General features: G+C 32.5%; 3 protein-coding genes and 3 long non-coding RNA genes across 6 annotated transcripts; 3 read left to right on the top strand and 3 right to left on the bottom strand.

The window, feature by feature from the left end:
* The first annotated feature begins 8,988 nt into the window (after window positions 1–8,988).
* Window positions 8,989–63,570, top strand: LOC134713927 (uncharacterized). The gene is made up of 3 exons (XR_010106429.1): window positions 8,989–9,097; window positions 28,599–28,683; window positions 63,489–63,570. It is a non-coding gene; the product is annotated as an uncharacterized LOC134713927 (long non-coding RNA).
* Window positions 41,565–63,095, bottom strand: LOC134714334 (uncharacterized). Its single transcript, XM_063575572.1, has 13 exons — window positions 62,766–63,095; window positions 59,196–59,448; window positions 58,086–58,567; window positions 56,659–56,757; window positions 53,968–54,030; window positions 53,276–53,356; window positions 52,393–52,496; window positions 50,545–50,634; window positions 48,943–49,247; window positions 47,632–47,807; window positions 46,434–46,606; window positions 44,811–45,031; window positions 41,565–41,806 (listed from the first exon to the last, which is right to left on the bottom strand). The coding sequence occupies exons 2-13, from the start codon at window positions 59,440–59,442 to the stop codon at window positions 41,565–41,567; spliced, it is 2,283 nt and encodes a 760-aa protein (XP_063431642.1). The 5' UTR covers window positions 59,443–59,448; window positions 62,766–63,095.
* Window positions 63,571–72,158: 8,588 nt separating the features above from the next.
* Window positions 72,159–77,113, top strand: LOC134713926 (uncharacterized). Its single transcript, XR_010106428.1, has 3 exons — window positions 72,159–72,189; window positions 75,941–76,009; window positions 76,399–77,113. It is a non-coding gene; the product is annotated as an uncharacterized LOC134713926 (long non-coding RNA).
* On the top strand, window positions 72,216–74,429 carry LOC134714333 (uncharacterized). The gene is made up of 5 exons (XM_063575571.1): window positions 72,216–72,226; window positions 72,829–72,927; window positions 73,198–73,293; window positions 73,890–73,994; window positions 74,315–74,429. Exons 1-5 carry the CDS (start codon window positions 72,216–72,218, stop codon window positions 74,427–74,429), a joined length of 426 nt encoding a protein of 141 aa, XP_063431641.1.
* Window positions 77,114–81,971: 4,858 nt separating the features above from the next.
* On the bottom strand, window positions 81,972–90,840 carry LOC134713925 (uncharacterized). Its single transcript, XR_010106427.1, has 3 exons — window positions 90,715–90,840; window positions 85,618–85,670; window positions 81,972–81,982 (listed from the first exon to the last, which is right to left on the bottom strand). It is a non-coding gene; the product is annotated as an uncharacterized LOC134713925 (long non-coding RNA).
* Window positions 90,841–94,123: 3,283 nt separating this feature from the next.
* Window positions 94,124–118,240, bottom strand: LOC134716612 (vacuolar protein sorting-associated protein 33B-like). The gene is made up of 11 exons (XM_063579621.1): window positions 118,153–118,240; window positions 113,782–113,862; window positions 110,821–110,885; window positions 110,191–110,308; window positions 105,256–105,405; window positions 101,074–101,178; window positions 100,016–100,112; window positions 99,019–99,096; window positions 96,812–96,885; window positions 95,004–95,090; window positions 94,124–94,228 (listed from the first exon to the last, which is right to left on the bottom strand). The coding sequence occupies exons 1-11, from the start codon at window positions 118,234–118,236 to the stop codon at window positions 94,124–94,126; spliced, it is 1,044 nt and encodes a 347-aa protein (XP_063435691.1). The 5' UTR covers window positions 118,237–118,240.
* Window positions 118,241–124,749: the final 6,509 nt, after the last annotated feature.

Here is a 124,749-nt window from a genome sequence, read left to right as displayed (position 1 = left end):
CGTTATTATAACATGACCCTTATCGGCTTCAGTGTTAGACAGCATTTAATATGACGAGAATGTTTATCAAGATCAAGGATTCTTTTAAACAAGAAAATAAAGAAGAGAGAAACAAATGATCACGATCAGGGACATTCTTTGGTCGTTGTTGGAAGAGGTTAACTTAATTTGAAAAAAATGTAAAAAGAACTTAAATCAAAACAAATCAAAACAGCCTAATTGAATTAATTTATATAAAAAAAAATAATACTATACAGTGTGGTTTATTATTTAATAATCATAATGAATATAAGTCAACTAGACAGCGACCTAATGAACAGATCATCATCATAATGTCTTCGACCTAATGTCATTGATGTATGCAACTTATGATTTTTAACGCATCTAGCACTCACACCAGATGTTATGGTTATTTTATAATGATCAATGGGCCTAAAAACCATGTAAAACAATTCAAAACATTGAAAAAATAGCAACCTGGCTTATATAATAATCTGATTAGCATACGGTCGTCAACGTAAAGACATGGTTCATGCCGAATAACAAGATATATAGGGTTATATAATGACCCAGTGTAAAACAAACGAAAAAGACTACGACTTGATATATAAATGAAACAAAACGAAAATGTACTACCATCGGAAGTTAGCCTGCATGCATGTTATCTAATCGCACTTAAAAAACAAACAACCATCGCAATTTAGAGTCCTACATGTATATATTTTTTTATTTTGAAAAGATTTAAAGTGTTTTATAAGGCCTAGAGATCTAATTTGATCAGGGGCGTATCCAGAATTTTAGAAGGGGGTCGTAATATTAAATTTCGCCTGGCGGAGTGAGGCAATAATTTGTTTGAAACACATTGGTTGGACATTTTTGGTGCCGTATTCTCTACAGTAATTGTCTATTATAAAATGATTGGATGGATCCAAAGCTATGTACTAATATATTAATGATGTGGTTATCAGTGATTAATGGAAATGGAAAATTCTCGTTTGTTGTATGGTCAGTTAGCATAACCTCACAGATTTCTCTTATTCTTAAGTCTGGTATCTACCCAACTTTATGGAGATTTTTTTTTATTAAGCCCATTTTCAAGGGTGGGTGTTTTAATGATCCATCTAATTATCGAGGTATAGCCCTTTCAAATTGTTTGGGAATTTTTTTTCTAAAAGTTTTACATAACAGATTAGAAAAGTATCTTGAAGGAAATGAACTTATATGTCGTGAGCAAATTGAATTCAGAAAGGGAAGTCGAACAAGTGATCATGTTTTAACTCTAAAAACTATAATTGATAAAGCATTTAAATCATCAAAAAAGATATATGCCTGTTTCATTGATTTCAGGAAGGCATTTGATACTATTAATAGAGATGCCCTCTTTTACAAATTGTCTTATTACAACATAGATGGTCCCTTTTAAAGTATAATGAAAGATATGTATAAAGAGGTTTTGTACTCGGTAAAGATCTCGGAAGGTATCACTGATTTTTTTAATTCCTCAGTTGGGGTAAAACAAGGGTGTGTTTTAAGCCCTCCGATATTTTCTTTATATATTAATGATTTACCATCTATTTTTGACTCAACATGTGGACCACTAAAGTTAAATGATAATGATATATCATGTCTGTTATATGCTGATGATTTAGTTCTTATTTCTGAATCGGCTAATGGCTTACAAAAATGCCTTGACAAGCTTAGTTTATATTGCACTAGTTGGGATTTAACAGTAAATCTTGACAAAACCAAAGTTATGATTTTTAACAAATCAGGTAAAAAACTTACAAAAGACAAGTTTGTTTTTAGTGATAATATTTTGGAACACTGTACAGAGTATAAATATTTGGGTATACTGTTTAAACCATCTGGTAGTTTTACAGAGGCAGTGAGACTTCTTTGTAAGAAAGCCTCAAAAGCTATATTTTGTATTAGAAAACTTATTTTCTGAAAATATCAATGTATTACCTCACTTAAAGATTTTTTATGCCTGTGTTAAACCTATACTTCTTTATTGGAGCTCTCTGTATATGATAAATATAGATTCTTACATTGGTACCAGTGGATTATCGGATTTATCCAATCGAGATAGTTAAATTATCAATTTTAAAGTCCGAGCCGCCTCGTCGAGGACTCTAAAATTTATAATTTAACTATCGAGATTGGATAAATCCGATAATCCACGAGTAACTATGTAAGAATCTGTTTCTCTAATGATTAAAAACATTTTCTTGTTTTGTTAATCGAAAACCTCCTTCGGGTGCCTTTCACATTGCACGAAGTTGTCAATTTCATTAATACCTGTTATCATATTTTGATTCATCCAGTTAGCTAAAAAGGTCATGACCCTTAAAATCATCCAATGATCTGTTGAGTTCAGAGTTAACCACACGTTGATTAAATTTTTTTATACAATGGGTTCGGAAAGGGATAAATTTCCATAGAGTTAGAGAAATATATATATGTTTGTATGTTTGTGTATAACAAATTTGTATTGTCTTGGTATCAATCTTGTAATTTTGGATTTTAAACCAATACAAATTACTTACTTACTTACTGTTGTAAACAAGATATACGGTTATTCAATAAAATTTACAATACGACCGACACGAAGAAAGACGAACATGCAATTTTTATCCAAATAGAACGTTTCACCAAAAACGGAAGCAAGTGGTTCCAAATCCACCAAAGGCTACAAATGAGTCGGAAAGTGAATAACAGTCGACACATGGAGACATATAGGACACACCCAGCAGGTAGTTTGCAGTTGGGCCTTGAAAAAAAATATTTAGTTTATCATATGGCGAAACAGACATTCTGGTCAAATATGCGATTCATATGCACCACCCCTTTCCCCCACAAAAAAAAATATAAAATTACTCCCAGTTTTTATTTATCATGTCCATATTATGCTAGATAATTCTGTTGAACAATATTTTTTCTAATAGTAAATAAGGATGAACGTGACAAGATTATTGTTTTTAATCCAGATACGGCCAGGACTTTTGCTGTAAGGATAATGTACCCTCGTGTTGCTTCAATGCTAAACCTGAGACTACTATAACACATTATAGTAGTCTCAGGCTAAACATATAGAAATTTTGTACTTGATAGATAAGGGCTTATTATTGCATGAAAACAAGTTTATAAATTTATATATTGGCTGAAATAAATAAAGATATGGACCGATTAAACCTTCTAGGGTGCGCTCGACTTTACAGACTCAGCACGAGGGTGTTTTGGAATTTAAAGGTTGGTTAGGACTTTTTGTAAACAATAAACGCTAGCTGAATCATAGAAAAACAAGTGAGTGAACTATGTTTAAAATTTTATAACAAAAATATCTGTATTAAAGTCTGGATTTTATACAAAATTCTTTATTTTATTTTCATCAAATTCCTGTAACTATAAATAATTATTCTTTGCATGAAGTTTCCACTCGGTATATGTACACAATGGCCAATCTTAATTATTCCTTAGCTTAGCTTTTGTTCACGAGAGTGTTACTTTCTGTTGGGTGGAGTTTTTGAATAGAAGTCAAGTCAATACTTTCTTGCTCAATGCTTTGAATGCGTCATGCTTGTCATCCGATTAGCCTTAGCAAATGTGTTGCTGTAATTTGAATTTGAAAATCACTAAGTGACGTTTTTTCGACTCGACCGTAGCGAGAATCACATAACTTTGACATAATCAATACATATATTAAAGTAATTACGAGCGAAATATATCTTTATCAATAAAGAATTGTCTCATATAAAATTAATTACACGGCAAATTTCACGAAGTCTGGTCTAATAAACAACCCACCAAAATCAAGACAAATCGAAAACATTTTTTTTTCTTTCAATTTTAGTATTACATATAGTGGCAGCTGTGGGTGAAACAAACATTTTTTTCTTCTCAGGTTCAAAAACAAATTATTTTTTTCTCCAAAAACCGAAAAACATACTTTTTTTCCAAAAAAATCCATAGCCCCTCCTCCCCCCAAAAACAACCCAAATGGTTGCTGCCTAATCATAATTGTGCTTATTGCAATAAACGTATTTATCTTATCTATTTCATAACTGCTAAAAAAAAATCCAAGTTTTCATAGGCTTTTATCTTCTCAGTAAATCAAGATTGGGTTAATCATCTGTTGGAAACTGCTGCATTTTTCATGATGGTTTTAAAGTTTTATAGATTGTTTATGATGATGTATATTAGATTGTGACACTATAACAAACTCATGATATATTTACTAAATTACCTTTCTGTAATAATATATAAAATGGCGCAACACATCCAACGCCTGAATACAAATATACAGGTATGGATATATATTACAGGTAAGCAGGGATTTTTTGGCGGTAACTAAAAAGCATGCAGATAAAAAGGTGTGCTTGATTTAGAAATTGTCCTGCGTGATTGAATGATAAATATGACATATGAAATATGATATGAATACGTGTTTTACATAGAAAAACATGAATCACATATATTTGACCAATTTACTATTTCTAATATAACGACCAGAAAGACATTTTTCTCCAGAAGTGATTTTTTTGGATAAAGGTTATTTCTTTCTAATAAAAAAAAAAAGAAATCATATCCCTATTTTGACGAGAGAAAAATATTCTGTCCAAGCAGGTGACAAAAAAAATTATGGATTCAAATTCCCCTCATCCCTTATAGTGTTAAATTCTGAAGATAAAAATCAAAATACATGGTTATATTCAGCATATAAAAAAAACAAGAATTAATAAATTTTCGACCCTTTAGAAATCAATGTGGACCAATTTTATGAAGGGGCTCAAGTATCAAAAATTAAAACACATAGTTCTATTCAGCATTGTAAAGAACCCCATAAATTCAAATTTAGTTAAAATCAGACAAACTTTAACTTTGGACCCCGATTTGGACCAATTTGAAAACTGGGTCCATAATCAAAAATTTAAGTGCAAGTTTAGATTAAGCATATCCAAGAACCCCAAAAATTCATTTTTTGTTAAAATCAAACTAACTTTAATTTTGGAATCTAAACACACAGTATCTAGATTTTGGATATTGGACCATGATAGGTAAATGTCTTTTTTTTGATAGCTTAGACAACATTCATTCTGTGCCAGAACCCTATTCTGTGTCGACCATTTAATCACAATCCAAATTCAGAGTTTTATCAACCTTGAATATTGTGTCCATACTTGCCCCAACTGTTCAGGGTTTAACCCCTGCGGTCGTATCAAGCTACGCCAAGTGGAGCATCTGGTTCAATATTGATTTGGTTATTTCAGCTCATTCATTGCTTGAATTTGTTAAATTTGGGACTCAAGGATTGATGTCACAACAGTTTTTTTACACTCTCCTGTGAGAGCACTACATGACATAATATACACGTATAGTGAAAGTTGTCACCGATATCAGCAGATCAAATAGCATAATGGCGGACAAAAAGCAAAAGTGTCGGATATAAAGCAACAGTTATTAGACAAAAAGCAAGAACGGACAAAAAGAAAATTGCAGAGTACAAAATCGAATGATTTTGACGAATGACGTTATTTTTTTCTCCAAAACGGACGGTAACAATATTTATTTAAAAGCTATGACGAATCACGACTTAATATTCTTGTGTTCAGATAGTTGTATTGTAGCAAATTATTTAATATGGAATTTTCCATTTTGACTAAAAAAAGAGACCCACTTGGGTAGATTTCATTGAAAAAAGGGGGAGGGGTAAACTATTGAATGTGCCCCAATCAAAAAAGGAAAAAAATAAAAATAATAGGTAAGTACCCGGCCACGTCCCTTTGTATTTTTTGTCTATCTGATGAGTTAAGCCTTTTTCAACTGATTTTTATAGTTCGTTCTTATGTTGTACTGTTATACCACTGTCCCAGGTTAGGGGGAGGGTTGGGATCCCGCTAACATGTTTAACCCCGCCACATTATTTACGTATGTGCCTGTCCCAAGTCAGGAGCCTGTAATTCAGTGGTTGTCGTTTGTTTATGTGTTACATATTTGTTTTTTCGTTTATTTTTACATAAATGAGGCCGTTAGTATTCTCGTTTGAATTGTTTTACATTGTCTTATCGGGACCTTTTATAGCTTACTATGCGGTATTGGCTTTGCTCATTGTTGAAGGCCGTACGGTGACCTTTAGTTGTTAATGTTTGTGTCATTTTGGTCTTTTGTGGATAGTTGTCTCATTGGCAATCATAGTATTACCATATCTTCTTTTTTATATCTTCTAGCTTCACAGTATCCAAATAATAAGAAAACATTTATAAAGATAGACCTTTTTATGTTCAAATATGACTACTTAATGAAAATAAGTAAAAAAAATTTTTAAGACATGTCATTATTGTTATAGTTACCAGTCTTGTATTACAACCCCAGTTCAAAACATGGAGGGAAACAAAATAGTGCATTTTTTCAGATTTTTATCTGAAATCATTTTTTTTCTGTTTGATTATAGGTTTATGCTGAATTGAAACATATACATATAGAGAGACTTTCTTACAACTTTTGGGGGGTATCAATTCAGGAAAGTGGATGGATATCATGTTTACTGGAATTGGTACGGCCTAGTTAAAACAGCAAACAGAAAAATAGAGAAAAAAAAAATGTTTTGACTTTATTCTTCGTGGCATAACCCACTTTTCCCGATTAAAACCACAATTTCACATTAGTACATACATGATATGAACATGAACAAATCTATGTAGCATTTTTTTTCAAAGATCAGCTGTTTTGCATGTAAGCCTATGGAGCAGTCGATCACAAGACTGCAACCTAAAGATATGACTAATAACGGGAACAGTCACATGAGAACACATATACAGGTGACAAACCTCATAACTGTGATGTATGTGGTAAACGGTTTATTGAGCAAGATATATCACAGAATCACACGAGACCACTCACAGGTAATAAAGTTCATGTAGACTATTTAGTCGGCTTGCTGGTTTACAAAAACACACGAGATTGCATACAGGTGCTCAACCTGAAAAATGTGATGTGTGTGTTAAAGAGTTTATCCGAAAGAGTAATGTACAGATTCATATTAACCCATACAGATAATAAACCTTACGACTGATTTATGTGGTAAAGGGTTTATCATCAAAAGAGTAATTTACAGATACACATGTGAACACATACAGGTGATAAACCGTATGACTGTGGTGAATGTAGTAAAGAGTTTAGTCAAATAATTTATTAATGGGATCACAATAAAACACATTCAACCGAAAACAAACTTATACAGGGCCGTAACTACCTATATGACAGGGGAGGCAACTGAATTTTTTTAAATTCATTATTCTACAGAAGTCAATAAACGCATGTGCAAAATAAAATTATTGGATTTTGAGCAGGGGTTTATTCATAATTGCGAAAGTAGCACGTCACAGATCAGGCCCGTAGCCAGGAATTTCCAAAGGGGGGTTCGTTTGACTCACAAACTCGACTTTAACAGTCACAATTCGAACAGAACATCGACTTTAACAGTGCTTATTTGTTTTCAAGGGGGGTTCGTCCGAACCCCCCGAACCCCCCCCTGGCTACGGGTATGCAGATCTACATCAGAAACCATACAGGCGATAAACCGTATGACTGTGATTAATGTGGTAAAGGGTTTATTCAGAAGAGTAATTTACAAATTTACATGAGAACACATACAGGTGATAAACCGTATGACTGTGGTGAATGTAGTGAAGAGTTAAGTCAAAAAGGTAATTTACTGAATCACAATAAAACACATTCAACCGAGAAAAAAAATAATATCTATGATGTATGTGGTAACGTAACGGATTTAGTAGGCTTGGACTATTACACTGAGATTCACTTGAGAACTCCTACAGGTGATAAACGACCTCATAAACCCGATATAAATGTGTGTGACTGTGGTAAAAGGTTTAGTAGGCTTTCTTGTTTACAAATTCACATGGGAGCATATTCTGCCGGTAAACCTCATGACTGTGATGTATGTCAGTGGCGTTTCCAGGATATTTGAAAGAGGGAACGTAGAGTACAATCTTTTGCCCAGTGGAGCGAGGCGAAAAAATATTTGGTCTTTTTGGGGTAAAAAAACATAAAATAATTGTGAAATGCACTAATGTCACGGTTTCTGACTTGAAGCATGTACATTTTATGGTTAAAGTGTCAGGGTTTAATATTTTGTATGCCGAATTTTCTATGGTATGTAAAGATGATTTGATGGATCTTATCATGCAGCAGAAGACCAATAACGCAAAATTCCAAAATCTAGGGTATAATGCGTTACTTTACATCTAAAAAGTCCGAGGCCAGTATTTTATGAACGGGAGGCGTAATTCCGGTTGCCCTGGTATAGGGGCCATGGGGAAGGTTATGAGCGCCTAGATTTCAACAATTTAGCATCAAATTATGAAGTATTATAACAGACTCCATGATAGACAAATTAGTGAAAATAGTCTGCCTTCGGATCATTCAAATTATGTTTTGATTAAAATGCGGATATCAAATATTTATAAGAAATTGTAAATTTAGTGAAACAGTTAAAATGTTATATGAAATGGGCATGAACAATAAATCTTTAACGATAGCTTTTTCTGAATTTTTGATATATATACTAGTACCTGTTTTGTTCAAAATATACCTTTCTACTGTTTTTGTCTTTTTGAAAATGTTGCTGGTACTGTATTTCGACCCCTTTAAAGCAAAAATGATACATAAGCAGTATGCAATGAATATTATATTTCAGTATGCTAAGGGACAACATCAAAAGTTCAATGAAGGATAAAAAACTTAATTTACATAGTTTTTTCATTGACCCCCACAATCCCCCTCTTAACTTAATTTGGGAAAAATTGATTGACCAATAGGGATATATGTAAATTGATTTTAGATTAACAAAAACTTGCAGCAATGTTGACCCCAACCCCAAACTATTTGATTTAAGTTTTTTATCCTACATCTATCTTTTGATGTCGTCCCTTAAATGCAGGTAGTGTATGTGCACAAGAAATGATGTACATCTTCTATTTCAGTATAAAATGATGATGCTGATATTGACATACTTGTGAGAGCTGCAGTATTTGCTTGTGCTGGCACAGCTGGACATCGATGTACCACAACTAGACGTCTGGTAGGATAATAGTCTTATTGTCAACTTGATTTTAATGTGACATCTGGATATTTTGCTATATCTTTGAATTTTACTCCTAAACTGAAAGCGATTTTCACATGATTCCAGAGACATATAATACAATGTATTATATGTCTCTGATGATTCTAAGTGGTTAGTAATAGATGGGTGAAAGTTATTATGCCCCACCTACAATAGTAGAGGGGCATTATGTTTTACGATAGTAGAGGGGCATTATAGTTTCTGGTCTGTGCCTCTGTTCGGCTGTCCGTCTGTGTCCGTTCGTCCGCACATCTGTGCGTCCGTTCGCTTCAGGTAAAAGTTTTTGGTCAAGGTAGTTTTTGAAGAAGTTGAAGTCTTATCAACTTGAAACTTAGTACAATTGTTCCCTATGATATGATCTTTCTAATTTTAATTCCAAATTAAAGTTTTGACCCCAATTTCATGGTCCACTGAACATAGCAAATGATAGTGCGAGTGTGGCATCCGAGTACTTGGGACACATTCTTGTTTTGAAAGGCTATTGGTACTTTACGGAACGGAACGGAACGGAACGGAACGGAACAGAATTTCATTTAAGGTATCCAAAGGGGGCATTTATAAAAATTTCGAAAAATCTTTAAAACAAAACAAACTTTAAAATTTCTGTGTTTTACGGTTTTCCATATACAAATAACACAAATGTATACTTAATCTCATCGTCACAGGTGAAATGTGTAATAATGTATAACATCGGGAACTATTCTGTAGATGAATATGTCGGATTGTCCTGATAAATTATCATGAAATTAACGCATTTGCAAGTCATGCATTATGATATCTAGACTGACCTCACGTCGTCCTTTCCGACGATGATTAGAAACATTGGTTCTGATTTTAACTTTTTAAATTTATTATTCCGTTCCGTTCCGTTCCGCAAAGTACCAATTGCTCTGAGGAATTGGTATTTAACGGAATCGAACGGAAACAGACATCTTTAATGTAATTAAAGCAGTATGATAAAAAAAAATTGTCTGACACCTCTTTTTGCATGAGTGGTATGTGTTTTAGATAGCATTTTCGACTTGATCAATAATAAAATATTTAACACAAAGGCAGGTTACACAAAAAGTCTTTCTCCTACCATCGGTAATTATATTTTTTAAAAGAGGCCTTCCACCTCTCGTTCCGACGATGATTAGAAACAGTAATCAAGTTGAATCTGATTTAAACTTTTTAATTTATTATTCCGTTCCGTTCCGTTCCGTAAAGTACCAATTGCTCTGAGGAATTGGTATTTAACGGAATCGAACGGAACCAGACATTTATAATGTAATAAAAGCAGTATGATAAAAAAAAATGTGTCTGACACCCCTTTTTGCAGAAGAAATAAGTGTTTTAGATAGCATTCCCGACCAGATAAATAATTAAGAATTTAACACAAAGGCCGGATAGACAAAAAGTCTTACTTCTTCCATTGGTAATTATATTTTTTAAAAGAGGCCTCCCACCTTTCGTTCCGAAGAGGATTAGAAACAGTGATCAAGTTGAATCTGATTTAAAACTTTTTAATTTATTATTCCGTTCCGTTCCGTTCCGCAAAGTACCAATTGCTCTGAGGAATTGGTATTTAACGGAATCGAACGGAACCAGACATTTATAATGTAATAAAAGCAGTATGATAAAAAAAATGTGTCTGACACCCCTTTTTGCAGAAGAAATAAGTGTTTTAGATAGCATTCCCGACCAGATAAATAATTAAGAATTTAACACAAAGGCCGGATAGACAAAAAGTCTTACTTCTTCCATTGGTAATTATATTTTTTAAAAGAGGCCTTCCACCTCTCGTTCCGACGAGGATAAGAAACAGTGATCAAGTTGAATCTGATTTAAACTTTTTAATTTATTATTCCGTTCCGTTCCGTTCCGTAAAGTACCAATTGCTCTGAGGAATTGGTATTTAACGGAATCGAACGGAACCAGACATTTATAATGTAATAAAAGCAGTATGATAAAAAAAAATGTGTCTGACACCCCTTTTTGCAGAAGAAATAAGTGTTTTAGATAGCATTCCCGACCAGATAAATAATTAAGAATTTAACACAAAGGCCGGATAGACAAAAAGTCTTACTTCTTCCATTGGTAATTATATTTTTTAAAAGAGGCCTTCCACCTCTCGTTCCGACGAGGATTAGAAACAGTGATCAAGTTGAATCTGATTTAAACTTTTTAATTTATTATTCCGTTCCGTTCCGTTCCGTAAAGTACCAATTGCTCTGAGGAATTGGTATTTAACGGAATCGAACGGAACCAGACATTTATAATGTAATAAAAGCAGTATGATAAAAAAAATGTGTCTGAAACCCCATTTTGCAGAAGAAATAAGTGTTTTAGATAGCATTCCCGACCAGATAAATAATTAAGAATTTAACACAAAGGCTGGATAGACAAAAAGTCTTACTTCTTCCATTGGTAATTATATTTTTTTAAAAGAGGCCTTCCACCTCTCGTTCCGACGAGGATTAGAAACAGTGATCAAGTTGAATCTGATTTAAACTTTTTAATTTATTATTCCGTTCCGTTCCGTTCCGTAAAGTACCAATTGCTCTGAGGAATTGGTATTTAACGGAATCGAACGGAACCAGACATTTTATTTATAATGTAATAAAAGGAGTATGATAAAAAAAATGTGTCTGACACCCCTTTTTGCAGAAGAAATAAGTGTTTTAGATAGCATTCCCGACCAGATAAATAATTAAGAATTTAACACAAAGGCTGGATAGACAAAAAGTCTTACTTCTTCCATTGGTAATTATATTTTTTAAAAGAGGCCTTCTACCTCTCGTTCAGACGAGGATTAGAAACAGTGATCAAGTTGAATCTGATTTAAACTTTTTAATTTATTATTCCGTTCCGTTCCGTTCCGTAAAGTACCAATTGCTCTGAGGAATTGGTATTTAACGGAATCGAACGGAACCAGACATTTATAATGTAATAAAAGCAGTATGATAAAAAAAATGTGTCTGAAACCCCTTTTTGCAGAAGAAATAAGTGTTTTAGATAGCATTCCCGACCAGATAAATAATTAAGAATTTAACACAAAGGCTGGATAGACAAAAAGTCTTACTTCTTCCATTGGTAATTATATTTTTTTAAAAGAGGCCTTCCACCTCTCGTTCCGACGAGGATTAGAAACAGTGATCAAGTTGAATCTGATTTAAACTTTTTAATTTATTATTCCGTTCCGTTCCGTTCCGTAAAGTACCAATTGCTCTGAGGAATTGGTATTTAACGGAATCGAACGGAACCAGACATTTATAATGTAATAAAAGCAGTATGATAAAAAAAAATGTGTCTGAAACCCCTTTTTGCAGAAGAAATACGTGTTTTAGATAGCATTCCCGACCAGATAAATAATTAAGAATTTAACACAAAGGCTGGATAGACAAAAAGTCTTACTTCTTCCATTGGTAATTATATTTTTCAAAAGAGGCCTTCCACCTCTCGTTCCGACGAGGATTAGAAACAGTGATCAAGTTGAATCTGATTTAAACTTTTTAATTGATTATTCCGTTCCGTTCCGTTCCGTAAAGTACCAATTGCTCTGAGGAATTGGTATTTAACGGAATCGAACGGAACCAGACATTTTATTTATAATGTAATAAAAGGAGTATGATAAAAAAAATGTGTCTGACACCCCTTTTTGCAGAAGAAATAAGTGTTTTAGATAGCATTCTCGACCTGATAAATAATTAAGAATTTAACACAAAGGCCGGATAGACAAAAAGTTTTACTTCTTACATTGGTAATTATATTTTTTAAAAGAGGCCTCCCACCTCTCGTTCCGACGAGGATTAGAAACAGTGATCAAGTTGAATCTGATTTAAACTTTTTAATTTATTATTCCGTTCCGTTCCGTTCCGTAAAGTACCAATTGCTCTGAGGAATTGGTATTTAACGGAATCGAACGGAACCAGACATTTATAATGTAATAAAAGCAGTATGATAAAAAAAAATGTGTCTGACACCCCTTTTTGCAGAAGAAATAAGTGTTTTAGATAGCATTCCCGACCAGATAAATAATTAAGAATTTAACACAAAGGCCGGATAGACAAAAAGTCTTACTTCTTCCATTGGTAATTATATTTTTTAAAAGAGGCCTCCCACCTTTCGTTCCGAAGAGGATTAGAAACAGTGATCAAGTTGAATCTGATTTAAAACTTTTTAATTTATTATTCCGTTCCGTTCCGTTCCGCAAAGTACCAATTGCTCTGAGGAATTGGTATTTAACGGAATCGAACGGAACCAGACATTTATAATGTAATAAAAGCAGTATGATAAAAAAAAATGTGTCTGACACCCCTTTTTGCAGAAGAAATAAGTGTTTTAGATAGCATTCTCGACCTGATAAATAATTAAGAATTTAACACAAAGGCCGGATAGACAAAAAGTCTTACTTCTTACATTGGTAATTATATTTTTTAAAAGAGGCCTCCCACCTCTCGTTCCGACGAGGATTAGAAACAGTGATCAAGTTGAATCTGATTTAAACTTTTTAATTTATTATTCCGTTCCGTTCCGTTCCGTAAAGTACCAATTGCTCTGAGGAATTGGTATTTAACGGAATCGAACGGAACCAGACATTTATAATGTAATAAAAGCAGTATGATAAAAAAAAATGTGTCTGACACCCCTTTTTGCAGAAGAAATAAGTGTTTTAGATAGCATTCCCGACCAGATAAATAATTAAGAATTTAACACAAAGGCTGGATAGACAAAAAGTCTTACTTCTTCCATTGGTAATTATATTTTTTAAAAGAGGCCTTCTACCTCTCGTTCAGACGAGGATTAGAAACAGTGATCAAGTTGAATCTGATTTAAACTTTTTAATTTATTATTCCGTTCCGTTCCGTTCCGTAAAGTACCAATTGCTCTGAGGAATTGGTATTTAACGGAATCGAACGGAACCAGACATTTATAATGTAATAAAAGCAGTATGATAAAAAAAATGTGTCTGAAACCCCTTTTTGCAGAAGAAATAAGTGTTTTAGATAGCATTCCCGACCAGATAAATAATTAAGAATTTAACACAAAGGCTGGATAGACAAAAAGTCTTACTTCTTCCATTGGTAATTATATTTTTTTAAAAGAGGCCTTCCACCTCTCGTTCCGACGAGGATTAGAAACAGTGATCAAGTTGAATCTGATTTAAACTTTTTAATTTATTATTCCGTTCCGTTCCGTTCCGTAAAGTACCAATTGCTCTGAGGAATTGGTATTTAACGGAATCGAACGGAACCAGACATTTATAATGTAATAAAAGCAGTATGATAAAAAAAAATGTGTCTGAAACCCCTTTTTGCAGAAGAAATACGTGTTTTAGATAGCATTCCCGACCAGATAAATAATTAAGAATTTAACACAAAGGCTGGATAGACAAAAAGTCTTACTTCTTCCATTGGTAATTATATTTTTCAAAAGAGGCCTTCCACCTCTCGTTCCGACGAGGATTAGAAACAGTGATCAAGTTGAATCTGATTTAAACTTTTTAATTGATTATTCCGTTCCGTTCCGTTCCGTAAAGTACCAATTGCTCTGAGGAATTGGTATTTAACGGAATCGAACGGAACCAGACATTTTATTTATAATGTAATAAAAGGAGTATGATAAAAAAAATGTGTCTGACACCCCTTTTTGCAGAAGAAATAAGTGTTTTAGATAGCATTCTCGACCTGATAAATAATTAAGAATTTAACACAAAGGCCGGATAGACAAAAAGTTTTACTTCTTACATTGGTAATTATATTTTTTAAAAGAGGCCTCCCACCTCTCGTTCCGACGAGGATTAGAAACAGTGATCAAGTTGAATCTGATTTAAACTTTTTAATTTATTATTCCGTTCCGTTCCGTTCCGTAAAGTACCAATTGCTCTGAGGAATTGGTATTTAACGGAATCGAACGGAACCAGACATTTATAATGTAATAAAAGCAGTATGATAAAAAAAAATGTGTCTGACACCCCTTTTTGCAGAAGAAATAAGTGTTTTAGATAGCATTCCCGACCAGATAAATAATTAAGAATTTAACACAAAGGCCGGATAGACAAAAAGTCTTACTTCTTCCATTGGTAATTATATTTTTTAAAAGAGGCCTCCCACCTTTCGTTCCGAAGAGGATTAGAAACAGTGATCAAGTTGAATCTGATTTAAAACTTTTTAATTTATTATTCCGTTCCGTTCCGTTCCGCAAAGTACCAATTGCTCTGAGGAATTGGTATTTAACGGAATCGAACGGAACCAGACATTTATAATGTAATAAAAGCAGTATGATAAAAAAAAATGTGTCTGACACCCCTTTTTGCAGAAGAAATAAGTGTTTTAGATAGCATTCTCGACCTGATAAATAATTAAGAATTTAACACAAAGGCCGGATAGACAAAAAGTCTTACTTCTTACATTGGTAATTATATTTTTTAAAAGAGGCCTCCCACCTCTCGTTCCGACGAGGATTAGAAACAGTGATCAAGTTGAATCTGATTTAAACTTTTTAATTTATTATTCCGTTCCGTTCCGTTCCGTAAAGTACCAATTGCTCTGAGGAATTGGTATTTAACGGAATCGAACGGAACCAGACATTTATAATGTAATAAAAGCAGTATGATAAAAAAAAATGTGTCTGACACCCCTTTTTGCAGAAGAAATAAGTGTTTTAGATAGCATTCCCGACCAGATAAATAATTAAGAATTTAACACAAAGGCCGGATAGACAAAAAGTCTTACTTCTTCCATTGGTAATTATATTTTTTAAAAGAGGCCTCCCACCTTTCGTTCCGAAGAGGATTAGAAACAGTGATCAAGTTGAATCTGATTTAAAACTTTTTAATTTATTATTCCGTTCCGTTCCGTTCCGCAAAGTACCAATTGCTCTGAGGAATTGGTATTTAACGGAATCGAACGGAACCAGACATTTATAATGTAATAAAAGCAGTATGATAAAAAAAAATGTGTCTGACACCCCTTTTTGCAGAAGAAATAAGTGTTTTAGATAGCATTCCCGACCAGATAAATAATTAAGAATTTAACACAAAGGCCGGATAGACAAAAAGTCTTACTTCTTCCATTGGTAATTATATTTTTTAAAAGAGGCCTTCCACCTCTCGTTCCGACGAGGATAAGAAACAGTGATCAAGTTGAATCTGATTTAAACTTTTTAATTTATTATTCCGTTCCGTTCCGTTCCGTAAAGTACCAATTGCTCTGAGGAATTGGTATTTAACGGAATCGAACGGAACCAGACATTTATAATGTAATAAAAGCAGTATGATAAAAAAAAATGTGTCTGACACCCCTTTTTGCAGAAGAAATAAGTGTTTTAGATAGCATTCTCGACCTGATAAATAATTAAGAATTTAACACAAAGGCCGGATAGACAAAAAGTCTTACTTCTTACATTGGTAATTATATTTTTTAAAAGAGGCCTCCCACCTCTCGTTCCGACGAGGATTAGAAACAGTGATCAAGTTGAATCTGATTTAAACTTTTTAATTTATTATTCCGTTCCGTTCCGTTCCGTAAAGTACCAATTGCTCTGAGGAATTGGTATTTAACGGAATCGAACGGAACCAGACATTTATAATGTAATAAAAGCAGTATGATAAAAAAAAATGTGTCTGAAACCCCTTTTTGCAGAAGAAATACGTGTTTTAGATAGCATTCCCGACCAGATAAATAATTAAGAATTTAACACAAAGGCTGGATAGACAAAAAGTCTTACTTCTTCCATTGGTAATTATATTTTTCAAAAGAGGCCTTCCACCTCTCGTTCCGACGAGGATTAGAAACAGTGATCAAGTTGAATCTGATTTAAACTTTTTAATTGATTATTCCGTTCCGTTCCGTTCCGTAAAGTACCAATTGCTCTGAGGAATTGGTATTTAACGGAATCGAACGGAACCAGACATTTTATTTATAATGTAATAAAAGGAGTATGATAAAAAAAATGTGTCTGACACCCCTTTTTGCAGAAGAAATAAGTGTTTTAGATAGCATTCTCGACCTGATAAATAATTAAGAATTTAACACAAAGGCCGGATAGACAAAAAGTTTTACTTCTTACATTGGTAATTATATTTTTTAAAAGAGGCCTCCCACCTCTCGTTCCGACGAGGATTAGAAACAGTGATCAAGTTGAATCTGATTTAAACTTTTTAATTTATTATTCCGTTCCGTTCCGTTCCGTAAAGTACCAATTGCTCTGAGGAATTGGTATTTAACGGAATCGAACGGAACCAGACATTTATAATGTAATAAAAGCAGTATGATAAAAAAAAATGTGTCTGACACCCCTTTTTGCAGAAGAAATAAGTGTTTTAGATAGCATTCCCGACCAGATAAATAATTAAGAATTTAACACAAAGGCCGGATAGACAAAAAGTCTTACTTCTTCCATTGGTAATTATATTTTTTAAAAGAGGCCTCCCACCTTTCGTTCCGAAGAGGATTAGAAACAGTGATCAAGTTGAATCTGATTTAAAACTTTTTAATTTATTATTCCGTTCCGTTCCGTTCCGCAAAGTACCAATTGCTCTGAGGAATTGGTATTTAACGGAATCGAACGGAACCAGACATTTATAATGTAATAAAAGCAGTATGATAAAAAAAAATGTGTCTGACACCCCTTTTTGCAGAAGAAATAAGTGTTTTAGATAGCATTCTCGACCTGATAAATAATTAAGAATTTAACACAAAGGCCGGATAGACAAAAAGTCTTACTTCTTACATTGGTAATTATATTTTTTAAAAGAGGCCTCCCACCTCTCGTTCCGACGAGGATTAGAAACAGTGATCAAGTTGAATCTGATTTAAACTTTTTAATTTATTATTCCGTTCCGTTCCGTTCCGTAAAGTACCAATTGCTCTGAGGAATTGGTATTTAACGGAATCGAACGGAACCAGACATTTATAATGTAATAAAAGCAGTATGATAAAAAAAAATGTGTCTGACACCCCTTTTTGCAGAAGAAATAAGTGTTTTAGATAGCATTCCCGACCAGATAAATAATTAAGAATTTAACACAAAGGCCGGATAGACAAAAAGTCTTACTTCTTCCATTGGTAATTATATTTTTTAAAAGAGGCCTCCCACCTTTCGTTCCGAAGAGGATTAGAAACAGTGATCAAGTTGAATCTGATTTAAAACTTTTTAATTTATTATTCCGTTCCGTTCCGTTCCGCAAAGTACCAATTGCTCTGAGGAATTGGTATTTAACGGAATCGAACGGAACCAGACATTTATAATGTAATAAAAGCAGTATGATAAAAAAAAATGTGTCTGACACCCCTTTTTGCAGAAGAAATAAGTGTTTTAGATAGCATTCCCGACCAGATAAATAATTAAGAATTTAACACAAAGGCCGGATAGACAAAAAGTCTTACTTCTTCCATTGGTAATTATATTTTTTAAAAGAGGCCTTCCACCTCTCGTTCCGACGAGGATAAGAAACAGTGATCAAGTTGAATCTGATTTAAACTTTTTAATTTATTATTCCGTTCCGTTCCGTTCCGTAAAGTACCAATTGCTCTGAGGAATTGGTATTTAACGGAATCGAACGGAACCAGACATTTATAATGTAATAAAAGCAGTATGATAAAAAAAAATGTGTCTGACACCCCTTTTTGCAGAAGAAATAAGTGTTTTAGATAGCATTCTCGACCTGATAAATAATTAAGAATTTAACACAAAGGCCGGATAGACAAAAAGTCTTACTTCTTACATTGGTAATTATATTTTTTAAAAGAGGCCTCCCACCTCTCGTTCCGACGAGGATTAGAAACAGTGATCAAGTTGAATCTGATTTAAACTTTTTAATTTATTATTCCGTTCCGTTCCGTTCCGCAAAGTACCAATTGCTCTGAGGAATTGGTATTTAACGGAATCGAACGGAAACAGACATCTATAATGTAATAAAAGCAGTATGATAAAAACAAGTGAGACCCTTCTTTTTTGAATGAGTGGTAAGTGTTTTAGATAGCATTTCGACTTGATCAATATTTAAATAAACAGCTGCGCCATGAGCGCATGATACGCCCGTCGTGTTGTGAAAAAAACATAAATCTTTTTTGAATAACACAGGGTTGTACAGGATGTCATGCTTAGTGTATCCTGACTCCTTCCTTATTCCCGCTCAATAGGAAGATTGTACAAGATGTATTTGGAAACCCGACGCAACATTAGCCTGTTAAGTTTTAAGCAATAGAGATACAGCGCAACATGTGAAAAAAACTCTTTTTTTTACAAAAAACTCAATAACTCGAACATATAAAAATGAATCATCACCAAAAAGTATACAGATCTTTAGATTAATATAACAAAGAAGTGTGTAAAGTTTTAAGCAATAATCATAAATCGTTTTTGAGATATGGTGCGACATGTAAACCCACTTTTTTTTTTTTTTTTACAAAATACTCAATAACTCAAAAATGAAATTTTGAATCATCACCAAAACGTATACAGATCTTAAGATTAATATAACAAAGACATGTGTAAAGTTTTAAGTAATAATCATAAATCGTTTTTGAGATATGGTGCGACATGTAAAAAAACCTCCCCCTTTTTTTACAAAATACTCAATAACTCAAAAATTAAATTTTGAATCATCACCAAAAAGTATACAGATATTAAGATTAATATAACTAAGAAGTATTTAAAGTTTTAAGCCATTATCAAGAATCGTTTTTGAGATACGGTGCGACATGTGAAAAAAACACACCCCTGTTTTAGTTACAAAGTGCCGTAACTCAAAAAGTTGTAATCTTATTTTCACAAAAAAGTATACAGATCATTTGACCATCATAAGAAACAACTATGTTAAGTTTCATGAAATTTGGATAAGTCGTTCTCAAGTTACGGTGCGACATGTTTACACCGGACAGACGGACAGACGGGCGGACGGACGGACGGACGGTGGACATTTGAATACCATAATACGTCCCGTCAAAATTGACGGACGTATAAAAAATAACACAAAGACAGGTTAGACAAAAGGTCTTTTTACTTCCATTGGTAATTATAAATTAAAAAAGGGGCCTTCCGAAGATGATTAGAAACAGTGATCAAAACTTGACAGACAAAAAGTAAAATCACAAAAATACTGAACTCAGAGGAAAATCAATTTGGAAAGTCCATAATCACATGGCAAAATCAAAAAACAAAACGCATCAAAAACGAATGGACAAGAACTGTCATATTCCTGACTTGGTACAGGCATTTTCAAATGTAGAAAATGGTGGATTAAACCTGGTTCTATAGCGCTAACCCTCTCACTTTAATAACAGTCTCATCAAATTCCGTTACATTTACATGATGCGTTAAATAAACAGTCACAATCAATAAAATAGTCAAAATATGGGAACATCAGTCATCATCGTATAACAATTTAACAGGACACAACAACATCTACTATCTACGAACACATTGACGTGCGAGTTTAACACGATGTAATGTGATGCCTGAAACACTTCTCAAGCAACGTTGGTCCTATTTGGCACCACAAATAGCAGAGATCTACAAAAAGCTTGGCTGTGACAAAGAGACGTCTGCAGTACTCAAACTTTATTTATAGAACGAACAACATAAAAACAAGTACACAATCCCGAACCCAATAACCGTTACACTATTCCCCCTTTTCTTTATAACCAGACAGTTCTCAATAAGAATATCTCTTATTTTTTTGCACAAATGTTTTTGTCAATCTTTGAAACGTAAGGGTTGGTTTATTTTGCGTCCATATCGACTGCTTTTAGGTGGGTGCTTTTCTTTTGTCATCTGATGATTCCCAGGTAAGTCTGGAGCCTGTGTCCTCGACTCACTGGAATCTGAACTGTCATCCATCTTGGTTGAAATCTTTGGATTTAAGGCATCATTGAGAGACCCTATCTTCTTGGTTACGTTTGCATGGGTCTTACTACCACTTGAGACTGGACTCAGTGTCCCCGAATCACGTGATATAATCTCCTTCTGTTCTGATTCATCATCTTGTTTGGTTGAATTCTTGCCCGAATCTAAACTTTGTATCGTCTGTTCTAATGAACATATGATATAGTCTTCAAATAGTGAATTCTCTTTCTTTGAACTATCAGATTTATCGTCGTTAGCCGCATCATAAGCATCTGAAATTTCGACAACAAATTCTTGCGATAGCTTAATATTCTGGTTCTCAAACCCACCTGAGTCTGGAGCCTGTGTCCTCGGCTCATGTGGCACATTTGAACCAATCGCACTTACCTCGTCCATGTCTGAAACATTATCTTTTTCAAGATTATCCTGTAGGCGAGTTTCCACTAAAACCGACCCAATGTTGTTATTGTCTTGTAAGGAAGCTGGGTCTAAAACATCAACAATACTTTCTTTTAGACTTTCAACTCCTCCATATACATCTGTCTCGTCCATGGGCTTTAAAGTATCTAAAGTGGGTTCCATTTCAGCCGTCACTCTTGATATTTGGCAATCATTTTCTTTTCGATACCGTCCTGGTATCAGCTCATTATTTATCAGCAGATCACCTTGTTTGGCCATTATGATACCATCTACTTCTTTCAGTAAGTCTATTCCAATTAAAATATCATCTCTTATGGGGGCAATACATACTTTCCAAATTATCTCCTTTTTACCCAGTTGAAGCTTTGCAACAATATTCATGTCAGCCTCCATTTCTTTCCCATTTTCTGCATTCAATAAGCAAGCTTTTATACCGGTAGTAACGCTCAAACCAATACAATTTGCAAAGGATCTTGAAAGTACCGTTACATCTGCTCCTGTATCAACAATAGCATCGACCTTATTGCCATTGACTTGAATTGGAATGAGTAAATCTTGTCCTCTGCCAATTTGATAATATATCTCCTTTCACAATCAGCACCAGTATCTTGTCTTCTCATAGGGCTGGGGGATCGTGATCTTTTTGGACAATCACGTTTGAAATGGCTTTTATCGCCACAAAAATAACATCCCGTTGACTGTGCTGTCAATGTAGCTGGTTTTGAATCATGCAGCATGGCCCTTCTAAAAGATCTCTTAGTGCTTTGATTTCATTCTGTAATGTTTGATTATCTGGTTTCCGAAATGAATTTACCAACTGCCTAACGCTGTCCATCCCTTCATATTGGTCAGTACTGTTTTCCTCTTCATCTTTCCACGTAACGCGTCTGGTCCTTTGTTTTGTATTATAATCAACATCCCTGCCCAACGTAGCATGATAATTGTGTTGTAGTTGTACAACAATATCTAGTGCTGAAGATACAGTCTTAGGTTGGTGGTTTAAAGCTTCATATGCTATTTTGGCGTTCTTGTGGCCCTTCAAAAAGTGTTCCGCTGCAAGTTCCTCTTGTAACTCGATACTATTACTCGATTCATTTCACTTGACTGGGCAGAGTTAACCGATTCGCTCACACTAAACCAGTCCATCTATAGTTAGGTGTTTTAGGATAAACTCATCACTCAAGTGTCCAGTCATTGTTTTGTAAATTCCTTTGATGACACTGATAGGTGATTGAAAATCAGTTATAATTATAACGGCAATCATCCTTATCACACACATCTTAAAGTAGACTATCCTTATGCAAATTATAATGTAAGCTCCGCCCGATCAGTTGAAATAACATTGGTAATACTTGTTGGGTATGCTCTTGAGACTAATCGTCTTACTTCTTCAGCAAACTCTTCATTCTTTTCATTGTGTTGTCTTAAATCAGATAGTTTTTTTCGTGCAGTGGATGGGGGCTCTTTTCGGTTGAACCTGTTTTCCATGTGACGCGAAATGGATTCAAAACTATCTCTTTCCTGTCGAGGAATTGCGGTCATAAATTTACTCGCCTGTCCTCGCAGGCATTCAATGTACCTATCTAACTTTTCCTCCTCTGTCCATTCGTTTCTCCTAGCTGCCCTGTTGAATGGGATAATAAACCCCTCATAATCATCCTTCCCGTCGAATGTTGGAAGTTTTTAGTGGGGAACGTCACTCTTTGGTACTTTTTGTCTTGTCTGCTGTGTATTGTTACTACTGTGCATAGCTTCAATATCACTAGAAAACGAAGGTTGTATGTTTCTTATCAAATCTTGTCTATTATTTGTGTTCATAGAACTCGACCTAGACTCCCATCTTTCTATAGTGCTTACCAACGGTTTAAAAGGGGGGAGTGTTGTGGTATCCCTTGGTGTTGATGACAATGGTGTGTGTGAATTAGCATTTGGTCTGGGACTGTACCCGCGACCAAACTGCAAACTCCCGTTCTGTCTGTCATCATCTAAATTCTGTGTTGTTGTATCCCTTTGTGTTGATGACAATGGTGTGTGTGAATTTGCATTTGGTCTGGGACTGTTCCCGCGACCAAACTGCAAACTTCCTTGTCATCATCTGTATTCTGGGACGATGGCCTGGGACTGTTCCTCGACGAACTGCAAATATCATATTGGTTGATTATCTAAACTAAATGAAGGTGGTCTGGGACTGTTCCCACGACCGAACTGTAAATCCGATTTCGGCTTGCTATCTTGACCGAACAGAGATTGTCTGTGACTGTTCTCTTGGCCAACCTGAAAACTGTCAACTTGTTTGTTTTCGCATAACTTAGGGTCTAGTGGTTCATTATTTCCATCATATAATCCATACTTTGGACAAATAGAAGACCCAGAAAAATCGTCAACTGTGTAACCGGAAGTATTAGTTCCTGTGCTCTTAATGTCGGATTACGATGTCTCCCGGTTCTGCAAAAACGTATTGTTCAATTCTTCTATACTTCTACTTTGTTGGTAGAGTAGCTACATTGTATTGGCAGAAACCTCATCCTGTTTTCTAAACATATGTCATGGTGTCAGCCAAGGTTCCCATGTCGTTCCCCATTCTTTCTAACACGTTAAGCATTTTTATGCCCAACTGATCACCATTTGGCGGGGAATCTTCGCCGACTTTTCGATCAGAACCCGTCTCTACTACTGTATCGTCATTCATGTTTATTATTAAATTGCAATTTATAAAAGATTGTAATTTTCAATCCTGTGGATCGACGTGTACTGAAAATGATTCCCTTTCTTACCAATACTCTTGGCATATGTCAAGTGGTAATCTTCTAAACCACTTTTGTGCCCATATTCTTTTAGGATGAAGCCCGTCTCTTAGCAGGTGAAAATTAATATTTTGTCTGTTGTGTGATGACGAGTGGAATAGACCTGAGATAGTTGTGTAGAACAGTTTCACTCATAAGTCCTTTATTTTCTAAATTCGATCTGTAATACTTAAAAAACACGTATAACATGAAAGTCTAAAAATATGCAAATTATTATGATACAAAATGCAAATCTTTACTAAAAAAAAAATAATTTTAAATAAAAATATTTTTGTATGTCCGGTAATTTGGTGACGAGGTCGGAGCCACCGGAATTATTTTTTTTCAAATGCAAATTTTCGTCAGCTAAATTTTTTGTAAAATTAAAACAATTTTCAGTATTTAAAGTATAAAAATTATACGATCTCACCGGAATAATTATGTTTGGGTTGTGATTGACGGGGATCCGCTTCTGGATCGCCCAATCGTCGACTCACGTGGTTTCCCAAACTGGCAACTTTCCGATGAATTTCCAAACTTCTCAGTCGAATAAATTCACAATAGTCGACACTTTTGACACCAGTGTGAGGCCTGAAACATTTCTCAAGCAACGTGGGTCCTATTTGGCACCACAAATAGCAGAGATCTACAAAAAGCTTGGCTGTGACAAAAAGACGTCTGCAGTACTCAAACTTTATTTATAGAACGAACAACATAAAAACAAGTACACAATCCCGAACCCAATAACCGTTACAGTAATTAAAAAATTGACACTGTCATAGTTTAAGTACACTTGTATTTCTACATCAAAAGCTTATGTCATTCGCACTGTATATTGTCAAAGTTGAGGACTTCTAATTTAATAAAAGGTTGATTTTGATATTTTCATTTGTAACCACTGTAATGACGCCGGGTATAATTGACGAGAGCTTTGTTTTTATTCAAGACATTTTTTTTCATTTTTTTTTAACTTAAATACACATGCATGATATTCATTAGCACAATTTAAAACTTACATTCAAATGAATTCCAAGAGGATCAACATTACTTTAGACATACAAATGTAGCAACTCATTCCGAACTTTAATAATTACCGACAACTTTTTTTTTGCCCATTTCATCATTTTTTTCCCGAAAATTTTAAAATATAATAAGGAATGGATGGATTTTGGGTAACCTGCATTTGTTTTAAATTATTTATTAATGATCAGGTCGAGAATGCTATCTAAAACAATTACCACTCATTCAAAAAAAGAAGTGTCAGCCTTTTTTTATCATACTGATTTTATTACATTTGTAGATGTCTGTTTCCGTTCGATTCCGTTAAATACCAATTCCTCAGAGCAATTGGTACTTTGCGGAACGGAACGGAACGGAATAATAAATTAAAAAGTTTAAATCAGATTCAACTTGATCACTGTTTCTAATCCTCGTCGGAACGAGAGGTAGAAGGCCTCTTTTAAAAAATATAATTACCAATGGAAGAAGTAAGACTTTTTGTCTATCCAGCCTTTGTGTTAAATTCTTAATTATTTATCTGGTCGGGAATGCTATCTAAAACACTTATTTCTTCTGCAAAAAGGGGTGTCAGACACATTTTTTTTTATCATACTCCTTTTATTACATTATAAATAAAATGTCTGGTTCCGTTCGATTCCGTTAAATACCAATTCCTCAGAGCAATTGGTACTTTACGGAACGGAACGGAACGGAATAATAAATTAAAAAGTTTAAATCAGATTCAACTTGATCACTGTTTCTAATCCTCGTCGGAACGAGAGGTGGAAGGCCTCTTTTAAAAAATATAATTACCAATGGAAGAAGTAAGACTTTTTGTCTATCCAGCCTTTGTGTTAAATTCTTAATTATTTATCTGGTCGGGAATGCTATCTAAAACACTTATTTCTTCTGCAAAAAGGGGTGTCAGACACATTTTTTTTTATCATACTGCTTTTATTACATTATAAATGTCTGGTTCCGTTCGATTCCGTTAAATACCAATTCCTCAGAGCAATTGGTACTTTACGGAACGGAACGGAACGGAATAATAAATTAAAAAGTTTAAATCAGATTCAACTTGATCACTGTTTCTAATCCTCGTCGGAACGAGAGGTGGAAGGCCTCTTTTAAAAAATATAATTACCAATGGAAGAAGTAAGACTTTTTGTCTATCCGGCCTTTGTGTTAAATTCTTAATTATTTATCTGGTCGGGAATTCTATCTAAAACACTTATTTCTTCTGCAAAAAGGGGTGTCAGACACATTTTTTTTATCATACTGCTTTTATTACATTATAAATGTCTGGTTCCGTTCGATTCCGTTAAATACCAATTCCTCAGAGCAATTGGTACTTTGCGGAACGGAACGGAACGGAACGGAATAATAAATTAAAAAGTTTTAAATCAGATTCAACTTGATCACTGTTTCTAATCCTCTTCGGAACGAGAGGTGGGAGGCCTCTTTTAAAAAATATAATTACCAATGGAAGAAGTAAGACTTTTTGTCTATCCGGCCTTTGTGTTAAATTCTTAATTATTTATCTGGTCGGGAATGCTATCTAAAACACTTATTTCTTCTGCAAAAAGGGGTTTCAGACACATTTTTTTTATCATACTGCTTTTATTACATTATAAATGTCTGGTTCCGTTCGATTCCGTTAAATACCAATTCCTCAGAGCAATTGGTACTTTACGGAACGGAACGGAACGGAATAATAAATTAAAAAGTTTAAATCAGATTCAACTTGATCACTGTTTCTAATCCTCGTCGGAACGAGAGGTGGAAGGCCTCTTTTAAAAAATATAATTACCAATGGAAGAAGTAAGACTTTTTGTCTATCCGGCCTTTGTGTTAAATTCTTAATTATTTATCTGGTCGGGAATGCTATCTAAAACACTTATTTCTTCTGCAAAAAGGGGTGTCAGACACATTTTTTTTATCATACTGCTTTTATTACATTATAAATGTCTGGTTCCGTTCGATTCCGTTAAATACCAATTCCTCAGAGCAATTGGTACTTTGCGGAACGGAACGGAACGGAATAATAAATTAAAAAGTTTTAAATCAGATTCAACTTGATCACTGTTTCTAATCCTCTTCGGAACGAAAGGTGGGAGGCCTCTTTTAAAAAATATAATTACCAATGGAAGAAGTAAGACTTTTTGTCTATCCGGCCTTTGTGTTAAATTCTTAATTATTTATCTGGTCGGGAATGCTATCTAAAACACTTATTTCTTCTGCAAAAAGGGGTGTCAGACACATTTTTTTTTATCATACTGCTTTTATTACATTATAAATGTCTGGTTCCGTTCGATTCCGTTAAATACCAATTCCTCAGAGCAATTGGTACTTTACGGAACGGAACGGAACGGAATAATAAATTAAAAAGTTTAAATCAGATTCAACTTGATTACTGTTTCTAATCATCGTCGGAACGAGAGGTGGAAGGCCTCTTTTAAAAAATATAATTACCGATGGTAGGAGAAAGACTTTTTGTGTAACCTGCCTTTGTGTTAAATATTTTATTATTGATCAAGTCGAAAATGCTATCTAAAACACATACCACTCATGCAAAAAGAGGTGTCAGACAATTTTTTTTTATCATACTGCTTTAATTACATTAAAGATGTCTGTTTCCGTTCGATTCCGTTAAATACCAATTCCTCAGAGCAATTGGTACTTTGCGGAACGGAACGGAACGGAATAATAAATTTAAAAAGTTAAAATCAGAACCAATGTTTCTAATCATCGTCGGAAAGGACGACGTGAGGTCAGTCTAGATATCATAATGCATGACTTGCAAATGCGTTAATTTCATGATAATTTATCAGGACAATCCGACATATTCATCTACAGAATAGTTCCCGATGTTATACATTATTACACATTTCACCTGTGACGATGAGATTAAGTATACATTTGTGTTATTTGTATATGGAAAACCGTAAAACACAGAAATTTTAAAGTTTGTTTTGTTTTAAAGATTTTTCGAAATTTTTATAAATGCCCCCTTTGGATACCTTAAATGAAATTCTGTTCCGTTCCGTTCCGTTCCGTTCCGTTCCGTAAAGTACCAATAGCCGTTTTGAAATTCTAATGATATGAAAATTTGCACCGGTTCAAGAGTTTACCATGCAATGTCATACAACATCTTTGTATTTACCACATGCCATTTTATCAGTTGTTCACTGCAAATGCTGCAATAGAGAAATTGACCAACACTTTGCAGCTAGAAGTTTAAAAGGTGGGTTTGGTAAAACATTACTTTTCACAAATTCTATAAAAAGAATGTCAGTTTTTTGTATTTAATCTTTTAAAACAAAAAAGTAACAAAGTTATAAATCTCATTAATATAAATGCATCATTATTGCAAGGATTACAAATTTTATTTTACATTTTAAGTTTGTTTACATATTTGTTGCTAGATTCTCCACGAGAAAGTCCAGGATGAGGTTGTAGAGAGACTGAAGAAAGCATATGCTCAGATTAAAATTGGGGATCCTTTAGAGCGTAAGTAACAACTTATTGGCAAAGACAAGTGCAAATAAAGAATGAAACTTTAGACATTTCTGCATCTTATGGTATCTGTTTTATAAAAATTGCTCATATAGTTACTTGGTAATAATTTTTTTTTAAATATCGATTTCAGTTGAAATGATAGGACATTTTTTGAGTGGGAACTCACTTTTGTCTAACGACTGTAGATGTGTTGATAATATATTAGTTAAATCAGATAATTAGGCTTTGTCTCCATACATTATGATAACATTAATTAAGTGAAATATGCATGAAGAATACTAATATGCCAAGCTTTTTAAAAAATTCAGAATTTAACTTTAAAGAGTTGTGAGATATTGTATTAAAAAACTTTCTGTGTCAGAACCTGTTTCACTAATGATTTTCGACAATAAGGAAAGAAGTTTTTGTAACATCTGCAAAAAGATGTGTTCTTTATATATGACATCATCAGGCATGTTCGACTTTGTTGATACTTCACAATAGGATTTTAGAAAACAGTATAACATTTAACATCATAATGGAATTTTGCTCAGTGACGAACTGAGATTTTGAAAATTCAACAAGTCAAAAATATAAATCTGCGAAGAATTATAGAAATGAGGATTTGTTGTGATGAATTATTGAAGAAAAAATCAATTGATTACACAGTCTTAAGATAAGATAAGATAATTTTATTAACCAATCATGGTGCCCAAAATTTGTGCTATACAATCAAATGAATTACAAAATAAAGTACAGAAAATGATTAGAATGATTAAAGTACATTAAGACTAAAAAACCAAACATGAATACACATTCACACTTATTAACCTGATTATAAACCAAGTTATTGACAAAACATAGTTATTATGGGTGCCACTATGACCTGGAGAAATTACATAATCTTTATAGTTCTAGGTCTATGGGAGACAACTCCTGGTCAATTTTACCCTAAGTAAATATAAATTTAAAAAATCACTTAAACAATGTCTCCGAAACAGTTTTTTTTGAGACTTGGAAAGTAACCAGAGATTCTTATTTACAGGATAAAGGTAAATTGAGTACTTATTTCAAATTTAAATTTTCATTTGGTAAAGAAACCTATCTATCCTCTATAAATAATGGCAATTGTCAAATTCTTACTAAATTTAGGTTAAGTAATCACAAATTAAGAGTTGAAACTGGTCGTCATGAACGCAGTGTAAATATGTCAGGTAAATTAGAGAGTATTCCACGATGTGAAAGACTTTGTCAATATTGTAATTTGAATGTGACTGAGGATGAACACCATTTTTTATTGCAATGTCCTCTATATGTAACTTTAAGAACCATTTTACTTGATGATTTATTTATGGAATATCCAAAACTAAGAATACTTAATTCGCCAACCTATTTATATGGATTATGACAAATGATGATGATAATTTTATTAAAAAATTATGCAAATTTTTAACTTCAAACTTAGAAGTGAGAAATAATACTGTCAAGTGAATTAATACAGGTTTTAATGATAAGATTTGGTGAAGAGTTATCTTTCTTTTGCTGAACTGACAATGTCGTATATATATGTACTATTGTTTTGTTTTTATATGAAACATATTATAATGTTTAATTTCATATTGTTTCTAAATATGTATTTTAATTTATGTTTTGTCTATTATCCATTTTGTTTGTAATTCATATGCCTATAAGGGCCCTTTGATTAGGAAATAAACAGATTTGATTTGATTTGATTTGCTGAGTAATAAATAAAGGTAAAGGGTGTTTTTGGTGCATCATGTTTTGCCATTTTAATATCATGTATATCTGTAAAAGTTCCTTACTCGCAGTGTTTTCTGAAATTGTTAAAACAGCAATGCGCAGGGACATTTTTTTCACTCATTGTGAAATGGCAATTCAATTTAGGGTTCATCCCTGCACATAACAAATAAACAACCGTCATGATTATATTGCAAATGTTAAATCAAAGTTTAAAAATTAACCATAGAAATTGTGTGCAAGAAGCTAATACATAGACTAGAGAATGGAAATGTGAAATTTGTTAAAAAAAATTGACTAAAGACAAAACAAGTTCTAAATTTATAGATATAAGTCCTTGATCTTATGGATGTAATTTTTATTCACCGTTCAAAGTTAATTGGGATTAGAACATGTTGTATGGCATGGTATTGGTTGCAAAAATTTGATATTTTTCATTCAAATGCAATATTTTTCATTTAATTGGTATATTTTTTCATTTATATGCAATATTTTTTCATTTATATGCAATATTTTTTCATTTGTATGGTATATTTTTTCATTTATATGCAATATTTTTTCATTTATATGCAATATTTTTTCATTTGTATGGTATATTTTTTCATTTAAATGGTATAATTTTTCATTTATATGCAATATTTTTTATTTTAATGGTATAATTTTTCATTCAAATGGTATAATTTGTCATTCAAATGCAATATTTTTTATTCAATTTGTATAACTTGTCATTGTAATGCAATATTTTTCATTCAATTGGTATAATTGTCGTTTTTTTATTTATATGCAATAATTTTTATTTATATGCAATAATTGCATTATGGGAAATTGTTTGACGTCACAAGGTCAAATTTGCAACAACGTTTGTGATTGGTCGATATAGTCGGGCAGCCCCTGCTTGACTCACATGTTGAAGTTGGCACGTTCTCTATGAACTCCCCTGGTTTGATTAGCTGTTGATATCTATATATGAGAAGGTAACGTTTTGTATAACTGTTTGCATTCCCCCTTTCTTTCTCAACACGAATGCATGACCAAGAATTAAAAAAACGCGTCGCCCCACTAACTAAATCTTGCGTTCATGCGAGTACGGCATTGCAGGCTGATACTGTTAGTGTTACTGTTAGGATTATGTACCCTTGTGTTGATTCAATACTAAACATATGGAAAGTTTATAGAAAATCCATAGTCCAAATAATTATGACGTCTGGCAAGGCTATTTTGATTTTTTTTCTTGGACGCCTTCCTGCGACCAAAATAGCCTTGCCAGACGTCATAATTATTTAGACTAGAACATGGATCCACAGCCTTTTCTTTTTAATCTTGTTCCCTCAAATAAGGCAATTTAATAACTGATAGATATCGGAGTATTGCTCGAAATTTCCTCAAAACAAGTTTATTACTGTAGTTATAATAATGGTTAAAACAAATAAAAAATGAGCTCAAATTAAGTACACCTTTTAGGGTGCACTTGACTGGCTCAGCACCACTCCAGATGTTTGGGAATTTACAGGTTGCTTATATTTTTTTGTAAACAATTAATAAACACAAGCAAATTTTCGAAAAGCAAGTGAGTAATCTATGTTTGAAATTTTATAACAAAAATCTCTGTATTGAAGGCTGTGGATTTTCTATAAAATCTTGGTTTATTTGCCACAAAGTACTCGCTTTGTTTATAAAAAATCCGTAAACCAGAACTGGAAGTTGACAGCAGGTTCATCAGATGGAAACACTTGTTGGAAACAGTTGGGGTACATCTAATAACCAATGTAAAAAAGTGCCGAAATATGCACCACAATGGCCGTTTATGGAAAAATTGGAATGTGTTCTAGTTCCCATCTCTGAATCCCCGAATTAGATTTTTTTTCAACGTCCCACTGTAGTTAATAATTACTATATGTCTTTGCATATTTCAAAACATATTTTTCTTCAGGAATTGTTAGCTCTCTAGAACTTTTATTTGTCAGCATATTTTGTTCATATTTATACACATAATGCAAGCTATATATATTCATAGCCTCTCATACACCTTGTATCATCTTACAGCGAATATAGGTACTATCCAAGCAGGCGTGAGCGATTTTGATCTTACACGGTAACGACAAATCTTTCTTTTGTTCACATATAATATCAATGTGACTACTTCAATCTAAACATAATTGCTGTTTTAAGAAATGATTTGATCGTAGCTTGACTAATTAGAGATGTCTCATTATTTTCCCAAAACAAGAGGGATTACTAAAAGCATATGCAAATACTTGTAAAAGAAGTTGGCCCTCGTCTCATCCGATAGAATGTCAATGTGTGTGTATAATAAGTATAGCTGTTTCAATAATTGGCACTGAAATCTTTTCGATATTTTATCCCTAAAGAAGCCTTGTGTATGGTGTTTGGCTGACCACATACATCCTTATGTACGGTGCATAGTTAAGTTGTTGTACACCGTACACAAAAACTTTATTTTCATACTCGTTTATTACCCAAACAGTTTCAAAGAATGAGTAATCACAGGTAGCTTTATGATTGGTAACCATTACTGTTACCCTGTAATAGGTTTCTTTCAGATAAAACATGTAAATGTCTCAACAACTGTATCGAAATTGAAAGTGGGTGTTGACTTTCACAACTATTTGCGCATGTTATTTGTTCTTATTTGAATATCAAAGTTTTTTTATGAATAGGAAAAAATCGATGCAAAAATTATTTGGGAGCAGGAATTTCAAATGTTGAGAAATGTACATTGAATAATGAAAAAGCAAAACAAAGATTTCCGTTACCTTGTAAGGTCAAAATTGATCATGCCCGCTTGGTTAGTACCTATTTCCAGTGTACTGATGATACACGGTGTCATAGGACAATTTCGAATTTCGGCCAGATTCACTTTTATTTCAAGGAGAAATTGCCCTTTAATTATATGAATGGAAATTTGTTGTTTCCAACTTGTTAGCACTGACTAGAATAATGCTAAGTAACATAAAACTAAGATTAAGTTCAAATTCAGGTGGTGTCACTTTGACTGTTTCTGAGTTATGTCTTTTCCAATTTGCACTTGTTCACCACCTATTTAAGCATGACAATCAATCCATTTTGCCAGTGGAGGATCCATGTCATCAGACACAATCTTGTTTTATTATGCGACCACAAAAATATATTTAGGATCATAATAATGGTATGATGAAGTAATTGTTGTCCATGTTGTCTGCGTCGTTGTCCTTAGACACATTACGTTTCTAGACAATAACCATGATAACTTTAGTTTAAGTGTGGATCTAGATATGATTTTTTTTTAGAAGGTTCAATACCACAAGGTTGGGATTAATTTTGGATGATGGTCCCAACGGTTTTGGAATTCAGACTCAAAGGGGGCCAAAATAAGCATTTTTCTTTAAGTTATTACCATGAACTTAGAAAAATGCATAATATATATAAGATAAACACATAACAAATCAAAAACAAACAAACTGTGCGCATCAATGAATACATTTTATGATTTATAATCACCAGAGCATGAAATGAAGTACTATGCAAGCTTCCAAGTCATGCAAGTAATTCCAAAGTGTCCCATGTAAAAAGCATTATCGCTATTTTAGGAAATTTTCCTTTGATCTTGCTGACTGGTGATTTCCTTTCTCAGCAGGAGTCAAGACAAGTGATATGAACAATGATGGCAAGAAACTAAATTAAATGAGGCACATGGATCCTAATGAAACTGACAATGTCGTCATAGTTACAAATAGCGATCAACAAATTATCATTGCAATTGGTCATCTCAACTGGATTGCTTTTCTCATTTTAGCCATATCATCTCAGGCGAGAAAATCAATCTTGTTGAGATGATCAATGATAATCTGTAAGAACATGTATCTAAATTATATGCCTTTTAAAGCTAACTAAAGCCTTTTCCTATTGATTTAGTATGGTTCATCAAAAATGATTTACTTTAATTAGAAAATGAGTTATTCAGTCCATGTATTCAGTTTCTGCGCAAAGTTTCAAAAATTCTCAAGTGCCTAATTAATATAAAAAGTAAAATATTAAATATTTGGTCAACAAATAACAAACATGTGTTACTAAACTATTAGGAATAAAAAGAGAGGAGACAACTCGCGAAAGCATGTGTAATCACACTGTGTGAGAAATTAACTAAGTTTCCACATCCCATGTCAGAATCTTTCATAATAAAGGTTGCAGTCTTGAAATTGACTGCTCCATAGGCTAACATGCAAAACAGCTGATCTTTGAAAACAAAAAAATAAAAAAATAAAAAATGCTAGCCTAATTTTGCTATATATAAAAAAAAAATCATGTTCATATCATGTATGTACTAATGTGAAATTGTGATTTAATCGAAAAAAAGGGGGTTCTTGCCACGAAGTATAAAAAGTGACGCAATCCTGAAGTCAAAACATTTTTTTCCTACTTTCTGTTTGCTATTTTTACTAGGCCGCACCACTTCCAGTAAACATGATATCCTTCCACTTTCATGGATTGATATCCCCAAAAGATGCAAGTCTATATATATGTTTCAATTCAGCATAAACCTACATGTATAATCAAACAGAAAAAATTGAGTTCAGAAAAAAATTCAGAAAAAAATGCACTATTTTGTTCCCCTCCATGTTTTGACATGCACCCGAAACTGGAGTTGTAATACAAGACTGCTACCTAAAGGTTAATACAGTCAAAAATTAAATACAATACTGACTGCCAATCCTGCCTAAAGTTTTTAAAATCTGACAAAATCAAAGATGAAGCTTAGTAAGTTACAAAAATTACATCCTTGGTCCCTTGCTATTACACATTGGTGGGTTTTCATATAGCGCTCAAAAGTGACTAAAGCCCTCAAAATCCTAGCTTAGATCCAGATTCACACATGCATGTTTATTTCTCTGAAATGAAAATATTTAAGTTATACCCTTGACTGTTCAGAGTGTAAAATATCACTGATTTATACATAGAAATCTGATAAATTGCAGAATACTATACATGCTGTAGCTACAAATGCAACACCATGGATATTAGCTGTGAAATATTGGCTCATGTGATAGGTTTGATGGCTTAATGACATTCTTCTTTTTTTTGCAGAAGATGGCAACATACCCAGATCATGAACATGATGAAGAGCAAGAAGAGTCTATTTTTGAAATTTTTTTCCAAGACTTGGACGAAACGTTATCATATTGTGAAAATATCCCAGATAACCCTCCAAATTGTGACATATAGAATACTTTCGCAACAGATTGAAAAGTGCAGTGGATGGCTTAAATTGTTTAGAATTTAATTTAGTTATAAATATAGAGCTGATCAGAGCTTAATTGAGAAAATTCAAACCCTATTATCTTGTCTTCAGCCCCTGAGAGAACATTGGAGCACGATAGATTTTTCTATGCCATCTAGTTTCTTGAGCATTGTTGATGGAGCAGGATGTATTTCAGCGACTGATAGGCTGGGAAGGCCTCCTGCTTTTATATGCACCGACCAAGTGGAATATTTGTTTAAAATTGGTTTTAAGATAGGTGAAATAGCCAGAATGTTCTTAGTGCACAGAACAACACTATGGAGACGACTTAAATATGAGGAGAAGAATCTGGTTAGACATACTATGATAAATGATTCAGAATTGATGTCAGTGATGCGAGAAATCGTTAACAGTCAACCACATACTGGTGTGAGTATGATGATTGGCCACTTAAAAGCAAAAGGTATAAGTGTGCAACAGTCACGTGTAAGGAGAACTCTGCGTGATATTGATCCAGGAAGCACCTTGATACGATGGGGCTTAACTGCAGTTCGCAGGAAATACTCAGTTGCAGGGCCTAATGACCTATGGCATATTGATGGACACCATGCGCTGATCCGCTGGAAATTAGTAACACATGGAGGTATTGATGGTTTTTCGCGATTAATAGTGTTCTTAAAATGCTCGAACAACAACTTGGCGGTCACTGTTTTGAACTCGTTTTTGAAAGCAGTTGAATCGTACTCATTACCATCTCGAGTCAGAGGTGATCAAGGAAGTGAAAATGTTTTAGTTGCTAGATATATGGAAGAAAGGCGAGGCTCTGATCGTGGTAGTTTTATAGCAGGAAAATCTGTGCACAATAGCAGAATTGAAAGGCTTTGGAGAGATGTTTATTATGCTGTAATTCAAACATTCTATTCATTGTTTTACTATCTAGAAGGAAATGATCTGCTAGATGTTGATAATCAAAAGGATCTGCTGTGTTTACATTATGTGTTTATACCTCGTATCAACGAAGCACTCTCTCAATTCGTAGTGGCATATAATAGTCATGGGTTAAGAACAGAACGTTGTTGGTCACCACAAAAGATCTGGGTGAACAGCATGATTCAAAAAAACATTCATTCAGCTGAACTGAATAGTGAAAATATTTTAATTGATGGAATTGAGCAGTATGGAATAGACCCTCAAGTTAATGATGTTCAAACACATGGTGAAGATATTGGCTCATTGGACATGCTGAATATGCAACCAGATCATGTAATTGTAGATGTGGATAACTTGTTGAGTCAGGTTGACCCTCTTATTCCAAGTAATGAACATGGAGTTGATGTTTATCTTGCTGCAAGAGAGATTGTACGACATGATGATGTGTAGAATTAGATAAAAATAAAACTCTGTTTTTTTTTATTTTCACTGGTACATGTAGATTATTGTACACTGACCCTGTACTTGCCCATGTTAAGATGATGTTATTCATGTTAAATTATATTTGTGAAGTCAAAATTACTTTAAATGTATAACATACATGTACATTTGAATACATTGTATGAGACAACAAACCTTTACAAAATGTGAAATAAAAAGATAAATACAAAACATAAAATGTACAACAAGAGAGTACACACTGAAACGTCTCACCTGCTTTACTTTTCACTGATAATATGTTGAAAGTCCTAAATATAAAGCTTAACTATAACTATCACACATGATCCAAGAAAATGAGGTCATATAAACCAATCAAGAAATACAGCTGAAGGATGTCTCCGGCTGTGGGAATTTCTCTCTACATTGAAGACCTGTTGGTGACCTGCTGTTGTTTTTTCTATGGTCGGGTTGTTGTCTCTTTGACACATTCCCCATTTCCATTCTCATTTTTAGCTCACCTTTCCTGAAAGGAAATGTGATCTTTTGCCATTACTTGGCGTCCGTCGTCGTTGTCCGTCGTCGTCCGTTGTCCGTTGTCCGTCGTCGTCGTAAACTATTTCAAAGATCTTCTTCTCTGAAACTACTGAACCAATTCCAACCGATCCTTAGGGTATCTAGAATAAAATTTGTGTTTTATTTTCCATTTCTTCAAAAAACATGGCCGCTATGGCTAAAAATAGAACATAGGGGTAAAATGCAGTTTTTGGCTTATATCTCAAAAACTAAAGCATTTAGAGCAAATCTGACATGGGGTAAAATTGTTCATCAGGTCAAGATTTATCAGCCCTGAAATTTTCAGAGGAATCAAAAAACCCATTGTTGGGTTGCTGCCACTTAATTGGTAATTTTAAGGAAATTTTGCAGTTTTTGGTCATTATCTTGAATATTATTATAGATAAAGAGAAACTGTAAACAGTAAAAATGTTCAGCAAAGTAAGATCTACAAATAAGTCAATTTGACCAAAATTGTCAATTGACCCCTTAAGGAGTTATTGTCCTTTAAAGAAAATTTTACACAATTTGTTCATCATATTTGCTAACTTTAAAAAATCTTCTCCTCTGAAACTACTGAACCAATTTCAACCAAACTTAAGGTAAATGATCATTAGGGTGTCTAGAATAAAGTTTGTGTTTTATTTTCTGTTTCCTCAAAAAAGATGGCCGTCATGGCTAAAAATAGAACATAGGGTAAAATGCAGTTTTTGGCTTATATCTCAAAAACTAAAGCATAAAGAGCAAATCTGACATTGGGTGAATTTGTTCATTAGGTCAAGATCTATCAGCCCTGAAATGTTCAGAGGAATCAAACAACCTATTGTTGGGTTGATGCCACTTAATAGGTAATTTTAAGGAAATTTTGCAGTTTTTGCTCATTATCTTGAATATTATTATAGATAAAGAGAAACTGTAAACAGCAAAACTGTTAAGCAAAGTAAGATCTACAAATAAGTCAATATGACCAAAATTGTCAATTGACCTTTAAAGGACTTATTGCCCTTTAAAGACATTTTACTTAATTTGTTTTACTTGTTAGCTTACTTTAAAAAATCTTCTCCTTTGAAACTGCTGAATCAATTTCACCAAACTTAGGCTGAATGAGTTTCAGAGTATCAAGTATAAATTTTATATTTTATTTCCTTGTACGTCAAGAAAGCCTGTATGGCTAAAATAGAACATAGGGGTAAAATGCATTTTTTTGCTTTTGAAGAAGATATGACCAGATTCAAGAATATTTATATAAATTGAAAAGCCAAAATAATCATTGATGAAAGATTTAAGCAAATAATTTAAGGTGAGCGATTCAGGCTCTTGAGAGCCTCTTGTTATGTCGTGTACATGTTACAATCATTCTATACACTAAATATAGTAAGTTGACCTATTGCTTATAAATAGCTTCAAAGAAACAGACTGAACTATGGAAACTAAACAATGAACGATGAAAATGAGGTCAAGGTCACATGAACGATACTTGGCAGACAATTACAGCCTACTATACTTCCATACAACAGACATATTTGACCTATTGCTTATAGTTTTACACCAAAACACCTTGCAATGAACAGTGAAAATGAGGTAAAGGTCAAATAAAACCTGTGAGACCGACACATAGATCATAAAATATTTCTATGCATCAAATATAGTTGACCTATTGCATATACAATTAAATATTACAAAAAGACTAAAACTAAAAAATAATAATTTTTTTTATCTCTGAGCCATGAAAATGAGGTAAAAGTCAGATGACACCTTACAATCATTCCATATAGTAAAAGAAAAAAGACAACAAAAAAATAACAACTGAACCATGAAAATAAGGTCAAGATCAGATTGTCAGTTTTCCTATCGAAGGTCGGTGGTTTTCTCCAGGCACTCCGGCTTCCTCCACCAATAAAAACTGACCGCCACGAAATAGTCCAAAAGGGGTGCTTAAAAAAGGCGTAAAAACACCAAAAAAAAAAAAAAAAAAAAAAGGACAGATGACACTTGCCAGTTGTACATTTTCACCTTTACAGTACTTCCGTACCAGAGAAAAACGAAGACCATTTGTTCAGGACATGTCATAGATCATGACTCTTTAAGTTTCAAGATTTTTGAAAATCGGAGGCTCACAATGACCCTGCATGTGTAGCCCTTTTGGCAATCCTTTTTTGGTCTATCTTAAGAGCTTTATAATATTCAAATATATGTATGGTTTAATTTGTTCATATATCAGCTACTTTGTACTTGAGAAATTGGAAAAATATGATTTCCCGTAGGGTTTCTATGTAAACTTTGAACCCTGGCTGTGGCCATTTTTCGTCAGACCAGAACAAAATAAGGATTTATGTAAAGTTTCAAACCATTTTGTCTAGTAGTTTCAGAGACAATCTTTGAAAATTGGCCAAACAGAATCTAAGATTTGCTCTAGCGGACATGTTTTTCATTGGACTAGAACAAAGTAGGGTCATTTGTTAAGGACCTTGCACTGACCATTCATGCGATTTTTACTTAAAATCTGTCAAGAGGTTTCAGAGAATGAAAATGTGAAAACTTTATGACAAATGATGGTCATAACTTGATGGCAATTGGACTTTTACTTAGGTGAGCTAAAAAGTGTTTATGAAAATCTTCAAAATTTATTATAAATTTCCAAAAACATACATGTAAGAATGTGGGTTTTTGCACTTGGACCTATATATAAACATAACACATACTTTAATAAAACATTTTAATGAAAATAAACCTGACAGTTATGTTCTCCATAAATTGCAAAACAAAAGTTCATAGTATTATGATAACATTAGATCTAAATATTTTATTTTCAACAACTCATCAGTTTCCCTAACTGTTATACATGTTTTACAAAATTATCAAACTCAGATGTCTGTGCAGTTTGAGTCAAACAACAATTTAACATATAAAGCACCCAAGTTTCTTTTTGGAACTTGTTCAAAACTATAACATAATAAAATGTTTGGCAGGGCACAGCTTGACACGACCGCAGAAGTGGAACCCTGAAAATGGGGAGCAAATATGGACACAACATTCGAGTTTCATACAGCTCTGAATTTGGATTGTGATTAAAAAGTTGACACTGCATAGGTTTCTGACACAGAATGAATGGGGTCTAAAAGCTGAAAAGTTTTAAATTGGACATTCACTTTTTATGGTCCATTTTCCAAAATTTAAATACATGGTTAGATTCAGCGTATCAAAGAACCACAAGAACTCAATTTTTGATGAAATCAAATAAAGTTCCAATTTTGGACCCTTTAGACCATAATGTGGACCAATTTGATAATGGGGACCAAATATCAAAAATCTAAATACATGGTTAGATTGAGCATGTCAAAGAACGAACCCCTTATATTCAATTTTGGTTGAAATCAAACAAAAGTTTAATTTGAACCCCTATTTGGACCAACTTGAAAACTGGGCCCATAATAAAAATTCATACATTTTCAGATTCAGCATATCAAACAACCCCAAGAATTATTTTTTTGTTAAAATCAACTAAGTTTAATTTTGGACCCTTTGGATCTTAATGTAGACCAATTTGAAAACAGGACCAAAAATTAAGAATCCAAATACACGATTAGAATAGACATATCAAAGAACCCAAATAATTCAATTTTTGATGAAATCAATAAAAAAAAAAAAAAAGAGTTAACATTTTACCCTTTTGGCCTCTTCCTCCTAAACTGTTAGGACCAAACTCCAAATATCAATCCCAACCTTCCTTTTGTGGTAAAAAAAACATGTGTTTAAATTTCATAGACTTTTATTTACTTATACTTAAGTTATTGTGTGAAAACCAAATGTCTATGGACAACGACAACATGATACCATTTGTATAAGAATTTATATAATCAATATATTTATACAGAAATATTCAAATTTGTATTTGTAACAACCTTTGTACCAGGCAAGACAAAAAATGAAGATGAAGTATGGAAGAGTATTAAAATTAAAGACTCCCATGAATGGTTTATGCCAGTCCAAAGCCTGGTGAGTTTGCAATTCCAAAAGTCATGTTTTTTTTGAATGTATTAAAATCTTCTGAAACTGGAAGCTTCAACTCCATTGAGCATGTGTTTGCTTTTGGAAACAATCCTGAGTCATGAAGAAAAGTAATAGATGGTGATGGATCAAATCCTAATGGAGGTACACAGTCTGCTCCAGTTGCAAATGATAAAACATCACCTAAGGTAATTTCACCATCCTCATCTTCTGAAATAAGACAAATATTAAAACTTTATACAAAATGTTGACTTCAGTTGAGGTTTACTCATGTTTATACAAACCAGGTAAGTAATTGATCGACCAAAACCAACAGCCAAGCTGGTAGTAGATTGATCACAGGGAATGTCCATATAGTCATAATTATACAAAAATCAAAGAGGATAACTGATTCATTAAATGTTATGTAACAAAGTTGAACTTTAGTTGGCTATAAAAGCTAAACAACCTCACTCAATAAACTTTCATATTACTACATGAACAATATTTTTTATGCTTCACATCTCAATGAGGTCCCAATATGAAATCAAAGCCTTAAAGGCTGTAAAAGCAATTGCTGTATACTAGTAGTAGTTAACATTTTTTTAAACATCTTATTGACAGTTTCCTTGTTTTAGCAGTGGCGGATCCAGAATTTTTCATAAAGGGGGGAGCTCCAGTCATGCTTCAGTGATTCCCTATATAATCAACCAAATGTTTCCCACGAAAGGGGGGCCGGACCCCCAGGGTCCCTCCCTGGATCCGCCTATGTTTAGCTAATTGTTTACGTCCACGTACGACTTCGGACCGTGCGTCAAAGTTACTGTGACAGAGTTTTGAACGTGCCCCGATCGCAACTTCTCCTTTCTCGTGAAGAAATTGCAATGTTCTTTTATGCATAGAAAAAAAACACATTAAGCTCCAACTGTCTGTGTCAACTACATTTCACATTCCGTTGTCGGCTAAGTTTTGCAAAGGCATAATTGAGGGTTTGGATGGGGTTAAATGATTATAGAATAATGCCCTTAAAAAATGAAGATTAGAGAATAACGGGCAAAAAAATGAAGATTAGAGAAATGTGTGGTCTAAAAATATAATGAATATTGAATAATTAATAAAAGAAAACGCTAAAAGTTAAGTGTTTACAGAATTTTCCTTTCTTAAAATTTAAAGAAATTTGTAAAAATATAAAAGTGAAAACAAACTCTGTAAACTTTTTTTGGTTTCGTGATAACAGACTATAGGATTCAGTCAATGTGAACTGGTTTCCGATACTTCTATCAAAGAAAACTGGGGAAAAAATTAGAGAATAATGCGTAAAAAAATCACTTTTGAAGAATAGACTAATTTTTTGAAGATTAGAGAAAAAAAGGGTAAAAATTAAATGTTTACAGAATAACAGACCACCCCATGCCTGGCAATTGCTTTAAAAAAACAAAGTCTGTCTTTACATGGTTTATTATATCACTGGTCCCTAATTTTTTTAAAGATAAAAACAATGACAAGAATGTGTCCTAAGTACAGGGATGCCCTACTCGCATTATCATTTTCCATGTTCAATGGACTGTGAAATTGGTGAAGTTTCAAAGTTGAAGGCACATAATTTCAGTCAAATCAGCAGAGCAGAAAGAATGGTATACTTTTATCTGCAAATTTTTGAAAAAAAGTTGGGATTGACTGTGGACAAGTCAAAAACATCATTTCCTTCGCAACTTGGTTGCCTTCGGTATATTAACATGCATTGTGAGATAGAGGCTGAATTTGGATTTTAATTAAATATTTGACACATAATAGTTTTCTGTCACAGAATAAATGTAGTCAAAGAACTTAAAATTGGTTAAATGATTTGAATTTATTTTCAATTGAAGATTTCATGCTGTTGCGCAATACAATTTGCTGTTGCGCAATACACTGCTGTTGTGCAATACCTGTGTTTAGACTATAGACAAAAAAAAAGCAAAATAAATTGTGAGAAATCCTAAAATTAAAAAAAAAAAATTGCCCACCCCCCCCCCAAATTTTTTTTCCAAAAAAAGGGTAATTTCGTTAATCTTGAAGAAAAAAAAATCCCCCCCCCAAATATTTTTTTTTTACCCCCCCCCCCCCCCCCCCCCACAAAAAAAAAATGTTAAGAAATTTTATTTTTGTAAAATGTGGTACAATTTCAGAGATATCCATAAACTTTAACACAAGTTAGTCTGAAAACTAGAAAAATACTTGATTTGGGCCCCTTTTTGGCCCTTCATTCCTAAACGGTTTTGGCAAATACCCCCAAAATCAATCCCAACCTTCTACTTGTGGTATTGAACCTTGTGGTACAATTTCAGAGCAATCAAAAATTTATTCACAAGTTATTGTCCGGAAACTAGAAAAATGCTTGTTTTTGGCCCATAATTCCTGAACGGTTGGGATCATTACCCCCAAAAACAATCCCAACCTTCCTTTTGTGGTATTGAACCTTTTGGTTAAGTTTCACAGAGATCCATTCACTTAAACTGAAGTTATTGTCCGGAAACCAATCTGTCTACGGACGACGACAACGACGACGAAGACGTGATAGCAATATACGAACGCAAATTTTTTGCAGTCGTATAAAAATCAAAAGGGAGCACATGTGAATAGAATTAAACAGTTTCTAGTAAGTTGGTGATTTTTTTTTCAAGTTCTTGTCCAAAAACTGGAAAATCACCCCTTTAGTAAAACTCCCAATACTTGGAAAACGTAAATTTGAAATTTGTAAAAAAACAAAAGGGAGCTCAAATCAAAAGATATAACAATTCAATACAGTTTTATGCATAGTGGTTAAAGCGTATTTGAGATAATGTCGGAAATGTTGAAGACGGACGGTAAACGTTATACCATAAGTCTTGTAAAAGGGCATACATGTATAGAAAATATAAGAATGCTATTCAGTCCTTTTGGGTAGTTTTACCCTATATATCCAAACAAACAATATTTACTTTCTTCTGTTTCTGATAATGCTTGGTTTCATAAGTTTCTTTCTAATGACTGTCCCTTACAATATTGCAATGCAGGAAACTCTAATTTTGGTTAAGAATTAAAATATACATGTATTAAAGATCAAGAGCATTAATTCTTATGTTTTAAATTAAGCCTTCATATAGAAAAATTAAAATTCCAGATCAGAATATGTGCTTCCAGAAGTGGTGGTGTTGAATCAAATTTTATGTTTATATAATAAAAAGAAGATGTGAGGCATATATTTTACAAGTACCTTGCAAGTCAATTAAAAAATCTCTCCAATATCCAACAATGTTCTCCTCGTCCCGTCTTCTGTTGCTGCCTGGAACTGACATTTTGATATCCATAAACACCACCTCCATCATTTCAGCGGTCAATTTTTCATTTCCTTGACAGACAAACAAATCCTTAAATGCTTTATAATGCTTTTGAATGTACGTTAATACATCAAGTGTCTGTAACCCATCACGCAACCTGTAATTGTATACCAGTTTATTAAACACCAACATATCAACCATGTAAACATATTTAAGATATGCATTGTATTCAGCTGAATTAAACAAAAATAGAACCTATTAGAAGAATAATATTTGTGATAATCTTTAAATGGCAATCTTGAGAATGATAAGTGAAAGACACGACAGACAATTCACCTCATCTCACTATTTGTTTGGTGGAAGAAAATGCATATATCCCTTTTGTGTTGCACTTGAAGATGTTGGGGACATAAATAGACTTCATTTAATTATTGGACCTTAAAGTCAAAGGTCAAGGTCACTAATTTTTTTAAATTAGGTGATATATACTCACATACAAAATACCAAAAGCCTATAGCCTAGACAAATTTTTGAATGTATTTGACTTCGAGGTCAAAGGTTACTGTGATTCGTTACTGACTCTAGTTAGCAACACATGTCCTCGACATGATGCACCCATGTACCAAATTATAGATATCTACTTCAAAAGAGAAACAAGAATGTGTCCCCAGTACACGGATGCCCCATCCGCACTATCATTTTCTATGTTCAGTGTACCGTTAAAATGGGGGATAATTGCTAATTTTGCATTAAAATTAGAAAGATCATATCATAAGGACTTCAACTTCATCAAAAACTACCTCGACCAAGAACTTTAACCAAAACTTTAACCTGAAGTGGGACAAACGGACGGATGCACAAACGAACGAATGAACAAATGCACAGACCAGAAAACATGGGGCATAAAAAGTCATGACATGGATAAAATTTTGTATGAGGAATTCACACTTAAATAATATGTCTTCATTCTTTGAAAGAGAGACATCTATATTAACTGTTCACAAAAGAATTACACATTATATCCTGCAACAAGACTTTAATGTTGTTGAAAAAACCTAAGTTAAAAGTTTCATAATAGCTATATAGTTTACAAACATCTTCAGGTCACCATTTCCATTTTCAGCAGGGTCTTTTAGATGAAACAGGTTATCAGGTTAAGGATGCTTTGTAATACATTCAAGTTCAACAGAAATGATTGCATGTGAAAAACTTCTCATTGATGACTTTTAAAAAGAGTTTATACTTAATACCCTCCACTTTTCATGTCATTGCATGTATTGATGACATTTTCCTTTAAGGAGATATTAATCTATAATTTACCCACTCAGTCCAGAGTATTTCATTTTCTGTTGAATGGAAGTGTCAGTCCTGTCTCTCTAATACCATACAATACTTAGGAAGATGATGTATGAGTGCCAATGACATAACCAACTGATAACTCTTCATCCAAATAACAATTTAAAAAAGTAAACCGTTAGAGGTCAATGTACACCCTTCAACACGGAACAATAACCTATAAAGGGCCCCAGTTTTCCAATCAAAAATAAAATATTACTCACTGGTGAAGAGGAGTACTGGTTCTTTCCAGGACCAAAAATCTGACAATATCCATGATTAATTTATCTTTTTGTTGCATGTTCAATATAGGCCTGAAACATCCCGCTGTTATCAACAGGGTTGACATTGCATTCATTTGTTTGTTCAAGTCTTGCAAACTTGATGCATCTTTTAACTAAAAAAGAAAAACAGGTTATTAAAACTCTATCAACAATCTAAGTGTCAGGTGACATTTAGCACATAGGTATATAGCCAGCAAGAACTACATATATATATATTTAGAAAATAGAATTATCTGCTAATTTGTTTAAATTGGGTTAAAACAGGCATTCTGTGAGTATTGCATGACATTATACAGTCAGTTAAAAATTCATTTTATTGGAACAATATGCGATCATGATCTATAACTTGTAACAGTGTAAAGTATATAACAAGCATCAAGTCAAATTCTTCAAGCTTGAAGAATAAAAAAGTTTAAACTATCCAACGACCATAACTGTGCTCAACATCTCATCAAACCAGAACAACATTTGATCTTGATCTGTAACCAATAATCAAATCAATATCTTCAAGCTAATTAACAAAACTAGAGGCTCTAATGAGCCTGTGTCGCTCACCTTGGTCTATGTGAATATTAAACAAAGGAAGCAGATGAATTCATGGCAAAATTGCATTTTGGTGATGGTGATGTGTTTGTACATCTTACTTTACTGAACATTCTTGCTGCTTACAATTATCTCTATCTATAATGAACTTGGCCCAAGTAGTTTCAGTGGAAAATGTTATTAAAAATTTACAAATTTTATGAAAATTGTTAAAAATTGACTATAAAGGACAGTAAGTCCTTATGGGGTCAATTGACCATGTTGGTCAAATGTTGCCTTATTTCTAGCCTTCGAGGTCTTACTTAGCTGTACATTATTGCTGTTTACAGTTTATCTCTATCTATAATAATATTCAAGATTATAACAAAAAACGGCAAAATTTCCTTAAATGACCAATTCAGGGGCAGCAACCCAACAACCGGTTGTCCGATCCATCTGAAAATTTCAGGGAGATAGATCTTAACCTAATTAACAATTTAATCTCGTCAGATTTGCTCTAAATGCTTTGGTTTTTGAGTTATAAGCCAAAAACTGCATTCTACCCCTATTTTCTATAACAATTCTTATTATCAATCCAATACTTTCTAAATACTACCTTTTGAACTTCTCCTCTCAAGTCACCATCTGCTATATCTTCAATATTCCTTTCTCCAGCTTGTCCTACCAACGCATTGTACATAACTGGAGAAAGGAATTTTGGTGATGGTCCTCCGTGTACAATGGATAGGGAAAAGAATAATCCAACATCTCTGTACAGATTGTCTTCTAGGGCTACAATAAAACAAAACTAAATATTTTGCTAAAATGTGATAAAAGATTTAAGATATATTAAATTTAACATTTAGAGGCCTTAATAGACATGATAGATGTCAAAGAATAAATTTTACTATTCATAACTATATATTATCAATCCCTGATTCAGTGATATAATATATATCATGTTTGTTTTGTGTTTCACAGACCTTCCAGAAATCAGAACCAAAATGAGGGAAACAAGAATGTGTCCCTAATACATGGATGCACCATCTGCATTATAATTTTCTGTCTAGTGGACCGTGAAAATGGGGTAAAAACTCTTATTTGGCATTAACATTTGAAAGATAATATCATAAGGTACAAGTATACTAAGTTTCCTCAACTTCATCAAAAACTAACTCAACCAAAAACTTTAACCTGAAGCCGGACAGACAGACGGAAGAACAAATGAACGAACAGACCAGAAAACATAATGCCCATAAATGAGGCATAAAAATGGTCCTTCCCTTTAAAACCGTAACAAGTGTCTAGATCCCCAAAGTGTCCCCTATTGTAAATGGTGTGAGGGTTATTGTGAGAGATGGGTCAAGATCCCTAATGCACCAGCTCTAGATGAGGAACCCCAAGTAATGTGTACAAGAAATCTCTGTGTATTGATATTGGACATGTTTCTATTTTTTACAAATGATTGAGCTTAACCATTTGTGGTGATAAGGAAAGTAGAGGGACATAGAATAAATGTGTAAAAACTATGGAGCTATTAAAAGTTCAAAGAACTTATTGTGTTAAAACAGGGATTTTTGACCACAAGGAGCCGCATCACAAAAGAATACTCTGGGTTTGCTAATTTACAGAAAAAGTAATCTCACTTCGTACCCTGAAAATTTAACCACAAATAAGAAATTCTCAGCTTCAAAACGAGCCATCATATATATCCAAGTTAACGATATGGACTGAGCAACAGAAGAAAACGTTACCATTACGGCCTATGGAGAAACAATTGCAAACCTTCACCCAGATGACTGATAATTAAACATGACAAAATACCTCTCCATCCCTATAAAGTGGGAGACATAAAAATGTAACTGTATAGAGAATACATGAAATTCCTTTTTTAATCTTTCACCAAGATGAGACAATATAAATTCACCTGATGTACTATAGGCCAAAATTCTTCTGTTTTCAGGACCTTCAAAAATGTGCAGGTATTGGATCTTTTTCATCAGCATTCTCAAGAACTCTCTTTTTGGTCCACCTTCATCTACGGCACCTTCTGCGATTCCTACATCGTCCGTAAACTTCACACTTATCTTGCTTTTAGCACAGAAGGATTTCCTTTTGATGGCTCTCCGAGCACCATCTAAAACAAGGTTTCTGTTGATATTGAATTTCGTTATCTTCTCCAGGTCAACCTGTGACTGTAACTTTATTAATAACTCTGGCAAACTGATATCACTAAAATGAACAAAAAAGTATCACCAATGAAAGGGATAACCAGATGCTCCGCAGGGCGCAGCTTTATACGACTGCACAGTTCGAACCCTGAACATTGGGGCAAGTATGGACACAACATTCAAGCTTGATACAGCTCTGAATTTGGATTCTGATTAAATAGTTGACACAACAGAGGTTTCTGACACATAATGAATGTGGTCTAAGAACTTAAACTTAAAAACTTTAAATTGGACATTACCTATTATGGTCCAATATCCAAAATCAAAATACATGGTTAGATTCAGCATATCAAAGGACCCCAAGAATTCAATTTTTCACGAAATCAAATAAAGTTCAATTTTGGACCCTTTAGACCTCAATGTGGACCAGTTTGATAACCGGGCCCAAACATCAAAAATCTAAATACATGGTTAGATTAAGCATATATCAAAGAACCCCATATATACAGTTTTTGTTGAAATCAAACAAAGATTAATTTTGGACCCCAATTTGGACCAACTTGAAAATTTGGCCTAAAATCAAAAATTTAATACATGTTTAGGTTCAGCATATCAAAGAACCCCAGGGATTCAATTTTTGTTGATATCAAACAAAGTTAAATTTTGGACCACAATTTGAACCAACTTGAAAACTGGGCCCATAATAGAAAATCTAAGTACATTTTTAGATTCAGCATATATCAAATAACCCCAAGGATTCATTTTTTGTTAAAATCAAACTTAGTTTAATTTTGGACCCGTTGGACCTTAATGTAGACCAATTTGAAAACAGGACCAAAAATTAAGAATCTACATACACAGTTAGATTAGGCATATCAAAGAACACCAATTATTTAATTTTTGATGAAATCAAACAAAGTTTAATTTTGGACCCTTTGGGCCCTTTATTCCTAAACTGTTGGGACCAAAACTCCCAAAGTCAATCCCAACCTTCCTTTTGTGGTCATAAACCTTGTGTTTAAATTTCATAGATTTCTATTTACTTATACTAAAGTTATTGTGCGAAAACCAAGATAAATGCTTATTTGGGCCCCTTTTTGGCCCCTAATTCCTAAACTGTTGGGACCAAAACTCCCAAACTCATCCCAACCTTTCTTTTGTGGTCATAAACCTTGTATCAAAATTTCATAGATTTCTATTTACTTAAACTTAAATTATAGTGCGAAAATAAAAAAATATGCTTATTTGGGCCCTTTTTAGCCCCCAATTCCTAAACTGTTGGGACCAAAACTCCCAAAATCAATCCCAATTTTAGTGCAATTTAAGTATACATAAATAAACATGAAATCTTCAAATACGTACCCATCCATTGGTATATGGTTTTGTCACCTTCATCATCGGAGTCATCAACTGTTACTATTTCAGTTTCAAACAGCTGGACATATGACCTAAGTAATAAATAAATCTTGGTTTGATTAACCTATTATTCATTCTGTTTTCCTTTTTACTCAATGCTATTTTTTATGTCTGTAATGTTTATATGAAGTTAGACATTTATGACACAACTTACGTTGAAACCTCCAGGTTAGGTACTTGTCACCAATACGGATATTCAATTGAAAAAATACATATAAAGTATGCTGGATTTTTGTATCAAATCTTTGACAAAAATATAAATAATCAACTATCACTTAGTTTGTCTTGTTCTTAATATTGTCTGAGTGTTCAACTGCGAAACACATGACTTTGCCTAGATGATAATCTACTATCTAGGATGCATGCAAATACAAGGTTAGATGAATCTACCATGTATAGTTATAACACTTCACATACACAAATTTTTCTTACGATTGCTTACGAATCTAAAAACTTTACCAGATTCATAAAACTTTCACAAGCTGCTGATAGGGCATTAAACCTTAACCAATCAATCAAACCTAAATCTTAAATCAATATCAAATACATTTGCAAAGTACTCGAATATATCCCAAAACAATCGGAAATGTATATTCATATACATCAAGAAAGTATTTAAATTTATTCCTAAACTTGTGGCCAACCAATTATAAACTATACTCAATCATTTGTAATTGATTCATAAAGCAATCGTATTCAATTACACACAAAAGACTTTTCACCATTCTTTAAGAATAGTGTTTGTGTTGTTACATTAAGTTAACAATGCTTTACAAATGACTAAGACTGGATGGCGAGCTATTTACGAATGAAGTTATCTAAAAACAATCAGCCATTTGTTGAAAATTATTTGACATGTCAAATCAGGGATCAGCAGAATGTATAAGAGTTGTTTTAAGAGTTAAATTCCAATGCTTGCTGTGAATGACAAAAAATTTGTAGATTTGTGAGCATTTATAAGAAAAAAATTCTGTATGTGAATTGGTATTACTAAGAAAGATGTGAACTTTGAAGTAAACTTAAATGTAAGTCAGTCAACAGTCAGGGGTATGACTCAAACAAGTGATTTCATTATCGCTTATTTCAGTGATTTTCAAATTTCAGTAATCACTTATTTAAGTGATTTTGGTGTTTTCTTTGATCTTCAAATGCTGATTTCACTAATTTTCCATAAAATGGCAATTTTTTCTGTAATTTGTCTACATAGATCAAATATCTTAATCTTGATATATCAATTTCATCAGTGCGCTGGGGCAGTAAGTTAGTGTGCTGAAGCTTTTAAAAGAACCCTTGGGAATTTTTCTGTAATCAAATTTTCATTAACTACTCTATCAATAACATAAAAGTCAACACATTTATGTAACCTGATTTGTTTTCTTTATAATTAGAATGATTTACTTCAAGGTTTTGACCTTATCTACAGATTATTCCAGTTTAAGCATAATCCAAATAAATTGTTAAAACTGACATACTAATTTAGCAAAAGAGCATTTTTGTATGTATTCAGTTGTTTTTTCAATAGAATAGTTGTTTTTTAAACCCAATGTAGATCTAGCTTGTGGATAAATTATCAAGAAAATGTTATAATCACTTTCATAAGTGATTTAATGTTTACATCTCAAATCACTTATTTCAGTGATTTTAAAAAGTCTGTTTCTAATTTTGTAAACATTTTTCATTTTTCAATAGCGAAATCACTTTTAAAGCCCTGACTGGTCAAGTAAAAAATATAGGTAACAGTGATTCATTATATCAAGAAATTGTGTCCAGATTATCTACAAATAAAATACCTGTAAGTTGAAGGACATGCCAGAGCATCATTACCAGTAGATGACCGCAAGCTTAATCGAGATCTACGCTCTCTACGTTCTAAGCACGATGGATGAAATGTTATCTATAAAACAGGGTAATCCGTCTTAAAATTAACCAATTTCAAATTGTAAAACAATTGCAGAGTATTCTTGGTCAGCACATATAGCATTTCAACGTATCATACATGCATGTTATTTTAATTCATTTTGATTTTTTAACAAATGTATACTGCTTGTCATCTAAATCAGGTTTCACTTTCTAAGACCTACTGCTCACTATTTACAGATTCAGTTAATACTGCCATTTTTCTGAAATGAAATCTCCCTAGCCACTTTTGTTTTCTTTTTGACATTTCTTTAATAATAGTTTCGGCAGGCATTGAAATATCTGAATTGTCCATTACTAAAGATTACAGAAACTCAGTTCAGAACTGATACTGGTAGATTTAAATCAAAATTGATCACCTGTGGCGTAAAGAGCTATTTAGAACAAGAGATTGAAATAAATTTGGGGCCTTTCTTTTAATGCAATAACAAATTTTCAGTACTTGTTGTATGTAAAATGCAAATTTTGTAATAGTGCCTCCTAGAACATGTAGAATACTCTGTAACTAGTTTAATCAAAGTCCATTGAAATATATTAAATCCACAGTGCTCACAAGGATGAAACAAACTGAAAATTTTGAAGTTCTGTTTGCATATGACAATCAATCTAGGATCTTAAAAAAGCAATAACATTTGAGGTCATGATAAAGACTTATAATGTAATGAGTTTGTTAAAAAGATGCATGACACACATTTCATAATAAAACCTTTTCACATCCATTCTAATGGAATAGCTAAGTTACATGTAAATACTAACTGTCGGTGTGCCTGTATCTTCCGGATCACCTTCCACTATATCTTGACTTTGCACAGTTTTGGTGATGTCTGTTTGTGGTTTCTACAATATTCATAAAACTATATTATCCTAGTTCAATAAATTCCTTCAGGATTATTATCCTACAGGAGTGTGTCAAAAATACACACCAGAAACATACACTTCAAAATATTGAAGTAATATTTAGCACTAAATTCATAGAATACTGCATATAATAATTTATTAGTTTAAACATATTTAATTATACTGGATTGGGAAACAAGTTTTTCATCTTATATTAATCCCTTTCCACTTGCAGGTGCTAGTGCTGCTTGTAGCGGCATTACCCTGCTCTTTTTTTCGAAATCTACAAGGGTGTCTTTTACGTGCAAGAGATATGACTCTCTCTGAACACTAATTCAATTTATTGCATACAACATGTACAAAGAGCTGTTCGGGAAGTAGTTTCATACTGTACACTTAAAACTTATAGCACATCATGGAATGCTGTTTGCAATTGGATTTACATTAAACATAAACACTGTCATTGAAGCAAATGCCATTTTTTTTTAAAATAAAGCATATATGTTGTGGAGCCCAACAATAACCATATTGTATATTTCCATGAGTGTTTATTCATTTCATCACAAAAAAACAACAACAAAAAGTCTAAAACTTAAATCATAAATACTAACTGCGGATGAGCCTGTATTTTCCTGGTCACTGTTCATACTTGCATTTGTGTCTGCTTGGGGTATCTGCATATTAACACATGAAAAAAGAAGTGTACATTTAATTGCAATTCAACTCGGAATATCATGTTTACCATTAAAATAGCTTTCATATGCTTTTGACTTTGATACAATAGTTTACATGCAAAAATAAGCAAATAAATGCATATTGACCCCTTTATTTTGTTCTGTACCCCACTGCTAAGACCTATTGTTTGTTATTTTTTCATTTTTTGTTGTGAGGACTTTTTAAAGCTCTAGTAGATGAGCTCAACATTAATTTAGTGCTTATAAAACTGTGTAATGGTTTTCAAGATACAAGCAAAAACATGTGAAATTCTGACAGTTTTGCCCCTGATGATTTCATTGTAGCCCTAAATCAACTGAACAATTTGCAATTTTTTGGATCTAGCTAATGTACCGTTTTCCAGAGTCATAAGCAAAAATATGCGAAGAATACAAAACTTGAAGTATTTAAAGTGAGATACATCATGTACATGTACAATAAAACTGACAATTTTGCCCCTGCTAACTTTTTTGTAGATCTTAATGAGCTGAACAATTTGCAATTTTCATTTTGCAGTTTTCAAGTGCACAAAAGAGAAAAATTAAATAAAAGGCCATACCACCTGGACTGGTTAATATCAGATTGACTTTAAAATGTCTGTATGGGTAGATCTTATTATGTACTTATCAATTTAATCTTATACTAGAATTTTGATATCTGTAACAGTTTTTAAGTAAATACATGCAAAACCCAGGTGTTGGATGCCATGGTCTATTTTTAGCCATGGCAGTCATGTTTTTGACGAATCAAAATTTTCCTTACAATTTTAAATAGAAACCCTGATAATGTTTTTGCCAAGTTTGGTCCCAATCTGTTCAGTTATTATCAGAGTGGGAGAAGATTTTTATTTAAATTTATGACAAGGACGGACGCTCAGTGACAACAATAGCTCACATGGCCCTATGTTGTTTGCTCATTTTCAGACAATTTGGATACTCAATATTTTTTCTTTCCCTTTCCTAGACATCCCCCCTCATAATTTTAATGCAAAGGTGTCATTTTTCTTCTGAAAAGTGTTAATATGGTAAATGTCACAACCATAAACAAACTAAAAAATCATTTTTAAAAATGCATGAATTTAGCTAACAAAGTGTGGTCATGAAAATATGTTTTATAAAAGAATGAACGTCAGCGAGTCAATCGATCTATATAAAAAAAAATTGTTGTAGGGGCAAAAGATATAAAATTTATTTCATGAAAAGCTTAACGTTAACATCATCATGATGGTCCATTTATCTGAATGTGTCACAAGATTGCTATTTAGTGTTACATGCACAATTGTTAATTACAAACTAGACTGTACTGTCTTCAAGGGAACCTGTATGTCGCCTGCATTTTATTGATAGCATTGCACACATTATTTATGTCCGCAGTCCACCATGTGTAATTTCAAAGTTTTTGATAAACAGGATGTAGTTGAGTGACAGTGCAATGAAAAACAATTCTAAAGGATAAAGCATAGAGATGCAAAATATCAAATGTCTGTACTGCATGTAGTTGTAAAGAAAACTGCAATGAAATTTTGCATACATATTTGACCAGCATGCCTTAAATATCAAAGTTTTTGGTATTAAATAGGAATTAAGCAAAGCCATGAAAATGCTTTACGCGTCATAGTACTTCCAGATAAAGCATTCTCCAAAATATTAAAAGTCTGCTGCATGTAGTTAAGAAAACTGCAATGAAAATGTGTGACAACATTGCGGTGCATGCGGCAAAGGTTTTGGAAAGATGGATTTTGTCAAAGTGACCCCTATATAAAAAACAGGCGACATAAAAATATATTATATGTATCAGTATATACATGAAGTGCACTTGGATAAGAATATTAATCTATAGGTACATAGAGTGAGTATGATAGGATTACCAAGCATTTCATACCTGTTGTGTGTCGAGTACGAATACAATTTTCTGCCACTGTACAAATATTGTTTTTATCCTGTATTTATAAAATGTACAAATTATTTTTTCATACAAAACAGAATTACAGAAAGACATTCTTAAAAAAAATGATTCCATATGAACAGTGAACACATCATATAGGAAAGCATGAATCATGTAAAATTGAAATGGGTCAAAGACAGAAAGGGCCAGTTTTTGTTAAAACAAGAAGAAGAGCTACAAACCTCACTCTGAAATCACATCTCATTGATGTGAGAGCCCATACAGAAGCTGCATACCAAATATGAAGAGCCTGCGATTTTTAGTTCCTGAGATAAATATTAAAAATACAGTATTTCCCTGCGACCAACATTCACATATTATAATTCAGCTGATTTTTCAACTCGCAAAATCCAGCCAAAAATCATTAATCTAACTTGAAGGTAAAAGACCATCATCCTACATGTAGCAAGAGCAGATTTTATCACCTTCATGTGATCTATCCACATGCAAAATAATAAAAGCCTAAATCACAAATTTTAGGTACATGCTAGACATGATTTTGTTTTGAGTGGCAGCTGTAGACTGATTACTATAGTGCGACCACCACTAAGAAACGTTTGATTTATTGTCGATTAAAACTACATGTGTTATATCCTGTGTTCTATGGTTTTGAGCTCTAAAATGTTATGATGCTGCATAATTACCTGTAAAGAGTGTGTCTTGCCGAATACTGGAAGTTCCTCGTCTGTCATGTCTGTGTCATCTAATTTGTTTTGATCCATCATGTCCTTATCATTTTCAAACTAAAAATGAATTCATACTTGTAAAACAACTAGCTATCAATATTTTTGCAGTAATATACTATGTCACTAATTAGAAAACTTTTTATGTGTGTTAACGAACATTGTAAAAATCTGCACCTAAAATAAGAACATTACATTAAATTATATTTCTTTCCTTTAAATGGATATTGCAACTCCCTCAAGACTCATAATACATTTTGATGAGGGGGGGCAAGGGGTATAACTGTTATGCTGTTATGGGCCAATTTGAATCTTTGTTATCTGTTATTCTGAAGAAAAAAAATGCTGTTATCTGTTATTGACTATTTCTGTTGCTGTTATAGGACTTTTACTTTTTTTGTTATCTGTTATTGTGAGAATGTATTTTTTGTTAACTTTTATTGGACCCCCTCTTGCCCCCCCCCCCCCTCTTTGATGTTATTAATTCTTTAATAAATATTTTGCGGCCCATATTTTGTCATACAACTATAAGTAGGTGTTTTACTGTTTACTTTCTCAGGTAACAGTTAACTTTGTGATCAATGCTTATGTGTAGTTGTCCTTCATGTATAGTTATACAATATTAAACTGTATTTGTCATATAAGTAACATTATACTTTTAACATAAACAAAAATAACAACAACAATAAAATAACTGAGTGGAACACACACATATCTAAATATACACAAGTAAAACTAACTAAGAGTTCCCTGTCCTCAGTTCTTAAAAGACTGTTGTTAAAAACATAATAAAGGAACCTGTTTTTTCTGACACTTGGTTTATATTTGACGGATTTAGTAGGACTACTAGTTTTTCAGTATCAGATAGATTTGGAAACATAGCATTATCTATTGCCATGGCATTAAAAGGTTTTATATGTAAAGCATTATTGATTTGACAGTGGAGGAGAAAGTGATTTTCATCTAAGGTTTTACAAGTTGGACACGACGTAACGTTCTATTGTTTTGAGGTATGTTTAGATTATCTGCCCTTCAATGATCAAATTATGGTAACTAATTCTAACTTTTTGTAAATAAATGTCTAGTTTGTTTCAAAAATTTGGATGAAGATAAAATTTTTGGTCTTGTTTGACTTTAATATTTTTGTATAAAAGAAAGAGTTTGTTATTTTCCTTTAAACTGTTCATGTTATTTTCCAGTTATTCTGAATTAAAGTTGCATGTAATATTCTTAATCAAAGTCTGTAGTTTTTCACTTGTTCCATATTTTCACAGGACACTATTTTTTGTATATCAATATTCATTTCTTGTGTTGAATCTACCAGAATTTTTCTAATTCCATTTTTTTGGAAATATTGTACAATGAATGATAAAATACAATGTACAAACCTCAGGGCCCTCGACGAGAACATAAAGCTTCCCTTGACCAATCAGAGCCTTCAGCCCTATTCCATCAAATTTGAATGTTGATGGTACATTTGGTTTGGATAATTTTTTGTGTGAGCACGATAAAAAAATGATCTTGGTGGGATCTTTGTCAGTGCTGTCAAATATGTCAAGTAGTTTGTTTTTAATAGTGTCCTCTGTATCCTCCGAACTTATGTTAATTAATCCTTCTTCTAGGATAATATCTGCACACAGAATGCCTGGCAATTTTATATTTCCAATAAAAACAACTTTATATGACTTTTCAAATAACTTCTTCTTCTTTTTCATTTGTTGTCTAATGTCTTTTCTGGAGGCAGCTCCCTGTATTGGTGAGAAATGTGTCCTTGGGTGTGAAGTGGCTTTTGACGACTTAAACACAGAAGTAATCTGCTGAGCCAATCCACTTGTACTTGGCCTGTTGCCAATGATATCTCTTGCTTGTCCTATATTAAGTAAATATTATCATAGTAAAATTAAAAAGATAAAATTAAAGCAGTTGGCGATTATCATGACAAAATTTTAAACTAAACAATTATTTGGAAAGATATTACTTCAGGTACATGTATCCCAACTTAAAGACACAGATGAAGACGGTATCATACCATAATTTTTCAACACATTTTTTGGTCGTCATGTACTCAACTAAAAGTACTGAAGTTTAAATTAGGTATCAAAAATCCTTTCACCCTTTTTATCATCTGTTTCAACCCTTATTTTCCAAAACAGTAGAAAGCTCAAAATCACTCACAGTCGTCGTATAGTACTCAGATATCTTATTTTCAAAGTTCCTAAAGAACAATCAACTAATACTTTTAAATCCTTCGATAGTATTGCAAAAAAAATTCATGAGAATTTGCTCAAAATATATAGGTTTAAAAAGAGCCTGTTCGAGACATAATTCATTGAACTTTTTTTTCATCAATCTGCAACAAAAGTGGGCAACTGATCTTTGCCAAGCTATTAGGTTTTTTGTTGAGTTTCATCAATACAAAGAGCTCAGCACCTGTACATCCTGTAGTTCTGTTGTACAAAAAAATAATTGATTTTTCTACCAACCATGAATGTACATACCAGCACATTCTGCTGTTGTTACAACAATATATCTTCTTGTTCCCCAACCTCCATCTGGAGAAGAAAACCCTCTTGTATCAGCTGCAACAGCTTTCAACACCCCTCCTACATGGTACCTCAAACCCACTGCTGAAGGAAACTGTGATTTGAGTGTCTCCCTCTCCAAAACATCTTCTTTAAGTGGCAATAAGACCTCAGCATCATAACAAAGTTCACTATGTGAAACCTTTATATGACCTGACATCATATAAACCTAAAAACAGAAATATGGAAACCAATTATTGATCAGAGCCTGAATCGTTCACCTAAAATATCATGACAATTGCCACCAAATATTTGAAATTTGGGAACACAACTGGACTATTTTAACTCACTTGTGCATATAATACTGGTTTCCATTGGCATTGATTTTGAATATTTTTTCTAATACATGTATATCCCTATCCTCTCCTCTCTATTTATATTTCACAGGCACTTGGGTTCCCAGCCAGATATACAGGGAAGTAAGAATAGTCCATTTTTATAAAAATTAGCAACCACGGGCCTGTGTTACAATGTATCTGAGTGCCCAAGAAACCCATAATGGCATTTATAACAAGAAGTAATTGTAACAAGATGCTGTTACGAACTTACGAAGTCTCCCAAACAAAGCTCCCTTAATTTGCAATTCCTATGGTCACATATTCATTTTATTTGTTTTATTGTCCCATACAAGAACATATATATGGTCTAGGTACAAAGATCTTGATCGTTTACAATTTATCAAACATGAGGGGGCGGGGGTGACCCTCACAGACTTTACCTATATTTCATTTGAATTGCATTGTTATCCCATGCAAGAATATGGTTAAGGGGTGGGGATCTTGACCATTTACAATTTAACAAACATAAGGGGATGGGGGTGCTCCCCATAGACATCCCCTACATGTAATATTTCGTTTTATTTGTTTTATTGTCACATACAAGAATAAATGGTTTAGGGGTGGGGATCTCAACCATTTAAAATATGTTCAAACATGATGGGGTAGGGGTGACCCCGATGGCAATCTCCAATTTTTAATGTATTATCAATTGAATATTCAATTAATAAATTAAGATGAAAGTTGTAGTGCAAGATGACTGAATTCAGTCATGACTTTGGTATACAGATAACTGGGACAAATAGATTTTCATCAAAAATTAGTCACAATTTAACAGTTTGAATAAAACGTAAATTCTCATTTATTTTGTTTTTGAACATGCTAAATAAAATATTGTTGTACTGTTTTCTCTGGCTTCTTGCATATATGTTACTGCATGGTCCTATTTAAAAAAAAAATAGTATATCCAGCTTCAGATTACACAAATGGAAGCAAGTACCCATTGTGCCTTATATATTAAAAAAGGGACTGAAATCCTCAGACTAAAAAAATAGTATATGTACATTTGCAATCGTGTACTTCTCACAAAATAGCTGAAAATACTTAAAGACAACGATTTGCATCAACAGGAGTCAAATTCTTCTAAGATATGGGGAGAAACCTCAGTTATCTAAATTTTAAGGAGGTGTTATTAAGCAGATTCTTGCATACTCTCCCTATTTGACAAAATCAGAATATTGACAAGTTGAAACAGAATGTGTTATAAACAATTCACCAATTGAAAGTTACAGACAATGGTATACAATAAAATGTCCAGTATTAGACAGGCGTTAAAAATGACACTTTTCTGTCAAACAAAGAGCCATAAATCCTGTTCTTGGGCTTATGCATTTTAAGCAAAAGTATCCATACCGAGGTGCCATAAAGAGAGAAAATCAATGGATGGAGAACAAAACACCAACAAGATGGTGACACATTCAACATACAATTTGGAATATTTACTTGTATATTAAAGGACTAATTCCCCCCTCCCCTTCCCCATTTTCCTAATGTAAATATAAATTTAATCCATTAAAAATATAAAACAAGTGAAACTACAAGCTACTGCTCACTGATGATACCCCCGCCGCAAGTGGATAATATTAATAGTGTAAAAATATGCAAGTGTTCGGTAAACAGGAAGTTGTTGAGTGATGAATCTGAAAACACATCACACAGTATAGCTGACTTATATAAACCCTGAAACCAAATTTCAGAAATCATTGTATTGTAGTTCCTGAAAAAATGTGATGAAAATTTTCAACTTGGCTATCAAAGACATGTGTAAAATCATACAAGTATTCGGTAAACAGGAAGTTGTTGAGTGATGAATCTGAAAACACATCAAACGGTATAGCTGTATTACATAAACCCTGAAACAGAATTTCAGAAATCATTGTATTGTAGTTCCTGAGTAAAAATGCAAAAATATTCATGGGACGGACTGATGGATGGACAGACAGAGTTAAAACAGTATACCCCCCCCCCTTTTTTAAAGCGGGGTATAATCCTAATCAGTGCTAACAAGTTGGAAACGACAAATTTTCAATCATATAAAGGGCAATTTCTCCTTGAAATAAAAGTGAATCTGGCTGAAATTCAAAATTGTCCTATGAGAGGCTATGAATAATATATAGCTCGTGTATAAATATGAACAAAATATGCTGACAAATAAAAGTTCTAGAGAGCTAACAATTCCTGAAGAAAAATATGTTTTGAAATATGCAAAGACATATAGTAATTATTAACCACAGTGGGGCGTTGAAAAAAAATCTACTTCGGGGATTCAGAGATGGGAACTAGAACACATTCCAATTTTTCCATAAACGGCCATTGTGGTGCATATTTCGGCACTTTTTTACATTGGTTATTAGATGTACCCCAACTGTTTCCAACAAGTGTTTCCATCTGATGAACCTGCTGTCAACTTCCAGTTCTGGTTTGCGGATTTTTTATAAACAAAGCGAGCACTTTGTGGCAAATAAACCAAGATTTCTATAGAAAATCCACAAAATTTCAAACATAGATTACTCACTTGCTTTTCTAAAATGTGCTTGTGTTTATCAAGGATTTATATAGTAGGACTACTATATAAATCCTTGTGTTTATTAATTGTTTACAAAAAAATATAAGCAACCTATAAATTCCCAAACATCTGGTGCTGAGCCAGTCAAGTGCACCCTAAAAGGTGCACTACTTAATTTGAGCTAAATTTTTATTTGTTTTAACCATTATTATAACTACAGTAATAAACTTGTTTTGAGGAAATTTCGAGCAATACTCCGATATCTATCAGTCATTAAATTGCCTTATTTGAGGGAACAAGATTAAAAAGAAAAGGCTGTGGATCCATGTTCTAGTCTAAATAATTATGACGTCTGGCAAGGCTATTTTGGTCGCAGGAAGGCGTCCAAGAAAAAAAATCAAAATAGCCTTGCCAGACGTCATAATTATTTGGACTATGGATTTTCTATAAACTTTCCATATGTTTAGTATTGAATCAACACAAGGGTACATAATCCTAACAGTAACACTAACAGTATCAGCCTGCAATGCCGTACTCGCATGAACGCAAGATTTAGTTAGTGGGGCGACGCGTTTTTTTAATTCTTGGTCATGCATTCGTGTTGAGAAAGAAAGGGGGAAGGCAAACAGTTATACAAAACGTTACCTTCTCATATATAGATATCAACAGCTAATCAAACCAGGGGAGTTCATAGAGAACGTGCCAACTTCAACATGTGAGTCAAGCAGGGGCTGCCCGACTATATCGACCAATCACAAACGTTGTTGCAAATTTGACCTTGTGACGTCAAACAATTTCCCATAATGCAATTATTGCATATAAATAAAAATTATTGCATATAAATAAAAAAACGACAATTATACCAATTGAATGAAAAATATTGCATTACAATGACAAGTTATACAAATTGAATAAAAAATATTGCATTTGAATGACAAATTATACCATTTGAATGAAAAATTATACCATTAAAATAAAAAATATTGCATATAAATGAAAAATTATACCATTTAAATGAAAAAATATACCATACAAATGAAAAATATTGCATATAAATGAAAAAATATTGCATATAAATGAAAAAATATTGCATATAAATGAAAAAATATACCATACAAATGAAAAAATATTGCATATAAATGAAAAAATATTGCATATAAATGAAAAAATATACCAATTAAATGAAAAATATTGCATTTGAATGAAAAATATCAAATTTTTGCAACCAATACCATGCCATAATGTTGTGAAAGCAACCATATTCCATATAATAAATGTAATTTCATGGTAGGTATATTTAATCAATTTCATGTAAAATTGCTCAATTATAACAAAACACCATTACACCTTTAATCCTATTTCTTCCAGGGAGTACAAGCAGGATTCATCCCAATAAATGTACCAGAGACATATGACATTTTAAAGGTATTTGATATTTTGATAGTGTAAGGTAAAGAACAATTATAATTGGTTTATAATAGTCTGAATTTCAGATGCACCAACAGACTCCATGACATAATCTTCATAACTGTGACAGAGTAAAGGTTCATGAATAGTTTTAGGATACATTACCATTTGTCATATGAAACTGTATTATTGTACATGTATATATATTGAAAACTTCTTCCCTCTAGAATGTAAAAAAAAAATTCAGCAAGATAGCATCAACAAACCAGTGTAAAGTATTGCTCTATGATACTTTTAACAGTCTTTTTGAGTTTTTCTTATTGTTATTTACAGAAATGAATAGGTAAGAAGATATTCGTAGTACAATGTATATGCTTTCCTCTCTTCTTGCATGACAAAATATAAACATCTGCTTAGAACTTTAAATTGATACATACAAAACCTTTGAATAGACTTATTAAAGGGAAAATTCACGATTTTTTACTTATGGTTTAAATATGTTCATTATGACATAATATATATATTCACAAAGTTTTATCGCTATATGTGCAGTAATAAAGGAGAAATTCAATATTTAATGAAAAAATATTAACTACTTCCTGTAGGTCGTGACGTTTTCTCCTGGTTTTTGCATGCCAGGATTTAAAATACAATCATTAAAAGTCTTGGTTTTTAATCATATTTTAACGTAATCGTAAGCGCGCCGATGACTTATGCTTTATCTAAATAACCATCCGATAATAAGAAGATAAAACGCACAGACGTTCAATTGTACATATTCATGAGATAAATTTTCTATGTTAAACGTATATATTCGAATTATTTTTGTAGACAACACAAAAAGTTATAAATTTATTTTTAATTAATATATTTTCGGACTGATAAGGTGAACAAAGTAAAGTACAATAATCTGTAAAGACAATATGTTGGTGTACTCTTATTGACCTTTTACTATCTCTGCTATGACTTGGTTGATACGATGTGTGTATTCAAGGTTCTGTAGCAATACTCGTAGATGGCTTGTTGAAAGGTAAATTGTTATTTACACTTCGGTATTTAACCACGCCTCTCGGGCACACCTTGCCAGGTGTGACTGTCTATTCGGATCAGTGAATTATAAGACAAGGGAGCATTCAATACACATATTTAAAATATATATTCAAGTTGGTGACAAATAAAAATTGATCGCCGTGGAATTATTTAATTATGTTTGGTGCTAGTATTTATTTGAATTCAAATAAGTTAATTTACTAAGAAATACACAATTTTCGGTTAAAGACGGGAAACTTAAATCATATGTCCGATTGAAATGATTTACACCTTTTGTCCTTGATTGATGTCTAATAAAAAGGAGAAATTAGAAATTATAAATAGCTTTACCAAAGTATTTTTAATTGTCTTTATTAGGCAAATAAATGAATGAGAACACTTAGATTTATAATTTTTAAAAGCCACGTATAAATAAATAACTGGAACTCACTGAAGATAACTCTACCGAAGCGGAATATAATATGAACGAATAAAGAAAAAATATTTTTCTACTTGAGAAGTTTTAAAAAATTGACAGCAAATTTAAGGTCTTCTTGGAATGGAATCGAAAAATTACAAATAGATATTCTTTATCAAGTGTGAAAAACGTTAACCAAATTTAATCATAATCTGGGACTTCCTTATTAAAATAGTCTTCATCTCACAACGTATAATACTTAATAACTATTTGACCAAAGATGTTTAAAAACAAAAGACAACGAATTTAATGTCATCTTTCCCTATTTTTGAATGTAATTATAAGTCTGTTCAACTGGCAAGAATACCCCTAAAGCGGACAAATATCTGACAAGCAGTTTATTCTTTAAATTTGCTGTCATTGAATATCGAGAAAGAAAATAAATCCAGGAAATGATTTGAAACTTTAATACTCAATAGCTTTCCTAGAAAATATTCACATCCCTCGGGGATTATTAGTGTACGTCCAGTTGCATATGTCGGAACAATTGTGGTGATGACGAATTTCTTTCTTTATTCGAGAACAATCTAATTGATATATAAATCTGTGATTTTACTATGTTCATAACTTCGATGAACCAAAGCAAGTTATAGATCGACCTGCATTTAAATCAAATTGGTCCTCTTCTTCTTCTTCTTTTGGTATACAATAGTCTATCGAATTGTATGATTACATACTGTTGGTATACGTGGACTAGTCTATTTACAAAACTTTTACCCCAATTTACACAAAATGTATGTTTCTTTCTTATGTTCAATGTATACATGTATATATTTTAAATTGCGCTGTAGTTCCGTAACTTTCTATCCGGGCGTATAAACGAATCGTCGACAAATGCGCACATTTTTTTTATCAACATTTCTAGAAACAACTATGTCCTTTACTATTGACAACGAGTAAATATTACATTTTCCCAGAGACATATAATACAATTATATGTCTCTGATTTTCCCAAATTAACCCTTGGAAAAAATACGTATATTTGTATATCTTCAATTTTTTTAATTTTTTTTGTATCATTTTTTTTTTTATAAATAATATTCTTTACACTCGAAATTTTATTTAGAAACAAGCGTATGAGTTAAGTAATGACTAGTATATTATATCACTTTCGGACAGGCAAGACAGAGATGTATATTATACATGCACCTGATAGTTCAAAATGGAAAGTTATAAGTTATCGGCCGTGTACACTGATCAATACCTACAGAAGTGAAACGATGCATGAACTTGCAAGCCCGACAGGAAATCGCTTGAATACCTGGACGTGTCACCTTACACCCCTCACAATACCTTTGCGAGTAATACCTTAAGCCATGCGGGTGATCAGTGGAGTGAAGATCCTAATTTATTTGAATAAAGTATATTACTTGAAAAATTATGAACGAATTAGATTTTCGAAAACAATTTTCACGGAACAATTATTTATGATTTGAACTTTGACTTTTTAACTAATTCCAATATTAACAGTTTAAAAATAACAGACTATATGGTTATTAAAAAAATAGGAACATTTTCCGTATCAAGTTAGTTAGTCAGATAAAACAACCGTACGATTGACAAGATATCGACACGTAATTAAGACTACATCGGTTACTGTAGTTTTGTTTCTTTGTGGTTTATAGACATATCGTGATTTTTATTTGGACAAGATAACAAAATGGCGGAAGGCAGAGAACTGATACTCAAAATTTAAAATCGATGTTGATCTCTTATCTAGCGGAATAAAACTTTAATATTTATAAATTTGAGCATTTTTATACAGAATGGACATAATATCAATTTTTGATTTTTTTGCGAAGTTTCCCTTTAAGAAGGAATATAATTAAGATACTGTTGTCAAGTCATTAAAGATTGCATATTTTGGTGTTAGTATTGAGTCACTGATAAGGTCTTTGCGTCGGAACTAAACACATTTATTCTAAAAACAGTTGTTGGCTGAAGGACGCCTCCGGGTGCGGGAATTTCTCGCTACATTGAAGACCTGTTGGTGACCTTCTGCTGTTGTTTTTTTATTTGGTCGGGTTGTTGTCTCTTTGACACATTCCCTATTTCCATTCTCAATTTTATGTATCTTCTCTTTGTATATTGGACGTGCATACATAATTGTAGAATAGTTTTAATCTCTCATCACTCCTTCTCTAGGCTATGATTCCAGTACCTTAGTCACTACATTATTTTTTATGACCATTTTATATGAGAAGATTCAAGGGTCATTTTATTCTTTATATTGAAATTGCATACATTATTACTTAATTAACTTCCTGAAAATTTAAACCCTAGATTTCTCTATATTTTTCTATAAATGAACTTTATCGTATACTTAATAGCAAAATGAAATTAAAAAAAATGGCATATGGGGCCACCATTCATTTTCACTCACAATTTGCCTTCAAAAGAAGCATGCATTTTTTGTTAAGGTCCTTTTTTCTGTTGAACTAATAGCAGAAATAGCAAAATAAAAAAAGAACTAAATTACAGAAATCGCTTTGATTTTACAATTATTTACTTTATGTACAGCTAATTTGAAAACAACAATAAAAAATATAGGTCACTGATGAGTTAAAAAAGATATTTCAATTTTAATGCAAAAAATGGCAATTTTGCACCAAAGGGAGATAATTTGGGGCTTTTTCAATGATATCTACATTTTAAAAGTCACCTGGGGCCAACATGAATTGATGCATACCTGTCAACCTGTGATGATGAAAATGCAGGTCATGACCTGCATTGAAGAATCAAATCTGAGGTCATAACACGTACGAACTTTTTCGAGCTAAATTTCAGTATTTATGGTACATTTTCTTATAATGTATATCAAAGATACCAAAACATCAATGCATGTTCACTTGGTTAATTCATTTCAAATCCTATTACATTGTAATTATTATTTCATTGCACTTTTAAATTATTTTTTTTTAAATTTGTGTAACACAGTCTTACATTCTTTACTTTTTGTTATAATTAACAAGGATTTGTATACATAGAATTTACTTTTAAGATGTGATATTTAAATGTTTGAGACACTGACTATGCAGCCTTCTAAATTATATATATGGAAGTGTTTAACGACCTTGACTGGCCTTTCAGCCCTCGCACGGTCGGCAATTACATGATAAGAAAGCTATGATAAAATACAGTTAAAGGAAGTATAAATGTCAAATATAATTTACAATTTTTTTTTCAAAATTGTATAAAGGTCTAAAAATAATGAAAAGTTATTTTTCAATATGTATTTAAATTTTATATTTTTATGATTTAATCTTTTTCACCCATAAAACGTAAATAAAAGGAATAATTTTGAATGGTGACAAATAAGGGGAAGTAACTGTCTAGTTGAAATCTGTTTGTTTACACACCAATAATGCAATTTATTTACAACCTTAACCCTTACCATGCGGTACCCGTCTTTTGACGGGCGGACCCTAATAACCGTTATTTGGCTCCAATGGCGTTCCATACTTTTAGAAGTCCACTTTATGATGCTTATTTTAAAAGTTATGCATGTTCCGTCAACCTGAGGCTATCCATATTCACGTTTTTCATGTATAAGTAGCATTTTGAGCACAAATACGGACTTGGAAAATTGAAATTGGCTAAAACTCGGTTTTCTGGAGGGGTAGGCTTCACATCTGTATCTTACACAAGAAGTTCAGAGGCATAAAACTGGCAAAGATAGTGCAAACCCACAGCCATATAACTACTGATCATTATTATTATTGAAAAACGCATAGGAAACAACTACTTCCGGTTTTGGGTCCATTCAAAGTCAAAAATCGGCAAAAAACTTGAAATTCGGTATTTTGGATCCAAATGAACTTCTGTAGACTGATGAATCAAGATCAGATTCACTCCGACCTAACAACTGTTGGGGTCAATTTGTTCACTAGGGTCCACTCTACACGCAGGCTACAGCTGGATACCTTAACCAGCAACCCTGGCTCTTCTGGGTCAAGAGAAGGGGTGAAAAATCGGCAAAATTGACGCTTTTTGCACCTGTTGACCCACTTTGGGGCAAATTCTCGCCAAAAAAAATTTCGCCTCCTCACCCCTACCACCCCACCCCCGTGATCACCTATATTAGATTTAAAGAAATCAATATGCTACAGCAACAGGGCTGAGCTCATTTGCATATAATTTGCATATTTTTGCAAATAAACGAAAATTAGACATTGTCTAAAAACAATTCCGCATGGTAAGGGTTAAGGACCTTGGTAAAAGAAACCATTTTTTTTTAGTTTTAGCTCAAATTTGGATGTTTTTTCTTCTTATTATGGGTCAGAACGGGTCAGTAAGGCCTCCAGATACAAGGATTAGTTCAAAAACGCTTAAAAAAATATTTTATTTTTTTAAAGTTTGTTAACCCTTACCATGCGGTACCCGTCTTTTGACGGGCGGACCCTAATAACCGTTATTTGGCTCCAATGGGGTTCCATACTTTTAGAAGTCCACTTTATGATGCTTATTTTAAAAGTTATGCATGTTCCGTCAACCTGAGGCTATCCATATTCACGTTTTTCATGTATAAGTAGCATTTTGAGCACAAATATGGACTTGGAAAATTGAAATTGGCTAAAACTCGGTTTTCTGGAGGGGTAGGCTTCACATCTGTATCTTACACAAGAAGTTCAGAGGCATAAAACTGGCAAAGATAGTGCAAACCCACAGCCATATAACTACTGATCATTATTATTATTGAAAAACGCATAGGAAACAACTACTTCCGGTTTTGGGTCCATTCAAAGTCAAAAATCGGCAAAAAACTTGAAATTCGGTATTTTGGATCCAAATGAACTTCTGTAGACTGATGAATCAAGATCAGATTCACTCCGACCTAACAACTGTTGGGGTCAATTTGTTCACTAGGGTCCACTCTACACGCAGGCTACAGCTGGATACCTTAACCAGCAACCCTGGCTCTTCTGGGTCAAGAGAAGGGGTGATAAATCGGCAAAATTGACGCTTTTTGCACCTGTTGACCCACTTTGGGGCAAATTCTCGCCAAAAAAAATTCCGCCTCCTCACCCCTACCACCCCACCCCCGTGATCACCTATATTAGATTTAAAGAAATCAATATGCTACAGCAACAGGGCTGAGCTCATTTGCATATAATTTGCATATTTTTGCAAATAAACGAAAATTAGACATTTTCTAAAAACAATTCCGCATGGTAAGGGTTAAGGACCTTGGTAAAAGAAACCATTTTTTTTTTAGTTTTAGCTCAAATTTGGATGTTTTTTCTTCTTATTATGGGTCAGAACGGGTCAGTAAGGCCTCCAGATACAAGGATTAGTTCAAAAACGCTTAAAAAAATATTTTATTTTTTTAAAGTTTGTTAACCCTTACCATGCGGTACCCGTCTTTTGACGGGCGGACCCTAATAACCGTTATTTGGCTCCAATGGCGTTCCATACTTTTAGAAGTCCACTTTATGATGCTTATTTTAAAAGTTATGCATGTTCCGTCAACCTGAGGCTATCCATATTCACGTTTTTCATGTATAAGTAGCATTTTGAGCACAAATACGGACTTGGAAAATTGAAATTGGCTAAAACTCGGTTTTCTGGAGGGGTAGGCTTCACATCTGTATCTTACACAAGAAGTTCAGAGGCATAAAACTGGCAAAGATAGTGCAAACCCACAGCCATATAACTACTGATCATTATTATTATTGAAAAACGCATAGGAAACAACTACTTCCGGTTTTGGGTCCATTCAAAGTCAAAAATCGGCAAAAAACTTGAAATTCGGTATTTTGGATCCAAATGAACTTCTGTAGACTGATGAATCAAGATCAGATTCACTCCAACCTAACAACTGTTGGGGTCAATTTGTTCACTAGGGTCCACTCTACACGCAGGCTACAGCTGGATACCTTAACCAGCAACCCTGGCTCTTCTGGGTCAAGAGAAGGGGTGAAAAATCGGCAAAATTGACGCTTTTTGCACCTGTTGACCCACTTTGGGGCAAATTCTCGCCAAAAAAAATTCCGCCTCCTCACCTCTACCGCCCCACCCCGTGATCACCTATATTAGATTTAAAGAAATCAATATGCTACAGCATGTAGGTTGGTTCAATTCCAATGGGAGACAACTCTTGTACTATTTTACTTATTAACATTTTCCTCTATCTTATTTAATCCTATGGTGATGGAAATATGACTTTTAACTAACCACTAACAGGTACAAAAAAAGTCTTCATCTGCAGGAGAATACATGTATTGTAGGTTGGTTCAATTCCAATGGGAGACAACTCTTGTATTATTTTACTTATTAACATTTTCCTTTATTTTATTTAATCCTTTGGTGATGGAAATATGACTTTTAACTAACCACTAACAGGTACAAAAAAAGTCTTCATCTGAAGGAGAATACATTTATTGTAAGTTGGTTCAATTCCAATGGGAGACAACTCTTGTACTATTTCACTTGTTAATATTTATGGCATTTCTTTTATCTTTATTTATTAGAGTTTAAATGGTTCTTGTAGAAGGTTGATTCCTAGGCTTTCATTAGAAGACAAGTATTTCTCCATATTAACAGTGCTTTAGACTTTTCTTTATTTTGTCTACATTTTACACGAAATGATTATCTGTCAGATTGATAAACAACTTGTTTATTTATATTCTACAGCTGATGGCTCAAGTACCCGTTCCAAAATCCTAGACAATTACCAGGCATTGGAAGAGGATAATAAAGGGTACTTAATATGCATCTTTTTATTTATTGAATCTTTATTAGGCTGTGAAGTACTTACTTCAAATAAAATAAAAACAACCATCCTGTCAGTTGAAATCAATCAATCAATCATATTTAAAAGACTATGAATGGCTCCTGTGGTAAATTTATTGCATCTTTTAGGAAGGTAAATATATATATAAATGCCCATCTGATGCCAGGAGTCTGGAATTAATTTAGTGATTGCCAGTTTTACTGTTTAATATATTTTTTCCTTATTTTTAGATGACTCTTTTTAAATGCCTAACTAAGGTCATTTGTTTTATTGATTTATTTCGGGTCTGTTATAGCGGACTTCAATTTTTGCATAGTAGAATACTTCATTTAATATGATTCAATCGAGAATGCAAATTTAAAACTGTAACACTCATTTTCTATATATTTCAGATGCTTACCAAGAATGGAATCAGATTCAGTGTAAGAATTCAAAAAATAAAGTTATGATGTGTACCATGTATACCACAAAAAATCCATTGGTGTATAAATATAATACCTGCATTTTATAATATATCAATAGTTTAATTGCTATTAAATGTATTTTCCATCACCTATTAATGAGCAGGTTGTCTGCATATTGCTATTGTAAAATATCAGCTGACAGTCACAATATGAAGCTTTTTTGTTGAGTGATCTTAGTGAAAAAGATCAGAAAGCCTTCATTTTGTGACTAGAAACTGATATTTTACAACCTCAATCTGTCTCAATATACAGATAACCGGATAATTGATTGTTTTTAAGTGCTTTTTTTCTTTTTTTCTTTTTTTCTTTTTGTTGACTTGATAAGTTAGGGTCAAACTAATAAACGTCAGTTCAAAAATTGTAACGTGGTTGTTATGCCATAATAAAAGTAATTAAGGCTGGGTGTTCGTCACAAAGCTGTGATATGCAATTTCATTATAATCTGAGCTAAAAGTGAGTACAAATGTATAAGATATTGTAATATTACCTCATTCTCAAATGAAAGAAATTTTCAATCTTGTGCATATAAAAGTCATAAACACTTAAACCATACAGTTATTATAACAACAATGTCATTTTTATATTTTATTGGAACAGAATTTTTTGGCAATATGGACATGAAATCTGGCAGGGTGACTTAAACAGACTGTCAAAAGGTCATTGGTTGGATGACAGCCTTGTTTATGTTGCAATAAGGTGATTACTGTACACAACTTGTACTGCTTATACGCAGCATTCAGCATTAGGAAAGGATTTTGTTATCAGCATTATTCAATAGTATATGTAACTGGAATAAATAGCAATAAATTGTGTTAAAAAAATTTGGACAAGGAAGATTACTTTACACTTAAAGTTGGTTTTGATAATTAAATATTATATACGCTTGTAAAAATTAAAATACAGTCGTTTTTCAAAATATACAATTGATATGCTTTAACACATATTTATTGATAATGTATTCTAAAGACATCATCAAGAGACGTATGCAACAGAAGAGATTTACACATTTGATCCAGTCTTCAGCAGGAAGCTGTTAGCCAAAGAAAATTGTCCTGATGATGGGTAATACTTAAATTTATCACAAGCAATGCATTTAAAAATATATGGAAACAAATTATCAAACTTCACATTAAAATGCCATATCTTGATTAGCTAATAACAGAGTAATCATTTACTCTATCATATGGCTGAAAGGGTGACAATCTTTTTTAATGTAAACTTCTTGTCCAGATCAACCAAACTGAATCAACAATTCAATGTCTATGAATTGAATACTAAAGTAATTGAAGACAATTCTTAAGTTCTACATTGATGCTCAAATTTTATCATTTGATTGTCAAAATAAATTAATAAGACATTTTGCTTCACTTAGAACTCTTGATTTTTGCTAATGTTACCTTGTCTTCAAACCATTATAAAAATCAGGAGATTGCCTCTCAAAGTATACTGTTTCACTGAAACTAAACGTGATCTTACTGCATGGCGCTATGTAATTTTTAATAAAAAAATATTTTGTTTAATTTTCTTAGAAGTAAAATCTTTCCCATGTAAATAGAAAATTTCTGAATTTGAGATAATTACAAGCTAGGGCATCATGGACACATTCTTCTTTTATTTTTAAATAATGTCATGTGGATAATTTAATAAATATGTTTCAGTTCTAGGCTGATCCTACATTCCTGCAATATAGACCTTGTGAATGCATATAGCAGAAGAATAGCTTTTGAAGAGAAGAGGTTAATACTGATCCCAATATGTGACAAGTTAGTTTAGTGATGTATCATCTTGATATCATAACTCAATATTTAAAAGTATTATCTTATTTAATTTATTATTCATTGAAACTTTTGAATGGATATTGTAAAAGTAAATATCACTAAATAGATCAGGTTTATCATTTGAATGACAAGTGCACATTTCTTAATAACAAGACTCTTCAATTGATGCTTAAATTAAAATAGTTAAAAAGGTCAAAAATTTTAGAATTTGATTAATTCAAATTTTGGCAGACAGATAATTTTAAAGTATTCATCTAGTTAAGTTATATATACCAAAAGTTTATCTTATATGATTGATTTTTCAGTACACACTGGATTCTGGATTCCTTTTGCCCAAAGACTTTCACTGTAACCATTATGTGTTCAATGGGAGGTTGCTGTAAAAAACAGCACAATCACTTGGAAGGTAAAAATAAATAACAAAATTTCATTAAGGAAAAAGTTTTATACCAATTTGAATCTCATAAATCAATTTGAATAGAAACAAATCAGGCAATCTTCTTATGAATTTGAAACATGGAGAGATAGAATAAACATCTTGTCATAAATGTACCTACCGCTATGCATAAACAACACAATCCTAACTATTACACATTTGATAATTTTACGTATCAATCTAAAATATTTATTTACAAATGCAACGAAAAAAGCATTTTGAATATCAATTATTATTTGGTTTGCCTATGATTAGATAATAGAATGATAATCGGGCAAGATTAAATCCTTTCACAAAAATTCACATCTTGAAAACAGATGAATTTTCATATAATAATTTTTTACTTAAATGAAAAATTACGGAGAAGAGTTATGATTTGTACCAGTCTGTGATTCTATTCAAATTCGTTATAAACACTAAATCAACTATTAACAATATCCAAATCTATGTTAATCAAGATCAATTTTTATTATACTGTTCTGTTTTGCAGATACTTTGCTGCTGCAATGTATGCCAAATCTTTTGAGGATGTTAAAATAAGTCATGCAAAGGTAAAGTGTTTTGTTTGGTCTATTTTATATGTATTTCCTGCAATTAGATAATTAGTAGTATATATAAAGCAAAATTCTTTTGACAAATTATACCCACAATAAAACATCACAGAGTAAGAAATAAAAAGTTACATATACGCTTATTGGCTAACTTGTTATAAAGGGTAATAGCAAATTTGTTGTCCTGAGTTATCCACTTTTTATTGAAGCAAAACATGAGAGCAGTAGTAGGTATTGTAAATGTACTTATGTGATTTTGGTTCCTTTTCAAGATATTTGAGATTTAAAATATGACAGGAAAAGGCTGACTCAGACTTTTACCTTATATTTCCATTCTTATGATTTGGGTCTCAAAACAAAACAAAGAAAATCAAGAATCTTCTAAATTATTGGTATATGACCTTCTTTGAGTTATAAAGTCTTATATGAAAAAAATAAATGGGTGTTATGGGGAAAAATATATAACATTTTATTGTATGGAAAAACATCAAGGAGTCTGAACATTGGTCACCAATTCCAAAACCTCACCTAAGTACATCCTAAAGGGACAACAGACTTGCTATTACCTTAATGATTAGTCATTTACACTTTTGCAAACAATATAAAAATAAAGAGTTGTGGAATGCGTGCCAATAAGACAACTATCTACCAAAAATCAAAGAAAGTGGATGTAAGTGCTTTTCCAAGATACACAACTATAAAATCTGTAAACCATAAAAATTCTGTACAATTCTACAGCTATATCATTGTATTACAAAAAAAAACTGAAAAGTTGAAAGAAAGTGTTGCACTAAGCAAAATATCGATTCTGGTTATAAATTTCTGTCTAAATATTCTGAACCAATTTGAATGTCATTTTTTTTTAGATTTTGTTACACTAACATGTTGGCAAAATGGCCATTTATGTTCATAATTCTTTACATAATAGAGGTTTGTTTTTATAGGTTCAAAAGCAGCAAAATGGGAATGATTGTGGCGTGTTTGTAGTTGGATATGCCGAATGTTTACTCAAGGTACTGTTTTTAATATATATATATCCATACTGCTTACATACCGAAGTGCATCATGAACGTACTAGTTATAATTACTACAATTTCAACTTTTCAACAAAATAAAAATACAAGTAGCATATGGCCATTAATTTACACCAAGACGTCAATAAATTTAATTGAATATCCTGCATTTATCATGCAAACACATGCAATATAAATGAAATGAAAGGAAATAATACTACTTATGCTCACACCGACAACTTCATAGGATCACTTTACAAAGTAAAAAGGTCAAATGAAATAAATACTCAATAAGTAAAAAAGTAGAAAATAGATGTCTTTCAGGAAAAGATAGACACAAAAATAATATGTTTCTTAATTTCTATTTGATAGCATATATTATTTTTCAGAATGGGAATCTTGCAGATTGGAAAGTTAAAGGCAGATCACAACTTCTCAAAATAATTAAAAAAGTAAACTTTTGTGAACTATCAATGTAAAGATAAAAGTTGATGTCGTGATGTGTTCATAAATGAACAACAAAAATAAAACATGCATGCCAATTCTTTGAAACTGTAGTAAAAAAAGAATTCAGAAATAAACTTTTTAGAACTAACTCTGTGGTAAACTTTCATTGGGTTCACAATAAAACTTGGAATTCTAGGATATTGTGAGCTTACTTAAAATATGTACAAAAACTTTGTCCCAAATATGTACAGTGTATTATATGTTATTCAGGTCTCAGACAGGGTATATACTGTGACATTCCTGGCTTTAGAGTTTATATCCCCTGAGCCGAATATAAAAATATTTCATTTGTGTAGTTTTTCAATAGATTTTGGCAATATACTTAACACTTTTGTCATGTATTATGCTTATTCAAATTGCCTTCCTGTTTGCTTTAAAATTCAATTCACTTGGTTTCAGTTAGCTTACGTGTTAAAAAACCAAACTGATATTATTTTCATTGAAGTCTTTAAACAAGCTAATTCAGTTAACTGATGAAACAAAAGTACATATATATATTACTAGGCTACTCTTTATTCTTATCAGAATTTTATTATATCTAAAAAATACATCAACTAAGATACATAATTATTCTTTTCCTCAAAGAATTTTTTTTCTTAATATATAATATTGGTACATTGTACTTATATATGTGCAATACAATTGTATGAGTGATCAATGTTGTCAACTATCTAATTAGGTTACCTATGGGTTAGCATAGCATTGGTTTATTGTGTGTTAGCTCCTAACAGTCATATTTGAACTTGGAATTATTTTTAATTATGGAATTTCCATAATTTCTTGTGTTTAATTTTTTTTTTATTAAATTCCATGTTTTTTGGGGTTTGAGCGATTACTAACACTTTCCATACAATGTATTTTGGTTACGGTACAGTGCATTCTACTGAAAATATACTATTTTCTTTGTATTGATAGAAAGTGTTGTGCGCAGCACAGAACATTTCATTACAGAAAAAACATGTCATTTATCAAAAAATTCAATAACAAGAAATCAAGCAAATTCCATAATTGAAAATAGTTCCAAGTTCAAATAATAAATAGCCTGTTTCCTGTTGTTGTATATACATGTTTTTCATAATTGTATTGTCATTACTGTACAGATATTTTGTCTATTTATGTATGTATGTATATTATGACCTCTTGTACACTATTGTTATATATGAAGTATGAAACTTTCAATTGTAGCATAAAATGGTATTTTTGTCTTTTCATGGACTTTAATTTTTACATTTACTGTAACATATTTTAGGTATTCACTTATGTTCTTCAATATTTTAGACAGCTTCATAATTTTTTGTTTTGTTTTTGTCTTGCTTCTATGGTTTTCCAAATTCTATTTTCACCCTAAATGATGATTCCCTGTTCTTCATAATAACAATTCATATTAATTAAACCAGTTACACTTTTTAAGTAGATAATGTGATGCCTTCTGTTCTCATGCCTTTCCTTGGAGTGACCTTACATACATGCTGGTTGTTTAGTACAAAAACATTAATTTGATTTGTATTATTTGTGTGTTCATTTGATAAATGATTATTTGTATTTTGTAATTGTCATAAATTAGTTACAGCTGCCCATACACACTATCAGATTTTTTTTACTGCCATTCCATAACTTGTATAATTTGGTTTCAGTCTAATAAGTTTGGTGAAGGAAATTAAACATTACTACATATTCCACATTCATTATATTTTACCTTCAGATTATAGTATTGCCATCAGTATTCACTACTTTGTTCCTTCCTTTCACACGATAAACATTATCCAACTTGTTTATATTAGAACTTTCCTGTCATTCAAATTTACTTAAGGAGACATAGCTGTCTTCTTTCACAATCTATATGTTTAAAGCTTTGAAGTGTATAAGCTATACAGCTTAAACTATATAATTTGTGTATTTTGTATACTAATATATGTTTTGTAATTGTCATAATCTTTCCATTAAAAATTTAATGCTTTTTTGTCTACTAAATTGCACAATTTAATAATTAAAATTTACTCATTTTGACGGTTGAATAAATGTTAATCCGGTATAGAAAGGTATTTTATCAGCCTTATACCTATGTTGATTAGTTTTATTTAGATAGGGTACATATCAGCCCTTCCTTTGTTAATGGTTGCCATTAAGGCTGATCTTGTATAAAATTGGATTTATCAGCCTGTTCTTGTTAATGGTTGTAATGGAGGCTGATCTTGTATAAAATGGATTTATCAGCCTGTTCTTGTTAATGGTTGCCATTAAGGCTGATCTTGTATAAAACGGGATTTATCAGCCTGTTCTTGTTAATGGTTGTAATGGAGGCTGATCTTGTATAAAACTGGATTTATCAGCCTGTGCCTATACATGGTGGTTATGAAGGGTGATCTTGTATAAAACAGGATTTATCAGCCTGTGCTTATACATGGTGGTTATGAAGGCTGATCTTGTATAAAACAGGATTAATCAGCCTGTGCTTATACATGGTGGTTATGAAGGCTGATCTTGTATAAAATTGGATTTATCAGCCTGTGCCTATACATGGTGGTTATGAAGGGTGATCTTGTATAAAACTGGATTTATCAGCCTGTGCCTATACATGGTGGTTATGAAGGCTGATCTTGTATAAAATTGGATTTATCAGCCTGTGCCTATACATGGTGGTTATGAAGGCTGATCTTGTATAAAACTGGATTTATCAGCCTGTGCCTATACATGGTGGTTATGAAGGCTGATCTTGTATAAAACTGGATTTATCAGCCTGTGCTTATACATGGTGGTTATGAAGGCTGATCTTGTATAAAACAGGATTTATCAGCCTGTGCTTATACATGGTGGTTATGAAGGCTGATCTTGTATAAAATTGGATTTATCAGCCTGTGCTTATACATGGTGGTTATGAAGGCTGATCTTGTATAAAACTGGATTTATCAGCCTGTGCTTATACATGGTGGTTATGAAGGGTGATCTTGTATAAAATTGGATTTATCAGCCTGTGCTTATACATGGTGGTTATGAAGGGTGATCTTGTATAAAATTGGATTTATCAGCCTGTGCTTATACATGGTGGTTATGAAGGCTGATCTTGTATAAAACTGGATTTATCAGCCTGTGCTTATACATGGTGGTTATGAAGGGTGATCTTGTATAAAATTGGATTTATCAGCCTGTGCTTATACATGGTGGTTATGAAGGCTGATCTTGTATAAAACAGGATTTATCAGCCTGTGCTTATACATGGTGGTTATGAAGGCTGATCTTGTATAAAATTGGATTTATCAGCCTGTGCTTATACATGGTGGTTATGAAGGCTGATCTTGTATAAAACAGGATTTATCAGCCTGTGATTATACATGGTGGTTATGAAGGCTGATCTTGTATAAAATTGGATTTATCAGCCTGTGCTTATACATGGTGGTTATGACGGCTGATCTTGTATAAAACAGGATTTATCAGCCTGTGCTTATACATGGTGGTTATGAAGGCTGATCTTGTATAAAACAGGATTTATCAGCCTGTGCTTATACATGGTGGTTATGAAGGCTGATCTTGTATAAAATTGGATTTATCAGCCTGTGCTTATACATGGTGGTTATGAAGGCTGATCTTGTATAAAACAGGATTTATCAGCCTGTGCTTATACATGGTGGTTATGAAGGCTGATCATGTATAAAATTGGATTTATCAGCCTGTGCTTATACATGGTTGTAATGGAGGCTGATCTTGTATAAAACAGGATTTATCAGCCTGTGCTTATACATGGTGGTTATGAAGGCTGATCTTGTATAAAATTGGATTTATCAGCCTGTGCTTATACATGGTGGTTATGAAGGCTGATCTTGTATAAAACAGGATTAATCAGCCTGTGCTTATACATGGTGGTTATGAAGGCTGATCTTGTATAAAATTGGATTTATCAGCCTGTGCCTATACATGGTGGTTATGAAGGGTGATCTTGTATAAAACTGGATTTATCAGCCTGTGCCTATACATGGTGGTTATGAAGGCTGATCTTGTATAAAATTGGATTTATCAGCCTGTGCCTATACATGGTGGTTATGAAGGGTGATCTTGTATAAAACTGGATTTATCAGCCTGTGCCTATACATGGTGGTTATGAAGGCTGATCTTGTATAAAACTGGATTTATCAGCCTGTGCTTATACATGGTGGTTATGAAGGCTGATCTTGTATAAAACAGGATTTATCAGCCTGTGCTTATACATGGTGGTTATGAAGGCTGATCTTGTATAAAATTGGATTTATCAGCCTGTGCTTATACATGGTGGTTATGAAGGCTGATCTTGTATAAAACTGGATTTATCAGCCTGTGCCTATACATGGTGGTTATGAAGGGTGATCTTGTATAAAATTGGATTTATCAGCCTGTGCTTATACATGGTGGTTATGAAGGGTGATCTTGTATAAAATTGGATTTATCAGCCTGTGCTTATACATGGTGGTTATGAAGGCTGATCTTGTATAAAACTGGATTTATCAGCCTGTGCTTATACATGGTGGTTATGAAGGGTGATCTTGTATAAAATTGGATTTATCAGCCTGTGCTTATACATGGTGGTTATGAAGGCTGATCTTGTATAAAACAGGATTTATCAGCCTGTGCTTATACATGGTGGTTATGAAGGGTGATCTTGTATAAAATTGGATTTATCAGCCTGTGCTTATACATGGTGGTTATGAAGGCTGATCTTGTATAAAACAGGATTTATCAGCCTGTGCTTATACATGGTGGTTATGAAGGCTGATCTTGTATAAAACAGGATTTATCAGCCTGTGCTTATACATGGTGGTTATGAAGGGTGATCTTGTATAAAATTGGATTTATCAGCCTGTGCTTATACATGGTGGTTATGAAGGCTGATCTTGTATAAAACAGGATTTATCAGCCTGTGCTTATACATGGTGGTTATGAAGGCTGATCTTGTATAAAATTGGATTTATCAGCCTGTGCTTATACATGGTGGTTATGAAGGCTGATCTTGTATAAAATTGGATTTATCAGCCTGTGATTATACATGGTGGTTATGAAGGCTGATCTTGTATAAAACAGGATTTATCAGCCTGTGCTTATACATGGTGGTTATGAAGGCTGATCTTGTATAAAATTGGATTTATCAGCCTGTGCTTATACATGGTGGTTATGGAGGCTGATCTTGTATAAAACTGAATTTATCAGCCTGTGCTTATACATGGTGGTTATGAAGGCTGATCTTGTATAAAATTGGATTTATCAGCCTGTGCTTATACATGGTGGTTATGAAGGCTGATCTTGTATAAAACAGGATTTATCAGCCTGTGCTTATACATGGTGGTTATGAAGGGTGATCTTGTATAAAATGGATTTAGCCATAGCAAATGCCTATATAATGAAAATGTGTAAAACTGGTATATGATAATGCAATAAAAGTATAAAAATTACCATGTGATTAAATATCAGCAAGTTAAGGTTAATGAGTTGTCTCCCATGAACCTGTTAGTAAAAACAATAATTCCATCACCATAGCATTAAATAAGATAAAGGAAAATGTTAATAAGTAAATAGTACAAGAGTTGTCTCCCATTGGAATAGACGTATTTACACTTGTATGCAAATTTGTCCGCTATTACGTAGAATCACACAGGTTCCCGTAAACTTTGACATAACAATTAAAAAAATTTGATGTCACAATAAAAAAGTGATTATTGCTTGACGTCAAAAGGTTATTCGGAGGCGATCTAAGTTCATTTGGAGACAAAATCCAGCCAAATACCAAAAGTGTAAAAACGTTTATTGAACCAACCTACAATAAATGTATTCTCCTTCAGATGAAGACTTTTTATGTACCTGTTAGTGGTTAGTTAAAAGTCATATTTCCGTCACCAAAGGATTAAATAAGATAAAGGAAAATGTTAATAAGTAAAATAGTACAAGAGTTGTCTCCCATTGGAATTAAACCAACCTACAATAAATGTATTCTCCTTCAGATGAAGACTTTTTATGTACCTGTAAGTGGTTAGTTAAAAGTCATATTTTTATCACCAAAGGATTAAAAAAGATAAAGGAAAATGTTAATAAGTAAAATAGTACAAGAGTTGTCTCCCATTGGAATTGAACCAACCTACAATAAATGTATTCTCCTTCAGATAAAGACTTTTTATGTACCTGTTAGTGGTTAGTTAAAAGTCATATTTCCATCACCAAAGGATTAAATAAGATAAGAAAATTTTTAACAAAAAATAGTACAAGAATTGTCTCCCATGTACTTGTTATTAAAAAATAATAGTTCCATCTGAAACCAAAAATGATTTCAACAAAAAACTAGTGATTGTGATTCAGAATTAAAATCTAGTTACCCTCTATTTGCTGATCATTATATGCCTACACTTACCTGAATTTTAAATTGTGAACACTCCTCTTTTTAAAGTAAATTGTTTTTTTTTCGTTTTTAAGTTATTATAACCAACCTTATTTTTCTAAGTAAAAGCTAAGTTTCTATACTATTTAACGAGAAGACCTCATTTTGGGTGTCACTTCTCTTCTTTCCACAAAAAAATAATCATCATGCCTCTGTGTCTTATGGGTACAGTGCATAATCGCATTTGTCATCCATTCATAATATTATTCAGATTGAGATATTTTAGGTGAAAAATGAGAAAAAAGATGTCTGAATATGTTTCCGTCATTGGGCAAAATTTTAAGTCAGATTAGACTTCAGATTTGCGTTTTTCTGTATACTTTGAACATACATAATAATACTACGAATACAGTGTATTTTCTGTCTTATATCTGTCATTGGACGAAATTTAAGTCAGATTAGACCTCCGGTTTGCGTTTTTCTTTTTACTTTGAAACAAATATATATACTACGAATAAAGTGTATTTTCTGTCTGATAGCATTTTCATGTTTACTATCCACGGCAGTCACAGGGTTTATTTAATAGAGAGGGTCTGAATAATATATAAATGACCGCTGTGGATCAATTATTAAACTGAGAATTGACTGTAAAAAGAAAATACACTTTCGGGACGTCTGGAACGGGTGTTTTTAAGATCGAAATTTTAGGATTGACCATTTCAGGGTCTGGAAAGTTTAGTATTCACGGCAGTCACAGGGTTTATTTAATAGAGAGGGTCTGAATAATATAACAATGACCGCTGTGGATCAATTATTAAACTGAGAATTGACTGTAAAAAGAACATACACTTTCAGGACGTCTGGAACGGGCGTTTTTATGATCGAAAGGAGTAGGTCCAGTAAGACCCCTTTTAGGCCCCAAAATATAGTAGTTTTACAAAATTGTTAAAATGTTAACTTTTAGTTATTCATTGGACAGTAGAATGCTTCTGCTAAATAAATCTGGGCTGATTTTGACAATACAATGCACATATATCATGTGCTAGCACCGTGAAGTCATGCTAAATTACTGAAATTTTCACAAATCTAGCATTTTAGTTAAATTTTAGACAGTTTCCGTGTAAAACGAAAGTGGCGGCAATCCTGTTCATCCTTAATATTGAAATGTAAGTTGTATTTTATTATAATACACAACATATATAAAGGTCGAGCATGAACACAGATGCGGCCACTTTCATTTTTGACAAAAACCATCTGAAAAATGACATTTTTCGGCATATTTGGTAGATTTTTCACATTTCAGCTTGAATCAGTTCGTTTTTTATGACTAAATCAGTTAAAATCTTTCACACAAACTAATTGATTCTAATTAAATAGACACTTAAGTGTTTAAAAAGTGGTCAAAATCTTTCACCAGATGAACATGAAATTTGAGGCCAAAATTGGTCCTTACCTACTCCTTTCAGGATTGACCATTTCGGGATTCAGGATTTCTTTTTTCAAATTTTTGGGATGTCAAGATATTTAATTTGTATAATAAATTTAGAACCTCATGTTTTTAAGCCCGGGATATTGGGATCAGGGCCCCTCCGCAGTGGCAGATCCAGAAATTTTCACAGGGGCCCGTTGACTGCCTAAGAGGGGCCTGCTCTGGTCATGCTTCAGTGATTCCCTATATAAGCAACCCATTATTTTCCAGAAAAAGGGGGGCCCTAAATCCGCCTCTGCCCCGACCCCCTTTAATGAATGTTCATAATATACAGATAAGCGCTAAAATTATTCATGTGTCATTAAAATTAATAGAGAACAAACAAAACAAAAAAGGATTTTTTTGGTGGAAAAAGGAGGAGCCGGGCTAGAAAAACAATTATCCTGTCCCAAATTACCTATGACTTTTGATATCTTTTCTGAAATTCTCAAGTCACTAAATGTTTTACAAAAAAAAGAAGATGTGGTATGAATGCCAATGAGACAGCTCTCCACAAGAGACCAGAATGACACCAAAATTAACATTTAAAAGTCACCTCACAGTCTTCAACAATAGGCAAAAGCTGATACTGCATAGTCTGATATAAAAGGCCCCGAAATGACAATGTAAAACAATTCAAATGAGAAAACTAACAGCCTTATTTATGTACAAAATGAACGAAAAACAAATATCACTGAACCACTGAATTACAGGCTCCTGACTGGAATCTTCATAATACATTTACACTAAATGTATGTTCATAATGAAATTAATAGAAAACAAAAAAATGGGAATTTTGGAAATAAAGGAGGAGGGTTAAAAAAACATTTCTCTGTCCCCAAGTACCTATGACTTTTGACACTTTTCCTGAAATTCTCAAGTCATTAAATCTTTTACAAAATTCTTCCTACAACACTTTACATCCTTTCAAATACGCTCTGAATGCCCGCGATTTCGCGGGCGTGTTCTAGTTAAAATAATTATCCCTGATTCCTCTGTCTACTGTTGATATATCTTTTTCCATCAATTTCAAAATCAGTTAAAAAAAAACCATTCAGATGAGAACAGACGGAGCATTTTGTTACACATATATACTTATTAATCTGGTTCACATTTACTGAAATGACATAGACATCATATGTTCTTGAAATCAGTCATAACTAAGTTCTCCTTTCTATCTTTATCAACAACTAACTGTACTGTAATAAAGACAGAATTTCATAATGATATTTTTTCTTAAATGACACAATTTCTCATGAACTGAATCTTCAAAACACTTATTGTCAACAAAAAAATACTTACATTTGCCCTTTGCTTGTCATATGTGTGATCTGTTTCATTTTCAATTTGCTTGCCTAAAAAAACAAATATCAGGTTACTTACTATGTACTTACTCAACGTGTCTTACCAAATGGAGGACATCAGCGTTAATAATTCTGATAACCAATAGTTTTTACACTAATTGATTTTAAAAATGTCTACATAGTTTAGTTCTTTAAAGCCTGTTACACACACTAATTCTTTTTAATAAATAATAGTTAAACATGTATGATTAATAAATTTTGATCAGTCACATAAATATAAAGTTTTTGAGATTGAAAGCAAAAGTGCATAATTTTTAACTCATAATTTAATATATGTGGAGTTCAAACTTTTAATAGAAATAATATTCTTGCAGTGCATACAAATTTATTCAGAAATGGAAACATATAAAAGAATTGATATAAAAGGTAGTATATTACATCATTAATCCAATCATTCAGTTTAATTGAAGTCTGTAGCTGGCATGTCAGTTAACTGCTAGTTGTCTGTTGTTATTTATGTATTATTGTCATTTTGATTATTTTCTTTGGTTACATCTTCTGACATCAGACTCAGACTTATCTTGAACTGAATTTAATGTGCGTAATATTATGCGTTTACTTTTCTACATTGGTTACAGGTATAGGGGGAGGGTTGAGATCTCACAAACATGTTTAACCCCGCCACATTTTTGCGCCTGTCCCAAGTCAGGAGCTTCTGGCCTTTGTTAGTCTTGTATTATTTTAATTTTACTTTCTTGTGTACAATTTGGAAATTAGTATGGCATTCATTATCACTAGACTAGTATATATTTGTTTAGGGGTCAGCTGAAGGACGCCTCCAGGTGTGGGAATATCTCGCTACATTGAAGACCTGTGACCTTCTGCTGTTGTTTTCTTATTTGGTCGGGTTGTTGTCTCTTTGACACATTCCCCATTTCCATTCTCAATTTTATATAAGTTATTTAATGTTTTTAACTGCACATATGGTAATTTTCCAGTATAAATATGCAAATTGTTGGAAAAATGATCAATTCTTAAAATGTAAAACTTATAATGTAAGTTGGTAAAATGAAAGTTAAGCAATCACAAAATCTTATCAACATCAAATATCATTAATTCTTTGGTGTTTCTTGTTTGTTTAAATCAGCCAAATTTTGCTCCCATCAATTTCATGTGCATCTGACCTGAACTTCTGTTCAACCGAAATTTTTCATGTGAATAAATCCACATGAAATAAGTTTAATAACTTTTGGTTGATGCAAACTCAAGTTACAGAACACAAAACCAAATTGGGAAAGAAAGTACAGATATACTAACGGCAAGGGTAAAACTTAATGCACCCTTCGCTACAGAAGGGGCATACACAATTATTAATGGTGTCAAGTTAAAAAAAATAAAAAAATCCAATACTTAAACTTAGGTTTAAAACTAAAACCTGTTATATTTTGTTTTATATTTTTATTTGAAAATTTTAAACTGACTTGAAATTTATTGATTTTCACATGAAATTAACATACAAATTTTCACCTTAAACCAAGTGAAAAATTCAAGATGAATTTCTTATGGTTGAGTTTTATTTTTGTACCATATAATACAAATTCAATAGAATTTTCACATACATTTTGTATCATTTCAGAAATTTCATGGGACAGATCATAACATAATTATTTAAGTTAATCTTTTTGTTATAATATGAATAACCTCCCTTCAAGGATTAAATGCAACTACACAAAATTGTTGTTTTTTTAAATATAATTCTATAGTATATTCATCTGTAGTAGAGTTTAGGGAGGATTTGTATATGTTCCGGACCATATGAGTATTTGGACCATACGCGTATGGTCATGACCATATGCGTATACTCATATGGTCCGACCATATGAGTATAATACTCGTTTGGTTATTAACGGGCCGGACCATATGAGTATTTGGACCATATAGGTATATTTATTTTTCCAAATTACATTATAAACGTTTCAATAATACAAGAACTTTATCTAAAAAAACAGTGATGGTTTAAAACATGACAATTTTTTAATTTTATAATCCAAAAACTAAGTAAAAATTTAATATTGATGCCATAGTTAGTTTTCATCGCTAGTTACATTCAGGCATGTAGGCTTGGATGACATTCACTTCCACACAGTATCATAGCTTTTTTGAATTTGCAAGAAATTTGTGCACGATCTTTTTCATTTACACATTTTTTTGGCGAGTGAAAAACAAGCCTTTTTTGCAGCTGCGTACAGTGATACCGAGGTCTTTGGCAATTCTTATTTTTATTTACCTTATCTTTTTATTATAATATAATGATAAAATTACCTATATGAAAGCGTCTTTTGAATGAACGGTCATACCATATGAAGAGTTTAGAAGTATTAAAAGTAAACTGTAACAGAGTGTTTATTACCCCGACCATACGCGTATGGTCGGACCATATGAGTATATACCCATATGGTCATGACCATACGCGTATGGTCCAAATACTCATATGGTCCGGAACATATATATTATTTCAAGTACTATACCTAGTATGTTTGATTTGGCAATTAGTGCTTATTGATTAATTAATAATATTTCTATAGTGTCAGTAAATTGAACTACTTTCACACCTTTTGTGTCATCTTTAACTTTTGAAATCATACACTGTTGGAAATAACTCAATCTCAAGAAAATAAGAACTATTTACTATAACTGAAAGGAAAAATGTATACTTGATATCTTTAAATTCTGAGTTATCTCCCTTCATTGCTGTGCATGACACTTTTTCTTAAAGTAAAAGTATTATTAGAGAAAGAATTTATTTAAAAAAGTCCTTATGATGAAATACCATGCTTTGTATCAACTATCACATCAGTATCAAATTCATATTTTTTCTATATTTTAGTTTAACCTTTAACATAGGCTGCCTCTGGAGAAATTTCCATTTGAAAACCCTCTATTATTCTTTTTGCAGGTGCAACATGTATGCACTTTTCTTCCAAATCTAAAATAAAAATATTATTTGATATTTCACATTGACAGTTATAAATGGTTTCAAAATTGAAATTAACCTTGAAAATATTCAGAACAAGAACATCACATGAAATTTTAATACGGATTAGGATACCAAGTATGCCAAAAAGAAAACAGCAATCACCTGCCAATGTTAGTAAAAAGTTAGCCACAGAGAGTATCAACAACTGAGTAGGCCTTGTCTTATGTGATTTATCACACACTTTTGAAATTTTCATTGTTTTGAGGTTATAAGAAACTGACCTTACAATTACCTTAATTGTTATTAGTTGCTATTTTGCTATATTTACATCAAACTTTTAAAACACCATTTTGAAAATCCCTTCCAATGAAAAAAAATTGTATTTTTTTTTTTTGTATCAATTTTATTTTGCAGCAGAAATTAAGCTGACATAACTTTGATACAGAATGCAAAATCATATGGCAGAGACTGCATGATCTTTTTAACACAGTATTTTGTTTTGATATGTGTTTACATTACCTTATATTCATGTTTATTTATTAGAGAAATCATAAAATTCCTCATTTTTGGTAATATCTGCAAACTATACACATATATGTCTCACCTGTAGGCATAATATTTAGACTGTTCAACATTGCCAGACCATGAACTGATAAATACTGATAGTAATACAACTTTAAAGTATATATCACAAGTACTTCATACAAAAAAAAGTTTAAGACAAACTTAGCCTTCTAAATTGTTAACAAATTGAAAGGCATTGGACAAAACCTTAAAATACTTGTCAAAATAATATGTACTGATAGTAATACATCATCATACAAAATATATTTGAGGTATCACAAGCAGTTTTTATCAAACTTACGTAATGCGGAAAAGTTAACAATTGCAAAGACACTACCGTCAAAAAGCAATAACTATGTTTCACTTTCTGTGAAAAAGGGGACAAAAAATTATCACAATAGTAAAATCTGAAAAATGATATACTTTGATTATTTGGAAGCAGGGAATGCCATTCAACTTATTGTCAACCAAGAATTGGACGATAGACTTATCCCCAAAAATACATGTCAGTTTGACTTTCATACTATATTCTTAATTGTCTGTGCACTGCATAATGTTGAATAAACCGAAGAAATGAGAGGTTCGTGTAGAATTTATGTGAAACATTTAATGTATATTTTTTTCAATTCCATAATTGTACCCTTTTCAGTGTTTCCTGTAAGATTGTCAGGTATGCTCTGCAGGAGTCTTTCTTGGGCAACATTACAGGAACAACAGTACATCCATCTGTGTATTCCTTCAATAATAAGAACTCTCCTCTTTATAACAACATACTGATCCTGAAATATAGAAGATAAAAATTTAATAGCAAATGTGGTTTTTTTTTGAGGGGGGGAGATATCATCATTATACAGAAGGTTACAAAAAAAACCAAGTCAAAAACAAATTTCCATTTCAATTGTTTTTTTTATATATTGTCTTGCTGATAAATGTTGCTTTTTGAATTGCAATTAATCTTGAAAATTTTCCGGAAAATAGACCAAAACCAACAGAATTTGTATACAATCATGACAATTGTACTTAAAGGTAATACTATTCATAGGATTCCAATTTTCGTTTTTTTCACGTGAACAGGTGAACCAAGAATTTAAATATTCAAGGAAATAGCAATTTCCTACCAGGTTGTATGCAGACTTAGTCAATACCATAAATCTAAATTGTCAACAAAGAGGCAAGTTTTCCGGAAACCCTTAAAAAAAAATGGACTCCCGCTGAAGGCAAAGTATACTTCATGTTTTGTCCTTTAACTCAACATAAAATTTCAATCAAAACAATATTTTATTTCAATGTAGGAAAATAGTACACTACTTTACTGCGAGAATGATAAATCCCACCTACAATAAATGTATTCTCCTTCAGATGAAGACTTTTTATGTACCTGTGTTATGTTAGTGGTTAGTTAAAAGTTATATTTCCATCACCAGAGGATTTATTAACAGCAGGTAAATGTTAACAAAGAAAGTAGTTGAAGAGTTGTCTCTACTTTAATTCTAAAACTGAAAACTAAACCAGTAATGTTAGTAATATTTAATGATAAGCTACAATTTTCTTTACCTTTAACATCTTCTTACACATGTTGTAGTCTTGAATTAAAAATGCTTTATACTGGTTGTCAACAGGAACAATAGCATGCATTGACTTTAACAGACTGGTATAAATTTCTTTACCATCAAAGGGTAGATTTTCCTGAAAAACAAAGGAATATAAATACTATTCTTTCAATGCTATTATTCATTTTACAATGATATATAAAGAAAACTTAAAATGCAGCTTGAAAATAAAATTCAATCAATTGTGTTGTATATTTTGGATGTAGGTTACCACAGTTTTTACTATAAATAACTATCATATAAGGGGGAGGTTGAGTTAGCATAAAACCATTTACTAAGTAAGAAATATGATATATTGTTTGTATCTATGGTGTAACATTTAATTTGGCATATTTTAAAGGATTTTCCCCGTCATAGTATTGACATTAGAATTTTGAGTTTTTAGTAATCACTTTTTTATAAATGAAGTTACACTGTTATTTTCAGTCAACTTATATTATTTGAAAATCAGACAAATATTTTTACTACTTTAAGTGTCACAGTAGTAATGCAAATTTTAATAAGACATCTTCAGTTTCTATGACAACAATTTAGCTGCGCAATTTAGAACCAATTTGTCTGTTGCACTACATTTAACTATCATCTTTGTTGTAGTTCATCCTTTAAAAGTTCTGATCCAGTAAAAGGCTGATTTTAGCCTACAAAGTTCATCTGATGAAAATTTTGGACACTTTCAGTAGATGCAATTAGTTTACTGTGGATTCATTTATTTTTTTGTGGGCACCAGTTTTTGTTTTGCATGTGTTCATGGACCTCAATTTACTGGTTTTGCTTAAGCATTAACACAAGCCTTAGAAAATTTGTCATTTGTTAAGGGGGCTCACGGGTCTAAATGATTTTTTTTAATTTAATATAGGATTTCTCTATATTTTTCTATAAATTTACTTTATCTTATACTTAATAGAAAAATGAAATAAAAAAATTAGGTCACCGTTCATTTACACTCACAATCTGCCTTCGAAAGAAGCATACATTTACGTTAATGTCCTTTTTTTCTGTTGAACTAATAGGAGAAATAGCTGTAATATCGAAATAAAAAAAGAACTAAATTACAGAAGTTGCTTAAATTTTACACTTATTTAGGGTATGAACAGCCTTTTTGAAAACAACAAAAAAATATATAGGTCACCGATAATTTAAAAAAGAAATTTCAATTTGAATGCCAAACTAGAGGCTCTAAAGAGCCTGTGTCGCTCACCTTGGTTTTTGTGAATATTAAACAAAGAAGGTAGATGGATTCATGACAAAATTGTGTTTTGGTGATGGTGATGTGTTTGTTCATCTTACTTTACTGAACATTCTAGCTGCTTACAATTATTTCTATCTATAATTAACTTGGCCCAGTAGTTTCAGAGAAGATTTTTGTAAAAGATTACTAAGATTTACGAAAAAATGGTTAAAACTTGACTATACAGGGCAATAACTCTTAAAGGGGTAAACTAACAATTTGGGTCATGTTGACTTATCTATAGATCTTACTTTGCCAACATTTATTGTATTTTAAAGTTTATCTCTATCTATAATAATATTCAAGATAATAACCGAAAACAGCAAAATTTCCTTAAAGTTACCAGTTCAGGGGCAGCAACCCAACAACAGGTTGTCTGATTCATCTGAAAATTTCAGGGCAGATATATTTTTACTTAAACAATTTTACTTCATGTCAGATTTGCTTTAAATGCTTTGGTTTTTGAGTTATAAGCCAAAAACTGAATTTTACCCCATGTTCTATTTTTAACCGTGGCGGCCATCATGGTTAGTTGACCGGGTCACGCCACACATTTTTAAAACTAGATACCCAAATGATGATTGTGGCCAAGTTTGGTTTGATTTGGCCACATAGTATCAGAGGAGAAGATTTTTGTAAAAGATAAATAAGATTTACAAAAAATTGTTAAAAATTGACTAAAAAGAGCAATAACTCCTAAAGGGGTCAACTGACCATTTCGGTCATGTTAACTTATATGTAGATCTTACTTTGCTGAACATTATTGCTATTTACAGTTTATCTCTATCTATAATAATATTCAAGATAATAACCAAAAACAGCAAAATTTCCTTGAAATTGCCAATTCAGGGGCAGCAACCCAACAACGGGTTGTCCGATTCACCTGAAAAATTCAGGACAGATAAATCTTTTTACCCGTCAGATCTGCTCTAAATGCTTTGGTTTTTGAGTTATAAGCCAAAAACTGCATTTTACCCCTATGTTCTATTTTTAGTTGTGGCGGCCATCTTGGGTGGTTGGCCGGGTCACGCCACACATTTTTTAAATTAGATACCCCAATGAAAGTTGTGTAGATTTGGAGCCAGACCAAGAGATTTTCAGTACACTGGTCCGGCTGGCCAGTGCACAAAAAAGCTTAAACTCGACCCCTGTTGTGAGAATAGGATAACTGTTTACACTATATCCTCTAACTGCTAGATAAGTTGGTATGTAAAAGTCCTGTTTTGTGAGGTCCTACAAAGCTACTTTTGCATCTAGGTACTATTTCTGTACTAGAAATTTGTAGTACTGGAAATCTACTTTTAATATTCAGTATTATTTTGATACTCTAAAATTACTGTTATATTTAGGTACCTGTATTTTACAGTACTTTATTTGTACTTGAAATTTAGGTACTACAGATATTTGGTTACTACAATTACATTTTCAGCATTTTGAAAGTTTTTCTATTTCAAATCTATTTAAGTTAAAGTTATGATGTTCAAACATGGAATATTGTATTATTTCTGTACCAAAATATTTAGTACAAATCAAGCACAGAAAGTACAGGTACCTAAATATTACAATAGTTTTAAAGTTAAGAAATAGTACTAAATATTAAAAGTAAATTTCCAGTACTGCATTTTTTTTAGTACAGAAATAGTACCTATGCAAAAGTAGCTGTGTATCCAAAAGTTTTTTTTTACAATATACCTAACAGTGAAAAAATTCGAATATTGCGAATATACATCCAAGCTGCTTCAAAAACCGAAAGATAATGTTTTCTTAAAGACATTTTCTACATCTTTAATCTTTAATCTTGGTGGATTCTAGTCTCATTGGCAATCATACATTTCTTTATTTGCTGTATTAGGTAAATCATTTTGAAAGTAACTACACATGCTTTTTTTTGTATCTTAATATAGTAAAACTTTATTCCATTAATCATGTTAATAAAGTTAAACTTTATTCTAAACGAAACCAGCCTAAGAAAAGTCCTCCAGATATACGATGTAAAATGTTTTCCCTTGTGACAGAATATATTTACAGCAAAATATATTAGTTTTGGCAAACAAACTTAATTTTTTTTGTTTCTATGGTGTGTGTATACTTTAGTGTACTTGCTGAACAAGGTAGGTTCAAACATTTAACACATACGGTGTGATAAAGCTGCTTTCTGTGCCTTCAGACCTCGTAGTTTAGTTGCAACAAAATCTTTCATGTCCCCAACAGATTCTAGGTCATGTCTTTGCTGGAAAAGAAAACAGCATAGTTCACTCTGTATTATCATCAATTGAAACTTATTTTGAATGGGCATTCTGGTACAGAAACATGTGCCACCAAAGAAAAATAGAGCCACTTTTAATAAATAAAGGAAAAAACATATGTTAAAACTTCTCCCAGTTTAAATGAAAATTTCTTGAATTGGACAATTTGGAAGTTTTACAATTCTGAAGAGTACAAAACTTTGTTCAATACACAATCTTTTTTTTATTTTGAAATTTTTTTTTTTTTTTTTTTTTATAATGGAAGGCCATGTCAGAGTTACATTTTCTTTGTAAGGGTGTTTTATGTTCAACTTTCCAAAGCATTTGATGATTTCTGTTCGTCTTTTCTTTCAGATTTAGTCTTTATCAATCATTTTGTTATCAATGCTTTAACAAAAAGGTCATGCATAATGTGTCTAGTGTCAATGTGCCTGCAAGTCAGAATATTGTGTTCAGTGTTATCCTGTTTACTGTTACCATGTTATCTGGTACTAACACTGACTCAGTCGGTAGACTAGTAAAATAAATTATTCATATGCACACCACATCAAAATGTTACCATTCAGAATGAGTTTTGCTGATTATCTGGTTGCCTTTTCCCTTAATTGTTTTTTGTATTTTTTTGTTTGTGTAATAAAATTTGGAAAAGTAGCAAAAATGTTCAAACTATACATGATATACCTCTCCAAAATCACACTCTACGAAAAAAAATTCAACCTACATTTCCTACACTATGTCATGGAACTGACAAATACTTACATCAAATTCAGTCTGTAAAGACTTGGCTTTAGAACTCAGATATTCAAATACATTAGAGAAATGTCTGTTTCTCACTTCATCAAAAATCTACAATACAGAAACAAAAATTGACAGTAACTTCTTTATCTTAAAATTGAAAATTATCTACCGAGTCAATTCTGTCATCATGATAGATAGACTAACAATTCACCTATACTTAGCATCAAAACTATAGACCTCTTTTAAAAAGGAGGAGAATAAAGTGCAATCTTATAAGGAATGATGTCATATTTTTGCTGCAGAAGATCATTGAAAGGGAAACAACTTACATTTTAAATTTTCATCAAATTTTTTATCATGCTTACATAACACTCCCTTTTTGAAGAACAAAATAAAATCATAGAAAAAATCATTGTTGTTTGAAAAAAAATAGAAAAAGAAAAATATAAATATACTAGAACACACCCGTTATATCGCGGGTCTGTGACTGAATTAAAGTATATAACTATGCGTTTTATCTGATAAAGTCATGCCGATTATAAGATGCAGTTTCTCTGCCTTAAAAGGCTTCTGTTTGAGCCCGTCGACCTGGAACTTATCAATTATTGGTAATATTAATTTTTTTATTTTTAAAAACAAAAGTGCCTGGAATGGATTATTTTTTAATCAACAGCATTGTCCTTTATTAGTTATAAATAAAGTTGAATGCTTTGATTCATGCTGGCCAACAACCTATACGCCTTAATTTAAGTCTAGATTTTTAGTATTCGTATTATCATCTTAGTAAGTCATACTATTTAAAATCCTACAATAGGGAACAATGTGACAATGGTTGAATTTAGTGGTGTCAACTCTGTGGTTATGACCCGTGTAAATATATAGCAAAATCCTCAATACACCGTATGGTGGCGCTCCTGCTAGATGGGGACCATTCAAATAAGGTAATATGTAACAGGTGAAAATACTGATTAAAATACTACAATAGGGAACAATGTGACAATGGCTGAATTAAGTATTGTCAACCCTGTGGTTATGATCCGTTTATATAGCAAAATCCTAAATACACCGTATGGTTGTGTGACTGTTAGATGCGGAATGTACAGATATGGTAATAGGAAACAGGTAAATATACTATTTGTATCAGTATCAGATTCGACACGGAACTTGTTAATTGTTGGCAATATTAATTATGTGGACAACAAAGGGTCTGGAGTGGTGTAATTTTTATTCAACACCAATGTCCCATATTAGCTACATATAAAGATGAATTCTCTGATTTGCCTTTTTTTCCTGATGATGGCTGACAAATTGTTATTTTAGTATTATAGATATAAATATATATGTAATAAGATCGACAAGGAGTTGTCTCCCATATACCTAGAACTATAAAGTTATGTAATTTCTCCAGGACACAGTGGCACCCAAATTAACATTAATAATGTCTATAATCAGGTTAATTAGAGTGAATATGCATTCATGTTATTTTTTTTAGTCTAAATGTACTTTAATCATTCTAATCATTTTCTGTGTTTTATTTTGTAATTCATTTGATTGTATTGCTCAAATTTTGTGCACCATGATTTGTTTATCTTATCTGCTTGGTTTTTTTTAATTCATATGCAGGCTTTACATTTTTGCTTCTGTTAGTAAGAGCATCAACAGTAAAATAACTAAAAGTTCAAAGATGCATGTTTTCTTCTTTCATTATTATCTTAATCTTCTACTTAATAACTCATTTTAAACTATACATTTTTTTCAATGAATTCAACATAAGCCAAAAAAAGGCATACTGAGTTTCACTGATGTTTATTTTTTAACAATCTTAATACCTGATCTTCACTGCTAAGTAGAAGTTTGGTACTCTGATCCTTTCCAGTTACATCTTTACCAAATTCTATATAACCTACAACATAAAAATGTTACTGCTATTAAATAATGCTTAAGGCATAAACAACTGAAACAAACTACTTACATAGCATTACAACTCTTCTATGAAAGCATGCAGAGCAAACCATTGATCATCTTGCTTGCTATGTTTGTTTGGATGTTTGTAAACAACAAGTAGGTTTATACTAGAATTTGTTTGGACAATAAACATTAACTTCAATTCATGTCAGTTTTTATTGTCCAATCAAATCCCAGTATGTATTGAAACTCCGCCTACCTATTGTTTGAAAACATCCAAGCAAACATAGCAAGCAAGTCGATCAAAGTTTGTTTTGCATGCTTTTGAAGAAGAGCTGTAATACAAGAATCTCCACTGCAGGATATTGCAGATCATACAAAATTATTCACTTTCTAGACCATGACTGATTTAGTGCTTGACACATTGTATAAATACTAGTCTGTTGTCAAAGAATTTACGTTGAGATCTATAAGTCTTTTAGTTTAATATTTTTGTGACATTGGGTTGCTATCTATTACAGTAATTGATGTTTACTTCAAATTTCTTAGTATTTACACTGTGAACATCAGACAACAAAATGCAAGAAATCTAAACACCAAAGCAATCTAAAATTGGTTTTATTTGCTGAAATAATAAGATTAATCTCAGATCAAATTTATTAGTTCATAGTGTATTAATTTACATTTTTTTATTTAAGCCTTCCGATTGATATTTTATCGAGTTGTCGTTTGTTTGTGTAATTTATACATGTTTCTCATGTTTTATATAAAGTAGACCGTTGGTTTTCCCGTTTGAATGTTTTACACTAATAATTTTTGGGCCCTTTAAAGCTTATTGTTCGGTGTGAGCCAAGGCTCTGTGTTGAAGGCCATACATTGACATATAATGATTTAGTACCAGCCCAGTAGTAAGCACTTTTGTGCTGACATGAATTATCATTGATATGGTTATATTATAAATTAACTGTTTACAAAATGTTGAATTTTTTAAATACTAAGGTTTTTCTACCTCAGGCATAGATAACCTTAGCTGTACACTATTTGGCAAATCTTTTAGGAATTTTAGTCCTTAATGCTCTTCAATTTCATACTTTATTTTGCCTTTTAGGCTTTTGGTGGATTCAAGCGTCACTGATGAGTCTTTTCATCTTTTGTGAATGAAACACGCGTCTGGCGTATATACAAAATTTAATCCTGGTATCTATGATGAGCTTATTTACTTTTATAAATTGTTATTTGGATGGAGAGTTGTCTCATTGGCACTCACGCCACATCTTCCTATATCTCATCTTTGTAATTGCAACTGGAAAACTTGAAAAAGAATTAAGAAATATTTGTTTAAATGAAATACAAAACTATAATTCATTGTGAACCCAATGAAAGTTTTCCACAGTGCCATCTCTCTCTTGACCAGGTCTTTAAACTTTTGTAAGTTCACCTGTCCTATTGAATAAATACAATGGCTATTTTTCTCTGCATAGTGTATTCAATGGGACCTTTAAATTTCTTTTAAGAGAAATCTATCACTCACTGACAAAGTTACATTAATTACTGCATGTGATGATATATATTTTCAATAATAATAATATGTTTTCAATCAGTTTAACATAAACAATTGATTCAATCATAAAAAGTTGATTTCTAACAAAAAGTTTTATCAATGTACCTATTGATTTTTTTTATTTTTTTTAGTTTACTTATAGAATACATTTAAAAAGATCTTAATTTGAACATCATAATTTTTATTTTAAGTTTTTATTCATGTAAAACACAAAAAAAAAAAATTTCAAAAGGAACAATGTTTAAAGTTTTGTCAGAAATAAACATTTATTAATGTTTGCATCACTGTTTTCAACCGATTAAAAATATATTATCAATATTGAATAAATACAAATTCACATGCAGTTTTCAGTAAAAAACATGTATTTTCCTCTGTTTAGAAGATTTTTTTACTCAGCTTTAATTAATCAATGAGTGATAGATTTCTCTTAGAAGAAATTATATATCAAATAAATATACTAGATTAGTCGTGGAGACTTATGACTGGTAAACAGAGTTTCTGCTGGCAGTTGCTATTTTCAAACCATTTTCGATAATAGAATGAATGAGAACTTCACAACATTCAACTTACCACAAGATATACCAAATGTATCATCTAGAAGACCTTCATATGTCAGCCGGGAACATAATGGTGTTACAAAATCTACATCTGTAGGAAAAAGTATACTGCATATAAACATAATATCATACAGAGGATCAAATACATTTCAGAATTTTGGTAAATTTAAAGATATCATCCATTAGACCTTTGAAATGTTTTAATCTGATTTAACAAATAGGAATTGAATAACAATGAATGGTGCATTTAGATCTTTACTGAGCTTAAGTTTCTTCTTTGAACAAACAAAGGACCAAAGACAATGGTAAATCTGCTTCTACCTATGTAACTATAAACATTTAGGGCAAAGCTCACAAAATCATAACCCTATCTTTCAAAGTCCATAACTTGCTATAGGAAACCCTAAAACTAATTTGTGTCAATAGAAGGTGCAAAACAGCATTTTATGATCATTCTGAGAGAAATTTGTTAAAGTTTGAATAAAGTTTAAAGGAGCTAGAAGTTAATACAACTGGTCCTATATAGTGCCATATGACAAAGTATCTTCCAAATCATTAAGATCCGGAAAATACACATGTAAAATAAGAGGGACACAATTTAAATCATGCAAGTCTGATTCTGTGAAAGTTACATAATTTAATTCTGTCAAGCCATTCATGAACATTAAAGGGAGCAAAAGTAAGATGTATGGAAATGCATTATACAAGATATGGCTGGTATTATTTGGCAATGGATTTTTTTGGGGCTACCATACTAGAAATTGTACAAAAATAAACATTCATAAGTTCATAACCCTGTCTTACATGAAAAAATGTACCCTTTTTTTACAGAGGCTAATTTCCTAAGAAAGATGAGTTATAATCAACTAATTTAAATAATGATTTTGTTAACTACTAGACAAAACAAAATTTTAATATTTGAGAATGGAAATTATATAACAGACACATTTATCATTATTCTTTAACAAATCACATATCTTGTGATCAAAGCTTAAATGAGTGATAAAAACCTCTGTCTATAAGAATGAGATTTCCTATATCACACTTGCTGTAGTCTGGTCCAGATAATTTTTCTCCAAGTATGTTTTTCATCAGATCATTCACCATCTATTGTAAAATATAATATAACAGTATTATAAAGATTTTATTGTAAATATTTCAAAGAGATTCCATTTTAATTTGATGCAATTGCAAGATAAAAAAAACAAATGTACAATTACATTGCAAAAAAATAGGCATCTTTTTCCATGAAAGGTTTCCCAATTTTGTTTCATTTTTTTGTAAGTAACAAAGAAACATAACAAATAATTATGTAACATATTTTCAATAATATACACTGTACCAACAAATACAGAATTTTCATTTGATTGACTACAGTGAAAGCACCTATTCACAAACTTTTTTTCTCACATTAATATAATTTGCTGTCATAAAAATGAGAAAAAAAATCACATATATATCCATATCAAGGTTAGAAAAAAATTTGGTTAATATTTAAATTGTGATGGTTTTCTAAATTACAAAGAACAAGTGACGCTGTGAGATATTGCTCATTGATGAAACCCCAGTCGAACTATTTATGTAAACAGCGAGTCTGTCACTTCATCCACTGAATTGTATAAATCATAAAAACAAATTTCGAAAAATCCTTATAATGTAGTTTCTGAGTAAAATGTGACAAATTTCAACTTGGCTATCATGTGTAAAATGATACAAGTGTTTTGTATACTATGGGGAAGTGGTTGAGTAATGAATCTGAAAACACATCAAAAGGTATAGCTAACTTATATAAACCCTGAAACAAGTTTCAAAAATCCTTGTCTTGATGTTCCTGAGAAAAATGTGACAATCATAGTTATGGGACGGATGGACAGACTGATGGATGGACTAATGGATGGACTGACGGATGGACAGACCGAGCTAACACGGTTTACCCCCACTTTTTTAAAGCGGAGTATAGATATACAGATGCACAACTGTACATGCTGTTAACAGACAGCAAATAAACATTATATATGCCTCCAAGAATAGGTAAAGGGGTAAAGGTTTTTTTATTTTCATGTCTAACCTTTGATCCCTTGCCAATACCATAAACATTAGGAATAATTCCACATAGAGCCTGGATGTTGATAAGTGATTTGGCTATTGTTTGTATCCAGGTATGGTCACTTTCCTGTAAAAAGAAACACAAAAATAATTTTATCAATATAATTCTAACAATTATCTCCCCTTTTACAATAAGCATTGATAAGAAAATAACAGTTAGCATGAAATTTGTCCCTTTTTCCACTTATATCTATAAACTAAAAAGCTAAATGTTCATATGCACGCTGACATATACTACTGGAAGATAAACAGTCATGCAAAACTTTTCTCAAGTAAAAATTGTGTATTTATAATATGTGAAACCAACCGATTTTAAGCTACGTTTTAAGATCTTATTAACCCTTTGAGTGCCAAGCTTTTTATCTGGTGAGTGCCAGATGATATTCAGAAGATTTGTTTATCAGAGTGGTATAGTGACGTCGTACGTAACAACCATTGTTTTACGTAACAGTATTGAAGGGCTTTTAATGCGCATTGCCTGCAACGTCGAAATTTATAGTTTTCATAGGGCATTCATCGCGAATAATTTTCAAATCCAAAACATGCATGCATTATTTCAATGTGTGGTTTATAATTGACTTTTTTACGTGTCCTCGTTTATTTTTTTAAAAGAAAAACAGGGGAAAGTATTGCAAAAAAAATACATTGTAAGTTTAAAGAAATGTGCCATTGCAAACTTAAGAAATATAGCAGGTAGTTGTATATCTGCGTTCTATTAGAAAAATTGATTTTTATATTTAATTAGCGGTCAAGTCTTTGTCAGATCCAGTATTCAAGTGTGTCATCAGCTGGCTCTTTACATGTAAAAATTCAATATCTTTATGGTCCGAGACCATTGATTTTCGTTGTTCTACAAATATAGTCCCTAGTGTTGACAGTGGGTTACTTGCCATTAATTTTTATAGCCCTTCCAAATTTATTTCTCCATGTTTAATACCTCAAATTGCAAGCAGGTGGGTCAAATTACACTGTAAAAAAATTTGGGTCCAGAATTTTTAAGGTTTGTAGTGATTTGGTCCAGCTGAAAAAGGTTTAAAATTAGCACTTCGGAAGCTGTCAAAAGATTTCAAGACACCCTAAACATAAAATTGTCCATATTTTGAGTAAGAGCCGATGCAGTTTTCTATAATTTGATATAATTTGTCCCAAAAATAGACAACACACTGTAAAAGTTTCTTTGAGAAAGCGCAGGTGGGATTTTTTTTAATTTTCATTTATGTTCTAAAAAGAAATGCACTACGAAATAATTGTGGTCTTGGACCATAATATAGTGATCTGTCTCTCGATACAAGGTATTCCGTAGCAGGCGTTCATGTATCAATACTTAAAATATATAAAATTAAATATCTTGAAAATATATTTACAAGTAGGCCTATTACAAGTATATATAACTATATTTTTTTGCCATTACGTTGTCTTTTATTTTCTTCTCACACTTTATTGTTTTTGGCTGTTAATGTTAAGAATAATTTATATTGCAAACAAAGCACTGTTAATTCAGCTGACTCCCTCAATTCCTGTTACTGAAAACTTCGACTTTTTCATTTAAAAGTGTGTTTGTATGTTGTTTATTTCAAGTTGACTTCGGTGCCAGTCGATACACATAGTCTGTGGACTATATTTCAGCACTCTGCAAAGCGACTCTTTTATCTTCAACCAGTGTATGATCTTTTACGGTGATGAGACACTTTTATCGTGGGCGTTAGATGGAAAAAGTCCATAAGCAATTTAACACCTTACATTTTTAATTTGTCTATAAAAAAATGTACTCACTCGATCAACATGATCAATGTGAAACCTATTATTATTTGTAACATACTTTAAAAATGTATAATAAATGGGACCCCCATCCTTAAAAAAACAAATTCCTGTAAACATCAGATGATGTATGTCATAAGGAAGTACAACATATAAGATTCGAAAAGAATAGGCAGGTCCTGCTTGAGATTTCGAAATCAATAGTTTATTCTATGAATAAGTTTCTTAATTTAATAATTAGACTTAATACTTATCATATAATTAAATGGGATAACACAAGCGGTGCCAATTTTTCTGCACCAGATGGCATCATGCAATGAATCATACTTGATTGTTTTCCTTGAGCAGAATGAAAAATAAGTCCACAATAAAATCTCTAGATTTGTGATAAAAGTTTGTAAAAGTTTCTGTCAGTTTATGGTCAAGTTGAAATCCTCTATTAGAAAATTTTACGGACGCCATCACGAGTTAGTTCACCATTACGGAATAGCCGTTCCACAGATGCTATCGGATATCTTCCTAATGTCGTAACTAAACCCGTTCCCTTTCCATGAATTTCAAATTGACCTACCGAATTAGACTATTTACCGGGTTTGTAAAAACATGAGCAAACACGAGTGCCACATGTGAAGCAGGATCTGCTCATCCTTCCGGAGCACTTGAGATCACACCAGTTTTTGGTGGGGTATATGTGTTGCTAAGTCTCTAGTTTATAATGTTGTTTCTTGTGTACTTCTGTTTGTCTTTATTCCTTTTTTTTTAGCCATGGAGTTGTCAGTTTATTTTCGTGAGGAAATACGAAAACTAAAAAAAAAACTACTGCGGTTACTGCAGGAAAAACTGTAGTATTATACCGGTTTATTTTTATAATTTCAAAAAGATTTTTATTTCATTGTGGATTCAACATCTGCCTGTTTCTTGTGTTGTTGGACTTGTTCTGTCGTGAAAACGCCGATCAACGGGGTGTGGCCGGCCATCTTGATTACGCTGTCAGAACATTAAGACCTCATCGCCTTTGTGATGCCGTTAACGAAACAGAGAAAAAAACAAAGCCGATAAATCGGCTCTCGGCACTTACGGAGGAAACTCTAAAAGCCGATATATTGGCTTCTGGCATAGTAAGGGTTAATTGAAAAGTCAAGTTTGCAGAATTTTAAGTGTATCAAAAAACAAACAATTTTCAAGTAAAACATGAATTTCATCAGCAACCAATCACTGATATAGTCAAATAATTTAATTTCGTCTGACTGTGACATCATCAACGTTTTTTCAGGATCTACACCATTTTAAAATAGATTTTAGAATTAATTTATAAGAAATGACTATAATATTTTTCATTTCTATTCAAAATAACATAAAAAATGTGGTGCACACTTTAAATAATCTCGCTATGTGCATTATTCACTGTGCACCAAATTTTTGTTATTATTTCTTCATAATAAAATCATCACTATATTGTTCATTCTTTTATAATTTTTGAAAGTATTCTTGCCATTCAGATGGATTGATACTTAACAAAACCATATACTAAAAAAAGTTAAAAAAAATCTTTAACTATTAAATTTAAAGAAAGCTGGTTAGCTAGTTTAGAAAGCAATACAGTGAAGTGTATCAATATACAATCTGGCAATAAATTAAGAACTTACAGAAAATTTAACAATGAATTCACAAAAAGACTGGCAAATAATTACAAGATCTAGAACTAGCTGTCATGATCTTGAAATCGAAAGAGAGAGGTATATTGGAATTAAAGCTGAAGACAGAAAGTATAGGCTACATGTATGTAAGAACACAGTTTAAAATTAACTACATTCTCTTTTAAAATGTCCTGTTCTAAATGATACTAGATCTCAAAATCTGTCTAATTTAAATTCTAAAATTTTTTAAGATTATCAGATGAAATGAAATTTGTTTGGAATCTTTCATCTGAAGATTGTTTATTACTTCAAACTTATTTAATTTATTAAACTTATTTTTTGAAAATCATAAGGAAATCATAGAAAATATCATTGTTGTTTGAAAAAAAAATAGAAGAAAATATATAGATATATATGTAATAAAATCTACCAGGAGTTGTCTCCCATTGACCTAGAACTATTAAGATTATGTAATTTCTCCAGGTCAGTGGCACCCATAATAACTACGGTATGTTTTTTCAATAACTTGGTTTATATCAGGTTACTTAGTGGGAATGTGTATTCATGGTTTTTTTTTAGTCTAAATGTACTTTAATCATTCTAATCATTCTAATCATTTTCCGTACTTTAAAATTCATTTGATTGTATAGCTCAAATTTTGGGCACCATAATTGGATAATAAAATCATTTTATCTTATCTTTCTCATGAAAAATTAAATAATTAAAATAGTAATAAATTAAATACAAACCAGATAAAATGACCTAAATAACTGAGGTAACTCTAATGACAGTATATCTCTGTCTAGTGGTATCAGATCCATCTGTAACTCATGTATCGTTATATATCCCATAACACCCTCATGTTCAAGGATCATCTCACATACATCACTGGGGTAAAGCTGATGACCGTAACTGCATTCACGGTCATCCCAAGATGTCGGATGAAAAATTAGGTCAGTATTTGTATTGTCTGTTGAAGTGTTTCTAAAGCATTTTCTTTACAAAGCATACATTGGTACGATGTAAATGTATAAAAGAATCACACGGAAATCACATATTACTACCGAGAAATGTGTATGAAACAGGAAATTGGATTTGAAAAAATCGCTAAGATGACCGTAAATCGTAAGTAAAATATTTTCAAGATGACCGTAACATAAAACAAGGATGACCGTGATTGGTAAAAAGAGGACCGTAATTTGTAAAGGATGACCGTAATTTATAAAGGATGACCATCGATTCTAACAGATATCCGTATTTGTATTACCTTTTTGTATCAAACAATCAATTGTGTTGGTATAAAAACGTATTTATAAGACTGCATTATCCTATAGGTAGAAGAAAATAAGACTTGCTTCAAATACATAGTTCACCAACTGTATTAAATCGTATCCGAAGGAAAGAGGATTCTTGCTAGCTTTGAACATGAGCTATCTTGTAGACAATGTGCTTACTATGTAAACATTTTAACCTGTCTGTAACTTATAACCCAGAGAAACAGGTGCATATATGTTGCACCTGCTTTGCACGATAGTGTTGCATATATATTATTGGAGGACATCTGTAAAAAAATCTTAATTATACAAGTGAAAACCAAATTATAAATTTAGAAGAACTAACTATAGCATTCAAAAGATGTTCCTCTAATTTTAAAGTCAGTGGCGATTATGTCTAAGAAGGCTGTCCAACGGAATTAAAAATGAACTTTATTAGGTCGTTAGTTTTCTCGTTTGAATTTATTTTACATTGTTATTTAGGGGGCCTTTTATACTGACTATGCGGTATGTACTGTGCTCATTGTTGAAGACCGTCCGGTGACCTATAGTTGTTGATTTTTGTGTCATTTTGGTCTCCAGTGGAGAATTGCCTAATTGGCAATTATACCACATCTTTTTTATATTTATGAACTATTGCCAAATATTGAAGCAAAACAAAAAGATACTAAGACTTCATTTCCGTATTGAAATCCTTATCTAATGGAATATTTACTGAACATATTGCTTTTCATTTGTTACGGAATGTTTAATCTCAGTCAAACCAACTGGATGCCGAATAAATTTTGCAGTTTCATCGGATCCGGTGTTATCAATGGACTGTTTGTATATTTCAAGGCAGATGTTAAGATTTTAATCTGATTCCGCTGGATAATCTTATGCTTAATTAATTTATTTTTTTTCTTCAACTTTTCGTCGCATCGCTTTCAATTTATATTATATTCTTCCCTACACAGTTTGGAGTTATACAAGGGGATAACATAAGTCCTAACCTGTTTAAGATTTTCATCAATGATCTTCCCAACTATTTGGAAAAATCTCTAGACCATGTAAATATTAATAGGTATATTATCTCTAAATCCTTAAAAACTAGTACTGAATGCATGTTTTTGAGCATGCTATTAAGCCTATTCCTCTATATGGAAGTGAAATTTGGAGCTCATTCAATCCCTTGATAGCAAAATTTAGATATGGAAACCAACTAATTTGCATGGATAAAATGTATCCAAATTTAACTTGTGAAAAGCTACACAGTAAATTTTGTAAATTCATTCTGGTCGGCACAAATAAAAACACAAATTGTGCAGCTTTATTATTTTAACTTGGTCGGTTTCCACTGTACTTTTAATTAGTGAGGTCTGTTTTGAATTATTGGCTTAGACTAAAAAATAAGAATAATTTCCTTTATTACAAGATGCATACCAGCATTCAAATCTCTATATTCTCAGTATAAATCGTTATGGTATAGTTTTCTCCAACACATTTTAAAAACTCTTCCTCGTTTTGCAAATCTAAATGATGGGGAAAATATTTCAAATAATACCATCAGGAAAATATTGAAAGAGATGTGCATACAAATTTTGAAAGGATCAACTGACCAAGAAATCAGAAGGAGAACTCCGCACTTATGTGACATTTAAGGATAAATATGGTTTCGAAAAGTATCTATATAAATATCATAACAAAATTTTAGCGTAGGAGATCATTAACAAAATTGGGGGTGTCATCTCACCATTTGCAGATTTAAATAGAACGATACCAGGGTACTTCTCCAAACCTTAGACCGTATGTCAGCAATGTAACTCTGGTAATATTGAAAATGAAGTTCATTTTCTCTTTTATTGCACAAAATATAACGAAGACAGACACTATTTATATCACATCTGAATCATGTTCCAATTTCATAAACTTAAATTCCCAAGAGAAATTGCTACGGCTGCTGTCTTGTGAGAACTCAACTGTATGAAAAGAGTTGTGTATATTCCTGGTTATACACTGCAAATAGCAGATTTATATTCCATGTTTCGCAAAATTAGTTATTGTTGTTTTTAAGTGACAGGATTCAGTTTCTCTATTTCTTTTTGTTCATTTGCTTCTGACACGAGGAGGATTGCCGTTATTGCCTATCGCTCGCAATCAACAGTATATTCTACAGCACCGTCCCTTGAATTGGTGTCTCTAGTCCTAGTATACAGATGAACACATGTATTTTAATTTTCTATTATAATATCTGTCACGTTATATAATTTTCAATGTTTGTTGCATATACTTTCATTATTGGTTATTGTATAAATGCCCGCTTTGGGACCCTGATTGATTTGTATTCAAAATTTAACGTTGTTATCAATAAATAATTTAATTTTGGATGTAACGCGTCTTCTGATTGGCTGACGTTATTTTGTTATGAGCCCATAGACATAAGTAAGTCATGTGACCGTGACGTCATCAACGTTTTTCCATGGTTTTCTATGGTTTAAAATGGAATTTAGAATTACATTATAAGAAATGTCTGTAATTTTTTTTCTGTCTATTCGAAATAACATAAAAAATGTGATGCACACTGTTAAATAACCCGCTACGCGCATTATTCAGTGTGCACCAATTTTTGTTATGTTATTTCTTCATAGACAGAAAAAATATTACAGTCATTCCTTAAATATTTAATTATTTACGAGAAACATGCAATTTACTATCATTGTCATAAACTCTAAATACGGCAAATAGTTGAAAAGAAACTGATAAATTAAACATATTTATAACCTCTAAACGAACTCCTATTGAGACAAACTCGACAAAAAGTTATGAATACAAATATGAATATTTCTTAGAATTGACGATCATCCTTTAAAAGTTACGGTCATCCTTAACAATTTACGGTCATCTTTTAACCCATTACGGTCAGCCTTGTTATGAATCGCTAATCCTGTTACGGTCATCTCGATTACGATTTACGGTCATCCTAGCGATTTTTTCAAATCCAAATTCCCGTTTTATACACGTTCCTCGGTAGAGATTTGTGACTTCCGTGTGAATCTTTTATGAATTTACATCGTATCAAAGTATGCTTTGTAAAGAAAATGACGTAGAAACACCTTAACAGACAATAAAAATACTGACCTAATTTTTCATCCGACATCTTGGGATGACCGTGAATGCAGTTACGGTCATCAGCTTTACCCCAGTGATACATGTAACTGAAATATAAACATATCATAGATAATTTATTGTCTTATCTTTTACAATACATGTAAATGTCAACTACTTTTCAAATTAATAAAGTTTGTGATTTTTTTCAATATTGCACTAAGAACAGAAAAAATGCGTGAAAAAGTGTTGATTTGTTTATTGACCGAGGTGATAAATTCATTCTTGGATTGCTATTTCATCAATTTAAAATACATGACAGAATGAGCTGATTCTTCATACAGTTGATAAAAATCCATATGTTCACCTACTGCAAATATTTATAGGTTTCATAAAGAGTGATATCAACTTGACTTCAATATAATACTTAACTAGCCTTCATCAAGTTTATTATTACCATTTCAATTAAATTACTGGTAAATTACTGGTATGAGAGTTTATATCAAGCAATATCCAATTTTCACAAGTTCTTGAACCTATTTTTCTTATGGTCAACACTCTCAATGTGTAAAATTAAAAAAATTATGAAATACTGATCTTGTAATTGGCACATTTACTTTTCTACATTGGTTAGAGGTATAGGGGGAGGGTTGAGATCTCACAAACATGTTTAACCCCGCCGCATTTTTGCGCCTGTCCAAAGTCAGGAGCCTCTGGCCTTTGTTAGTCTTGTATTATTTTATTATCACTGGACTAGTATATATTTGTTATAGGGCCAGCTGAAGGACACCTCTGGGTGCGGGAATTTCTCGCTAGATTGAAGACCTGTTGGTGACCTTCTGCTGTTGTTTTTTATTTGGTCGGGTTGTTGTCCCTTTGATAATATCCCATTTCCATTCTCAATTTTACATTACATTATGACATCATATGTCATTTCATTAGCTGGGAATACGCAGCTCTTAATGTTCTTTTGATGATTTTGATATTTACGGACCATAGATGCAAATACATGTATGTAGCTCTTAAGGTCCTTTTGATTGTTGACTTTTTTGTATCACACTAGTACTCAATGAAGAGTGAGAAAAGAAATATCTAAGCATGCAAGAAATAGATAACAGGCTACAACCATAGGAGAATTTAAGTAAATATGTATCTTGACCTCTAGATGTCTTCAGTTAGTTTTCTGTGACATCCCCATGTCTGATTTACATATATACCAACATTTCCTTTTATTCATAAATATTTTTATGGAGGGTCTAATCTGACGAAGTCATTTTGAATAAAGACTTTTATGGATCCATCAAATGGAAGAAATTCAAAACTGACCCTCCTTGGCACCATAATAATTCTATATTCTCTTTTGATATTGTTGCTTCTATCTGAGTTGACATGGTCAGCTATAACCTTCATGGTGGTCATTTGTGGCCGTACTAAATACACCCTCCTGTAAAAAATAATATATTCTACATCAATGAGTAAGCTACTTACAAGATACTGTGGGTTCATTATTAATCGATAGAAACCAATTTTCGTGGATTTCTTGGGTATAGGTGAACAGCGAAATTCAATTTTCAATAAATGGCAAATTTCTGACATGCATGTATGCAGACTGTTTGTTGCAAAGAACAAGTAAATTCAGGTACCGCATGTATGCAGACTGTTTGTTGCAAAGAACAAGTAAATTCAGGTTCTGTAAATGATAGCAGTCACAAGTATTAAAATGCACTATTGTTTACCTGTCCTGTCACAGACTTTTCAATAGACTCGAAGTATTCAAGGGAGAGACAAAGTTTCCTTCTTTCTACTCCTAAGTTATAATATTTCTACTTTCACTAATTTAAATCTTGCTTGTGCAAAATAAAAGAAGAAACTAGGAATTCTTGTGAAATGGCATGTTTTGTTTCACTTTGAAATGAAAAATTTAACAGCACTTCAGGATATACATGATATACATACTGTTCACATCCATGTATTGACTTCTGTTTTGGGTCTAGCTTGAACATTTTATCTACATGTCTTTGCTGAAATCAGAAATAAGTGAATATTATAGCCAATTATATAGACAATAACTGTATAGTGTATTTAAATATCAGCTAAATTTGTACCAGGTTAAGAAACAGGTGGCGAAACATGTGTCTGGCGTATTAAGTTATAATCTTGGTACCTTTAATAACTATATTTATCCTGCAATTGGGTGTCCTACTATACAGATACAGCCCTACAGATATTGCTATGATGTATCTGTATACTATACAGATATCACTTTAAAGCTCTGCCCACTGCCGGACTGAGTATTGTTTGAACCTGTGTGACATCAGAATGTGTATTCCAGATGCATTCCAATGATGATGACAATTGTCAATTTCAAAACTCGAATGTGTATGCATGATTGCGTTACAAAATCAAACCATGTCAATTTCACATGCATGTTTAGTTAATGTCAAGTCTGAAGCATAGGTCAACTTGTACACTTCTGTTTCAAATTTGACAATGTTTTTTTTATTTGGTTTTACTGTTGAAATTAGTTGTTATGTTAAAATAGATAATTATTCACCTTGAGCTATGTATTATTGTTGACCATGCATGATTCTTTTTTGTGAACCCGTCTTCAGCATAATGTGTGATTTTGATATTACTATGCCAACCTCAAGAGATTACAAATCAAATATATGCTAAATATGTTACTTTTTTGGGTCTTTCAAAAACACAAACAATATACAGAATTAATTGCAGGATAAAGACAATAACTGTTTAGTGTCTTTTATAAATATCAGCTCGTCTCGAAACAGGTGTAGTAGCTCGTTAAAAGCTCAAATACACCTTGTTTCCTAGCCTCGTACAAATGCAGCTGATAATTACATGTAAAGAACCTAACAGTTATTGTCTATATAACATAAAAAGGGGACAAATTAATCATGATCATAGTACATTTCTTTGCTGAAATCATAAAAGTGTAAATATCATTCCATGAAATGTATGTACATATAGTGGACCAATTACTTATACTTTGGATTCATCAATATTTATTGAATACCAATTTTTGTGGATTCTATGGGTACAGATGAATCACATTTTAAAGATTATAAACTAGAGGCTCTTAAGAGCCTGTGTCGCTCACCTTGGTGTATGTGCATATTAAACAAAGGAAACAGATGGATTCGTGACAAAATTGTGTGATGGTGATTTGTTTGTAGATTATACTTTCCTGATCATTACTGCCACTTACAATTTTCTCTATCTGTAATTAACTTGGCCCTTTAGTTGATGAGGAAAATATTTTGTAAAATGTTATTAAAATTTACCCAAATTCATGAAAATTGTAAAAAAATGACTATAAAGGGCAATTACTCCTTAAGAGGTCAACTGACCATCTTGGTCATGTTGACTTATTTGTAGATCTAAATTTGCTGAACATCATTGCTGTTTACAGTTTATCTCTATCTATAAAAGTATTCAAGATAATGATCAAAAACAGATAAATTTCTTTAAAAATTACCAATGGGGGGGGGGGGGGGGGAAGCAACCCAACAAACAGTTGTCCAATTCATCTGAAAATTTCAGGGCAGATAGAAATTGTTGACTTATTTGTAAATCTTACTTTGCTGAACATTATTGCTGTTTACAGTTTATCTCTATCTTTAATTATATTCAAGATAATAAGCGAAAATGGACAAAATTTCCTTGTAATTACCAATTCAGGGGCAGTAACCCAATAACGGATTTTCTGATTCATCTGGAAATATCAGGGCAGATAGATCTTGGCCTAATGAACAATTTAATCCTGTCAAATTTGCTTAAAATGCTTTGGTTTTTGAGTTATTAGCCAAAAACTGCATTTTACCCCTACATCCAGTTTTAGCAATGGTGGCCATCTTGGTTGGTTGGCCGGGTCACGCCACACACTTTTCAAACTAGATAACCCAAAGATGACTGTGGCCAAGTTTTGATTAATTTGGCCCAGCAGTTTCAGAGGAGAAGATTTTTGTCAAAGATTTCAAAAATTAGGAAAAAATGGTTAAAAATTGACTTTAAAGGTCAATAACTCCTAAAGGGGTCAACTGACCCGTTTTGGTCATGTTAACTTACTTGTAAATCTTACTTTGCTGAACATTATTGCTGTGTACAGTTTATCTCTATCTATAATTATATTCAAGATAATAAGCGAAAACGGACAAAATTTCCTTAAAATTGCCAATTCAGGGGCAGTAACCCAATAACAGGTTGTCCGATTCATCTGAAAATTTTAGAGCAGAGAGATCTTGGCTTTATAACCAATTATACCTCATGTCAGATTTGCTCTAAATGCTTTGGATTTTGAGTTATAAGCCAAAAACTGCATTTTACCCCTATGTTCTATTTTTAGCCATGGCAGCCATCTTGGTTGGTTTGACGGGTCACGCCACACATATTTTAAACTAGATACCCCAATGATGATTGTGTCCAATTTTGGATTAATTTGGCCCAGTAGTTTTGGAGGAGAAGATTTTGGTAAAAGTTAATGAAGACGGACGACGCCGGACGCCAAGTGATGAGAAAAGCTCACTTGGCCCTTTGGGCCAGGTGAGCTAAAAAAGTAACTTGCTATAGCTTTGTATGAGGACTGGGGAATATGGTCAGGAGCCTATAATTCAGTAGTTGTCAATTGTTTAAGTGATACATTTTTGTTTTTGTTCCATTTTTTATATAAATAAGGCAGTGAGTTTTCTCGTTTGAATTGTTTTACATTGTCATTTCAGGGCCTTTTATAGCTGACTTTGTGGTATGGGCTTTGCTCATTGATGAAGGCTGTACGGTAACCTACATTTGTTTATTTCTGTGTCAATTTGGTCACTTTGGGAGAGTTGTCTCAATGTCAATCATACCACATTTTCCTTTTTATATATAGTTTCGAGAATAATATATCCATTATAATAATACCTTAAGCATTGTAGCTCCAGCCACTCTGTCTAATGGTTTCATAAGCTCTGTATCCAGTACTAAATCTTTCTTTCCTTTGAACTGTTCAAAAGGTAATAATTCTATTTATAATTTCTTTTCACCAAGTAAACATCTATACATATTGAAATAATTAAAATATGAAATTGAATGTAAATTAACATCTTAGAGATACATTTTTGTAATCATTATTGTTTTCATTTATACCTAAAAATGTGAATATTTAAAAGGTGTAGGTCCGGTAAGGGACGGTTTGGGCCACAAATTTCAGGTTCATCTACATAAGTTTTTGGACACTTTTTAAACACATAAGTATCTATTTGAATTGTTTCGATTAGTATGTGTGAAGATTTTAACTGATTTAGTCATTTAAAACGCTCTGATTCAAGCTTAAATATGAAAAATCTATCAAATATGCCAACAAACATCCCTTTTCAGATGGTTTTTGTCCAAAATGAAAGTGGCCGCATCCGTGTTCATCCTCAACCTTTATACATGTTTTGTATTATCATCAAATACAACTTACGTTTCAATATTATGAATGAACATGAATGCGGCCATTTTCATTTTAGACGGAAACTAAAGTTTTGAAGATTTCAGTAATTTAGCATGACTTAATGATGCTAGTATGTGATATTTGTGCATTGTATTGTCTAAAACAGTTCATATTTATGTAGCAGAAGCATTTTACTTTCCAAAACATAGCTTAAAGATAACATTTTCACAATTTTGTAAAACTCCTATATTTTGGGGCCAAAAAGGGGTCTTACTGAACCTACTCCTTTGGGAAAGCTTCAATCTATGTTTAACAGGCAAAGGAATGACTTATATTTTTTCTTAAAATTTTAATATGAATATAAGGTGTTGTTTTAAACATACTATGTTTGAGGGTATTGCCATCAAGGCAAGCAAATAAGAACTTTTATTGGTTTTCAACTAGCTGTCAGTATCTGTGAGTGCTCTCAGATCAGTACTTAGAGTCAATTTAATGTTGGGATATACAAGTACCTGACTACGTCCATTCTGTGTTTTTGCAATATATATTTCTATTTGTATCCTGCATGATCAATCAGATGATTGGAGCCTTTTTCAACTGATTTTATAGTTCATATGTTGTACTTGTTCACCACTGTCCAAAGTTAAGGGAGGATTGGGATCCTGCTAACTTGTTAAACCCTGCCACATTCTGTATGTATGTGTCTGTCCCAAGTCAGGAGTCTGCAATTCAGTGGTTGTCCTTTGTTGATAAGTAACATATCATGCATATATTTGTTTTTCATTCATTTTTTTTTCTTCATTTTCTTAGACTATAACAAAACATCCCCTTATCTATCAGTCTTTGTCCAATAATTTTGTGATGCCCCTCATTTGGAGATATTCTCAACCTGCTACATGTACATGCCTCCGGGTGCGGGAATTTCTCGATTCATTGAAGACCTGTTGGTGACCTTCTGCTGTTGTTTTTTTATTTAGTCGGGTTGTTGTCTCTTTGACACATTCCCCATTTCCATTCTCAATTTTATGTTGTCAACAAAGTTTCATGCCCAACATGGATTTCCAAGTTATCTAGTTTATCAAGTTAAACAGTGTGAATGCTGAGTTTCAAGTTTTTTCTAATTAGCATTCAACAGGAAATCAGATAAGACACTAAAGATGTCTGTGACAACTTTAATACTTTTTTAGCTCACCTGACCTGAAAGGTCAAGTGAGCTTTTCTCATCACTTGGCGTCCGTCGTCCTGCATCCGTCGTCCGTAAACTTTTACAAAAATCTTCTACTCTGAAACTACTGGGCCAAATTTTACCAAACTTGGCCACAATCATCCTTGGGGTATCTAGTTTAAAAAATGTGTCCGGTGACCTGGCCATCCAACCAAGATGGCTGCCATGGCTAAAAATAGAACACAGGGGTAAAATGTATATTTTGGCTTATATCTTTGAAACCAAAACATTTAGAGCAAATCTGACATGGGGGTAAAATTGTCAATCAGGTCAAGATCTATCTGCCCTAGAATTTTCAGATGAATCGGACAACCCGTTGTAAGGTTGCTGCCCCTGAATTGGTTATTTTAAGGAAATTTTGCAGTTTTTGGTTATTATCTTGAATACTATTATAGATAGAGATAAACTGTAAACAGCAATAATGTTCAGCAAAGTAAAACCTACAAATAAGTCAACATGACCAAAATTGTCAGTCTGACCCCATGTCAGATTTGCTCTAAATGCTTTGGTTTTTGAGTTATAAGCCAAAAACTGCATTTTTTACCCCTATGTTCTATTTTTAGCCGTGGCGGCCATCTTGGTTGGTTGACCGTGTCACGCCACACATTTTTTAAACTAGATACCCCAATGATGATTGTGGCCAAGTTTGGTTTGATTTGGTCCAGTAGTTTCAGAGGAGAAGATTTTTGTAAAACACATCCTAGTATTTTAAAAATTAAATCTCACATACAACATGATAAACCTTTTGATTTAAACCTATACATGGTGACACAGTAAACAAACTTGTGAAAAAGATCAATATAAAAAAAGCTACTGGCGTAGATCAAATATCATCTAAACTACTACGAGCTGATGCACCAGTACTCAACAAACACATAACCACATCAATAAATAACACCATAGAATCCAGTGAGTTTCCCCAACAGACTCAAAGAAGCTCAGGTTGTACCATTACATAAAAAGAATGATCCACTGGATAAAAAGAACTATAGACCTGTGAGCATTTTACCAACAATTTCAAAAGTTTATGAAATGGTTATGTCTGACCAGTTAACTGAATTTTTTGAGAATATATTTCATGCTTTTTTATGTGCATTCAGAAAAGGTCATGGATGTCAGACAACTTATCTGAGACTCCTTGAAGATTGGAAAACAGCTTTGGATAATAATATGTATGTGGCAGCTATTCTTATGGATCTTTCGAAAGCTTTTGACTGTTTACCTCATGATATTCTTTTAAGTAAATTATCTGCCTACGGTCTTTCTTCTAAATCAGTGAAATTACTTCAAAATTATCTTACAGATCGTAGGCAACAAATCAAACTTCAGGGAGTACTCAGCAGTTGGGCTGACATCCAGAAAGGGGTACCCCAAGGCTCAATTCTGGGGCCCCTATTATTTAATATTTTTATAAACGACATAGTTTATTTTATTGAACATGGTACAAATAAAACATTTGCAAAAAAGCCTGTTTTTAATATACAGTCAGCAAAAATATCCTGTGATGAGATTGTCAAACTTTTGGGTATTAATATTGACTATCAACTTAATTTTAATCACCACATTAAAAATATTTGTCGTAAAGCATCCCAACAACTGAATGTTTTAAAGCGCATTGGCTGCTACCTTACTAAATTGAATAAACTGACAATTTTCCACACATTTATTTTATCTAATTTTAATTTTTGTCCTTTGGCATGGCATTTTTGCAACAAAAACACCACCAAATTGGAAAAAAATCAGGAAAGGGCTTTACGATTTATAAATGAAGACTATGTTAGTTCATATGATGAACTACTTTTACGAGCAAAGGTTCCATCACTGAAAATAAGACGTATGCGTAACATGGCTATTGAGTGTTTTAAAATTTTATATAAATTGTCACCACCATGCTTACATGATTTAGTTGTATTGAAAGACTGTAAATATAATTTTAGATATTCTAATATAGTAGATATACCTAGGGTCCGAACAACAACCTATGGTAAGAACTCTTTTAAATACACAGCTGCTGTTTTATGGAATGATCTACCTGATGATTTTAGAAAAATTGCTAATTTTAGTCAGTTCAAAAATATTTTAAAGTCATGGAATGGAAATGACTGTAAGTGCACAGTTTGTGCAGACTTTTAGTTTATATATAATGCAAATTTATTTTACCATCTAGATCATATCCCATTTTTTCAATTTTTATGCTATGCATTTTTACCAGCTTTTATGCCTAGTTTACACTTATATGCTTTTAGCCTTAAAACCTAGTTTATGCTTATATTCTGCTTTTAGTGCTTCATTTTTATGCTGTGATATTTATTGCATGTGTACTATATTATGTATTGTATTGTAATGAATGTTGTACTGTTATATAATGTCTCATATGTCGGTTAAAAGCTCATTAGAGCTTACGTTTGTCTATGTTTTATATACCATGCCGACTCTAAATAAAGCTTATTTATTTATTTATTTAAAACAGAGCTCTCTGAACTCCAAATCCACAAAATCATTTTAATAGGGCCAAAAAGTATAAATTATATCCTAAATTCACTCCAGATTTGTTATGATTTTTCGTTTTCAATGCCATAATACTTGTGGTACAATGTATCTAATTAACACTTTTAAATCTGATATTTCGTACAGAATCAAGCAGGGATGCAAGGTCATTTCGAACCATATCTCGTATTCTTTGAACATTTGGAAAATTTGTTGTTGATCCAGCCATTTTCTTGAAAACGAAAGCAGAACTAATTGTAGTCCAACTTCCGTATACCATTGAAGTTCCGTCTTTTTAATTTCTTTAAAAATATAGCTATTAAAGCGTTTATAGTTTCCGCAGAGACATATATACACATGTGTCTATATGTTTCTGGTTTCCGGAAGAAAAACACACCAAAATGTATTATCGGAGCCTAAAATTATACGTTCAATGATTTAAGTCTTGGTTTCAGTTGTCATGGTTTTCTCTCAGTCTTTTTTTGTTGGAATACTGGTTATTTCACAACACTACTAGAGAGTCTAGAGGCTGCCAAATCAAAATTTAATTAAAAATTCTTGCTTAAGAATAAGAATAAGGATAAGAATAAGAACTTTATTAGTCTACAATCCAAACAATAGGATTGTTACTAAAATGATCCCCCCCCCCCTAAAATACAAAACAAAACTGTGACAAACAAACAGACAGACAGGAATATCAAATCAATTACAAAACGATAGACATCAAACACTACAAACATATATAAAAATATATAGATTATAAATATTAATTATACTACTATTTTTGGCTGCATGCCTCCTCTTTAAAATTAACAATTCAAATATTATGCTTTAAATATATGTATAATATCATAAGTTCGGAGGCATCAATGAGGGCCTGGACAGGGTATTGGGAGCATGGGAGAGAGGGCGGGAGAAGGGAGAGAGGGGGAGAAGGGAGATCAGGGGCGGGAGAAGGGAAGAAGGGTTGGAAGGAAGGAGAGAAGGGGCAGGAAAAAGGAGAAAAGGGTATAAAAGGAGACAAGAATATGTATCAAAATTATTAAAATTTAGCAGGAAAACAATTATTCAATATAAAATGAGTGATTCAAAAGATTCAAGAAAGTGGTAATAAAAAGTTTTAAAAAAAACAACAACAAAAAAACGACTCCGACGAAATCTTAAAACGGAAAGTCCTTAATCTAATTGCAAAATCATACAAATGGATATAAAAACTTATAATCCGAAATGTTTCAGCTAGGCATTTTCTATTGCAGAAAATGGTGGATTGGACCAGGTTTTATGGTTAGCCAAAGGTCTCACTTGTATGACAGTCGCAGAAAATTGCGCATAGTAACGAAATATTCCGAACATATATGAGAAAGAAAAAAAAAAACTAACAATTTCCAGGATTTTATTGTGAGCCCGTGCATGTATAGCGACACATGTCATCATCCTTATTTTTAAGATAGAAAAATAGCTTCAAAGTTGACCGATATGCATAGAATTTGGCAGAAAAAGGATGACATTTAGAGTAACGTTTTTTTATTTCCCCTGTCTGGTTTCGTAAACTTTCCTATTAATTCTGACTGATTAAGTTTTATTTCCAACTAACAGGGTGAAGTCTGAGATTCAGCTTTAAAATTTCATTGGGTAAACAGTGATTTTCATATACAATTAGAATTGATTGATTAGAGGTTGCAAAATGTCAAGTGGCAAATATTTTAGGCATGTTTAGGACCATACAATACATTTTGAAATTGTTGTGTCTAAAAAACACACACATTTTAAGATATAATGCAGCCATAAAAAAGGTTGCAAAAAACATCCCATCAGTGAGTGAAAGTAAAAGATAAAATAATACAATCATGTTTTAATGTTGTATAGTCTCTGTGTGATGTAAAGGTTTGGGTAGTGTGCATAGTTGCAGACAAACCTTGCAAACTGTATTAAACGTAAGTTCAATTAACATTCTGTCTTTCGTGAAAAATGATATAATAAAAAAAATCTGAGAACATACATGCATCATCTATTATAGATAAAACATTTGGTGCATTATAAAAGTTCCATCTTGAAATTGTACACTGTAGAAGGAAGAAGTCAGACTCTGTGCTCTGAAAATGCGGACTTTTGATGTATATAGTTATCTTAAAGATCATAGTGGAATATAGTTGGGAAATCTCAATTGCAAATCATGTCCAACTCAACAACAAGACACACCCATCCCTGTACACCCAAGTGTAAATTAACACAAACCAAAATGATATTTAAATGTTTACGTGTTTTCAGTTTGTTTCTGCATTTGAAGAAATATATCAAACAAACATATCTCTTTTACTTTGTTTTGGAGTTCGGAGCGCTTTTCTTGGTTTATTTTCGACAGTTCTTAAAATAATAAAACGATTATTCGTGTATTGTTGGCCACTGGGTTTTATTTAATGAATTGTGTGATTGTAAATTTCAAGAAATAATTTTTGAAATACTGAATTGAAAGAAAAAATATGAAACGGGGTCTGAGAGATATAATTTTATTTCGTAATTTATATTAACCTTTTCCTCATTCCGATGTTGCTGTCAGTGGCGACGGTAGCTTGCATGCCGTATGCTCAGATGCTCAAGCATCCACATCATTTTGTAACAATGGTTAGCATATGAGGATAACGTCCAATTATTTTCGATGAAGTATGCTTGGTCTTTTAGTTCATGTATTAAAACCAGATGGATAAATCACAGAAAAGTGTTCTCGATTTTTTTAAATTTTTTTTTGGAAAAAGATTACGTCGTCACAGTCGTCTACGGCAAGTGCACTGATGGACGATGCACAGATCCTCGGACATGTTTCATCTGAAATTGAGCCTAGCGGAGCAATGGCTTCTACAACTGACTAACAACATAACTGACAACTAAACCACCATATCCTGATATCGTTTCCTGTGACATGAAAGACGACGTGAACAAAAAATCTATAATAGAGTGTGATCATTGCTAGGCTTATCAGTTAATTTTCAGTTTCTATCTTGGTCCACATATTAATTAAATTATTTTCAATAAAAGAACAAGGTTCCCGTATGTCCCCTGTATTGCACATATTTATGCACGGTAACCAAGGAAAAAGGGCAATAACAAATAAAAAAATGTTTTTCCTTTTCCTTTTATTTTTAATGGATAAAAAAAAGCTTCAGAGAAAATTCACTGATAGGATTTCCGTTATAATTTATATTTCAAAAGGATAAAGCTTAGGACTTATTTCGAAATTAATTTTCGTCATTGCTGATAATATAAAAATCTGGCAAGAATTGTAAACATGAGAGTGCAAACAAGACCGGATGGACGGACACTATAGGAATTTTGATGTTGTACCCTGCGACGCGTTAATGGAATCACTTCAGTTCCTGTATTCCGAAGTGCCGCTGTGATGAAGCCGTTTTTTTAGAAATGCTAGGAAAGGTGATCGCTTCAGTTCCTTTATACAGAAGTGCCGCTGTGATGGGACCGTTTTTTTAGAAATGCTAGGAAAGGGGATCGCTTCAGTTCCTTTATACAGAAGTACCGCTGTGATGGGGCCGTTTATGAGATGTCAAATGTAAGATTGGTGGGAAACTTTTACATCAAATAAATAAATTATGAATTGCATTCAATTTCGAGAATTTCGAGAAACATTAAAATTTTGTTTGAAATATAATTATATGAATTGGTGGTTATTTTGAAATAAAACAAGAATCTAACAAGTGTCGGATTCTAGGAGAGTACATGTGCTTACAGGCATGACAGGAACAATGCCTGAAAAAAATATAATTTTCTGCATAAAATAGTCTGAAAAAATAAAGAAGCTTTAAAACTGTCAATTGGCTTCTGGTTGCATGTGATCAAATCTGATAACAATTGTATACTAAAAGATGTATATTGTTCCATTGAATCTGCAATTAACCAATGGATTTGCTAAAAAGATTGAACGTTAACAGTTACTTGCTACATTAAATTTTTCACATGTTTGGAAAAATCATGATACTATTTCAAAAAGGCGTTTATTATATGCAATTCATAACAAACTTACTGATAGATATCTTAATTATTGGAAAGAAAACATATTTTGTGATGATAAATCAATACATACTGATAAGCTGAGAACATATAGACAGCTTAAAGAAAATTATAAATTGGAAACCTATTTATTGTTAAATATAGACAGAAAAGTAATAGGGCATTTTGTTAAAATTCGTATTAGTAATAGTGTTCTTAGAATTGAACAAGGGCGTCACACTAAAACCCCTGTAGAAGAAATAATTTGTCATTTGTGTCTCTTAGAAGTAGAAGATGAATTTCATTTCACTATAAAATGTACAAAACTAAATATATTTAGAGACCAACTGTTTTAAAAAAAAAAAGGGAAATAGTTCCCTCTTTTTTTAAATATGACTAATGAAGCAAGATTTAAATTTGTGTATACATGTGTTGAGACTGATATAATAAGAATTATTGTTAAATTTATAAGCGACATGTACATTTCTAGAAATGCTTTATTAAGCATTAAAAACTTTGTGCTACCACCTCCTCATATAATGTTTATGAATTTGGTGTGATATATAATATAATATTTATATGTTTGTATGTTTGTGTATAACAAATTTGTATTGTCTTGGTATCAATCCTGTAATTTTGGATTTTAAACCAATAAAAGTTACTTACTTACTTACTTACTTACTTACTTCCGTTAACAGTTTTCACTAAATGCGATAAATTTTATGCCCCACCTACGCCCCACCTACGGTAGTAGAGGGGCATTATGTTTTCTGGTCTGTGCCTCCGTTCGTCCGTTCGTTCGTTCGTCCGTTCGTTCGTCCTGCTTCAGGTTAAAGTTTTTGGTCAAGGTAGTTTTTGATGCAGTTGAAGTCCAATCAACTTGAAACTTATTACACATGTTCCCCATGATATGACCTTTCTAATTTTAATGCCAAATTATAGGTTTGACCCCAATTTCATGGTCCACTGAACATAGAAAATAATAGTGCAAAAGTTCAGGTTAAAGTTTTTGGTCAAGGTAGTTTTTAATGAAGTTGAAGTCCAATCAACTTGAAACTTATTACTCATGTTCCCCATGATATGACCTTTCTAATTTTAATGCCAAATTATAGTTTTGACCCCAATTTCATCGTCCACTGAACATAGAAAATAATAGTGCAAAAGTTCAGGTTAAAGTTTTTGGTCAAGGTAGTTTTTGATGAAGTTGAAGTCCAATCAACTTGAAACTTATTACAAATGTTCCCCATGATACGATCTTTCTACTTTTAATGCCAAATTATAGTTTTGAGCCCAATTTCATGGTCCACTGAACATAGAAAATAATAGTGCAAAAGTTCAGGTTAAAGTTTTTGGTCAAGGTAGTTTTTGATGAAGTTGAAGTCCAATCAAATTGAAACTTATTACACATGTTCCCCATTTTATGATCTTTCTAATTTTAATGCCAAATTATAGTTTTTACCCCAATTTCATGGTCCACTGAACATAGAAAATGATAGTGCGAAGTTCAGGTTAAAGTTTTTGGTCAAGGTAGTTTTTGATGAAGTTAAAGTCACATCAACTTGAAACTTAGTACACATGTTCCCTATGATATGATCTTTCTACTTTTAATTCCACATCAAAGTTTTGACCCCAATTTCACGGTCCACTGAACATGGAAAGTTATAGTGCGAGTGGGGCATCCGTGTACTATGGACACATTCTTGTTGTATATATTTCGCGTTTTATTCCCGATCCGATGCCATGTACGTTCCTCCTATTAAATCCAATACGTTTTGTTCCTTCTAAATCCAATACGTTTTGTTCCTTCTAAATCCAATACGTTTTGTTCCTTCTAAATCCAATACGTTTTGTTCCTTCTAAATCCAATACGTTTTGTTCCTTCTAAATCCAATACGTTTTGTTCCTTCTAAATCCAATACGTTTTGTTCCTTCTAAATCCAATACGTTTTGTTCCTTCTAAATCCAATACGTTTTGTATGCAATGATACAAAAGAAACAATATGGAATGATTTAGTTTTCAGAAAATAACAGGGAACAACTTGAGTTTTAAGGGAGGGGGGTGACCATTTAAATTATAATATTTTATTACACGAATATTAAAAAGAATGTTTGCAGTTTTTGCATTTTACACTCGAGTTAATACTGAAACTTTAAATTTCCAAAAAGATGCCCGAATAAAAAACAATTGCTGGTGAAAGATGGGACATGGAAATTAGACTTTTTCAGATATTGTCTCATAAAGAGAATCACTGAAGGATGACCGAAGCGCCACCCCCTAAGAGTCCTAAGAGCCTGCTTATGAAAATTTCTTGATCCGCTACTAAGAAGAACAGTTATGCTCACATTTTCAGCTAATTATCTAATAAACGTTGTAAATTGGGCCTCTCTATATATGGGACATTCTTTTTTTCGAATCTCGGGATGTCGGGATTTAAATTTATTTAAATACGGGACATCGAATTTCAAGTTTTTAAGCCCAGGATTTCGGGACACTCCTCCCCCATATAGGACATATAACGTATACAATTTGGCATTAGGTCAGTCTTTTTTTAAGGAGGTACCATTTCATACTTAGGGAGGCTAGGATGAAAATAAGTATGTCCAGCATTTTTTTACTTGTAGTCTCTGTCATGCCTTTTTATTATTCATTTTTTTTCGGTCTATACTTGTTTATACCACTAAAAATCTTATTGCCTTTTTATGACCCGAAACTTGTGTTTTGCCTTGTTTTCAAATTTCATAC

Source organism: Mytilus trossulus, chromosome 4, assembly GCF_036588685.1.
Source record: "Mytilus trossulus isolate FHL-02 chromosome 4, PNRI_Mtr1.1.1.hap1, whole genome shotgun sequence".
NCBI classification, from domain to species: domain Eukaryota; kingdom Metazoa; phylum Mollusca; class Bivalvia; order Mytilida; family Mytilidae; genus Mytilus; species Mytilus trossulus.
The sequence above is the reverse complement of the archived record's forward strand: the minus strand, read 5'-3'. Positions and strand labels throughout refer to the sequence as shown.

What these genes read in the sequence shown, in the direction of transcription:
- LOC134714333 (XM_063575571.1), top strand. An exon ending in CTTGTTTATGTTGCAATAAG is followed by an intron (nt 72,928 to 73,197) that starts GTGATTACTGTA and finishes TGTATTCTAAAG; the next exon opens with ACATCATCAAGAGACGTATG. An exon ending in CTGATCCCAATATGTGACAA is followed by an intron (nt 73,995 to 74,314) that starts GTTAGTTTAGTG and finishes TTGATTTTTCAG; the next exon opens with TACACACTGGATTCTGGATT.
- LOC134716612 (XM_063579621.1), bottom strand. Translation starts at nt 118,236, where the DNA reads ATGGCTGGATCAACAACAAATTTTCCAAATGTTCAAAGAATACGAGAT. An exon ending in CTGGAGCTACAATGCTTAAG is followed by an intron (nt 110,886 to 113,781) that starts GTATTATTATAA and finishes TTCTGATTTCAG; the next exon opens with CAAAGACATGTAGATAAAAT. An exon ending in CTTTACAGACTGAATTTGAT is followed by an intron (nt 94,229 to 95,003) that starts GTAAGTATTTGT and finishes TTTCTTTTCCAG; the next exon opens with CAAAGACATGACCTAGAATC.
- LOC134714334 (XM_063575572.1), bottom strand. Translation starts at nt 59,442, where the DNA reads ATGATGTCAGGTCATATAAAGGTTTCACATAGTGAACTTTGTTATGAT. An exon ending in TTCTCGTCGAGGGCCCTGAG is followed by an intron (nt 56,758 to 58,085) that starts GTTTGTACATTG and finishes ATTCATTTTTAG; the next exon opens with TTTGAAAATGATAAGGACAT. An exon ending in ATATACCAATGGATGGGTAC is followed by an intron (nt 49,248 to 50,544) that starts GTATTTGAAGAT and finishes TGTTCATTTTAG; the next exon opens with TGATATCAGTTTGCCAGAGT.